Source organism: Semicossyphus pulcher, unplaced genomic scaffold, assembly GCF_022749685.1.
Source record: "Semicossyphus pulcher isolate SPU_LCO1_2020_fin unplaced genomic scaffold, fSemPul1.0.p SCAF_5, whole genome shotgun sequence".
NCBI lineage: Eukaryota > Metazoa > Chordata > Actinopteri > Labriformes > Labridae > Semicossyphus > Semicossyphus pulcher.
Window position 1 is genome coordinate 32,696,234 of NW_027211726.1, and position 113,302 is coordinate 32,809,535.

At 41.7% G+C, this 113,302-nt stretch overlaps 6 protein-coding genes across 6 annotated transcripts in view; 5 read left to right on the forward strand and 1 right to left on the reverse strand.

Moving 5' to 3' along the window:
• Window positions 1-1,606, forward strand: part of LOC138609469 (NACHT, LRR and PYD domains-containing protein 3-like) — a 94,502-nt gene extending 92,896 nt beyond the window's left edge. Inside the window, exons 16-17 of the mRNA XM_069682104.1 lie at window positions 373-427; window positions 948-1,606. Of these exons, the coding sequence (XP_069538205.1) occupies window positions 373-427; window positions 948-1,496 (604 nt within the window). The 3' untranslated portion in view covers window positions 1,497-1,606. The remainder of the gene's footprint in view (window positions 1-372; window positions 428-947) is intronic.
• A 20,332-nt stretch (window positions 1,607-21,938) lies between these two features.
• Window positions 21,939-45,109, forward strand: LOC138609470 (NLR family CARD domain-containing protein 3-like). Its single transcript, XM_069682105.1, has 9 exons — window positions 21,939-22,048; window positions 30,414-30,489; window positions 30,758-30,887; window positions 31,116-32,916; window positions 33,024-33,197; window positions 38,155-38,328; window positions 42,132-42,299; window positions 43,822-43,868; window positions 44,410-45,109. The coding sequence occupies exons 1-9, from the start codon at window positions 21,939-21,941 to the stop codon at window positions 44,925-44,927; spliced, it is 3,198 nt and encodes a 1,065-aa protein (XP_069538206.1). The 3' UTR covers window positions 44,928-45,109.
• A 2,027-nt stretch (window positions 45,110-47,136) lies between these two features.
• LOC138609471 (scinderin-like) lies at window positions 47,137-48,596 on the forward strand (the record flags this gene model as incomplete). Its single annotated transcript, XM_069682106.1, has 4 exons — window positions 47,137-47,265; window positions 47,447-47,524; window positions 47,598-47,658; window positions 48,541-48,596. Coding segments are annotated over 4 exons (324 nt in total), but the record flags the coding sequence as incomplete, so codon positions are not given.
• A 13,317-nt stretch (window positions 48,597-61,913) lies between these two features.
• On the forward strand, window positions 61,914-81,242 carry LOC138609472 (NLR family CARD domain-containing protein 3-like). Its single transcript, XM_069682107.1, has 6 exons — window positions 61,914-62,023; window positions 62,295-62,405; window positions 74,833-74,908; window positions 75,114-75,306; window positions 75,535-77,318; window positions 81,186-81,242. Exons 1-6 carry the CDS (start codon window positions 61,914-61,916, stop codon window positions 81,240-81,242), a joined length of 2,331 nt encoding a protein of 776 aa, XP_069538208.1.
• Window positions 81,243-81,927: 685 nt separating this feature from the next.
• LOC138609474 (scinderin-like) lies at window positions 81,928-87,660 on the forward strand. The gene is made up of 4 exons (XM_069682108.1): window positions 81,928-81,991; window positions 87,129-87,250; window positions 87,432-87,509; window positions 87,583-87,660. Exons 1-4 carry the CDS (start codon window positions 81,928-81,930, stop codon window positions 87,658-87,660), a joined length of 342 nt encoding a protein of 113 aa, XP_069538209.1.
• Window positions 87,661-89,837: 2,177 nt separating this feature from the next.
• On the reverse strand, window positions 89,838-91,670 carry LOC138609475 (piggyBac transposable element-derived protein 4-like). Its single transcript, XM_069682109.1, has 2 exons — window positions 90,405-91,670; window positions 89,838-90,305 (listed from the first exon to the last, which is right to left on the reverse strand). The coding sequence occupies exons 1-2, from the start codon at window positions 91,668-91,670 to the stop codon at window positions 89,838-89,840; spliced, it is 1,734 nt and encodes a 577-aa protein (XP_069538210.1).
• Window positions 91,671-113,302: the final 21,632 nt, after the last annotated feature.

Genomic DNA, 113,302 nt, shown 5'->3' on the forward strand with positions numbered 1-113,302 from the left:
ATCCTTGATGAATGAAATGTATGCTGAAAATCCTCAAATGTTTTGGTGCTCTGACGACGACAGGATGGAACGTTTGTTTGGCTTTAATGTTTATAAGTCGGCCATTTTTGTTTGTAGATCCTGGAAGAAACGTCAGGATGGTTTATTTCTTTAATATTATTTCTGTTACGTGTCGACTTCTGGTTTCTGCTGTCTCTCTGCCTTTTTATGGGCCGGACATGTTGTTTATGTCTGACAGTAATAACACAATCAGTCACACACAGACAGACAGACAGAAGCTGTCTCTCTGTCTCTAACTGGTGACCTTGCTGTCTGATGGAGGATGTGAGTGAAGCTGTATGAAGTCGATTCTGATCTGGTTTCTTCCTCCAGGTTGGACCATGGTGGACGGCACAGACTGAAACCTGATGAGAGGAAGTGTGAGTGTGTTTGAACTTTGATTCATGAGAACACAGCTGCTCATGTTGGGCTCCACTTTTTGTAATTGTCTTGACTGAAGATGAATTTCAATCAGGATTGACTTTCTGTTTTTGTCAGTGTGGCTGTAAAGATGTACGAAGTGAACAAAGTGAACAGCAGGATCCAATCAAAAGAATCAATACATTTGATGATCAGTGAAGAGAAGATTCACTGTGTTTCTTCCAGCTCTGATCTTTCTGCTTCATGTGACCTCTGACCTAATAACAGTTTGAGACAGCAGATGGTTCACAGCTTCTTTGTGCTGCACTTTTATTACTGACACTTGATTGTGCTCTTATCCTGGGCTCCACACATCCTGACTGCCATGTTCACTAACTGTTCATTTCATTACAGCTGCAGTGTTGAGTTTCAGTGCTGCCAAATATTCACAGTTAAACATGAAATCTAAGTTTGACTGACTTTCAGAAACTGTCAGTAAAGTTGTTTTTGAATGAACAGATGATAACCTGCAGCTGTGTTGTGTCTCCTTCTCTCCATCAGACGCCTGTGAGCTGGAAGTGGACACAAACACAGTGAGCAGAAAACTCAAACTGTCTGACAACAACAGGAAGGTGACACGTGTGAGGGAGGAGGATCAGTCATATCCTGATCATCCAGACAGATTTGATTATTGGCCTCAGCTGCTGTGTAGGACTGGTCTGACTGGTCGCTGTTACTGGGAGGTCGAGTGGGGAGGAAGTGTTCATGTATCAGTGAGTTACAGAGGAATCAGTAGGAGAGGAGGCAGTGAAGAATGTTTGTTTGGAAGAAATGATCAGTCCTGGAGTCTGAGCTGCTCTGATGAAGGTTACTCTGTCTGGCACAATAAGAGAAGCACAAAGACCTCCTCCTCCTCCTCCTCCTCTGGTAGAGTAGCAGTGTATGTGGACTGTCCTGCTGGCACTCTGTCCTTCTACAGAGTCTCCTCTGACACACTGATCCACCTCCACACCTTCAGCACCACCTTCACTGAACCTCTTTATCCTGGGTTCAGGTTGTGGTCAGTAGGTTCCTCGTTGTCTCTGTGTTCTCTGTAGGTCAGAGAAACTCTGCTGACTGAACATCACTGACTCTGTTCACTGACTCAAACTCTTTCATGAGTCTGATTTCATCACTTTGATTTGAATCATTTTATCAGGTTAAAAACTCAAAGATATTTACTTGTAAAAAAGAACTCATGATTTTGATTCATTTGTGTTTCTGTTCTATTTTGAACGATGTCGTCGTTTATTTGAATAAAATCTTGACCTTTGATCCTGAAGGAAATCATTTCATCTCGTCTGTCATCACTTTGAACACATGTGACGTTTGTCTTGTAACAGGTGACCCTTTGTGTGAGACCACATGGACAGAGATGTTGGAACACTTTCATAAAGCTCACATTCACCATATTAACACAGCGGCCATTTTCTTCTGACGTTAAGTTCAGGGTGAGAGGCTCAGATACTGTTAGCATGTTGTGCTGCTGCACATGCATGTAGCCTGGTCCAGTTCATAAGAAACATTAGTAGCTCAAGAAAACCTGCAGACCTCTACTCACAGCTGACACACACTAATAACAGACATGATTATGACAGCAGACGTGCCTTTATGGGGCGCTTCACGTTACCTCTGCCTGAATCTAATGCTTCAAAGAGGACTGTCACGTATAGGGCCATGTTGACCTGAATAAACACTCATAAGATCAGTTTTAAAAAGAGATTAAGAAACACAATTATTCTAAAAGAAATCAGTTCAGCCTCAATGTGACATTTTGTATGTGAACGTGGATAAAACTCAGACTAATTTACATCAACTGAAGCTAAAATAACCATCTACTGTTGTGGTGACACGATGAATGTGAAAGAGTTTTTCTTCTGTTTTACTTGTGTTTTATTTCTGGTGCTTTGTTTCTCATGTCGAAGGTCGTCTGTTGTGTCATCTTGAATGTTTTGTCTTGTTTTCTTTTGTATGGACCGCAGGGAGAACTGTTGTTACTGCGCGTCCATGTTTGCTCGTGACAGCAACAGGCGTTGTTCACCGCCAATCAGACCGTGAAGAGGAGCTGCGTGAAGATACATGTTGGATAGAATGAGACCGGAAGACTCATCAGCACAACTTCAAAATAAAAGTGTTCAACAAGTCAGGAAGCCACAGAGTGCATTTAGGTCAGGACTAAATAGATTAGGCTGTATATGGAATTAAACTGTGACTAACAACTGGATTAAAGAGTTTAGAAAGAGTCCTTAAGTAGAATATCTGACACCAGAGAAGATCAAAGGTGCGAATATGCTCACCTAAATGTTTTGCGCCCACTTGAGCTCCTTCTAGAAATATAGTTTTCAAACCCTGAGCACAAAAACCAGAATAAATTGACCCACAACAACTTGTTTTTAATCTCAGGGGATACCTCTGATCATAAAGCCTTTAGTGACAATGAAGAAGATTTTTAAAGCACAGCTCAAAAATAGCAGCAGACAGATATTATATTGGAAAGGTAGATATAACTTAGAACAAATGACATTTTATTTGTGCATCAATTTAGTTTTGATGAGTTTTTATAAAGAGGTCTAATTTAAGGATCATATAGTTTCACTTTTTAACAGTCATATTGAAACGCTCTTTACCACAGAGGGAGTTATAGAGATAGAGCTTGCAGTGTGTTCCTCATGATGGATCACATGATGGGCTACATGCAATTTAGCATTCAGCTCCTTTAATCAGGTATGAATCCTAGTATGAAGTCCCATTTAGAGCACAGGTAATCCTTACAAGTCAGTATCTGGATCAGGTTGATCCAAACCAGTTTTCTTTGAACAACCGGGATAAAAGTAAGATGGATTACCTGATCCATGATGATGAAAAGAGGATTTCCAAATGAAATGAAACCTTTTGAACAACCTGGGAGCGGATTGGAGGAGAAGAGTCGCAGTTATGTGACACTCAATCAAACTTTTGCCTCAACTTTGTGTCTCTTTAGATTTGACATGAGATTTTTATATTTCTGCTGTTTGCCAGAAAATTTAATGTCAGAATCAACACAATTATAATGTAAGGTGCAGCTCTGTTTCCACTGAACTCTTGTGTAGCTGCACAGGTCCACCTGAGTGTGTGTGTGTGTGTGTGTGTGTGTGTGTGTGTGTGTGTGTGCGCGTTTGTGTTGCAGCTGACTTGTGGGCAGCGTTAGGCGGGAGGACAGAGTACCAGACCTCAGAGAGACTGGAGAGTCAGACCCTGACTCACCCTCCTCGTCTGTTTGGATGCTCCAACAAGACGGGCAGGTTCATCGTAAGTATCTGGTCCAGATGATTAAAACCTCCTCAGTAACAAGAATCATTTCAAACACATTCCTTCAAACACTTCAGTAAGCTGTTATCTTCCTCATGAGGCTGAATGAGTCCTCTTCAGTGTGTTGTTTCTCAGACATCGATGATGCGCAGATGATGAAAAGAACTTCCGTTGACACCGACTTGTTTGTATATAAGCACAGATTCATTACAAAGAATCAGCATCAGTCAGGCTTCATGAATACCTGGGAGATCACCTCGGCCAAATAGTGTCTCCCCGAAACACAGTCCAACATGCACTTATATATGTTCCAGGTGTGTTTATGTTTCTCTTACCATGTGTTTCACATGAGGACGAAACCCCTTTTCTTTCCCCCAAAAGGCTCCTATTTCATCAACATTAGACGGGGTCCTCTTCTCAGTGACATGTTTTCATAGTATCCTATACCTCGTTTTAGACAGGGCATATGGCATTAGTTTTACTACTCCTGCACAACAACTTTCCAGAGTCACTTGTAAGCAACTCACATCTCAGGTCAGGTACTACATATTTCCCCCCTTCGAGACGACACAGTCTCGAAAAAGAGAAAATGACGCACTCAGAATGTTTATGACATTCCTCCCGTCCATGCTTGCTACAGCATAACTTTAGCAATAACTTTGAAGTGTGAGAGCGTAAAACCTATCTGGCAGCCATCTCTTCTGTCATATCCATCAAACAATCCAGACAGGAAGATTCTCCCACGGTCCCTCTGCCCCAGGCAACCACATATAGTACTTCAAGTCACTTGAAACGGAGAGTTCTAAAACTTTGTATATTAACAAATTGTATGCAAATGTTTGTGGGAACCTCAGAAATAAAAATGAGAAACTGTCCAGAGTGAGGCTGGTCGACCCATCGCACCTTCCTGTGGACCTTTCCCTACCGAACACCTCTATCCCTAAACACTGGAGAACAAAAAGAGAACACCTGAGGTCCCAATGTATTTGCATTATAATAGAAAACATGATTCTCAAAGCAATCAAAGTAAAGAAACCCCATACCTTTCACTCCTCATACGCCCCTGTTATAAACCCTTAAATGTTACTCATGCAGTTATAGCCAACTCAAAAACTAAACCCAAGCATTATATGTTACTCGGATTGTCACTAACATAAATGTCCGATTTTCATTTCGCGTGCACTAGTGTATAATAAAAAGTACAAAGTATCCATCAATATCACAGATTACAATATAATAAAACATCCAATACTGTAAAAATGTGGAGAAAAACATGTTAACATATCAGACTGTTGCTCCTCAGCAACATCAGCTTCTCGTGTAATGTACTCTCAATGTCATATTTAAATCAGGGTGTGTTGTTGTTGTAGTCCTTGTTCAGGGTCCTCTGTCCATTTTCACTGTCCATGTTTGAATGTTTGAGTCCATTCAGGCTGTGAGGATCTCTGGACAAGCAGTCACCCTCACATTGATCTCCCACATGTTGTCCTGGGAAGAAAGAAAATACCAGCCAGTATCTTGCAAAAACATCAAATGCAGTATATTGTAATTCATTTTCACATGATTCCATTTCCCCCCTTTACCCACACTGATCCCCATACATCAAACACTCAACAACAAAAAGTTATAAGATAACATCAAAAATAAATGTCGAGATTATAATAAAGTCAGATATTCAAAATGGATATTTCTCAACCATCTCGCCTTCTATCGCCGCTTCCTCCTCATCTTCACTCGGCTCATCCCTACGTAGTAGCGGCATCTGAGCGTTATCTCCTGGCATCACAACACAACCTCATCAGTATCACAGCCTTTGCAAAAGTTAACATCAGCGTACAAAAACAAAACATCACACACAGTGATAGAATTACTGCCACCATAATCTGAACCAATATAGCTCCCATTGGTCCTAATTTGTCTTGCAACCAAGCATTAGCGGACCATCCAGCTCCTTCCGATGGGCCAAACGCATCCCTAATGAGGCGCAACGCATCGATGACGCTAGTTATGTTGTCAGAGCGATCAGGAATCAAAGTGTAACAGGCATCTCCAGTCAGGTTTAAAGCTACACATAGGCCACCTTGTTTGGCCAAAATATAATCAAGAGCCATGTCATGTTTCAGCAACGTCAATCTGTGACTCTTCTGTGTATTTGACAAATATTCAAAACCTCTTATAGTCTCATTTGCAAAACCCTGTAGGGTGTAAGTAATATTATCAATATGATCCGCCAAGAATGTTACACCATACCACGGAAACAATCCTATACCCCATTTAGACCTGTGTGTTGGCAGATTTTAACAATGCGGTTTTTCAACACACCATTCATTTTTTCACAAACACCTTGGCTTAGCGGATGGTAAACGGCTCCTAGTCGCTGTTTAATTCCCAATTTTTGTAAAATCAATTTCACCGTTTTATCCAAACTCTTTTCCATTATCTGAGGATCTACGATCTGGGAGTCCCCATCTGCTTATAACCTCACGACACAAAAACTTGGCAACAGACTGAGCGTCTTTCCTCCTGGTTGGACATGCTTCAGGCCATCGTGAAAATCTGTCCACTACAACTAGCATGTATCTTTTGCCTCCAACTGGTTTTATCATGTCAACAAAATCCATGACCAATTCACGCACGGGACCTGTCGGAGTTGGAATGTAACCAGGAGGAACTGTCACACCCCTCCGAACATTATTTTTTAGACAGATTGTACACCTGCCTATGACATGATCAATTTGTTCAAGCAAGTACGGTGCCCAAAAACCATACTCCTTCGTGATCTTTCTCCTAACTTCCCCCCTCGCAACATGAGCTAACCCATGTGCTTCTTGAACCATCAGACCTAGCAGGTCTGGGGGTGCCACCATCAGTCCCTCATGATTCCACCACAGACCGGTAGAATCTTGAGTGGCACCTCGGTCTCGCCATAACTGTTTGTCCATCGCAGAAGCAGCTTCTTGCACTGAGACCACATCTCTGAATGTAATTTTATCTTCCAAGTCCACCTCATGGGTGACCAGAAGAACCTTGCCCACTCTGTCTGCTCCTGTAACTGCTTTTGCAGCCTCGTCAGCCGCTTTGTTACCTTGTGTAACATGATGCTGTATAGGAGAACCATCCGTTTTCTTAAACCCTTGATTTTTCCACCAACTGTATTTGATTAAGTTTTCTAAGCGTCTCCTGGTCCTGCTCTCTCTGAACCTGCTCCTTTTTCCGATATAGCTCAGCTTGATGAGCTATATGGTCTGTGTAAACACCTTTTGTCATGTTTCCCAGGCCAACCACCTCTGCCAGTTTACTCCTCACTGGCAGGGGCAGCCCTTTCTGTAACTTAACTCGCAAAATGGATTGTTCCATTCAGTTTAGATCTGGGTCATTTCCTGTGACATTTCTCCACACCTGATGAACCCTCCACACATAAGCCCTTGGATTTTCCTGTAGTCCCAATGGCTCAATGACAATATTATCAGGGTGTACATTTGTTGGGAATGTATCTTTAAGTGCTCCCCACATTCGACCTCTACTTACAGAAAACAACTCTGGATCATTTACTGCCGTCGCCACGTATCGATTTAGTCCTGCTTTCTGCAGGATTTCGTGCATAGCTGGGACCCCAAGGAGATCAGCCAAAAGTCTCTTGATATCTCCCATGGCAGGCTGCGTCCCACCAAAACCTCTTCCAACTTTGCAATCCAAGGATGTGCTCCATCTTGAAGAATAGGTAACTTTTCAAGTATGTTTGACATATCTGTATTCTGCCATGGCTTGTACTCCAGATTCTGTCCCCGTATAATCACTGGACACTGCTTTTCAGGTCCCTTGTCCTTTCTTTGGCATAATATATACCCCGAAGATCCTGACTTTTTAGGCTTCCTCTTCCGTATATCTTTCCTTGCCTTCTCCAGATCCTGTAATTGATCTTCCAATTCTTTTCGACCTTCTAGACTGTTAGCTTCATCCAACTCCAAAAGGCATCTGTCTATTGCTTTCTCAATCTCCCTTAAGCTCCGCCTTTCCTCTTCTCCCCGGGCACTAGATGCTGATGGAAAAGAACTTGAAAGACACTCGAGCTCCAAATCTCCATCACTATCTCTGTTTTCACTATCATCAGTGCTGTCTCTTTCTGGACTCAATTTCCTCAATGATTTCTCTCCTCTCCTCTCCGCTTTAGCTAACATCCGTCTGACCACTGGGTCATATCCACCAGCGGCCCCTTCTGAGTCACTCTGACTGTCGCCTCCCACTTGCATCCGTCTATCTCTCTGACCGCCCGAGCTGCCCAAACTTCTCTTTTCCCTCTTACTTTTGGAGCTAGGGTACATTTTTATGGTTGTTTTAGCCTTTCCCGTCTCTATTATTCGCTCCTCATCATCTTGGATGTAATAATTGCCCTTATGGCTAATCACTGGGAGCTGGGGATAAACATCAGTAAACTTCACCTCCTCCTCATAAGGTGGAGGCTTCTTTACTGGGGCTGTATGTGAGAAGGGTGCATTAACCTTCGCCATTAGCTTTTCTGTTTCCTTTACACTCTTTTCTATTTCTTTTGCACTTCTTTCCCTCCTTTCTTTTGCAGCTTCTAACATTTTCTGTCCCTCATTTTCAAACAACTTCAGAATGCCAAGCTCTATCCGTCTCTTTTCCTTACGTCTCTGTCCCTTTTTACCTTTCTTTTGTCCTGCGTTATATGTGGACACAAGCACCTGCATTGTTTTAATTACATCTGGGTTAAGAGTCCCTTCCACTGGCCAAGGTTGATCGACGTCAGGCCAACGCTTCTTCCATTTTTCCGACATCTCTGCGATACCTTTAACAAGGGGATTATTCTTCTGCACCACATCAACGGGGGTAATTGCTTTAGAAGCTTTAATGTCCATCTTTGACATTGTAGCGACTCCCTTATATCCTCTTATTGTAAATCAAAACAAATCAGTTAAAAGGCTATTTATGAAGCACCGAATTTTCACAATCAATCAAGAAATGTGTTAGACAGGACAGGTACAATTAAATGCAATTGTTGTTAATATTTGACTACTATAATTAAATATCTTTTAAATGAGCGTTTATGTAGGAAGTAATGGGTTACATGTCTTTGGACTCCTGCATTTCGCCCATGTCCCTTATGGGACTATATAAATAACAAGTTAAAAATAATAAAAACAAATGATAAGGAGGAAATCTCCATAAGCTTACACTGGCATGAAAGAGTAGCCAGAACACTTGTTCTGAATAACTTGTGCACGTTTGAGTCTTGAGAATATATCACTTTTATGTTCTCTGTATGATCTTAGATCTGCTCCTCTTGTACTCCTCTTGAGGTGTCAGAGTCTAACATGTATGCTTTAAGTTTTACTGCCATGTTGGCCTCTGATGCTCTTAGTCGAGTGTCTTGAGAATTACTGCAGTTGAGTTTTTAACGATCCTATTCTTGATTTATAACCTGTTTTCCCTCAGTTACACTGACTGTATGTCAGCCTTTAACATTATAGCCAGCAAGCTTTATGTACTGTAGCCTTTGCTCTCTTGGTCTTTTTCTTTAGATTTATTATATGTGTGCGTTTAAGTTTGAACATTGTAAACTCACTGTGTAGCTTATAGCTCACAACTTATAATATGAGTTTATTAATTAATGGATTATTATCTAATTTCTTAACTCGAGAAAATAGAAGGATGTTTGATTACATATTATTTTGGAGTATTACTCGATTATGTTGACTTTTTATTAACACAATTTATTGGTGAATTGTGAATTGCAAGGAATTATTTTAACCTTGACTTTTGATCAATGATTTGTGCTACTATTCTCCTTCTAGTAGTTACTTCAGTCTCTTCATCAATCTGCATGGTGGATTTTTCTGTCAATGTACTTTAATGTACTCATGTAACCATGTCATATATCCATTTGTTGGACTTTTGACTATGTATTGTTAAACATTTATCATGTATGCTTACATTTATTGAGTTGTCAGAGAACTTCTCTTTGAGTCCTTATTTGTGGGTCGGAGAGTTGTTGAAGCTGGTCTTGTCTGTGAACAGATTTATGATTGGCTCCCTGGCCGCAGCTGGCCCATGTGGGGTAGGGCTCTGGTTGACCAATGGTTATAGGTAGGCTGGAAAAATGTCCCTCACCTCACGTGGACAGCCGCGTGCACCTCACCTCACGTGAACGGGCCTCGTGAACTTGCAGGTGCAGGAGCTGGGAAATTCCAGCTTTTGCGCAGAGGCCTATATAAAGGCAAATGTCCGGAGATCGGGGCTCACTCTCCGCTCCACTCTCCTCAGGACATGCCTACCCGTCTCTCAGAGATTCTCCGTTCGCAGGAAGAGGTAAAGCAGATAGCCTGAAAAACTTTAAATCTGACTCTTGTCCGTTTGTGACTTGAACTTCTGGCGTAATTTAGATTTGAAGCAAGACTTTGACAACTGTTGGGCCTGCCATAACGGGGATGCTCGTAGGCTCCTGGCGACAATACGCCTATTGAGGGTTTGCATGGTATCTCTTGGTAGACAAACCTAAACAGGACTCGAGGTTTTGTGAATAATCAATGCCCGCCAGAGACTCCCAAATTTAGCTGATAGATAGAGAGAATGTAATTTAAGGTTTCTTAAATCGCATCCAAATTGTCCAACTCCTAAATGATCAGCCTTATTTAAAGGCATCTGAAAACAGAACCAGACCAGTTTAACTTTTTATTTTCTTTTTCTTTTTTATTATTTGTGTCATTTATAACTGAGTGAACAAATAAAGGCATGTAAAACTTAAAGAAATCCTTTGGAGGGAGTTTTGTTCCGGAGTGAGTGGTATTAAATCAAAAGTGAGAAAGGTTTTCTTCAAAGGACTCCGTTACGCCCCCGAGGTAAGCTCACGAGATTCACACTACGGCGACATTACTGATTTATAGACACACACACACACAGGGCAGAAGCACCTTTAGAGGGCCCCTTCTTGAGCTATGTTAGGCATCTCTGTTGTTTGAGGCCTTCATAGCTGTTAGGATTTAAATCATACAGGGGTCCCACTAACAGGGCTCTCATACGGAGAAAGATCAAATCTTATGGGTGTTTAGGCCAGTGAATAAAGTCAGATAAGGGGGCTTTTTTTCCTTCAGCCCCCTCCCCTTCCCGCGTCTCTCCCTTTTGTATTTTTGCCTTAAGTCAGGGACGAGGCCTTAGGGTGGGAGAAAGACGTGTAGGGGTTTCACGGTAGGGACCGGACCAAGGGACAGAGAAACTAGCCGTATTTTTCCCTGAGGGCTAAGGGCCCGCTAGCATAGTCCCAGTAGTGATCCGTGAGCACTACGGCGACAGATTAATGAACGTGTCGTCGCCGACGGGAAAGCCTCAGTTTTTGTGACGCTTCTGAGGGCGTCCTGCTTTTAGAAGGAGAAGAAAAAATAGGAACAATTTTTTCTTAAAACCCCCCTTCCCCTTCCCTATTTAGATATTAGAACATGCTTCAAATGCAAATTAAATCAAGATAAATTTGTAAACCTCAAAGAAGACCAAAGACTTATTGATCACTTGTTTATCACCCAATGCTCTAATCGCACTCATTCATCTCAAAATGATCAAATCATTTCAATGTTCAAACTCGAAGTAGCTCAGGTCAAACTAAATCATGCTCAGACAATGAAACCAACATCCGCAACTCTCAACAGTATTTAGACCAAATCCGCCTTTCCACAATAATCAATTAAATCAATGAAACTTCCTTTAATTAATTCATGTTGTAGTCGATCAGTTCGTTACCAAGTTTCCCCTCTAGATGATTGCAATGTGTAATATTCCCATGTGTGACCTCAGGCTGAGAAATGATCTTTTCTGCATTAACATCAAAGTAAAAAGAAAACACAATGGGCCTATATGCAAACACACGCTAAATATGTATCAACTATATTGACTATAAATGAGTATATACGCATATAGATAACTGCAGACTCTTGTTAAAAGAGCTTGTGGATAAAATCGCACTAGCCTTGATCAAGCTGGATGCAGGATCCGCGCGCGCTATCATCCACAAGCTCGATCAGCTGTGCTCTCGTCTGCCCTTTGGAGGATCCAAATTCAGACACGTTCCATCCTCAGCTCTCATTCGTCATAATTAAACAGAGGAAGAACAAGAGAAAACAAAACAAGAGTTTAGTGTTTATGATCCATCTAGATTCTTAAAAACAATGCAATCATGGATTCAGTGTAGTTTACACACATTTTCTGCCAACATTTAAGTTGGTCAAATTTATCACAACGGGTGTCCTCCCACAAGAGTTACTCTTTAAACAGCAACTTCTAACAGGCATACATTTATCTTACTTTTCTCAAAACCAAATTCCTTACTTTTCACTTGCATGTCTTCTAAATCTATCATACTTATTTTATTATACAAAGGATTGCCAATTTATGAATCCAAAAAGCAAATATTTTAGTCGGTTTTCAAATCTAATAACGCCTTAAATCTTATTCCTGTTCCTCCTTTTCGCTCTCTCCCAAAGAGAGAAGGGGAGGGGGAGCTCACACTCTCCGTCTCAGAAAAAGCACGCTTATTGGTGTTTTAAATGACGTATCACCCCTTGCTCCGCCTCTCAAAATGTTAGCAAGGACTTCCAGTTTATACTGACCATCGGAGGGTGAACATCCAGCCCAGACTCCCCTCAGAGTCAAATCAAACAGAGTCAAAGATAAAGCACGCACACAAAGGCCCACGCAGTATCCTCTCAAATCAACAAGCAAAACAAGTTTATCCTCTTGTAAACTAAACCTGTCTTCTCCTTCATTTTGAATAAGGCTCTATGCTCTTCAAACAGACACATTCTTCTCAAAATGCAGTCACACACACACACACACACACACACACACAGGCAGAAAGAAAGAGAGAGAGAGAGAGAGAGAGTGACCAATCAATCAATCTGCTAATCCTATCAGGATTTGTTTCCCAGCTCTGATGGACTTTATCAGGAGATTTTCTTTTCCCTTTTTCTTTGTCTTTTCACTTTTTACACATGCTTGTGTGAACAGAATGTCCTCGCTGGTCCTCCACTCCTCCTTCGACTCAGCAAAGGCTCATATATTTTATCAGATGTATAAACGTCCTCTATTAGGCTCAAAGGTTTTTATCACTGAAGAGGCAAAAAATGTCTCTCCTTATTAGTTACTTCATCTCCTTTAACCCATCAATAACTTATATATGACTACTTGATATGAGAAGCAATCTATTCTATTTATCAATTACACATAAGCAAATACATTACACAGCCTTCTTCTCCCAACTTAAACAATGACATGCCACAGCTCACACACACACATAGGCAGCATACACAGACTAAAAACACTGTGAAGCACACACACACACACACACACACACACACACACACACATAGACTCAAGACAGCCGGCAAAACAAAAAACCCTCAAACTGTCTTCCAAAAACACCAAAAGCACTTAATCCTAAAATGTATAGTCGACTCTTTCACAAATTTCCTCTAGACGTCATTTAACTCATTACTTCACAATGTGTGCTGACTGCACGCTCGGCCCGCTCAGCCTTTCCTTTCTTCTCTTTCTCAACTTTTTTAGGCCTTTCTCTTCTCTTTATTTATCTCTTTATCTTCTCTTTATTCATCTCTTTCTCTTCTCTTTATTCTCTTATCTTAACCCAGGGCCCTTCTTTCCCTGTTTTTTTTCTCTCTTAAAGCCAACTTTCACTCAGTGCCTAATTTACACGTCTTATCGTTAAGAAGATGTGGGCCCTGGCTTCATTAATCTTGCCTGGTTATTCAGCTCACTTACTGTTACTGGTTCTGCTATTCTACACTTTATCTCGACACTAATTCTTCAATTCTTCAACTTCTGTAACTTCAACTTTTATTTCTTTAACTTTTATTTCTTTAACTTCAACTTTTATTTCTTTAACTTCAACTTTTATTTCTTTATCTTCAACTTTTATTTTTTTAACTTTTGTTTCTTTAACTTCAACTTTTGTTTCTGTAACTTCAACTTTTATTTCTTTGCACTTCCCTATTTTGCGTCCTTAACAACGCAATAAACCCCAATTTAGATGGAATATCACTTCAAACATCAACGCATCGCAGCATGTCCGCATCAATGATTCTTTTTACAGTGCATCTAACCAGCTAAAAGCCAACAGCCTCATCAAACCAACGCCCCAATATAAGTGAGAAAGTACTCACCTAACCGGTTTATATATTGTGGGAATAGGTGAGTCAAGGCCGTCGGCAGCTGGAGAAGCCTACATCTGGATCCTGTTCGTGACGCCAAATTTCTTGTTTCTCAAACATCGATGATGCGCAGATGAAGAAAGGAGCTTCCGTTGACACCGACTTGTTTGTGTAAGCATAGGTTTATTACAAAGAATCAGCATCAGTCAGGCTTCATGAATACCTGGGAGAACACCTCAGCCAAATAGTGTCTCCCCGAAACACAGTCCAACATGCACTTATATATGATGGAAGTGAGAGCATGTTTCTCTCATCCTATTGTTTAGACTAGGCGGGGACACCTTGTCCTTCAGGTTAAAAAGCGCTGATACATCTTTAAAAACAGGACATATACCATTGTTTTACTTCTGCCTACTTAACACATTCCAAAGACACGTGCGTAAGCAACTCACATCTCAAGTCAGATACTACAGGATCATTTGGATACAAACATTTCTCATCTTTTTCAATGTTCTTGAATTATTTTGCCAACTAATATAAGTCAATGAAATGCCTGAAAAACTCTCTTCATCTATAGCTAAATCCTTGCTGTTTTAATGTCTCTTATCTTGCCCTCTTTGCGACCTAACACGCCTGATTTCACAGTAGCTTTTTAAAAAAGTTGCAATGCAAGTTGCCGTGTTTCAAGGCCTTTTTTTCCTGCGTCACACATCACACATCCACTGTGAGCAACTGGGACGAATGCTTCAATAAAGCCATCTATTGGCTGAGTGAGCTGTTCGCCCTCTGACATCACATCTCATAATTGACTCAACACAAGTTTAGAAGTTGCTAAGTGGAAGGCTAACAGTTTTGAGCACAGAAACATGGATAAATAAGATTCATTGTGATGGATTCACTTTATAGAGTCTCTTTAAAGACTCTGTAGTTAGAGGCAAGATGAGGTCGCTCATGTAGGAGAGATGATCACACCGGAGCCTCGTTAGAACGCTGCAGCTTTCCTGCTTCACAGCTAAACATAAAGTCAGCTGTAGCGTGCAGCGTTCCAGAGATATAAAAGTACAGTACAAGCTTCCCTCCTATATTTATACAACACTGAAGACCTCAGGGGATCAATATTTGAATATTAAAGAAGTGCTTTGGTGACATAAATGACTTCACGCACGCAGGGAAACAGGAGGTTGTTTGAATTTGCGTGAATTGGCAGGAACGAGACATCACAACTTCCTGGAGGGACTGATTAATATTATATAACTGGGTTTGGAAGCACAGACTGTATGTTTAGAGGGGAACAGGGCAACACTGACAACCATTGCACTAGCATGCTTTCTGCTGTTTGTGTTACACCTGACAATTTCCTTTAATTTATTTTCTCCTTCAATTGTCAAATAAAATCAATCAATCAATCAATCAATCAATCAGCTGACAGTCACATTGGTTTGTATGAGTCCTGGTCTGTACAGATGTCTGCAGTCCTTTTATCTTCTTACAGCTTAAATAACTATTGTTTGATCTTCTCCTCTCTCGTCTATTTTATCCCTTTATTTGAACATCACAAAACATCAGCAAACAAGTTCTCTGCCTTAAATTTCACATGTATTTCCTCTTTTCACCACAAGAGGTCACTACAGACATTTGAAACCACACAGACTTACCAGTGTGTTGTAACTGTGACTCCTTTGTTTCGCTTGCAGCCAAACAGTACGAGGAGTCTGACCTGAGCGGGCGGGACAAGCAGACCCCTCTGGTGGTGGTGAAACAAGGCCATGAGCCCCCCACCTTCACCGGCTGGTTCCTGGGCTGGGACCCCTCCCACTGGGACTCTGTCACCAGGAGCATGCAGGCCATGCGTCTGTAGACTCAGATCACACAGGACAGCTGGAATAAAGCTCTTTATATGATCAGTTAATCCATTCAGTGTCTTTGATAAATGTCTGCGTGTGCTTTTCTTTACCGCACTGTGGCACTCACACTTCCTCTGACGTCTTTCACAGAGGTTCTCAAACTGTCAGGATGTGATGCTGAATGGGGGCACACAAGGAAACGTTGAAGAACCACTGGTCTTTGATTTGCTCTCTCAGATATTTTGTCTCCTTTGCAATCGTTCTTGTAAAATTACTTGTCTGTTGTTTGCATGCAAAATAAATAAAGATTGATATTTCCTGAGATGCTGAGATATTCTTCCAAACAGCTGGTTCTCTCTGGAGAAAATATTTAATATAATTTCATAATGTTAACTCATTAAAAGTGAGTGAAAGACTGCTTTATGTTCCTGTTAGGGTAACACATCCCCTTATATAACTAGTTAGCATTTCAGAGCACTTAACTGACCATATTCACACAGTCGCCATTTTACTGTGACATCATGCTCAGGGTGGGAAGCTCGAGTGTTGTTATAATGTTGTACTGAGGTATTTTATGTTGCAAAACATACAAACAGTGAATCTGACAAATCGTTTCACTGGTTCCCAATGAATCAGCGACTGGATAGACAATGTGAAGTGAAAATCAGGAGGGACATCCTGCTGAAACACAGCCCACAGTCCAAAGACATGCTCGTTAGGTTCAGTGGTGACTCTAAATTGTCCGTAGGTGTGAATGTGAGCGAGAAAGGTTTTCTGTCTCTGTGTGTCAGCCCTGTGATTGACAGGTGACAGGAGTATTTATTACGTCATAAAAACATCTCCACATCATGTAACTTTTATGCAAAAGGGTTTCCTGCTACATCTCGTCTCATTTTCTCACGCCAGCAGGCTTTTTATTTGGCCGAAGGAGACATCATCTGTTGAGCTCAGGAAATGGCTTGTTGTACCTTGAAGGCAACACTTGCACCACAAACTCTAACTATTGAATGAGCACAAGGGTCAAAGTTCAAGGTGTATGTCCCAATTGTATTCATACTTCCTGAGAAACGTAAGTACTTTGTAAACACAGCTGCTGTACTTACTGTGGGGACATAAAGTTTAATCAAATCTGTCGATACAGTAACTGTAATCTGTCCATGTTCAGACACTCAGCCCTTTGACTGATGTCAGATTATTTAACTGTCATTACCACTCGCTGCCACAGGGGGTCGCTGTTTGACACGTGAAATGTTTCATGGGAACAACACAAACATGTGGATGTTATTTGCTGTGTAATAACTGTAATTACTTTTTCTTTGTTAGCAGAAAAACATGGTGTTTATTAAAGAGAAAATACTTGCTCTGTTTTTAAATATGTCTATTTAAAATTTAGATTAGAGCCATCTTTAGAGTCATCCTTTGTTCATATCTTTTGATTCATTCAGCAGTTTATATTTCTAAAAAGAATAATTAAATATTCACAAAGAAACGACCAAAACCTGTATTTGTAAATAGATTAAGGCCTGTTTGTGTTCATAATGTGAAACAATGTTTGCAGGATGTGTATTCTGATAACAGCGGTCTGTCTGACAGTCGTCTCTGGGGTTAGCTTGTGGCTAAACATGCTAAAAATACAGCAACACTTTAACAACATACTTCGGCTTTGGCAGAAAACACATCAGTATGTTGGTAAAATCTCAGGTTAATGTATTGAACACGGGGAGGCCAGTGGCAGAGGGAATCCCTGGGGGGAGCTCATCTGAGCCTGTCACCCCCCAGGACACAAGTGCCTTCATAAGATGTAAGAAATAAAGAGCACGGTCTAAACCTGCGCTGCATGTTAAGTGTTATGACATTATTTTCTTTGTGATTTGTCACTATGCAAATAAAAATGAATTGATTGACGTAAAAGCCATGGCCATTTGTCCTAACAGATTGTGATGGGGCTCTCTGCCTTGTCGAGCCCCATCCAACAACAGAACACCTTGCAGCTGTAAGTAGGCTACTCAATACTCCAGAGATGATACCAAATAATAGTGTAAAGTGTTCTTAAACCTAATGCTCATCTAAACAGGAAGAACCTCAGGAAGAAGATGAAGAGACCCTCTGCTGACACAGAGAGGCCTACAGAGGTAACATGTTAAAATGATGTGTTACTGATATCTGGCGTTATCTTCCCATTCACTGCTCTTTAACTTCTTGTGTGGAATATTGTGGCATGTAGCCTACACTGAAGTATGAACAGACATTCTTATCCTTTTAAACAGAGCATGGCTGGGCAGCAGGAGGAGGGGCCATCAGAGTCAACAGCACAGGTGAACACAGTGAGTCACTAAATGAGGTTCATTCTGTATGATTTAATGTCATCCTTATGTATTCCCAGTTACCTGTAAAGGAACTGTACAGGAGACATCTTTAAAAAAAATAAAATAAAAAGTCAGCGCTTGAGATCGAAATATTGCAACACAAGTTAGAGGTGGGTGCATAGTCACAGGTGAATTGTGTTATTTTATTTTTTAAATATTGTTCCAGTAATTAACGTCTGCTTTTGTATTTGTAGGAAATAAAGAGGACCAAATAAAATGTGACTCGTTTGTCTTATTTGAGTGCTCTCAGCAGTGGTGGTGGAAAATCTACAAAACATGACTTTGACACAGATTTATCTTTTGATTATTTTATTATAACTTTAAAAGACGTTTGCAAAGGGTCAGAGCATAACAGAGATGCAACCAAAGAGAGCCTCATGAGAATGACAACGAAAGGAGTGAATACACAGGCATTTTATAGAGATAGGAGTACTCAGTGTCCTTGGGCTTCAGAAAGTAGAAAACTACCCAGGCCTCATCTGAGAAGCACTGTGTAAAGGGGTCAAAGGTCAAACATATGAACAATGGCTAAGCGGTTGGAAGTTAAGAAGTATAACTAAGACTTTAAAGTAAGTATGATCTAAATAAGGTAAGACTGTGTTTATGTCGCATGTTCACAGCCGTACTGACTGATCACCTGATCCACTTGAAACCAGGTAAGAGGCAGAATTCATCGTCACTCTCTCATAAACAACACTCAGTATACAGGGGAACACAGGTGTTTTTTCAGTGCTCAGGTTAAACAGTGAGAACAAATAGCAAAAAGAAAAGACATCAAACAAGTTGAGACAGTAAAGAGAAGCAGTCTGAAGCTGAGTAAAGACGTCTCTGCTTTCATTCATGTGAGTAAAATGATGTTAATAGAACAAAGAGTTGGGTCTACATCATCACCATCCCTGCTTTGGTCTGAACTGTTCATGTAAACAATGAAGCACTTTCACTTCAATGTACCAGTGGTGAAAGTAACTCAGTACATTTACTCACTTTCAGGACTTCAGTGCAGTTCAGAGGTCAATATTCAGGAGCAGACTGAGCTGCATGGAGGCGTGTCTTTGTGTTCATTGGTCTATTGGCTGCTGTAGCGTCATGTGACTGCTCTCATTTCCTCTGACAGACAGGTTTGTGTGTGAAACCTGAGCTGCTCAGCACTCTGACACATAAAGACAGACTGCTCTCACCTGTCAAAGTCTTTATTCTCATCACATGAACACTTTATTCTCCACATCTCTGACTGTTTTCCTCACACAGGAAGTGAGATTCAAAAAGCTGGATGTTCCACAATAAAAGTGCTTTTGTCTTCATGTTTAATGTCTGAATGTCTTCTGTTGATTGACAGCTGAGGTGTCGACATAACGACGATCTCTGCTGCTTCTGCTGACACAAACACTTTTATTTCTCCTCCACTTCCTTCAGTCAAATGGAGGCTGTGACCTTTGAATCCTTGTTGCTATGCAGGTTAAAAGAATGTAGTTTTTCCAGTTTTGAGTTTTTACTTTGACCTCCTCGTTGTGACGCAGATCGTTTCTCCGTGTTGAAGCTTTGGTAAGTGACACTTGTCACTGTTTTAAAGACTCTCAGTTTAATTTAAGTGTAAAAATAGCTGTAAGCTAACAGTTAGCCACCAGGTGTGTTAGCTGCTCTGATTACAGTAGAAGTGCAGACAGCACAATGACTCTCAGTTACCAGGTAGGCTATGCTAACCATGCTAACAATTCTAACAGGACAGTTAAATTACAGATTCACCCCTGGAAAAAAACACTGTCAGTCAAAGCTGGTGTTCTCTGCAATCAACAGAAGCAATAATATTTTAACTTTGCCTTAGCTGTGGAGAAAGTTGTACAAACAGCTTGTGGTTTCACCCGTTCTAAATTCCTACAACACCCAGCATGCATTGCGTCGCTCTCTCTGAAAGGAACGGCCCAGCAAGAGCGTGGTTATATAGGGAAGTTACAGCAGGTCTGCGAAAGAATTCTGCCTGTTTGTTATGTTCGTTCCTTCGACCAGAACAGTTGGTAAACATAGGGGGTAATTAACTGGTCTCAGGGTCCGATTCACTAAGCACATCGCCCTGATGATATTCAAGCGCAAACTCGCCCATGAAGTTTCACAGATCTGTGCAGTTTGCTGTTGTTTTGTGTCTGATTGTGGAGAGAAGCTGTCTGCAGCTCCACTCTCTGCTGGGCGGTGCTGCGCTCTCAGCTGCGCACACACTGACGGACCTCGACTGCATGAGGAGACGGGAGAGGAGGGGCAGCTCTTTGAACAGCTTACTGTAAAGCCCAGACTCGACAGGTGTTTACTTACTCTCTGTAACGCAGCTTTATGTTTTTAAAATGAGCGCGCAGCAGCAGCGTATAGTCCATCCACATAATAATCCCCTTCCTGCGTAAAGGCTCAGGACATGTGGACAAAGTGTGCCCGTGTGCCGTGGTTGAGACTCGCACAGCCCCAGACTGATTGGTCCCCCGATTATAATAATAATGACACAATATTATTAACTTGTTTTTAGAGACAAGTACAATTTTTGATCACACAAAAGGTGGAATTGTCGCCATGATCAGTGTAAACTCTGAGCCTGACAGCCCTTATGATACTGCACCGCAGCTCCCACCACCTGCTCAGCGCTGGCGTCTGTGAACTAGGTGCTTTTTGCCACGAGGGATAGAAAAAGGGACAAATTTGCCCCCAATGTTTGCATAACATGACTCATTGAAATACACGCAAACGGCTCCGAAGCACAGAGACGCTGTTTGCTCTGCAGCGCACTTTGGCGTGCATTGGAGTATGAGGCAGAGTCTTTATGTCATTTGCACAGGTTTAGTGGGCACAAAAGCCGTGCAATCCTTTAGTGAATTCCCTCCTTAGAGTCCTCCCAAATATATCGACAAACAAGACAAAAACAGAGCATCATGGTGCTCACCTGCGTTGTACTGTAGTGTAAGGAGAGCAAGAGGAAGACACGCTGGAGTGAAACAGTCCTTATTTCCAGTCAAGGACATTGATTGCTGCAGGCGATCAAAGGAGGCGGCGTCCTGGATTGAGGAAGTGAAGTTTAGCAGGCTCCCTGGAGTCTGCTAGATGACACGTTTTACGTAGTCTTGCGGAGGTTTTCCAGAGAAGCGGATAGCGTCCTCCAAAGGCACAGAGCGAAATTGTATTTTTGTTGTACCATAATGGCATTAACTCCCCATAATAGCATGATAGGACTGAGGTTGAAAATCGGCAAAGTTACACCTTAAAAGACAGCAGTGAGTGAAACTGAGGGAACGTCATCGATTATTATTAACGTGTCAAACATACAAATCATGACAGAATCAGTGTGATGTTCAGGAAGTCTTCACAGTCTGTGCTGCAGTAAAAGCTCAAAGTATTATCAGCTACATGGACTTAAAGTATGAGCAGTAAAAGTACACAGTGTGAGTGTGCTGTAACATGTGATATGATGACATCATTGTCAGTGATGCGTTCAGGTGTACCACGTGTTTTACTGTGAAGCTCATTGTGAATAGTTTCATGTGAAGCTGTAATCATTCTTTATTGATCAATGTGCTGCTTCTGCTCAGAGTGCAGCTCTGCCAGCAGGGGGCGCTCTGCTATGGATCAGTGTGAGGACACAGAGGAGGGAGCCCCTCCCTCTAAAAGCTCTCTGTGTGGGGAACATGAAGCTCTGAGGTGAGATGAGGATCTCTAACTGTCCATGACTCTCCTCCATGTCACAGCTCAGCACTCACATCACTGCACCATCATCACTCACACTCACTGTCACACCTGCTGCTGAACAGGTGAACAACAGCTCACTGTAACTAATCATGTTGTTTGTTTGTATCAGGATGCAGCAGCAGAGACCAGACTCTCCTGGACCCAGCTGTGTGTCCATGAAGAGTGACAAGTCTATGGGTCACCCTATTGACTTTAAAGTTGGACATCCTGCTGATGGAAGGTAAGAATCAAAAAATTAATGTTCTGACTCTGCTGAGAAAAGACTCATGTCCTGGTCCAGAGCTTCATAGTGTGTTCTGTTACTCATCAGTATATTGTTTCAGCGGTGACATCACAGTGTTCACCTGTACAACAGTCACCTGCAGAGTTGGAAAGAGAACTGAAATATTCTCCTCAAGTAAAAATACTCTTACTTTGATGAAATCCTACTTAAGTACAAGTACAAAATTACCAGTCTAAAAATGTACTCAAGTCAAAGTGAAAAGTAGCTTGTTTAAAATGTACTTAAAGTAAAAGTTACTTAGTTACATTTTTTAACAACAACGTACCGGGGGAGCATATGCTTAGTAGTTACACATTGTGACCTATAAGTATATTCATACACAAACATACATACTGTAGGTACACATGCACACCTACACCCCTACAGAGATACATGTAATTATACATATGCACACACACGTACATAAATTGACACATACATACCTACCTATATAGATCTACTGAAATTCACATTGAAATAATAAACCAGAAGAGTCCAAACTGAAGTAGTTAGTAACTGCTGTCCGTCTCCTTTTAAAGGTAGGCAGCGTCACTTGTAGCAGGACAGTCATGTGCTCCATTCCAACCCTAACCCTAACCCTGAAACGAGTAACAAACACAATAATAATAATAACAACAATAATAATGATAATAATAATATAGAAGATAAAATAAATAAAATAAATAATAAATACATTTAGATGCTACATTTTACAATTTCTTTTCAGGTGAAGCTGACATTCCAGGTTTCTATTATGTTCATGTGTGGTTCCCAGAGCTGCACAAAGTCTCTCCGCTTGCCTTTAAGTAAGTTAGTCTTTCCAGACCGATAGAGTTCGTAAGTTCCTTTATCCACATTTTCAATGATGGAGCGTCCATACTCTTCCAACACAGAGCAATAGCTCTCCTGGCATGTAGAAGTCCAAAGTCCAGAATTTTAGTCCGCTTCTGTGTTTGTATAAAGTCCTCTGGATATATTCCAAGCACACAGAGTTTGACATTTAAGGGGATTCTGGTGTTAAACATCTCTGATAAACATTTTGTACCATCCTTCCAGAAAATTTGAATCTTTGGACATAGACAGTGAAAAAGAGTGCCTTTCTCATTTGAACATTTAGTACAGACATCTGGAATAGTATCAGACATGTGGTGGAGTTTGATAGGGGTTATGTACGTTCTCATCGACCATTTATATTGAAGTAATTTAAACCATGTATTTATTGTCTGCTTTTGCACTTTTAAACAAGCCTCATTCCAGTCCGCCTCATCGATATCTTCCTGTATATCAGTTTTCCAAGCATTTAGTTTATCAAGTGTTGAATCTTTTGTGTATGCCACCAATATGCTGTAATATTTAGATAGGTGGCTCTTCCCTCCCAAATTTCCAAGTGTTATCTCCTCAAGTTTTGATAAAGGTGGAATATACATAATCTGTTCATATTTAGATGAAATGAAGCTTTTTAACTGTAAATATTTGAAGAAATGTTTTTGGGGATTTGATATCTCTCACATAATTGATTAAAAGAAAGTAAAACACCATCTACATAAAGGTCCTTCATTTTCTGAATACCTTTTAAAAACCATGACCCAAATCCTCCATGCTTTCTGCCAGGTGTAAACTGCTTATTACCCCAAATAGGAGTAAATTGCGACAGTACAGGCATATCACCTACATGTCTGTGTGCAGCATGCCAAACTGAAATTGTAATTTTAAGAAAGGGATTTTTAGTTACTTTTTTCAATGTCTTGATATCTGAAGAGTATAGATATACATTTAGTGGAAGATCTGGAATGGACTTTTGCTCAATGCTTACCCGAGCTGGAGATGCCGTGGTGCAAAAGTAATATGATGCTGAAGTCAGCTGGGCAGCCATGTAGTACCATCTAAGATTGGGGAGTTGAAGCCCTCCCCTCTCATAAGGAAGGTATAATGGTTTAAGGCGGAGTCTAGCCTGTCTGTCATTCCAAATGAATTGACTGAATATTTTGTTAAGTTTATCGTAGAACATGTTTGGTAGTGGCAATGGGAGTGTTTGGAATAATATAAAAATGTAGGTAAAATAGTCATTTTTAATATATTAATTCGTCAGACCATGGAGATAGGCAAGCTGGACCATCGGTTCAATGTTCCTGTCACCTTGTCTACCAGGGGGTCATAATTTGCTGGGATTATTCCATCTAGTTCAGGAGTGATTTTAACACCTAGGTATTTAAAACCTTCAGTAGTTGTCATAAAAGGAGTATTTACTACGGGATTATGTCTTTCCTCTTTATTAAGAAACATTAATACTGATTTTGAATTATTAATTTTATATCCAGAGAACCCTCCAAATGTTTCAAGTAATGTCATTAGATTAGGGATGCTATTTTTTAAATTTGTCAGGAAAAATATTATATCATCTGCAAATAAAGAAATGCGATGGTCTATCCCCCCAATTGTAATGCCTGATAGTCCTACGTGTGCTCTTACAGCCATGGCTAGAGGCTCAATTGCTAGTGTGAATAACAGTGGAGACAGAGGGCAGCCCTGTCTGGTTGATCGCTGTAAACTAAAGGGCTTTGAGATGTTACTGTTAGTCAGGATTTGTGCAGTTGGGTTTGTGTATATTAATAATCGAATCCAGTTGAGATAAAGTTCACCTTGCCCATATCTTGGAAGGACTTCAAAAAGGTAACCCCATTCTATTCTATCAAATGCTTGACATGCATCTACTGATAGCATTGCTGTATCTTTTGCATTCTGTCGCTCATGCAATATATTTAACACCCGTCTGATATTGTGATATCCCTGTCGTTTTTGTATGAAACCTTGTTGATCATCAATTATCATTTAGGGAGATATTTATCTCATCTTTTAGAAAGTGCCTTGCAGAGTATCTTTGTGTCACATCCCATTAAACTAATTCCCCTGTAGGATGAGCATTCCGTTGGGGGCTTGTTTGGTTTTAATATTAGGGTTATTGTTGCTAATCTTAGTGAATGTGGGAGCGTTCCTAAAATAAACGATTCTTCATACATGTCAAGAAGTGGCCTTGAAAGTTGTTTTTTAAATGTTTTATAAAACTCTATAGGTAATCCATCCGGTCCGGGTGCTTTACCGATATTTATATCCCCTATAGCTTCACAAAGGTCTGCTGCTGTTGTTAATGGACTATCCAATGTTATTTTTTCATCATCTGATAGAGTCTGAAATTGCAACTGGTCAAGGAAGGTTTTTTGAGCCTCTATATTTCCTGTATATTCAGATTTGTATAGTAATTTATAATAGTTTTAAAATGGTCATTTATCTCTGATGGTTCTACAGTTAAATTGCCGGATGTTGACTTTATACTATTAATTGTTCTTTCAGCTTGCGTTTTCTTTATTCTCCAGGCCAACAATTTCCCTGCTTCTTCCCCTTGGTCGTAATATGTTTGTTTCATCCACATTAGACTTTTAGCTACTCTGTCAGTTGTTAATTTATCGTAATGAGCTCTCATGATAGACAGATTATGTAACTTTTCAGGGTCATTGTTATTATAAATTTCAGTCTCCGCGTTTTTAATGTGGTTTTCTAGTGCTTGTAATTCTTGGTTGTGTTGTTTGGTTTTAGAACTTGTGTAACTAATAATTTCACCTCTTATGTAAGCTTTAAATGCTCCCATCTAATGCTGGCCGTGGTTTCACCTTTATTTAGTTCTAAATATTTATCAATGCGACTTTCCACAAATTTAACAAAGGTTGGATCTTGTAATAAAAAAACTTGTAACCTCCACCTTCTCGGGCATTGCTCAATCCTACCTAATTGGATCTCCATAGAAACTGCTGCATGATCACTAATTACAATACTATTGTACCAGCATTTTTTGACATTAGACATGAATTCCACAGAGACTAAAAAATAATCAGTGCGTGAATGACTTTTATACGAGCTTGAGTAACAGGAGTATTCCCTTCTGTTTGGGTTTTGTGTCCTCCACACTTCAATCATTCCTAGGTCTTTTATATAATTAATCAGAGTTTTCCTGGTTTGTACATGAGTTGTATCTATTTGGGTGGATCTATCTAACACTGGATCTAGGGCACAATTAAAATCTCCTCCCATAATGTAAAGTCCTTCCAAAGCTGACACAGTTAAAAATAGTCTTTCAAAAAACAATGGGTTGTCGTCGTTAGGGCCATAGACATTTATAAGATTTAATTTTAGTGTCAGGATGTTACCTTGAACAATAATATATCTTCCGGATGGGTCTTGAATGGTTTTTGAAAGTTGAAATGGTATTGAATTGTGTATGAGAATGACAACTCCCCTTGCATGACTACTGAAACAAGCATGAAATACTTGACCTGGCCATCTTTTAATCAAATAATGTATGTCTGAGGAAACTAAATGTGATTCCTGTAGGAATATTATTTTAGATTTAAGATATTTTACCCTATTTAATACTTGTTTCATTTTGGCTAGTTTTCTCATTCCACGGACATTCCAGCTTGAAATATTAATGTTCAAACTACCTTTCTGTTTTGTTTTCTCCATAAATCACTATCTCAGCATGGGGTGAAGTTATGGAATTGTAAAAAAAGTAAAAATAATATGATAATGATGAATAAAATGCAAGTACACACACACACACACACACACACACACACACACACACACACACACACACACACAATAGTCTGAACAATCCCTCCCTCCATCTTAGCATTTCCCAAACTGAAATGCACATCTTTCCCCTTAAGTAACTTTGGGGGACGCTGATCCACAATTTGAGGAGCAACTAGTCAGCGTAGCCCAACCCAAGCCCTCAATATCAACCAGTGTCCGTCAACCGTACACTTTCAAAATGGCTTAGTAATTTCTCCCTTTTGAATGATAAAATATCGGTAATACAGTACAACCATATTAAGAAAATGTATACCGGACCAAACATCGGCTACAAAATATGTAAATATTAGCAACCCATTATATGCACTACACAGAGTTGTGTTTAAATAAGCACACTTGAAAACAGCAAAAGGTATGTATATACTTACGAAAGAACCTGGTATATATATGTGTGTGTTCGAAACTCAACTCAAAACAGCTCACTTTGAAGTACTTGGACTCCCATCTACACCTCCTGATAGTCACAGCTAATTAGCTGTTTCTCAGTTGGAGTCCTAATATTATGTTGTGGTCTTCAGTACCGCATCATTTTGAGTTCACGGGTCACGTGTAGCTGCTGTTGCTTGTGGAATGTTTTTGCAGAACTTTTCAGCCTCCTGTGGCGTTGAGAAGAGATGGATCTTACCTCCGTGCAGTACTCTCAGCCTGCATGGGTTATGCTGGAATCCACGGAAGGCGTTTATGTCAACAAACAGCTTCGTTACCGGGTTAAATCCCGTCGGATGCAAACAGTCTCTGCCGAGAGATCCTCTGCAAATGATAACTTGACCCCGTCATGTTTAATATCTTCGCTTTGCCTCTCGATAGACGAACTCCTTCTCCTGGAACTTTAAAAAGCGAACCAGGACCGCTCTGTTTTGGTTGGGCTTCCCCGATGCTAGTGTACGGTGCACCCTCTCCAATGTAAACGATCTGTTAGGGTTCAGCCTTAGCCATCGCGGTAACATGTCGTTAATGAAGTTGAGCAGTGTTTGTTGGCCCTCAGCTCCTTCTCTTATACCAAAAAGCCAGAGGTTCTCACTTCTGCCCCGGTTCTCCAGATCTTCTGTTTTAGACTCGAGATATGAGATTCTCTTCGTGGCCGAGTCTAGAGCAGCTTCTGCCTTTTCAAGTATTTTTTCGGTCTCGTGTATGCGGCTTTCAGCTTCTTCAATATGTGCTGCGTTGGTGGAAACATCCCTTTTTACTTTACTTTCCAGCACAGCCATTGAGTTCGCCATATCAGTCAGATGGGTGTCGATATTGTCCAACTTTGTTCCGAAGTCCGCTTGGAGTGATTTCAGCTCCTTTAACACTTCAGCTATGTTAGCCATGTTAGCTTCTGTGTCGCTCGGTGGACTTGGCGGAGTTGTTTTAGTGCCAGTCTTGCGTCCTCAAGTAAAAATATCACACTGCTTGATTGCAGAAGGTTTTGACATATCAAGACCGAGGTTCTTCATTAAAAAGGCGACTGCACGCGAGGTACGCCCCTGCCTGGGGCTGCACAGCCATCAGCCACTATCGGAGCCCAGATCTGCCGATGATTATAGTTTATCGGGGCAGATTAATCGGCCAAAACGATCAATCGGTCGACCTCTAAAATAAAATAATCCAACAACTCAGAGAAAAACAAACAAAGTAGAAAAAGCTACGTAAAATGAGCTTCCGCCTACCAAACTGCTTTAGGATATTATTTTGTTCAGTTACCAGTAACCTAAACACAAACCAGCTCCTGGTGTAACCTGGGCAGAAGACAGTGACAGCTCCTCCATTGGGGACATAGACAGTGTCAGCGCTGCTGTCGTCTGGGTCTCAGAGCGGTCCCTACTCAGCGGCTCATATTTAAGTCCCGTCCATTATAATGAAACCTGGGATTCTCATCGTAACATTGAAAGTTTTGAACTCCAAGAAGTTAAACTGGGCATGCAGTGGGGTCACTCAGCCCCGCAGAAGAAAGACTTAGCATCCGTGCTTGATAGCACTGCCTGGTCTCTCCTTCATGTCTCGCCTACGCTGCTTCACCTGCAGCTCAGCTCCCTCTCCGTCTTCTCCCTCTGGTCCACTCAGACCTGAATATCAAGTTCCTGGAGGGGCAACTGAGAGCTTCGGGTAGGTTATTTCCCCAGACTCAGTGGACGTTCTTTAATTGTGCCGGGTAGATGCATTTGGCATTAATGTTTTTCTGCTTTAATTGTTTAATTACACCCCTCACCTGCGTTCTCTTCTTTTGTAACTCTGGGGAATAATCATGGTCAAAGTATGTCTGCCCTGCTCCGTAGAGGATTTGTATTTGGGTCCATCCATCCATCCGTTGTGTGCAGTAGTGGGTAGTAACGTGTTACACTGAATCCGTTTCATGTACTTGAGTAATTTTTTCAAATAATTGTACTTCTAAGAGTACTTGTTTTTCGTAGAATACTTTTTACTGTTACTCTGGTAAATTTGCGATAAAAAATATGTACTTCTACTCTGTTACATTGGGCTACACACGTCTCGCAACTTTTATTGACACCAGGGTTGGAAATGAAGCCCCCGCCAGTCCGAAGTATAACTGTTAAGGATCGGTTAATGACTTCACCACATACGCAGACGTGTCTGTGAAGTGGACAGCGGTACTTCCATCTGACAACGACACCACTGTCTAATCCCTTAGCAGATGCCAGCGACGTCTCTGCTACTGGTTTCTAGTGAATACGCTAACGCAACCAACCTCTACTAAGTTAACCATCATCAGTGTCGTCTGCAAGCACCAATTAGCAACTAATCAAAAGCTAACCACAGAGCATAGAGGAGAAGAGGGGCACGGTGAGCCGCCTCGTGTTTCTGGTGCACACTGTTTGTCATTGAAGCAAACATTCATGAGACACCATCATTTCTTTCTGGCAGTGATGGAGACAAACACACAGGAGAAGGGCTGAGTAATATTCAGGCCTGCACGTGTTTTTTTTTGGTTTGCAAAGAAACATTTTAGTCGGCTATATCAGTTTAATGACAAGTATGTCAAAGCAAACTATCTGGGTCAAATGACCGCCGACCAAATGACCAAAAACAAATCATATCAGCGATGTTGAAAAACATTTATGGAATATTGTTACGGTTAGAAAAGATGTTTTAAAAATAAGTGAACGTTAGCCAGTTACTGACAGAAGAGTTTGGACAATGCATGGTAAGATTTCATTTAATCTGAATATGATTTAACTTCTGAATGTGCACATCGTCTTATCTTGTGTTACAACATATTGATGTAATGAATTGTGTCTAATGAAGTTACTCACTGCTTGAGTAGTTTGTTTATGTGATACTTTCTTACTCTTACTTAAGTAGTTATTTCTAAAGCTACTTTTACTCCTACTTGAGTAAATATAATTATAAAGTAAGAGTACTTTTACTTGAGTACCGTTTCTGGTTACTCTACCCACCACTGCTTGAGGGGTGGGTTTCTGTACTCCCAACCCTGACAGTTCTTGGTTGCCTTCATTCTGTCCTCTGCATCACTGGCAAAACATGTCTTGGCAGTTTTGGAATAAAACCAATAGTGATCATAATCAGTGGTTTGCTCTCATGCTATCTTTCCATCCTTTAACATTGGACACCCTCCTCCCACTGACCCAGCCCTCATGGTCAGACCCCACAGCTCACTCCCTCTATCAGTCAGCTGTGTCATTAATTGTCCTTAAACTTGATGTTTTCTCCACAGAGTTCAGCAGAGCTCAGAGGTTCACAGTGATCAGTCAGCCCAGCAGCATCAGACAGACCTGGACTCCACATTTAAGGTGTGTACAACACACTGTTTACAATGAACTACATTAACTACAGGCTAAATGCCAAACCATCATTCAGTCTCCATGCTGTTCTGTTTGAGCAGCAGGCCTTCAGACTGACTGATGGATCACATGTTGTGTTCTACCACTTTATATTCATGTTCAGAGTCTGGTTCTGTTCCAGCTGCTGGAGGAGAACATCGTCACATTTGTGAAGAACGAGCTGAAGAGAGTCCAGAGGGTTCTGAGTTCAGATTACCCAGCATGCTTAGGGAGTCAGAGGGAGGAGGAGGAGGTGTTGGATGGTGATGATGAAGATCAGAGGAGCAGCAGAGATGCATTTGTGAAGATCACTCTGCACTTCCTGAGGAGAATAAATCAGGAGGAGCTGGCTGACTGTCTGCAGAGCAGTAAGAGGATTTAATCAGGTTTAACATGATGGAAAGAGGAAATGCAGGTTTACATTTCTAAACTTAGTAAATATGATACACACATCTATATCAGATCAGAGCTTGTTTGTCATCCACTAAATGCTTTAATAAAACTGATGCAGAAGGAAAAACTCTAAAGCCACACTTGAATGTTGAGATTTTCTTCAGGATCCACTCTTTGATATCATTTGTTGTTTGTTTATTCAGGAACTGTTGCTCCAGAGTGCCGACAGAAACTGAAGTCTAACCTGAAGGAGAAGTTCCAGTGTGTGTTTGAGGGGATCGCTAAAGCAGGAAACCCAACCCTTCTGAATCAGATCTACACAGAGCTCTACATCACAGAGGGAGGGACTGGAGAGGTCAATGATGAACATGAGGTCAGACAGATCGAATCAGCATCCAGGAAACCAGACAGACCAGAAACAACCATCAGACAAGAAGACATCTTTAAAGCCTCACCTGGAAGAGATGGACCAATCAGAACAGTGATGACAAAGGGAGTGGCTGGCATTGGGAAAACAGTCTTAACACAGAAGTTCACTCTGGACTGGGCTGAAGACAAAGCCAACCAGGACATACAGTTCATGTTTCCCTTCACCTTCAGAGAGCTGAATGTGCTGAAAGAGAAGAAGTTCAGCTTGGTGGAACTTGTTCATCACTTCTTCACTGAAACCAAAGAAGCAGGAATCTGCAGGTTTGAAGAGTTCCAGGTTGTGTTCATCTTTGACGGTCTGGATGAGTGTCGACTTCCTCTGGACTTCCACAACAATGAGATCCTGACTGATGTCACAGAGTCCAGCTCAGTGGATGTGCTGCTGACAAACCTCATCAGAGGGAAACTGCTTCCCTCTGCTCGCCTCTGGATAACCACACGACCTGCAGCAGCCAATCAGATCCCTCCTGAGTGTGTTGACGTGGTGACAGAGGTCAGAGGGTTCACTGACCCTCAGAAGGAGGAGTACTTCAGGAAGAGATTCAGAGATAAGAAGCAGGCCAGCAGAATCATCTCCCACATCAAGACATCCCGAAGCCTCCACATCATGTGCCACATCCCAGTCTTCTGCTGGATCACTGCTACAGTTCTGGAGGACGTGTTGAAGACCAGAGAGGGAGGAGAGCTGCCCAAGACACTGACTGAGATGTACATCCACTTCCTGGTGGTTCAGACCAAACTGAAGAACATCAAGTATGATGGAGGAGCTGAGACAGATCAACACTGGAGTCCAGAGAGCAGGAGGATGATTGAGTCTCTGGGAAAACTGTCTTTTGAGCAGCTGCAGAAAGGAAACCTGATCTTCTATGAGTCAGACCTGACAGAGTGTGGCATCGATATCAGAGCAGCCTCAGTGTACTCAGGAGTGTTCACACAGGTCTTTAAAGAGGAGAGAGGACTGTACCAGGACACGGTGTTCTGCTTCATCCATCTGAGTGTTCAGGAGTTTCTGGCTGCTCTTCATGTCTATCTGAAGTTCATCAACTCCAGGGTCAATCTGCTGTCAGGAGAACAAACAACCTGGTGGTCTTATATGTTTAGAGAAAAACCTGACCCAACACGTTTCTATCAGAGTGCTGTGGACCAGGCCTTACAGAGTCCAAACGGACACTTGGACTTGTTCCTCCGCTTCCTCCTCGGTCTTTCACTAGACACCAATCAGAGTCTCCTGAGAGGTCTGCTGACACAGACAGGAAGTGGTTCACACACCAAAAAGAAAACAGTCGAGTACATTGGGACAAAGATCAGTAAGAATCTGTCTGCAGAGAAAAGCATCAATCTGTTCCACTGTCTGAATGAACTGAATGATAGTTCTCTAGTGGAGCAGATCCAACAGTCCCTGAGATCAGGACGTCTCTCCACAGATGAACTGTCTCCTGCTCAGTGGTCAGCTCTGGTCTTCATCTTACTGTCATCAGAAAAAGATCTGGACGTGTTTGACCTGAAGAAGTACTCTGCTTCAGAGGAGGCTCTTCTGAGGCTGCTGCCAGTGGTCAAAGCCTCCAACAAAGCTCTGTACGTGAACACATCATTCTCCATGTTAAATCTAGTTTTACTTTATTCAGAAAAAACAACTATTTCTTGTAATTGTTTCCTTTTATGTACTGTTGATTCATCTTCAGGCTGAGTGGCTGTAACCTGTCAGAGAGAAGCTGTGAGGCTCTGTCCTCAGTCCTCAGCTCCCAGTCCTCTTCTCTGAGAGAGCTGGACCTGAGTAACAACAACCTGCAGGATTCAGGAGTGACTCTTCTGTCTGCCGGTCTAAAAACTCCACACTGCAGACTGGAAACTCTCAGGTTAGTGTGCAGCTGTGTGAAAATGATAACCCTCTGGGCTCACATGTTCTGTATATTTGCTCAGTTCTCAGCTCTCAGTCCTGTGAGTCTGAATAACCCTGTAATTAAAATGGCTTTAATATCACACTGAAGGGGTCAGCTGACAAAGGATCTTGTCACCAGTATTGTGTTCATGTTCACGGCTCAGTAACTTGACTTGGATATATATGTGACGAGCGGCAAACACACCCTCACTCAAGGGTGAGGTTGGGTACAATTTATTAATTTTATTTAACTACGGGAAAGCCTGACAACGCCACCCTGGGAATTTCGCCCAGGGAGATATTTAAATCACAGTGCAGTTAATAAGGCACTCAGGTTCGTTTTACAAATGGAGCATGAGACGTGGTTCAGGTACAAAAAAATACAAATATACTTTATTTTCAAAAAGGTAAAATTGACTTATTTTAAAATAACACCATATACACAAGGATGTGAGGGAAGGGACCCTAGCAGGGCTGGAGCTTACCAGTGGGAGGAAGTGGGACCATGATGGGGAGAGGAATCCCAGGAGAGGAGCACCCGAGGGTTTGTGACACTCGCGCACACACACACGCACACACAATGGTGAAAAAGCAAAACCACGGGTTACACAGCACACAGGAGGGGGATACCACCACCAGGACACCAGGACCACCACCGTAAGCTTCCAGTCCTGAAAGGAGAAGGGAAATTAGTGAGGCTGGACACCGTACATCAAAACACAACTTCTCAAAGAACAATTTACCAAAATTAAGCTTCCAAGAACAACAACAAAGAAAGAGAATTTACCAAAATTAAGCAGTTGAAAATAACAACTCAAAGAAACAATCTGCCAAAAGCAAATGTACGCAAAATTCTAATGTATGACACAACAAAAGAACTTCAGCTGTAGTACTTTCCAAAGTTGGTTTCACACAAACAAGCAAAATTAAACAAACACATACAAGACATTTAAATCGGTGGTGAAACCAAATTCAGAAAATAACCAAAATTAAGTGAGCCAACCCGCCACTATCACTCATTAAAATAAATATAGGCCCGATACAGTCAGGACACACATATGCCAGGAGCAAAGCAACGCAAGGCGAAGCAAGGCAGCTGTGAAGCGTGCTACAATAAAGCCAGCAAAGAGAAGCAAAACAGCGGCAGGCAAAGAGAAGCAAAACAGCGCCCGGCAAAGAGAAGCAAAACAGCGCCCGGCAAAGCAGCAGTGTTTCTCTGTCGCGTCACACGACCCAGTCAATCTCGATCAGCGCACAAGATCACACACATGGGAGAGAGGAGGAGAGGCGAGCTTCATGCTCGCCTGGCTGCAGTGGCAAACCACGGCCGGCACAGAGCGTCAGGACGGGGATTCCCCGTCGACGCAGAGGCCCTGGGTTCGACTCCGACCTTCGGCCCTTTGCTGCATGTCCTCCCCGGTCTCTCTTCTATCATTCCCGATTCTATCCACTGTCCTGTCCAATGAAGGCAACAAAAGGTTAAGATTTTTTGACCTGAGCGAGTTGACAGGTAAGGGTGACTTAGTTTCCTCACCGTGAGCCAGTAAATACTCTGGACATAAGTGAACTTACTTTGAATGTGTGTAGCTACATTTGGTTCTGTGAAGAGTCTTGTATTCCCACACGTCAGGTGAAACTTTATCCAAACAATAAGCCATGGATCACTAAGTCGTTGAAAGAAATAACAATGAAGAAACATAACCTCTTTAAAAATAGCAGTGTTGAAGAGAACAGGGAGGTAAAAAGACTGGTTAGGGCAGAGATTCAAAAAGCTCAATTCAGTTATATGGATAAAATTGAAGACAAATTTAAAGGTAATGATCTAAAAAGTTTCTGGAATGGCATGTCAGTCATGACAGGCACAAAAAAAGGTAATATGAATATTAAAATGGATGGTTTTAAATCAGACAAGGGGCTAGCTGCTCATTTTAATCGTTTTTATCTCAGGTTTGATACAAAAGATTTTAAAGAACAAGCTGATCAGATAGAATTAGAAACCTCCTCCACTCCACAGCTTGAATTGGGTGTACAAGATGTCAGGAACATACTCCGTAAAACCAAGACCAACAAGAGCCCCGGCCCTGACAATATATCTGGTCATCTTCTCAAACACTGCGCAGATCAATTACCCCCTATTTTTCACCACATATTAAAGTGTTGCTTAGAGCAACAAAAGGTTCCTACTCTGTGGAAGAAGTCCACAATAGTACCAGTGGCTAAGAAAAAGTCCCCTAAGGGCATTAGTGATTTTAGACCTGTGGCCCTGACTTCGCTAGTTATGAAGGTATTTGAAAAGCTCATCAAGAGAGAGCTAGTTGGAGTTGTGGAGGACTCATTGGATCCTCTACAGTTTGCCTGTAGGAGTAAAAAAGGGGTTGATGATGCTGTTCTTACCCTTCTTCATTTACTTTTTAAACACCTTGAAGGTCCAGGGACACATGCACACCTGTTATTTTTAGATTTATCTTCTGCTTTTAACACAAGTCAGCCCCACATTTTAGCCAACAAACTGCTAAATGATTTGAATCTGTGTCCTGGCATTGTTGGATGGATTTTAGACTTTCTTGTGGACAGATCCCAGTGTGTCAGGATTAATGGCTCTTTGTCGGACACATTGTTCTCCTCCACTGGTTCGCCACAGGGCTGTGTCCTTTCACCAATCTGGTACATTTTTTACACTGACAGCTGCAGAAGTTCCCAGCCAGGAAGACACATTCTGAAGTTTGCAGATGATACAGTCATAGTGAGCCTGTTACAAGGAAGGGAAATAGCACGTGGCCCAATGGTGGACGATTTTATAGAGTGGCGTGATAACTCTTTTTTAAAATTAAATGTACGTAAAACTAAAGACGTGCATTGATTTGAGAAGGCAGCCTAATACACCAATTAAAACAGCAATTAAGGGTGAGATGGTTGACCAAGTCCAGTGTTACAAGTCCCTGGGTGTTGTTATCGACAACAAGCTAACATTTAAAGAAAACACAGACGCAGTCTGCAAAAAGCCACAGCAGAGACTGCACTTTCTCCGTCAACTTAACTGGTTTGGGGTGTGCAGCAGACTGATGAATCTGTTCTACTCCTCCATGGTAGAGTCTGTCCTCACCTTTGCCATAATCTCCTGGTTTGGTAACCTGTCATTAGGGGACAGAAACAGGTTACAATGGATCATAAGAGTTGCCAGTAAGATTATTGGCATAAAATTACCTGATCTGTCTTACACCTTCTCCAAGAGAGCAACATCTCAGGCTGGAGACATCTTACAGTGTCCTCGACATCCTCTCCATGGTGAATTTGAGTTCCTGCCCTCCAGCAGGAGATTTGGACTACCAGTGGCAAAGTCCAACAGGATGAGAAATTCTTTTATCACTCAGGCCAAGAAATACTAAATTCAAAAGTGGAACCTGTAGATGAAGTATTTTCCTGTTCACTTCCAGGAACTATTGATGGTCTTCTAATTTTTGTTTTAATGTTGGTGTTAGTGATGGTTTGGAGTTTTACATGTTTCATTTTCACTTGATGTATTCTTCATGAACTCTTATGTGTTTTAATGTTCTTTGTAACCGAGTCTATGTGTTTGTGTTTTCTAAATGTTTTTGTCTCACTTGGCTGCAAAACAAATTTCCCCTCGTTGACAATAAAGTAAAAGTTGAAGTTGAAGCCAGTGAAGAGATCTGAGGATGGGGGTAATGTGAGACCTGGTGAGGAGTCTTGCAGCAGCATTCTGTGTTGACTGCAGGCGATTAAGCGCAGACTTGCTGAGTGACGAGAGGAGTGTGTGGCAGTCGTCGAGGTGAAACTACAGTTGAAACTAAAGTTCTCAGTTTACTTATATTTCTTAGGTGGACATAACATGATCTGGTTACCTGCTTAACATGGCTGTCAAAAGATGATGATTTATCAACTATTACTCCTAAATGACGTGGGCTAAAGCCAACAGCAGAGGAAAGGGGCCCAATGTTGTGATCCTGTGAGCTGATTGGATGGAAAGAGCTCAAGACGGTAGGAATAAGAGAGGAGCTAGCATGAAGTGGATGAGAGTTATGATGCATATTGGACCTAATAGTCATTACTTTATCAACACAGAAGGAAAGGAAGGTATTGCAGTCATCAACAGTGAAACATGGTAATGTGGAGAGCGCTGGTGAAACAATGTTTTAAATAGTTATGAAACGTTGGGATTTCTTTTTGATGAAGAAATCAGGTCAGCAAAATAAGCCGTCCAGGCTTCCTGTACTGCTTCTTTAAAAGAACGCCGGAGATCTTTAAGATGTAGGCGATGCACTTCCACAGACGTTCAGACCTGTGACAGTGTGGTCTCAGGCAGCAGACAGCCTCTGTTATCCACTGACAACTGTTGCAGGTAGCCCGAGTCCTAACCTTTGAAGGTGCCTCTTTGTCCAGTAACGTGGAGCAATGACCATTAAAAGACTGCGTTAAAAACTCAACATTGTGAGGATTTATATTAAAATCACAGCAGGAGTGTGCTGAGAACTGGTCGGCTGTATTTCCTGTAATGAGGAGGCTCTTCTGAGGCTGCTGCCAGTGGTCAAAGCCTCCAACAAAGCTCTGTACGTGAACACATCATTCTCCATGTTAAATGTAGTTTTACTTTATTGAGAAAAAACAACTATCTCTTGTCATTGTTTCCTTTTATGTACTGTTGATTCCTCTTCAGGCTGAGTGGCTGTAAACTGTCAGAGAGAAGCTGTGAGGCTCTGTCCTCAGTCCTCAGCTCCCAGTCCTCTTCTCTGAGAGAGCTGGACCTGAGTCACAACAACCTGCAGGATCCAGGAGTTAAGCTGCTGTCTGCTGGGCCAAACCTTACACTGGAAACTCTCAGGTCAGGATTAAACAGATTTAACAAGTTTATCCAAAAAGATTTCATTGACTTTCTATATTTGATTTGTAATTAACTGAGTGAAGATCCTTTTCAGGCTGAGTGGCTGTAAACTGTCAGAGAGAAGCTGTGGAGCTCTGTCCTCAGTCCTCAGCTCCCAGTCCTCTTCTCTGAGAGAGCTGGACCTGAGTAACAACAACCTGCAGGATCCAGGAGTGACTCTTCTGTCTGCCGGTCTAAAAACTCCACACTGCAGACTGGAAACTCTCAGGTTAGTGTGCAGCTGTGTGAAAATGATAACCCTCTGAGCTCACATGTTCTGTATATTTGCTCAGTTCTCAGCTCTCAGTCCTGTGAGTCTGAATAACCCTGCACAGCAAATTCGGCCCTTTGGAATAAACTCTCTGAGTTAAAATCAACTCAATTTGAGTGTACATGTGAGACCATCGAATAAACTCTAGGGCATAGTTAAAGTTACTCTTTTCCGGGAGTTGATCTTTCAACTCTTTTTAGGAGTTAAAACTGAACTCCTCTGGGAGTTAAAACACTACTCCCATTAAGAGGAAAAAGCACTCTCATTGAGAGTTCATTTTAGGTGAACTCTTTCACAGTGTTAACAGTGAAATTGTTTTATTGAACACTCACAGAGTTAATATATAAAATCACAAAAAATGTTTTTTAGATGAAAATTAATACAAAAAACACATAAATTACTTCAATGCCTTTATTTGAACACATCCAGAAAGTGTGTTCACAACTCCTTGCTTCATGAATATTAACTTTTGTAACAAGTTACATTTCGAGTAAAAGCTTTCTGTTACACTCGGTAGGAACGGGTTGAACCCAAAAGCGGACACAAGGCTGGGGTCGGATGAACAAGGTATTTATTTAAACACCACTGGATACAAGCTACTGTTAAATTGAGGCTTGACGCTGCTGAGGAGCTGCGAGGTGTGTTGCCGCTCGGGGAAGCGCAGGGTAGGTTGCCGCTCGGAAGAGCGCAGAGCAGGTAGCAGCGGGGCTGAAGAGCTGCGAGGTGTGTTGTCGCTCGGAGGAGCGCAGGGCAGGTGGCTGGTGGCAGCGGGGCTGAGGAGCTGCGAGGGGTGTTGCTGCTCGGCGGAGCGCAGAGCAGGTTGAGTGCTGCAGAGGTGCTGAGGGCTCGAGGCACGGAAGCGGAGTCGCACGTTGGTCGGTGCTCAGGAGGACACTGCAGACAGAGCAGGACGAAGTTAGTTGTAGCACAGGGGAAAAAACACAGGAGCACTATAGAACGTCTAAACACTATGAAAGACTGAGCCATATACCGCGTGTGGTTCACGAAATCATCTGGCAGCAGACAGCGTGAGGAACAGGGCTTTTAACCAGGCGCTGATTCTCAACCTGCTGCAGGTGCGTGTGGGTGTGATCACTCCCGAGACCGCAACTCCGCCCAGCCCTCCGGTGCACCTCTGAAAGTAGACAATCACAAGCACAAACACACAACACCGACACTGCAGCCACAGATCGTGACACTTTCTTCAGTAACAGTGTAAACATGTAACAGCATACACATTTAAAATAAACAGCTACAATGGCAGCTTAACAGTTAGGAAATTGTGTGGTCAAATGGAAATCACAAATAAAAAATATGTAGTAAAAAAATAAATTTGCATATTTCAGCAAAACTGGAAAAAAATACACCATACCACATCCCTCTGTGCTGCATAAACTTTTCTGAGGAAAGTGCAAGTGTGATCATTTTTAAAACAACCTTAAATGTAAATGTACAGCAGTCTGTTAGGATTCTGAAAGCAAACTTCTCTGTAATGCAGGATTATGTTAACATGAAATAGAATGTTAAACGTGCTGTTAAAGCACGAAAACATGTACAAGAACGTAAAACATGAATTCAATACATTCAGTTTGGCCAACATTTTAGGCATTTTAGGCCAACAGATTAAATAATACAGCCCTCTGACACAACATCAAAATAAAAATCACACCCATAGGACATTTGAGAATCCAAACTTTTGAAATGTCTTAATTTCTCCCTTTCTAGAACCAGTATCTTCCTGGGGATGTTTTCACTAACTTGGAAAGCATGGAAATGGTCATGGAAACAAGTTTCATGTTCATTTAGAACTAAAACACTTTACCATTGTGCAAAATGATAGAAGTTATTTTGCTGAAGACTGGTGTGTTTTCTTGTGTCAGTACAAACAAAGAGGCCAACGCGATATTCACACTTTACCCAGTTTGTCAGGTTGACAGTGGCTTGTGAATCAATGTGAAGATATGTAGACACATGCTCTGTACACTCTAGTGTTTCAAGCGAGTTGACAGGTAAGGGTGACTTAGTTTCCTCACCGTGTCGGGCTCTGTAAGTGAGGGTGAGAATTTTGAACTTCATCCTTTACACAACGGGGAGCCAGTGAAGAGATCTGAGGATGGGGGTAATGTGAGACCTGGTGAGGAGTCTTGCAGCAGCATTCTGTGTTGACTGCAGGCGATTAAGCGCAGACTTGCTGAGTGACGAGAGGAGTGTGTGGCAGTCGTCGAGGTGAAACTACAGTTGAAACTAAAGTTCTCAGTTTACTTATATTTCTTAGGTGGACGTAACATGATCTGGTTACCTGCTTAACATGGCTGTCAAAAGATGATGGTTTATCAACTATTACTCCTAAATGACGTGGGCTAAAGCCAACAGCAGAGGAAAGGGGCCCAATGTTGTGATCCTGTGAGCTGATTGGATGGAAAGAGCTCAAGGCGGTAGGAATAAGAGAGGAGCTAGCATGAAGTGGATGAGAGTTATGATGCATATTGGACCTAATAGTCATTACTTTATCAACACAGAAGGAAAGGAAGGTATTGCAGTCATCAACAGTGAAACATGGTAATGTGGAGAGCGCTGGTGAAACAATGTTTTAAATAGTTATGAAACGTTGGGATTTCTTTTTGATGAAGAAATCAGGTCAGCAAAATAAGCCGTCCAGGCTTCCTGTACTGCTTCTTTAAAAGAACGCCGGAGATCTTTAAGATGTAGGCGATGCACTTCCACAGACGTTCAGACCTGTGACAGTGTGGTCTCAGGCAGCAGACAGCCTCTGTTATCCACTGACAACTGTTGCAGGTAGCCCGAGTCCTAACCTTTAAAGGTGCCTCTTTGTCCAGTAACGTGGAGCAATGACCATTAAAAGACTGCGTTAAAAACTCAACATTGTGAGGATTTATATTAAAATCACAGCAGGAGTGTGCTGAGAACTGGTCGGCTGTATTTCCTGTAATGATGCCGGCATGCAATGTTCTTTTAGGACAGGAAAGGTCATCAATTACACAGAGATCAAAGGAAATACATGAATGATCACTGATCAGTTGGTCTTCACAGCAGATATCATTAATATCTAGTCCCAGAGATGAAGGTCCCAGGTGTGACCCCTCCTGTGAGTGGGGCTTTAAACATGTTGCTTGAAGTTCAAAGATTCAGTGATATTAAGAAATTCAGTGGCTACACAGTTTGTGACATCATCAATGTGCAGGTTAAAATCAGCAGCTAAAAGTGCTCTGTCCAGCTTCATGAGAGAAGTCAGAAAGTGAACTCAGGTAAAAAGTGAGCAGCTGGACCAGGAGGTCGATCAATGAGAACACCACAGTGAGACCTCCACCGCGGCCTGAGCGACGTGGAGTCCCAATAACTGAACAGTCCATGGGGCACAGTTCATTTAAATGAACACATTCTTTTTGTCAGGTTTCAGTGTAGAAGAGAAAAGACGGACTGTCCCTTAAAATAAGTCATTTCATATGTGAGCCTTGTTACCCACAGATCTGCATTAATCAGACACATTTTAATAGAGGAACGGGGCCTTCAGGGGGGCATGCAGGTTAAAGGATCACTCGCCCACCAGGGTGATGCTGACTATGACGAGGGCGTGAGTGCTGGTTAGTGATCCTGACTGGGATGAGCATGATTACAGGAGTGAAGGCAGAGATACAAGTTATAGAGTTAGTAGTGACCCCTCCTAGCCAAGAGGGGGAGCTGATGGGGTGTGTGTGTGTGTGTGTGTGTGTGTGTGTGTGTGTGTGTGTGTGTGTGTGTAGTCTGTCAGGCTGTCTGATCACACAGGAAGGCTGTGCCTCTCTGGCCTCGGCTCTGAGCTCTTCCCACCTGAGAGAGCTGGACCTGAGCTACAATCATCCAGGAAAACCAGGAAAGAAGCTGCTGTCTGCTGGACTGGAGGATCCACACTGCAGACTGGAGACACTGAGGTACAGACAGACAGACAGACAGACAGACAGACAGACAGACAGACATGTTTTGTCCCTCAGCTTGTTTCCATCTGTATAAATGATTTGGATCTTAAATGAAGAAATCTAATGTAGGTGTACATTTGAAGAATTGAATTGTGGGTATTTTGTTGTCTGCAGACGATGTTGCTCTACTGGCTGAATCAGAAGATGATTGACAACATTTGTTAAAGACCTGCTGTTACAGGTGGAGGTTGTTGATTCATCAGAGTAAAACACAGATAATTCACTTCAGAACAAAGGGTGTTCCAAGCAGGAGGAAAATGTTGACTCTTGGGACGGTTACATTGGAATACACACCTGAATATAAATATCTGGGATCTTCTCTTGATGAGTTTATGACTCATGAAGCTGGAGTTAAATGATTGGCTGGTTGGGCTGGCAGAGCACTGGGGTCTGTTGTTACCAAGCTGCAGATATGTAAAGATGTTGGGTGTTCCACTTCCTCTCAGCTCTATGATGCATGTGTTTCCCCCACACTGAATGATGCCTCAGGGATATGGGGATTCAAAGACAGTAAAACTTCAGACGTTATACTAAACAGAGCTGAACGCTGTTTTTGAGGCGTTCATAAATGAGCTCCTACTTTGGCTGCTCAGGGCGACGTGTTGGTTTCCTGGATCTATACAGAGAAAATGTGAAATGATACGACTGTGGAATCGTTTACTGAACATGTCAGAACATCGGATCAATAGGAAGGTTTTTCTGTGGACTCAAATGTACAAGTCTCCATGGGCTGCAGAGCTTCATGCTGTTTGTGAGGAAGCTGGCTTACAGTATATATACAGGAATCATTTATCATGCAGCCTGAACACAAGTAGAAAAAGTGATTTGCTAGATTAGAATAAAAATGGTTCAATGATATCTTGTTAAAACCTAAATTAGGAACATATATCCAAATCAAGCACAGTTATGGTGCTGAAGCTTACGTTACAGCAAACTGAACCAGGAGTCAGAGGTGTTTAGGTGCACAGGTGAGAACAGGAATCCTTCCTCTGGCTCTTGAAGTGGGCACATTTAAACACATCCAGGAGGAACACAGGCTGTGTGAGCTTTGTGAGAATGAATCACATTTTCTTTTGTATTGTCCTTTTTATGATGAGATCAGAGCATCCTTGATGAATGAAATGTATGCTGAAAATCCTCAAATGTTTTGGTGCTCTGACGACGACAGGATGGAACGTTTGTTTGGCTTTAATGTTTATAAGTCGGCCATTTTTGTTTGTAGATCCTGGAAGAAACGTCAGGATGGTTTATTTCTTTAATATTATTTCTGTTACGTGTCGACTTCTGGTTTCTGCTGTCTCTCTGCCTTTTTATGGGCCGGACATGTTGTTTATGTCTGACAGTAATAACACAATTAATCACACACAGACAGACAGACAGAAGCTGTCTCTCTGTCTCTAACTGGTGACCTTGCTGTCTGATGGAGGATGTGAGTGAAGCTGTATGAAGTCGATTCTGATCTGGTTTCTTCCTCCAGGTTGGACCATGGTGGACGGCACAGACTGAAACCTGATGAGAGGAAGTGTGAGTGTGTTTGAACTTTGATTCATGAGAACACAGCTGCTCATGTTGGGCTCCACTTTTTGTAATTGTCTTGACTGAAGATGAATTTCAATCAGGATTGACTTTCTGTTTTTGTCAGTGTGGCTGTAAAGATGTACGAAGTGAACAAAGTGAACAGCAGGATCCAATCAAAAGAATCAATACATTTGATGATCAGTGAAGAGAAGATTCACTGTGTTTCTTCCAGCTCTGATCTTTCTGCTTCATGTGACCTCTGACCTAATAACAGTTTGAGACAGCAGATGGTTCACAGCTTCTTTGTGCTGCACTTTTATTACTGACACTTGATTGTGCTCTTATCCTGGGCTCCACACATCCTGACTGCCATGTTCACTAACTGTTCATTTCATTACAGCTGCAGTGTTGAGTTTCAGTGCTGCCAAATATTCACAGTTAAACATGAAATCTAAGTTTGACTGACTTTCAGAAACTGTCAGTAAAGTTGTTTTTGAATGAACAGATGATAACCTGCAGCTGTGTTGTGTCTCCTTCTCTCCATCAGACGCCTGTGAGCTGGAAGTGGACACAAACACAGTGAACAGAAGACTCAAACTGTCTGACAACAACAGGAAGGTGACATGTGTGTGGGAGGATCAGTCATATCCTGATCATCCAGACAGATTTGATTATTGTCCTCAGCTGCTGTGTAGGACTGGTCTGACTGGTCGCTGTTACTGGGAGGTCGAGTGGAGAGGATGGGTTGATGTATCAGTGAGTTACAGAGGAATCAGGAGGAAAGGAAACAGTGATGAATGTTTGTTTGGAAGAAATGATCAGTCCTGTAGTCTGAGCTGCTCTGATAAAGGTCACTATGTCTGGCACAATAACAAAAGAACAATCATCTCCTTCTCCTCCTCCTCTGGTAGAGTAGCAGTGTATGTGGACTGTCCTGCTGGCACTCTGTCCTTCTACAGAGTCTCCTCTGACACACTGATCCACCTCCACACCTTCAGCACCACCTTCACTGAACCTCTTTATCCTGGGTTTGGGGTTTGGCCTGGTTCCTCGTTGTCTCTGTAGGTCAGAGAAACTCTGCTGACTGAACATCACTGACTCTGTTCACTGACTCAAACTCTTTCATGAGTCTGATTTCATCACTTTGATTTGAATCATTTTATGAGGTTAAAAACTCAAAGATATTTACTTGTAAAAAAGAACTCATGATTTTTATTGTTTTGTGTTTCTGTTCTATTTTGAACGATGTCGTCGTTTATTTGAATAAAATCTTGACCTTTGATCCTGAAGGAAATCATTTCATCTCGTCTGTCATCACTTTGAACACATGTGACGTTTGTCTTGTAACAGGTGACCCTTTGTGTGAGACCACATGGACAGAGATGTTGGAACACTTTCATAAAGCTCACATTCACCATATTAACACAGCGGCCATTTTCTTCTGACGTGAAGTTCAGGGTGAGAGGCTCAGATACTGTTAGCATGTTGTGCTGCTGCGTTCAGGTGCTCATTTGTATAAACATAGTGAAGGTGACAGTCTTTGTTATTTCACGGCTTCATTGATCAGCAACTGAAAAGACAACAGACAGTGAAAATCCAAAGGAGCATCAGGACATATATCAAGGTAAAACTCTGTGTGTTATTAAATATGTTGTTTAACCTGAAATGTGTTCAGATGTTCCTCCAACAAGAGAGGTATGGTGAGCGCAGACACAGATAGCTGCTAATCAGTGCTAACACATCAATAAATGAAGTGTAAAAACAGTGTGTCAGACGTGTTGGACGGTCTGTTAGTCCAATAAAGCGCACACACGGATTATCTGTCTGATATTTACATGAACAAATCTCCAAAAGGCTCCAACAGCACAAACACGGCCCAGAGGTTACGTTCAGTGACTGAATTAGCTGAAGTGACACCTAGCAGACAGCTAACAGCTCCCAGCTGTCACTCAAAGAGGCCACGCCCCTAACGATGCATCACTTTAATCAGAATCAGCTTTATTGGCCAGGAATTTGACTCCGGTTAAACTTTGGTTAACACTAAATATTAAAAATAAACTAATGGATTTTAGTGCAGCTTTTGATCTCATAGACCATGACCTACTACTCGTTAAACTATCTGCATGTGGATTCAAACCTTCAGCTGTTAATTGGATGAGAAGTTACTTATCCAGCAGACAGCAGAGTGTCATGTTTCATGGTACCCTGTCAAATATTAAATCATAACAATGTGGAATCCCCCAGGGCAGCTGTCTAGGACCTCTCCTGTAGGCCATATTTACAAATGATCTACCACATGTATTAAAAGAGGCAGGCATTGCTACGTATGCAGATGATACTACAATGTATGTATCTGCAGAAAAGAGCCAGGATCTTAACTGAATGCTTCAAGAGGAGTTGATGCTGGTTTCTGAAAATAGGCTAAAGTTGAACATCTCAAAAACAAAGATATTTGGTTCCAGACATGCTCTGAAGACAGATCAACAGCTGTGCATCTCTTTACAAGGGGTCCAGCGCTTCAAAACAAGAGCTTAATAAGATCCAGCTCACCCAAATCAGAGCTGCCCGCCTGGTTCTTCACTGCTCAATGAGGGACAGTGTGGACGGGATGCATGCAAGGCTGTCATGGATCAGGTTTGGAAGAGAGACCTGCATGTAGCCTGGTCCAGTAACCTCTAATTTAAGGATCATATAGTTTCACTTTTTAACAGTCATATTGAAACGCTCTTTACCACAGAGGGAGTTATAGAGATAGAGCTTGCAGTGTGTTCCTCATGATGGATCACATGATGGGCTACATGCAATTTAGCATTCAGCTCCTTTAATCAGGTATGAATCCTAGTATGAAGTCCCACTTAGAGCACAGGTAATCCTTACAAGTCAGTATCTGGATCAGGTTGACCCAAACCAGTTTTCTTTGAACAACCGGGATAAAAGTAAGATGGATTACCTGATCCATGATGATGAAAAGAGGATTTCCAAATGAAATGAAACCTTTTGAACAACCTGGGAGCGGATTGGAGGAGAAGAGTCGCAGTTATGTGACACTCAATCAAACTTTTGCCTCAACTTTGTGTCTCTTTAGATTTGACATGAGATTTTTATATTTCTGCTGTTTGCCAGAAAATTTAATGTCAGAATCAACACAATTATAATGTAAGGTGCAGCTCTGTTTCCACTGAACTCTTGTGTACCTGCACAGGTCCACCTGAGTGTGTGTGTGTGTGTGTGTGTGTGTGTGTGTGTGTGTGTGTGTGTGTGTGTGTGTGTTTGTGTTGCAGCTGACTTGTGGGCAGCGTTAGGCGGGAGGACAGAGTACCAGACCTCAGAGAGACTGGAGAGTCAGACCCTGACTCACCCTCCTCGTCTGTTTGGATGCTCCAACAAGACGGGCAGGTTCATCGTAAGTATCTGGTCCAGATGATTAAAACCTCCTCAGTAACAAGAATCATTTTCAACACATTCCTTCAAACACTTCAGTAAGCTGTTATCTTCCTCATGAGGCTGAATGAGTCCTCTTCAGTGCATTCACTGCTTTGTGTTGCAGCAGTCACTTTAGTAACCCGTGTTCTCTTGTTGTGCAGATCGAGGAGGTTCCAGGAGAGTTCACTCAGGACGACCTGGCTGAAGACGACGTGATGCTGCTGGATGTTTGGGATCAGGTACACTGCAGCTTCATCAGGTGTTAGATCATCTCTCTGATGTCACTCTAATAAACACAATCCTCTGTTTCAGGTGTTTGTCTGGATCGGAAAGGACGCCAACGAGGTGGAGAGGACTCAATCTGTCCAATCTGGTGAGCTCTCTATTTGACTCATGTCCACAGGTGTACTCTGTTTGCAGTGTTGCTGTTTTAGTCCCTGTTGAAGCCAGGGATTGTTGTGTGAACTTGAAACATAGAATTTGCTCCAGGCAGAGAAACCCTGCGAATAAATAGAACACATTTTGAATATGGATCATAAAAACTAACCCACTTAACAAGAACAGAACAAGTCCACAGGAACCAAACAATAATGCTGATAATTAGACTTCCGGGAAGATGGCGGAGTGAGCGGTGGAACTTTTTGCAGGCTCTGATACCCGACTTTAAAAGACCTTCAAAACAAAAATCGACAGTTAAGCGATAACAGAAAAGTTATTATCTCCAACGTTGTCTTTACAACACACACAAATGATCTTTTTTTTTCTTCCCAAGTTCCCTCGCTTTACGCGGACAAAGTACGAGTGTCATGAGTTATTCTAGTTGAGTTGAGTGTCAGATTTGTGTTTCGGTGATCAGATGTTGTTTCCTGTTTTGCTCTGTCACTTTGTCTCCTGTTGTCATTAGTTCTTGTTTTTTAGTTTAGTATTTCATTGAATCTGTGTTCGTGTCATTTAGTCTTGTTTAGTTCTGTTTTTCATTTGTGTTTCATTGGTTTGATCATTTCCTGTTTTACTTTGTCACCTTGTCTCTCGTGTTGATCCACTTCCTGCCTGTGTGTTTCCCGCCTGTTTGATTATGTGCCCTGCCCTTATTGTTTTCACCTGCCCCTTGATTGTCTCACCTGTGTCTGATTAGCCTCACCTCCTAAGTTTATTTAGTCTCTGTGCTCCCCTGTCTCTTTGTCAGTGCGTCGTGCTTCTACGTGATACCTGTGGTGAATCCCTCTTTAAGTCTCCTGTGTTTTCCTTTTTCCAGTTTGGATTATTGGTTGGACCTCTTTGTTGGATTTATGTTACCGGAACTCTCTATAAGTCAGCTTTTGTTTGTTGCCTTTTTGGTTTCCATAAATATCAAGTCTGCACCTGGGTCCTCTCCCTTTGTGTGTTTTCTGTGAACTGTGACAACCAGATGGCTGGAGCTAGCAAAGATCATGGCTACTCGTTAGCCGCTCTTCAACAAGCATGTGACGATGACGACATCGCTTTGATGGAACAAGAAGAAGAAGAAATGTCCTCCGACTTACGTCCAGTCAGACAGCATTCCCCGTTGAAGACGGCTACTGCAGAGGAGGAAGAATTATCCAGTAGTGTCATTTTGAACGCCATTCACAGCCTAGCTCGCAAATTTGATGATCAAGGCGAACACTTTAAAGCTCTTGAATGGCAACTGAAGGAAAATACTGCAGTGGTTATTAAAATGCAAGAGTCAGTTGACGCTAACGCGTCAGCCTTGAAAGAGATAAAAGAAGATGTGAACAAGGCAAAGCAAAAGATGGCTACCCTAGAGAAGGAACATGCAACACTTTGTGAAATGTGTTTGGAGCAAGCAAGGTACAAGCGGAGATGGGCGCTACAACTAAATGGCGTGCATGAGAAAGAGGGGGAAAACATCAGAGACGATGTGATAAAGATCCTAACCAAAGTTGTCCCCCTCTCAATGGAGCAACTGCAAAACACGGTGGATACTGTACACAGACTGGGACAGTTGAAGAAAGCAGACCGGCCACGGCAGATTATCTTACAGGTCTCCATGAGAACTGTCCACGATCAAGTCTGGAAGATGTCAAAAAATGATTTGCAACGAGATGAAAATACGCTTCAGGGAAGACTTCTGTAAAGAGGAGCGAGAAGCTCAGGCCCGTCCTTGGCCAAAGGTGGAAGAGGCGAGGAAAAGGGGACTCAAAGCCTACCTGCAGGATGGATACACGGTCATTGACGGCCGCCGTGTGGCCGGAGGAAGTATAACATCGTCATTATTCCTCGCCACCTACTGTTCGAGGCACACACCTTGATAGTTAAAATATTATTTCTGTTAAGCTCTGCAGCTAAGCCTACATGACAGGAAAGACTAGAAAGAGTCGTGCTGCACTTTGAATATTCAATACACGACTCTGTTCTAGCAAAGCTGTATGCTTGTTAAAAACAATGTTCTTTAAGACCAACTTTTGGCTCTCAATAATGTTTGACTGTCACCACTTTGACTCTAAAAGGTTCATATTTGCACTGATCCTGCGTTGAGTTCGTATACGCACACAAGGTATTCTACATGGTGTTTTCTTTGTTATGTTTAAATGTTAGAAGTTTAACAAACAGCACAAAGCGCGAGGCCACATTAATTTTTTGTGAGGAGCAGCCGAGGGTTAATTGTTTTGTTCTACAAGAGACGCACTCAATTAAAACTGATGTTAGTTTTTGGAAATGTCAACGGGGTAGAGGCGACTTTTTTTTATCCCATGGCACTTCACACTCAGCAGGTGTGGCAATTATGTTTAACAAAGTGGATGGTAGGGTTACTGACCACAACAGTGACATAGAGGGGCATTGGCTCATGGTTATCATTGATCTTAATGACTTCAACTATATTCTCGTTAATGTTTACGGGTTTAATAATGGGGCCAGAAATCAAAGATTGATCTATAATTTAGTCACTATGATTGATGAGTGGAAGAACATATACTCAACAGACAAAGTCATTGTTGCTGGAGACTTTAACGTGGTCCCAGATGAATGGCAGGACAGAACTCCTACCCAATGTAACGCTCCTTCATTTAACCCTTTGGTATCAGATTTTTCCAAGTCACTAGATCTTGTTGATATATGGCGTAAAAACAAGCCAGATAAAAAACAATACACCTGGAGTAATAATATAAGACGAACTCAGTGTTCTAGATTAGATTTCTGGCTGATAACGAGCGATCTAGTCGATCTGTCCTCTGACTGTGATATTTGTCCTTCTCCTCTGACAGATCACTGTGCAGTTACTCTCTCCATTTCAGACAATAACAATTCATTGCCATCAACGGCCTCCTACTGGAAATCCAATAGTAATCTATTGAAAAGCAAAAGGATCCGCTCCATGATAAGTGAGGTCAAAACAGAAAGTGATTTATCCCCTGTGAATAAACGGGAGTGGTTTAAGTACAATGTTAGAAAAGTTGGTGTTGAGGAAGGCAAAAAAAAGGCCTATTTAAGAAGGAGAAATCAATTAGAAATGATATCTAAAATTAATACATCATGCGACCAAACTCATTTGAATGAGGAAAATAATGGTGAACTACATCTACTGCAGTCCAAGTTAGATGACCTTTACACAGAAAAGGCAAAAGGTGCATTTGTCCGCTCAAGGGCTCGATGGATCGAAGAAGGTGAAAAAAACTCTCTGTTGAAATGAAATAAACTATATGTTAATAACTGTCTGAGTGAAGATCAGGATACAGTTAATAATCACACATTTAAATTTGATAAGACTCTCTACAGCTCCAAATATTCAGATCAAGATGCAGAAATGTTCTTGGGAATTGTAAAGGACTGGATCCCAAAAAGAGATGAGGACTTTAAACTTCTCACTGAAGCTGAAATATCCAGAGAAGAACTGGACTCTGCTATCTCAAAAATGCCAAATGGAAAGTCACCAGGCTCAGATGGTGTCACCGCAGAATTTTACAAACACTTCTGGGCTGAAATAAAAGAGCTGATTTATGATGCCTTCAAAGAATGTACCAATAACTCTAGTATGTCAGTGTAACCCACTCCTGAGTGAGTACACCTCACGCTAGGTGTGAAAGGAGCTAAGTAAAGAGTGCAATCACCATTACCACGACACAAGTAGATTCAGTTACATTCAACTTTTAGTCAGCTTTAAGTAGCAAAACAATACAAATGACATGAACATTACATTTATATGAAAAACAACAAATGGGCCCTGTCAACAAAAGACAAATGTCTTTAGTTGTATCAATTGTCTATATTTAGTTTCTCCTCTGTTTAAAGTATTTTCAAAGTCAACGTCTGGTGACCACAGAGGTCATTTCAGTCAAAGTCAACTTTGTAGGCGTTGAGATCAGATGGAGGATTGATCTGTGATAGTCAAGTTAGTCAGAGTGCACTCTAAGTCAAACGTGTGTTCAAGTTGGTACCAATCCAGGTGACTGATACGATCCTACCACAAGGCAGATTGTTCATCCGGCTGTTTCAGTGGCAATGCAGATTCTGGATCACGGAAATCAAGCTGGGTGGCTCGCCATCAACTGGAATCGCTGAATCATCACTGGGTCTTCTCACTCTCGCTATAAGACCTGACCTGCATTGTTACAAACAGGCTTATAGTTTTTGTTCTGCTCTCTTTATATTTCACCTTATGTTCTCTTATGTTCATAAGTTCTTATGTTGTACAACAGTATGCCAGATCAGAACAATATCTAAGTCAGCACTAACTGAATGTAAATACTTCACATATTGAAAATGATTAGTTACTCTCTGGTTCAGCTTCAAGTTATCAAATGATACTAGAATTATTTTGTTCTAATAAAATATACAAAGTATAAATTAAAACAGTACAAATATCAAACATGAAATGAGAAATTAACTGTTTGTCAGCTTAACCAATGCTTGAGTAAGCAATAAACCACATATATTTTACATATTAAACATCACAAACCTTACCTCCTCAGTGAAAGAAAAGTGCATTTTTAGTAGAAACAGTACCTGTTTCACCAAGTGATTAACCACAACACATTGAGCAACTACTTCAGCTCAACATGGCGACCCGGGTCTCTCTCTGTATCACACACGTCTGACTGCATGTGACTGCACTGCAAAACCTCTGCATGTAAACTATACTGCAAAAACTTTGTGCACTGCAAAACTTCGGTTAAATTAATTAAGGTAAAAATGGATAAAACAAAATATTTGTCAAAGTTATCAAAACTGTAGTATCTGATAACTGTAAAAATCATTAACTTACACTAAATGAAACAGTTTAATACTTTATTCATTTTTATTTTAAACTATCTTTTTCAGCTGGGTTACATCAGCAACTATAAACAAGGTATAATCACGCTTTGCTAACCCTAACTCCATCATATTTAAACTTATTTGGAAGAATAAAACGCATTACCTACGCAAATCACAGTTAGTACTTGGTTATGATAATGGGGGATTAAAAGCCATGTAATTTGAATCTGTAATTGCAGCCTTCAGAATGAAATGGTTAAAAGAATGTATTTCTCAGCCTCACTCTCTGTGGTACCACATTCCTAATCGTTTATTTAATAAAGTCGGGGGTATTGAATTCCTGCTCAGATGTGATTCCTTCCTGCTCAAGTTTTAAAGTGGACTGGTATGACAAAGGTTTAACATTGTGTATGACTTACTGAATACAGAGGGACACCTGTTATCCTTTGAAGAATTTACCACAAAGTATAAAATGACTTTTACAAGAAAAGGGTACGATCAAATCTGTGAAGCCATCCCAGTTCCTGTACTTCCAATGATTCAAAATAATAGATCATATTCTCCGCCAACACTTTTCTTTTCTTCCTTACAAGTTGGTGAGATTGATTTGATGGATAGAAAATGCAACAATAAAACTATGAGTCTGTTCTTCAGACAGATAAACATGGGGGACTTCAATTCTGGAATCATACGGGGCGATACAGAGGTCACTTTGAGGAAACATTCCTTTTCTTTCTGTCTTTTATGTCCTGTTGCTCCGAAAGTTCTTGAAACACATTTTAAAATGGTGTCTGCAATCTATCCTGTAAAAGATTTATTCCATCAAAGGTGTAAATTTGATGTGGAGCCTTGTGTCTTCTGTTCCTCAGAAAGTGAAACCATTGAACATCTATTTTTTTACTGTTCACTAACTAAACTGTTTTGGTCCAATGTCCATCGGTTGTCTTTAAACATTGATAATATACCCTGGTTTAACTGGAATGATGTGATATATTTTATGGATCATTTGGATACAAACATTTCTGATCTTTTTCAATGTTCTTGAATTATTTTGCCAACTAATATAAGTCAATGAAATGCCTGAAAAACTCTCTTCATCTATAGCTAAATCCTTGCTGTTTTAATGTCTCTTATCTTGCCCTCTTGTGCTCTCGTCTGTCTACCTCTGATGGATTAGTTTTTGTTTGTTTGTCTTCAAGATTCTGTCAAAGATATTTGTGCTCATTAACACATTGTATATATTTTGTGCTGATCTTCCTTAACTTGCTTTGTAAATGTCTTTGTGTTCAATAACACAATAATAATAATGCTAATAATTATGATGAAAATAATAGTCATAAATAAAATGTCACTGCTTCCCTCTCATTGCCTCCACATCTAAAACAAGGTTTATTTTAGATACACACATTTTGTAATGATAAACTGACCCAGGACCTGTGTGGTAAAAGAATTAGACCAGAATAAAAAGTGGACCCGAACCTGTACTTTGTAGTTCTGGGTCGGCTCATGAAGTCCTATACTGTGAAGTTTTACAACGTCACACTCCCTGGACTGGGAAAAATGTCTTCTAACTGCAGTTGTGTTCCCTCCTGAACAGATTTGGTAAAGTTCATTGATCAGTCCCTCCAGGATTTTGCAGCATGTTCTGTGATCTTTGCGACCTAACACGTCTGATTTCACAGTAGCTTTTTAAAAAAGTTGCAATGCAAGTTGCCGTGTTTCAAGGCCTTTTTTTCCTGCGTCACACATCACACATCCACTGTGAGCAACTGGGACGAATGCTTCAATAAAGCCATCTATTGGCTGAGTGAGCTGTTCGTCCTCTGACATCACTTCCTGTGGATTTCTGTGCCAAGATGTCAAATAAAATGTGTAAAAAACTGAATGAAGCTTCAGTAAATAACCATTAAATGCTCATTTCACACTGTGAATGCACATTCAATGCTGTCCATATGTGCAAAGGGGAACCTACGATTTATTTTGGCTGCTGCAGCAGTATAAAAGAAATGATAAGAGAACACGACTTGAACTCAGCGCTGACACAAACATCAGTAACAGAGCCTCTGGTTGGTGGAAAGTTAGCAGCACAGCCTCTGATTGGTTAATTGACTCAACACAAGTTTAGAAGTTGCTAAGTGGACGGCTAACAGTTTTGAGCACAGAAACATGGATAAATAAGATTCATTGTGATGGATTCACTTTATAGAGTCTCTTTAAAGACTCTGTAGTTAGAGGCAAGATGAGGTCGCTCATGTAGGAGAGATGATCACACCGGAGCCTCGTTAGAACGCTGCAGCTTTCCTGCTTCACAGCTAAACATAAAGTCAGCTGTAGCGTGCAGCGTTCCAGAGATATAAAAGTACAGTACAAGCTTCCCTCCTATATTTATACAACACTGAAGACCTCAGGGGATCAATATTTGAATATTAAAGAAGTGCTTTGGTGACATAAATGACTTCACGCACGCAGGGAAACAGGAGGTTGTTTGAATTTGCGTGAATTCGCAGGAACGAGACATCACAACTTCCTGGAGGGACTGATTAATATTATATAAATGGGTTTGGAAGCACAGACTGTATGTTTAGAGGGGAACAGGGCAACACTGACAACCATTGCACTAGCATGCTTTCTGCTGTTTGTGTTACACCTGACAATTTCCTTTTCTTTATTTTCTCCTTCAATTGTCAAATAAAATTAATCAATCAATCAATCAATCAATCAATCAATCAATCAATCAGCTGACAGTCACATTGGTTTGTATGAGTCCTGGTCTGTACAGATGTCTGCAGTCCTTTTGTCTTCTTACAGCTTAAATAACTATTGTTTGATCTTCTCCTCTCTCGTCTATTTTATCCCTTGATTTGAACATCACAAAACATCAGCAAACAAGTTCTCTGCCTTAAATTTCACATGTATTTCCTCTTTTCACCACAAGAGGTCACTACAGACATTTGAAACCACACAGACTTACCAGTGTGTTGTAACTGTGACTCCTTTGTTTCGCTTGCAGCCAAACAGTACGTGGAGTCTGACCTGAGCGGGCGGGACAAGCAGACCCCTCTGGTGGTGGTGAAACAATGACTCAGCGACTGGATAGAAAATGTGAAGTGAAAACCAGGAGGGACATCCTGCTGAAACACAGCAGAACAACTTAATGACAGAATCTGAGCTTCCCTACCTGAATGTGACATCAGAGGAAAATGGCCGCTGTGTGAACATGCTGAATAGAGACATTATTAATGCATCTGTCAACAGTTGTTACTTTAGTGTAGCTGAGTAACTGCTGTCTAATCAAGTTCTTTATCTTTATAACGCCTTATAAAGCAGTTATTAAGTAAAACGTTTTTTATATAAAGCCTACTACAAACCTCTTTATCCATAAAGTTGAATTTTTCTTAAAAGTGTAAAACACACCCACAGGTTTTAGAAATGTAATCAACATAATGTCAGAAGGACTGCACAGTGTGCAGTGGTACTGTCGGCTTCTTGGATCTAATCCCTGTTCAGACGTAGTGGGCCTTTCTGTGTGGAGTCTGCATGTTCTCCCCGTGCATGCGTGGGTTCCCTCCGGGTACTCCGGCTTCCTCCCACAGTCCAAAGACATGCTCGTTAGGTTCAGTGGTGACTCTAAATTGTCCGTAGGTGTGAATGTGAGCGAGAAAGGTTTCCTGTCTCTGTGTGTCAGCCCTGTGATTGACAGGTGACAGGAGTATTTATTACGTCATAAAAACATCTCCACATCATGTAACTTTTATGCAAAAGGGTTTCCTGCTACATCTCGTCTCATTTTCTCACGCCAGCAGGCTTTTTATTTGGCCGAAGGAGACATCATCTGTTGAGCTCAGGAAATGGCTTGTTGTACCTTGAAGGCAACACTTGCACCACAAACTCTAACTAATGAATGAGCACGAGGGTCAAAGTTCAAGGTGTATGTCCCAATTGTATTCATACTTCCTGAGAAACGTAAGTACTTTGTAAACGCAGCTGCTGTACTTACTGTGGGGACATAAAGTTTAATCAAATCTGTCGATACAGTAACTGTAATCTGTCCATGTTCAGACACTCAGCCCTTTGACTGATGTCAGATTATTTAACTCTCATTACCACTCGCTGCCACATGGGGTCGCTGTTTGACACGTGAAATGTTTCATGGGAACAACACAAACATGTGGATGTTATTTGCTGCGTAATAACTGTAATTACTTTTTCTTTGTTAGCAGAAAAACATGGTGTTTATGAAAGAGAAAATACTTGCTCTGTTTTAAAATATGTCTATTTAAAATTTAGATTAGAGTCATCTTTAGAGTCATCCTTTGTTCATATCTTTTGATTCATTCAGCAGTTTATATTTCTAAAAAGAATAATTAAATATTCACAAAGAAACGACCAAAACCTGTATTTGTAAATAGATTAAGGACTGTTTGTGTTCATGATGTGAAAGAATGTTTGCAGGATGTGTATTCTGATAACAGCGGTCTGTCTGACAGTCGTCTCTGGGGTTAGCTTGTGGCTAAATGTGAGAATAAAGCATTCAGTAAAAACTACAGAAACACTTTAACCACATATTTCGGCTTTGGCAGAAAACACATCAGTATGTTGGTAAAATCTCAGGTTAATGTATTGTGTGTAATTACCGGTAACGCTCCACTCTCCCAGGCTCCCTGAACTACCCGCCGGCTCTGTGTACTTGCTGGATAAAAATCGGCGCTTTGTTAAAACTTAGAGGGAGTTTGGGAGTGAAAAGCTTCTGAGTTGGAGTTTGACATTTGATTCACTGCACAGGTAAGTGACCTGAGATTGAGTTAGACCTGTGCTAACTGTAGCTACTTTATGCTAGCTGGAGTCCCCTGAGTCAGAGGGGTGTAAACGGACCGACCTAACACTTGATTAGTGGAGATATTCTGTAAATATTCATAAAGATGATAACTTGGTAACATCTGCAGGCTGAGGACGAGTTAAAGACGTTTAAAATGCTCTGACTGATAATTTGTGTCTGACATGTTTTCTTTTTAAAAAGTGAAATGACCGAGTTAAAACTGTTAAAATGACATTTCCTTCTCCCTCATGTAAAAACCCAGAATCTCTTCATATGTAAATATTTCTCATTTCTAAAGTTTAACTGTGGCGTGTTTGTTGCTGCATCACACTGTAAGTTACATAGTGGACCCTGATTGGCTCCTAGCTAGTTATGACGTCATATATTCTGCAGGTGCGTCCAGGTGTTAAACTGAAGCAGTAAATGACACATGTATGAAATATATAAGTGACACAATAAGCAGAAGTGTGTTTCTAGAGATTATTAGTGGGATCAGTTGTAGGTGGTAAACATGGAGGTCGCCCTGCTGTCGTCCTTTCAAAGTACAAACTCCATCTTTAATTGTACCTTGGTAAAGAATAACCTTTTATTGTGTAGCTGCAGTCAGCTACTGAAGCTAGCTCGTTGATGCTGATGCTAATGCTACCTTCATAATGTGTTCATTACAGTGTTCAGGCCCTAATTAATCCTGCCTGATGCTTTCATCAACGTGTGTTCCTCACAATAACAACAAGTGTTTAAGCTAATGATAAGGCCTGCTATATTTCTACAGCTACATTTACAGCTGCTGTGTGTCCCTGCTGCTCTGCATGTTTCACACCTGTGTGTGTTCACGTCATCGCAGAATAAAATAAGAGCTCAAACACTGAATCTCCACAGTCATAAGGCCTCTAGCAAACACTGGTTATAATTATAATAGAATAAAATAACACTACTGACGAGGATAACACAGCAGGAAGGATATAATGTCTTTACATCCAGAGGAACAATATAATAACACCGCTGGTGAAGCAGCAGGAATAACAGGCTCTTCAATGTCTCACTGTGTTAAAGAAGGATCATCACCATGGCTGTAGCGCCCTCTGGTGGTCGCAGGTAGCTGAGCACTCTTTTGTACACTGCTCTTTTTCAGCCTTCAAATCTTCCTCGCTCTTCTCTCCTTCCTCAGCCTCGTGCTAGCTCACCTCTCAGTCAACAATCAATCTGAGGGAAGCTAACGGCTAGCTGAGGCTTCATCTGATTGGTCCAATCTGCACATGCTCAGTGTGAACGAATGTCTTGTGAACATATAAAGATTTTTATTCATTCAGGAAGTCTTTTGCGCTGTGTTTATGACGCATGTTCACATCCCGATGACGATGAAGAGCAGATTTATTTTGCAGCCGTACTGACTGATCACCTGATCCACTTCAAACCAGGTAAGAGGCAGAATTCATCGTCTCTCTCTCATAAACAACACTCAGTATACAGGGGAACACAGGTGTTTTTTCAGTGCTCAGGTTAAACTGTGAGAACAAATAGCAAAAAGAAAAGACATCAAACAAGTTGAGACAGTAAAGAGAAGCAGTCTGAAGCTGAGTAAAGACGTCTCTGCTTTCATTCATGTGAGTAAAATGATGTGAATAGAACAAAGAGTTGGGTCTACATCATCACCATCCCTGCTTTGGTCTGAACTGTTCATGTAAACAATGAAGCACTTTCACTTCAATGTACCAGTGGTGAAAGTAACTCAGTACATTTACTCACTTTCAGGACTTCAGTGCAGTTCAGAGGTCAATATTCAGGAACAGACTGAGCTGCATGGAGGCGTGTCTTTGTGTTCATTGGTCTATTGGCTGCTGTAGCGTCATGTGACTGCTCTCATTTCCTCTGACAGACAGGTTTGTGTGTGAAACCTGAGCTGCTCAGCACTCTGACACATAAAGACAGACTGCTCTCACCTGTCAAAGTCTTTATTCTCATCACATGAACACTTTATTCTCCACATCTCTGACTGTTTTCCTCAGACAGGAAGTGAGATTCAAAAAGCTGGATGTTCCACAATAAAAGTGCTTTTGTCTTCATGTTTAATGTCTGAATGTCTTCTGTTGATTGACAGCTGAGGTGTCGACATGACGACGATCTCTGCTGCTTCTGATGACACAAACACTTTTATTTCTCCTCAGAAATCATAAAACATCAAACTTCCTTCAGTCAAATGGAGGCTGTGACCTTTGATCCCTGTTGATACGCTGACTAACAGACTGATACGTCTTATCTTGAGTTTTTACTTTGACCTCCTCGTTGTGACGCAGATCTGTTCTCCGTGTTGAAGCTTTGGTAAGTGACACTTTTCACTGTTTTAAAGACTCTCAGTTTAATTTAAGTGTAAAAATAGCTGTAAGCTAACAGTTAGCCACCAGGTGTGTTAGCTGCTCTGATTACAGTAGAAGTGCAGACAGCACAATGACTCTCAGTTACCAGGTAGGCTATGCTAACCATGCTAACAGTTCTAACAGGACAGTTAAAGGACAGATTCACCCCTGGACAAAGCCACTGTCAGTCAAAGCTGGTGTTCTCTGCAATCAACAGAAGCAATAATATTTTAACTTTGCCTTAGCTGTGGAGAAAGTTGTACAAACAGCTTGTGGTTTCACCCGTTCTAAATTCCTACAACACCCAGCATGCATTGCGCCGCTCTCTCTGAAAGGAACGGCCCAGCAAGAACGTGGTTATATAGGGAAGTTACAGCAGGTCTGCGCGAGAAGTCTACCTTTTTGTTATGTTCGTTCCTTCGACCAGAACAGTTGGTAAACATAGGGGGTAATTAACTGGTCTCAGGGTCCGATTCACTAAGCACATCGCCCTGATGATATTCAAGCGCAAACTCGCCCATGAAGTTTCACAGATCTGTGCAGTTTGCTCTTGTTTTGTGTCTGATTGTGGAGAGAAGCTGTCTGCAGCTCCACTCTCTGCTGGGCGGTGCTGCGCTCTCAGCTGCGCACACACTGACGGACCTCGACTGCATGAGGAGACGGGAGAGGAGGGGCAGCTCTTTGAACAGCTTACTGTAAAGCCCAGACTCGACAGGTGTTTACTTACTCTCTGTAACGCAGCTTTATGTTTTTAAAATGAGCGCGCAGCAGCAGCGTATAGTCCATCCACATAATAATCCCCTTCCTGCGTAAAGGCTCAGGACATGTGGACAAAGTGTGCCCGTGTGCCGTGGTTGAGACTCGCACAGCCCCAGACTGATTGGTCCCCCGATTATAATAATAATGACACAATATTATTAACTTGTTTTTAGAGACAAGTACAATTTTTGATCACACAAAAGGTGGAATTGTCGCCATGATCAGTGTAAACTCTGAGCCTGACAGCCCTTATGATACTGCACCGCAGCTCCCACCACCTGCTCAGCGCTGGCGTCTGTGAACTAGGTGCTTTTTGCCACGAGGGATAGAAAAAGGGACAAATTTGCCCCCAATGTTTGCATAACATGACTCATTGAAATACACGCAAACGGCTCCGAAGCACAGAGACGCTGTTTGCTCTGCAGCGCACTTTGACGTGCATTGGAGTATGAGGCAGAGTCTTTATGTCATTTGCACAGGTTTAGTGGGCACAAAAGCCGTGCAATCCTTTAGTGAATTCCCTCCTTAGAGTCCTCCCAAATATATCGACAAACAAGACAAAAACAGAGCATCATGGTGCTCACCTGCGTTGTACTGAAGTGTAAGGAGAGCAAGAGGAAGAGACGCTGGAGTGAAACAGTCCTTATTTCCAGTCAAGGACATTGATTGCTGCAGGCGATCAAAGGAGGCGGCGTCCTGGATTGAGGAAGTGAAGTTTAGCAGGCTCCCTGGAGTCTGCTAGATGACACGTTTTACGTAGTCTGGTGGAGGTTTTCCAGAGAAGCGGATAGCGTCCTCCAAAGGCACAGATTATTTTTGTTGTACCATAATAGCATGATAGGACTGAGGTTGAAAATCGGCAAAGTTACACCTTAAAAGACAGCAGTGAGTGAAACTGAGGGAACGTCATCGATTATTATTAACGTGTCAAACATACAAATCATGACAGAATCAGTGTGATGTTCAGGAAGTCTTCACAGTCTGTGCTGCAGTAAAAGCTCAAAGTATTATCAGCTACATGGACTTAAAGTATGAGCAGTAAAAGTACACAGTGTGAGTGTGCTGTAACATGTGATATGATGACATCATTGTCAGTGATGCGTTCAGGTGTACCACGTGTTTTACTGTGAAGCTCATTGTGAATAGTTTCATGTGAAGCTGTAATCATTCTTTATTGATCAATGTGCTGCTTCTGCTCAGAGTGCAGCTCTGCCAGCAGGGGGCGCTCTGCTATGGATCAGTGTGAGGACACAGAGGAGGGAGCCCCTCCCTCTAAAAGCTCTCTGTGTGGGGAACATGAAGCTCTGAGGTGAGATGAGGATCTCTAAGTGTCCATGACTCTCCTCCATGTCACAGCTCAGCACTCACATCACTGCACCATCATCACTCACACTCACTGTCACACCTGCTGCTGAACAGGTGAACAACAGCTCACTGTAACTAATCATGTTGTTTGTTTGTATCAGGATGCAGCAGCAGAGACCAGACTCTCCTGGACCCAGCTGTGTGTCCATGAAGAGTGACTGGTCTATGGGTAAACCTATTAGCTTTAAAGTTGAACATCCTGCTGATGGAAGGTAAGAATTTATCAAATCAATATGAATATAAAATATTATTCTTTAGATTATTTTATGACCATGTTGCCTGTTTTTAAACTAACTTTTGCACATTAAGAAAGATCTTCTCTTTAGTTTGAAAGTGTGATTGTCATGAAGAACTTTGAGTTATTCAGACGAGTTAAAGGAGGAGTTTGAGTTTATCCAGCTGAGGCTTTCGGACGGTCACACCTGCTGCTGAACAGGCTAACAACAGCTCACTGTAACAAAAAATGTTGTTTGTTTGTATCAGGATGCAGCAGCAGAGACCAGACTCTCCTGGACCCAGCTGTGTGTCCATGAAGAGTGACCGGTCTATGGGTCGCCTTATTGCCTTTAAAGTTGGACATCCTGCTGATGGAAGGTAAGAATCAAAAAATTAATGTTCTGACTCTGCTGAGAATAGACTCATGTCCTGGTCCAGAGCTTCATAGTGTGTTCTGTTACTCATCAGTAAATTGTTTCAGCGGTGACATCACAGCGTTCACCTGTACAACAGTCACCTGCAGAGTTGGAAAGAGAACTGAAATATTCTCCTCAAGTAAAAATACTCTTACTTTGATGAAATCCTACTTAAGTACAAGTACAAAATTACCAGTCTAAAAATGTACTCAAGTCAAAGTGAAAAGTAGCTTGTTTAAAATGTACTTAAAGTCAAAGTTACTTAGTTACATTTTTTAACAACAACGTACCGGGGGGAGCATATGCTTAGTAGTTACACATTGTGACCTATAAGTATATTCATACACAAACATACATACTGTAGGTACACATGCACACCTACACCCCTACAGAGATACATGTAATTATACATATGCACACACACGTACATAAATTGACACATACATACCTACCTATATAGATCTACTGAAATTCACATTGAAATAATAAACCAGAAGAGTCCAAACTGAAGTAGTTAGTAACTGCTGTCCGTCTCCTTTTAAAGGTAGGCAGCGTCACTTGTAGCAGGACGGTCATGTGCTCCATTGTGTCGACATGTTTGACTTTTTGTAACCATTGGTCAAGTGAGGGAGGATTAGGCTTCATACGATTAATAGTAATAGTTTTTCTTGTGATCATCAACAGAATGTGCAGAATATAACGTTGGTCCATAGTTAACAAGTGTTTTAACTGAACAGCCGGTCCAGGGGGGTGTCTGTTTCCAAGATTTACTCAATCTCTTCTTCGACACTTCTCCAAATGTCTTTATTGTCAGGCAGTCCCACAGTATATGGGTATGGTCACCCACCATATCTCAGTTTCTCCAGCATTTATTGGTAGAATTGTTTTTAAAAACACAAGCTATTAGTGGGGTCCTAAAGAACCTCATTTTCACCTTCCAATCAAGTTCTTTCCATAACTGGCTTCCAACCCCTCGGTGACATCCAGGACACTTGTATTCCCAGGCGTCATCTTCCGTTGTTCTTTAATATGTAGTTTTATCTGATGTGTCTGAACATTAGCCTTTTGGGATATTTGTTTTTTCTTTGTTGCTGCGCCGTGTTCAGACAGATACTCTACATCTCCTAGTATGGGCATGGCCCATGACAGAGCCACAGCCCCCTTCAACTGCTTTAAAATGAGATCCAGACTTTCAATGTATCCAGATTATTTTTCTGAGACTGTTCACTGAGAACTGGCAGGGTAGATAGTGATATTCCTGGTAAGGAATTGTGTTCAATAGAAACTCATCCAGTCTCTAGAGCTGTGACTACCCGTGCCCCCGCTGCATGAAGCTGCCCAGTAGTAGAGTTCTAGGTTGGGTAGACCCAAACCTCCTTTCTGTTTTGTTGACATCAAGATTTTCAAACAGATTCTTGGTCTCTTGTTTACCAAATAAATGGTCTGAAATAGTAATGGGTTCTATATTGCCTTCACTAGTCCCGTGTGTCTGTTCCACCAAGAACCTGTCCAGCCTACAATAGCTGCTATGAACTTGTGACACGAAAGTAAACTTTTTTCTCTGGGGTGGAAGTGACGCCAGACATCCACCAAGCGTAATACATCCATCATTACCAAAAGAGTAGTACATTTCTTAGACATGGGGCCACTGCCTTTCTGTCTCCTCGATCATTGCTATAGACCACTGCATCTTTTCAAGATGACTTTCTTAATTGGGCTGCTTATGTCCTTAACAGTTTAACTAAAGCAGTTTAGGCTATCCATGTATCTGTTGTTTGAAACATTTTAGTGTACTCCCTTCTCAGTTTCTTTCTAGGAAGGCACATAAAGTCAGGTAAAACTAAAGTATGAAGAAATAACAGCGGCCCAGAGTTAATCTCGAGGTGAAATAAACTAGAGGTCGACCGATAGTGGATTTTTTAAAGGTCGACATAATAACGATAGTTTGTACAAGGAAAAAGTCTGTAGCCGATTAATCGGCCGATATCTCCCTACCCCACGAAAAAAAAAAAACTATTTTAAATGAACAATCTTTATCTTTATTACACATCCTTACACATAACTGTTGAACTGAAAGTCTGTGTCAAATAAATAACAAAATAAAAACATAAATCTGGAACACAACATGAATCTCAAAGAGTAATGAATACCTACATAAATAAAATAAGTAGTAAAGAAAATATAATCTGCAGATGAACATCTAACTCAATTTGTTGTGCCCACATCCTTTCCTCAGCAAAACAGTCCCATAGAGGGACTGTGTTTCCTCCAGCTGCCGTCTAATGTAAGAAACAAGAAACATGTCAATCAATTCAATACAGCTATTTACTAAATAGGCTATCAAATAGATAATGTGTATATATATATAGATAGATAGATAGATAGATAGATAGATAACTAATATTTATTTCAATCTACATGAATGATTAAAGTTGCACTTTATTAATCCTTTTTAAATTGAAATGATGCTGCAGTTGTTTTCTTAAAGTTGCTGGTTTAATAAAAATCTTTCTGATAAAGTAAAGTTTCACTAAAGTTACAAATGAATGGTTATTATCATCACGGAAGCTTTCTGGCATATTTGGGAGAAAAAAATAGAAACACTAATTCAGCAGAAACAACTCAAGTAGCATCAAAGAAGTTACCATCAGAATCTTATATAGAAAGCGAATGTATCGCCCCTGTGTCAGTCTCTGGCTCTTTCCCTTTAACTTGACCTACACATTGTTGTTCACAACAGTTTGTGTTGACGTCGTGACGTGCTTTACTCCTACAGCAGCCTTATGCAAACGCAGGTTTTTAATAAACCCGTTTTTGCCACTTGGACTTTGATAATAAGTACAGAGAGTTTCCTGAGTGTGATCTGCTGGATTACATCGTTGGAAACATGTTGGATCTGTGTACATGTCGATGCGCTCCGTGGCGTATATCAGGCCAGATGCTGCGCGTCCCGTTACATTTTTAAATACCACTCTTACAAACTATTAGTGTTTGTGCACATTACCGGAGTGAGGAGGATCATAAAAAGTGTGATTTCATGTCATGAATGGACAGTTGACGTTACGTGGTTGGATTATTTAGAAGAGAGAACGCCACATTGGTAAGTAATCTAAGTAACAGTTAAATGATTTATTTTCCTCCCTGCCTGCCTGTCTTGTATCGTGGAGAGCTGATATTGTTACGTTATATTCCAGAGATAACTTTTGAGGGGAGAAATAAACTGAAACGAGTCAGATATAATATGAATCACGGACAACTTGTCAGCTGTTCCCCGGTACAGCAAAGGTTTAGCCCCCACCCACCCCTCTCACGGTCTCCACGTACGAGTGGCATTTCATGGTTTCCTAACAGTTGTTAACAGTACCCTCGGGAGTTGCTCACGCAAACTTATATTTTCAGCAAAAGTGCCCCTCAAATGATCACATATGATCCCATTAGTTTTTCTCCCCCCAATATGTTTATTGCCATTTTCTTATTATATCATTACAACAAAGCAACGTTCAATAACAATTCGACCGTTGAAGACCAAAAATGCCAACATTGCACACTCCTGCATACACACCCTTACACACTCACGCTCAACTTGCATAGATATGAAATAAGGTAATAATAATAATAATCATAATAATAATAATAATAATAAAATATAAATTTCAGAAAATAAAATAAAATAAACATATATATATATATATATATATATATATATATATATATATATAATAACAACAATAATAATAATAATAATATAGAAGATAAAATAAATAAAATAAATAATAAATACATTTAGATGCTACATTTTACAATTTCTTTTCAGGTGAAGCTTACATTCCAGGTTTCTATTATGTTCATGTGTGGTTCCCAGAGCTGCACAAAGTCTCTCCGCTTGCCTTTAAGTAAGTTAGTCTTTCCAGACCGATAGAGTTCGTAAGTTCCTTTATCCACATTTTCAATGATGGAGCGTCCATACTCTTCCAACACAGAGCAATAGCTCTCCTGGCATGTAGAAGTCCAAAGTCCAGAATTTTAGTCCGCTTCTGTGTTTGTATAAAGTCCTCTGGATATATTCCAAGCACACAGAGTTTGACATTTAAGGGGATTCTGGTGTTAAACATCTCTGATAAACATTTTGTACCATCCTTCCAGAAAATTTGAATCTTTGGACATTCCCATAGACAGTGAAAAAGAGTGCCTTTCTCATTTGAACATTTAGTACAGACATCTGGAATAGTATCAGACATGTGGTGGAGTTTGACAGGGGTTATGTACGTTCTCATCGACCATTTATATTGAAGTAATTTAAACCATGTATTTATTGTCTGCTTTTGCACTTTTAAACAAGCCTCATTCCAGTCCGCCTCATCGATATCTTCCTGTATATCAGTTTTCCAAGCATTTAGTTTATCAAGTGTTGAATCTTTTGTGTATGCCACCAATATGCTGTAATATTTAGATAGGTGGCTCTTCCCTCCCAAATTTCCAAGTGTTATCTCCTCAAGTTTTGATAAAGGTGGAATATACATAATCTGTTCATATTTAGATGAAATGAAGCTTTTTAACTGTAAATATTTGAAGAAATGTTTTTGGGGATTTGATATCTCTCACATAATTGATTAAAAGAAAGTAAAACACCATCTACATAAAGGTCCTTCATTTTCTGAATACCTTTTAAAAACCATGACCCAAATCCTCCATGCTTTCTGCCAGGTGTAAACTGCTTATTACCCCAAATAGGAGTAAATTGCGACAGTACAGGCATATCACCTACATGTCTGTGTGCAGCATGCCAAACTGAAATTGTATTTTTAAGAAAGGGATTTTTTCTTACTTTTTTCAATGTCTTGGTATCTGAAGAGTATAGATATACATTTAGTGGAAGATCTGGAATGGACTTTTGCTCAATGCTTACCCAAGCTGGAGATGCTGTGGTGCAAAAGTAATATGATGCTGAAGTCAGCTGGGCAGCCATGTAGTACCATCTAAGATTGGGGAGTTGAAGCCCTCCCCTCTCATAAGGAAGGTATAATAGTTTAAGGCGGAGTCTAGCCTGTCTGTCATTCCAAATGAATTGACTGAATATTTTGTTAAGTTTATCGTAGAACATGTTTGGTAGTGGCAATGGGAGTGTTTGGAATAATATAAAAATGTAGGTAAAATAGTCATTTTTAAGATATTAATTCGTCCGATCATGGAGATAGGCAAGCTGGACCATCGGTTCAATGTTCCTGTCACCTTGTCTACCAGGGGGTCATAATTTGCTGGGATTATTCCATCTAGTTCAGGAGTGATTTTAACACCTGGGTATTTAAAACCTTCAGTAGTTGTCATAAAAGGAGTATTTACTACGGGATTATGTCTTTCCTCTTTATTAAGAAACATTAATACTGATTTTGAATTATTAATTTTATATCCAGAAGCACAGCCCACTATTGTTATTCCCCGGGCCTCTTTTTATTATTCTTCCCCCTGTTTTTCGTCCGTTTTCTTGCCCCGCAGCTTTGAGCGCACACAAACAAAAAATATATCAAAACGTGCGGCTCGGTCGGACTCGGTGTGCTATTATTTTTATCTCCAGAATATTAATTTTTCGCGTCAGCATAAGGAATGAATGGGACGAGGTACAAAAAACTCGCAAATCTGCGACGTTTTTCAAACATCTCCTGCTCTGGCCTACGTTCACCTAGAAACACCATTCAAACTTTAAAATGTAGGCACGGGTCTTGTCTATTTAAGTTGTATTTTTTTCCTACGATGTTTCGTTTTTGAACGGTGACCCTTTAAAGATGGTGAGTTATTTTGGAAAAATTCAGGATTTATAATGGGTGTGTATTGCGGAATGTTCGTGCAGAGCTTACTGACAGAGTGGGGAGACTCAAAAAAACCTCTCAGAAATTCTCTCTTTCTCTGACGACCCCAGCCACAAATTACACAGTAGAACTGTGATTTCACAGAGTTGTAGCCACACTTGTCTTCTTTCTCCCAATGTGTCTACTTTATCAGTAGGATGTACGGTTTTTGATTTATCTGCCCCTAACCGACAAGAGTAGCTCTCAACTGCTCCATTTACTCCAATGTTAATCGGGAGGAGGATTTTCCAGGATTTTCGAAAGTGCACCTGTTTTTAACTCGCTCCTATTACCACATTTTAGAAGCTAGGACCACAAAAACTTATGTCTGTGTTCTTTAAGGCCTTTCTGGCTTGATGGTGAAGAAATTTTGCCGATATCATGTTTGGTTTTGAAGAAATGGCAGTAGTTTGACGTCCTAAATGTGAGCCAGAAATCACGCTCAGATCAGCTGTCACAGACACCAGCTGTGGTCACAGGCCGTTTCTAGGGCTTTCCGACAACCATCACCGCGGCAACCGAGATCAACTGGGCCAATTAATTATTCAGACTCAAAAAAACTCTCAGAAATTCTCTCTTTCCGTGACGACCCCAGCCACAAATTACACAGTAGAACAGTGATTTTTCACAAAGTTGTAGCCACACTTGTCTTCTTTCTCCCAATCTGTCTACTTTATCAGTAGGACTTATGGTTTTTGATTTATCTGCCTGTAACCGACAAGAGTAGCGCTCAACTGCTCCATTCACTCCAATGTAAATCACACAGACAGACAGACAGACGACAGACACGCACAGACACACACATGCACAGACACACACACAAGACAGACAGACAGACAGACAGACGACAGACACACACATGCACACAACCACACACACAAGACAGACAGACAGACAGATGACAGACACACACACAGAGACACACACACAGACAGACAGACAGACAACAGACACACACACACACACACACACACACAGACACATACACAGACAGACGACAGACACACACACACACACAGACAGACAGACAGACAACAGACACACACACACACACACACAGACACATACACAGACAGACGACAGACACACACAGACACACACATGCACACAACCACACACACAAGACAGACAGACAGACAGATGACAGACACACACACAGAGACACACAGACAGACAGACACACAGACAGACAGACAGACAACAGACACACACACACACACACACACACACACAGACACATACACAGACAGACGACAGACACACACACACAGACAGACAGACAGACAGACAGACAGACGACAGACACACACAGACACACACATGCACACACACACAGACAGACAGACAGACGACAGACACACACAGACACACACATGCACACAAACACAGACAGACAGACAGACAACAGACACACATGCACACACGCACACAGACACATACACAGACAGACGACAGACACACACACACAGACAGACAGACAGAAATACCATAGATGAAGACGCTGAGAATGAATGGTAGGTTGTGAAATGAATACATTGTAGCATTGCATTGTAGTATAGTATCATAGCATTGGCAATCCTCATTGACAATGAATGGGGCTGTGTGAAAAAAATGAAACTTTCTTTTTCAAAAATCCAATTCAAAAAATCAAATCATAATATCAATGTACGTGGGGTTCACACGCGCACACAGACATGCAGCGCAGCACAGCCCACTCTCGCGATTTCCCAACGGGGAATTGTCTAGTATTAGGGTTATTGTTGCTAATCTTAGTGAGTGTGGGAGCGTTCCTAAAATAAACGATTCTTCATACATGTCAAGAAGTGGCCTTGAAAGTTGTTTTTTAAATGTTTTATAAAACTCTATAGGTCATCCATCCGGTCCGGGTGCTTTACCGATATTTATATCCCCTATAGCTTCACAAAGGTCTGCTGCTGTTGTTAATGGACTATCCAATGTTATTTTTTCATCATCTGATAGAGTCTGAAATTGCAACTGGTCAAGGAAGGTTTTTTGAGCCTCTATATTTCCTGTATATTCAGATTTGTATAGTAATTTATAATAGTTTTAAAATGGTCATTTATCTCTGATGGTTCTACAGTTAAATTGCCGGATGTTGACTTTATACTATTAATTGTTCTTTCAGCTTGCGTTTTCTTTATTCTCCAGGCCAACAATTTCCCTGCTTCTTCCCCTTGGTCGTAATATGTTTGTTTCATCCACATTAGACTTTTAGCTACTCTGTCAGTTGTTAATTTATCGTAATGAGCTCTCATGATAGACAGATTATGTAACTTTTCAGGGTCATTGTTATTATAAATTTCAGTCTCTGCGTTTTTAATCTGGTTTTCTAGTGCTTGTAATTCTTGGTTGTGTTGTTTGGTTTTAGAACTTGTGTAACTAATAATTTCACCTCTTATGTAAGCTTTAAATGCTCCCATCTAATGCTGGCCGTGGTTTCACCTTTATTTAGTTCTAAATATTTATCAATGCAACTTTCCACAAATTGAACAAAGGTTGGATCTTGTAATAAAAAAACTTGTAACCTCCACCTTCTCGGGCATTGCTCAATCCTACCTAATTGGATCTCCATAGAAACTGCTGCATGATCACTAATTACAATACTATTGTACCAGCATTTTTTGACATTAGACATGAATTCCACAGAGACTAAAAAATAATCAATGCGTGAATGACTTTTATACGAGCTTGAGTAACAGGAGTATACTTCTGTTTGGGTTTTGTGTCCTCCACACTTCAATCATTCCTAGGTCTTTTATATAATTAATCAGAGTTTTCCTGGTTTGTACATGAGTTGTATCTATTTGGGTGGATCTATCTAACACTGGATCTAGGGCACAATTAAAATCTCCTCCCATAATGTAAAGTCCTTCCAAAGCTGACACAGTTAAAAATAGTCTTTCAAAAAACAATGGGTTGTCGTCGTTAGGGCCATAGACATTTATAAGATTTAATTTTAGTGTCAGGATATTACCTTGAACAATAATATATCTTCCGGATGGGTCTTGAATGGTTTTTGAAAGTTGAAATGGTATTGAATTGTGTATGAGAATGACAACTCCCCTTGCATGACTACTAAAACAAGCATGAAATACTTGACCTGGCCATCTTTTAATCAAATAATGTCTGAGGAAACTAAATGTGATTCCTGTAGGAATATTATTTTAGATTTAAGATATTTTACCCTATTTAATACTTGTTTCATTTTGGCTAGTTTTCTCATTCCACGGACATTCCAGCTTGAAATATTAATGTTCAAACTACTTTTCTGTTTTGTTTTCTCCATAAATCACTATCTCAGCATGGGGTGAAGTTATGGAATTGTAAAAAAATAAATAAAAATATGATAATGATGAATAAAATGCAAGTACACACACACACACACACACACACACACACACAAACAATAGTCTGAACAATCCCTCCCTCAATCTTAGCATTTCCCAAACTGAAATGCACATCTTTCCCCTTAAGTAACTTTGGGGGACGCTGATCCACAATTTGAGGAGCAACTAGTCAGCGTAGCCCAACCCAAGCCCTCAATATCAACCAGTGTCCGTCAACCGTACACTTTCAAAATGGCTTAGTAATTTCTCCCTTTTGAATGATAAAATATCGGTAATACAGTACAACCATATTAACAAAATGTATACCGGACCAAACATCGGCTACAAAATATGTAAATATTAGCAACCCATTATATGCACTACACAGAGTTGTGTTTAAATAAGCACACTTGAAAACAGCAAAAGGTATGTATATACTTACGAAAGAACCTGGTATATATATGTGTGTGTTCGAAACTCAACTCAAAACAGCTCACTTTGAAGTACTTGGACTCCCATCTACACCTCCTGATAGTCACAGCTAATTAGCTGTTTCTCAGTTGGAGTCCTAATATTATGTTGTGGTCTTCAGTACCGCATCATTTTGAGTTCACGGGTCACGTGTAGCTGCTGTTGCTTGTGGAATGTTTTTGCAGAACTTTTCAGCCTCCTGTGGTGTTGAGAAGAGATGGATCTTACCTCCGTGCAGTACTCTCAGCCTGCATGGGTTATGCTGGAATCCACGGAAGGCGTTTATGTCAACAAACAGCTTCGTTACCGGGTTAAATCCCGTCGGATGCAAACAGTCTCTGCCGAGAGATCCTCTGCAAATGATAACTTGACCCCGTCATGTTTAATATCTTCGCTTTGCCTCTCGATAGACGAACTCCTTCTCCTGGAACTTTAAAAAGCGAACCAGGACCGCTCTGTTTTGGTTGGGCTTCCCCGATGCTAGTGTACGGTGCACCCTCTCCAATGTAAACGATCTGTTAGGGTTCAGCCTTAGCCATCTCGGTAACATGTCGTTAATGAAGTCGAGCAGTGTTTGTTGGCCCTCAGCTCCTTCTCTTATACCAAAAAGCCGGAGGTTCTCACTTCTGCCCCGGTTCTCCAGATCTTCTGTTTTAGACTCGAGATATGAGATTCTCTTCGTGGCCGAGTCTAGAGCAGCTTCTGCCTTTTCAAGTATTTTTTCGGTCTCGTGTATGCGGCTTTCAGCTTCTTCAATATGTGCTGCGTTGGTGGAAACATCCCTTTTTACGTCTGTCACTTTACCTTCCAGCGCAGCCATTGAGTTCGCCATATCAGTCAGACGGGTGTCGATATTGTCCAACTTTGTTCCGAAGTCCGCTTGGAGTGATTTCAGCTCCTTTAACACTTCAGCTATGTTAGCCATGTTAGCTTCTGTGTCGCTCGGTGGACTTGGCGGAGTTGTTTTAGTGCCAGTCTTGCGTCCTCAAGTAAAAATATCACACTGCTTGATTGCAGAAGGTTTTGACATATCAAGACCGAGGTTCTTCATTAAAAAAGCGACTGCACGCGAGGTACGCCCCTGCCTGGGGCTGCACAGCCATCGGCCACTATCGGAGCCCAGATCCGCCGATGATTATAGTTTATCGGGGCCGATTAATCGGCCAAAACGATCAATCGGTCGACCTCTAAAATAAAATAATCCAACAACTCAGAGAAAAACAAACAAAGTAGAAAAAGCTACGTAAAATGAGCTTCTGCCTACCAAACTGGTTTGGGATATTATTTTGTTCAGTTACCAGCAACCTAAACACAAACCAGCTCCTGGTGTAACCTGGGCAGAAGACAGTGACAGCTCCTCCATTGGGGACATAGACAGTGTCAGCGCTGCTGTCGCCTGGGTCTCAGAGCGGTCCCTACTCAGCGGCTCATATTTAAGTCCCATCCATTATAATGAAACCTGGGATTCTCATCGTAACATTGAAAGTTTTGAACTCCAAGAAGTTAAACTGGGCATGCAGTGGGGTCACTCAGCCCCGCAGAAGAAAGACTTAGCATCCGTGCTCGATAGCACTGCCGGGTCTCTCCTTCATGTCTCACCTACGCTGCTTCACCTGCAGCTCAGCTCCCTTTCCGTCTTCTCCCTCTGGTCCACTCAGACCTGAATATCAAGTTCCTGGAGGGGCAACTGAGAGCTTCGGGTAGGTTATTTCCCCAGACTCAGTGGACGTCCTTTAATTGTGCCGGGTAGATGCATTTGGCATTAATGTTTTTCTGCTTTAATTGTTTAATTACACCCCTCACCTGCGTTCTCTTCTTTTGTAACTCTGGGGAATAATCATGGTCAAAGTATGTCTGCCCTGCTCCGTAGAGGATTTGTATTTGGGTCCATCCATCCATCCGTTGTGTGCAGTAGTGGGTAGTAACGTGTTACACTGAATCTGTTTCATGTACTTGAGTAATTTTTTCAAATAATTGTACTTCTAAGAGTACTTGTTTTTCGTAGAATACTTTTTACTGTTACTCTGGTAAATTTGCGATAAAAAAATATGTACTTCTACTCTGTTACATTGGGCTACACACGTCTCGCTACTTTTATTGACACCAGGGTTGGAAATGAAGCCCCCGCCACTCCGAAGTATAACTGTTAAGGATCGGTTAATGACTTCACCACATACGCGGACGTGTCTGTGAAGCGGACAGCGGTACTTCCATCTGACAACGACACCACTGTCTAATCCCTTAGCAGATGCCTGCGACGTCTCTGCTACTGGTTTCTAGTGAATACGCTAACGCAACCAACCTCTACTAAGTTAACCATCATCAGTGTCGTCTGCAAGCACCAGTTAGCAACTTATCAAGAGCTAACCACAGAACATAGAGGAGAAGAGGGGCACGGTGAGCCGCCTCGTGTTTCTGGTGCACACTGTTTGTCATTGAAGCCAACATTCATGAGACACCATCATTTCTTTCTGGCAGTGATGGAGACAAACACACAGGAGAAGGGCTGAGTAATATTCAGGCCTGCACGTGTTTTTTTTTGGTTTGCAAAGAAACATTTTAGTCGGCTATATCAGTTTAATGACAAGTATGTCAAAGCAAACTATCTGGGTCAAATGACCCAGACCCCTCCCACTGACCCAGCCCTCATGGTCAGACCCCACAGCTCACTCCCTCTATCAGTCAGCTGTGTCATTAATTGTCCTTAAACTTGATGTTTTCTCCACAGAGTTCAGCAGAGCTCAGAGGTTCACAGTGATCAGTCAGCCCAGCAGCATCAGACAGACCTGGACTCCACATTTAAGGTGTGTACAACACACTGTTTACAATGAACTACATTAACTACAGGCTAAATGCCAAACCATCATTCAGTCTCCATGCTGTTCTGTTTGAGCAGCAGGCCTTCAGACTGACTGATGGATCACATGTTGTGTTCTACCACTTTATATTCATGTTCAGAGTCTGATTCTGTTCCAGCTGCTGGAGGAGAACATCGTCACATTTGTGAAGAACGAGCTGAAGAGAGTCCAGAGGGTTCTGAGTTCAGATTACCCAGCATGCTTAGAGAGTCAGAGGGAGGATGATGAGGTGTTGGATGGTGATGATGAAGATCAGAGGAGCAGCAGAGATGCATTTGTGAAGATCACTCTGCACTTCCTGAGGAGAATAAATCAGGAGGAGCTGGCTGACTGTCTGCAGAGCAGTAAGAGGATTTAATCAGGTTTAACATGATGGAAAGAGGAAATGCAGGTTTACATTTCTAAACTTAGTAAATATGATACACACATCTATATCAGATCAGAGCTTGTTTGTCATCCACTAAATGCTTTAATAAAACTGATGCAGAAGGAAAAACTCTAAAGCCACACTTGAATGTTGAGATTTTCTTCAGGATCCACTCTTTGATATCATTTGTTGTTTGATTATTCAGGAACTGTTGTTCCAGAGTGCCGACAGAAACTGAAGTCTAACCTGAAGGAGAAGTTCCAGTGTGTGTTTGAGGGGATCGCTAAAGCAGGAAACCCAACCCTTCTGAATCAGATCTACACAGAGCTCTACATCACAGAGGGAGGGACTGGAGAGGTCAATGATGAACATGAGGTCAGACAGATCGAATCAGCATCCAGGAAACCAGACAGACCAGAAACAACCATCAGACAAGAAGACATCTTTAAAGCCTCACCTGGAAGAGATGGACCAATCAGAACAGTGATGACAAAGGGAGTGGCTGGCATTGGGAAAACAGTCTTAACACAGAAGTTCACTCTGGACTGGGCTGAAGACAAAGCCAACCAGGACATACAGTTCATGTTTCCCTTCACCTTCAGAGAGCTGAATGTGCTGAAAGAGAAGAAGTTCAGCTTGGTGGAACTTGTTCATCACTTCTTCACTGAAACCAAAGAAGCAGGAATCTGCAGGTTTGAAGAGTTCCAGGTTGTGTTCATCTTTGACGGTCTGGATGAGTGTCGACTTCCTCTGGACTTCCACAACAATGAGATCCTGACTGATGTCACAGAGTCCACCTCAGTGGATGTGCTGCTGACAAACCTCATCAGAGGGAAACTCCTTCCCTCTGCTCGCCTCTGGATAACCACACGACCTGCAGCAGCCAATCAGATCCCTCCTGAGTGTGTTGACATGGTGACAGAGGTCAGAGGGTTCACTGACCCTCAGAAGGAGGAGTACTTCAGGAAGAGATTCAGAGATAAGAAGCAGGCCAGCAGAATCATCTCCCACATCAAGACATCCCGAAGCCTCCACATCATGTGCCACATCCCAGTCTTCTGCTGGATCACTGCTACAGTTCTGGAGGACGTGTTGAAGACCAGAGAGGGAGGAGAGCTGCCCAAGACCCTGACTGAGATGTACATCCACTTCCTGGTGGTTCAGACCAAACTGAAGAACATCAAGTATGATGGAGGAGCTGAGACAGATCAACACTGGAGTCCAGAGAGCAAGAAGATGATTGAGTCTCTGGGAAAACTGTCTTTTGAGCAGCTGCAGAAAGGAAACCTGATCTTCTATGAGTCAGACCTGACAGAGTGTGGCATCGATATCAGAGCAGCCTCAGTGTACTCAGGAGTGTTCACACAGGTCTTTAAAGAGGAGAGAGGACTGTACCAGGACAAGGTGTTCTGCTTCATCCATCTGAGTGTTCAGGAGTTTCTGGCTGCTCTTCATGTCCATCTGAAGTTCATCAACTCTGGTGTCAATCTGCTGTCAGGAGAACAAACAACCTGGTCTAAAGTGTTCAGAGAAACAAAACGTTTCTATCAGAGTGCTGTGGACCAGGCCTTACAGAGTCCAAACGGACACTTGGACTTGTTCCTCCGCTTCCTCCTCGGTCTTTCACTAGAAACCAATCAGAGTCTCCTGAGAGGTCTGCTGACACAGACAGGAAGTGGTTCACAGACCCAAAAGAAAACAGTCGAGTACATTGGGACAAAGATCAGTGAGAATCTGTCTGCAGAGAAAAGCATCAATCTGTTCCACTGTCTGAATGAACTGAAGGATAGTTCTCTAGTGGAGCAGATCCAACAGTCCCTGAGATCAGGACGTCTCTCCACAGAGAAACTGTCTCCTGCTCAGTGGTCAGCTCTGGTCTTCATCTTACTGTCATCAGAAAAAGATCTGGACGTGTTTGACCTGAAGAAGTACTCTGCTTCAGAGGAGGCTCTTCTGAGGCTGCTGCCAGTGGTCAAAGCCTCCAACAAAGCTCTGTACGTGAACACATCATTCTCCATGTTAAATGTAGTTTTACTTTATTCAGAAAAAACAACTATCTCTTGTCATTGTTTCCTTTTATGTACTGTTGATTCCTCTTCAGGCTGAGTGGCTGTAAACTGTCAGAGAGAAGCTGTGAGGCTCTGTCCTCAGTCCTCAGCTCCCAGTCCTCTTCTCTGAGAGAGCTGGACCTGAGTAACAACAACCTGCAGGATTCAGGAGTGACTCTTCTGTCTGCCGGTCTAAAAACTCCACACTGCAGACTGGAAACTCTCAGGTTAGTGTGCAGCTGTGTGAAAATGATAACCCTCTGAGCTCACATGTTCTGTATATTTGCTCAGTTCTCAGCTCTCAGTCCTGTGAGTCTGAATAACCCTGTAATTAAAATGGCTTTAATATCACACTGAAGGGGTCAGCTGACAAAGGATCTTGTCACCAGTATTGTGTTCATGTTCACGGCTCAGTAACTTGACTTGGATATATATGTGACGAGCGGCAAACACGCCCTCACTCAAGGGTGAGGTTGGGTACAATTTATTAATTTTATTTAACTACGGGAAAGCCTGACAACGCCACCCTGGGAATTTCGCCCAGGGAGATATTTAAATCACAGTGCAGTTAATAAGGCACTCAGGTTCGTTTTACAAATGGAGCATGAGACGTGGTTCAGGTACAAAAAAATACAAATATACTTTATTTTCAAAAAGGGGTAAAATTGACTTATTTTAAAATAACACCATATACACAAGGATGTGAGGGAAGGGACCCTAGCAGGGCTGGAGCTTACCAGTGGGAGGAAGTGGGACCATGAGGGGGAGAGGAATCCCAGGAGAGGAGCACCCGAGGGTTTGTGACACTTGCACACACACACGCACACACAATGGTGAAAAAGCAAAACCACGGGTTACACAGCACACAGGAGGGGGATACCACCACCAGGACACCAGGACCACCACCGTAAGCTTCCAGTCCTGAAAGGAGAAGGGAAATTAGTGAGGCTGGACACCGTACATCAAAACACAACTTCTCAAAGAACAATTTACCAAAATTAAGCTTCCAAGAACAACAACAAAGAAAGAGAATTTACCAAAATTAAGCAGTTGAAAATAACAACTCAAAGAAACAATCTACCAAAAGCAAATGTACGCAAAATTCTAATGTATGACACAACAAAAGAACTTCAGCTGTAGTACTTTCCAAAGTTGGTATCACACAAACAAGCAAAATTAAACAAACACATACAAGACATTTAAATCGGTGGTGAAACCAAATTCAGAAAATAACTAAAATTAAGTGAGCCAACCCGCCACTATCACTCATTAAAATAAATATAGGCCCGATACAGTCAGGACACACATATGCCAGGAGCAAAGCAACGCAAGGCGAAGCAAGGCAGCTGTGAAGCGTGCTACAATAAAGCCAGCAAAGAGAAGCAAAACAGCGGCAGGCAAAGAGAAGCAAAACAGCGCCAGGCAAAGACAAGCAAAACAGCGGCAGGCAAAGAGAAGCAAAACAGCGCCCGGCAAAGAGAAGCAAAACAGCGCCCGGCAAAGACAAGCAAAACAGCGGCAGGCAAAGAGAAGCAAAACAGCGCCAGGCAAAGAGAAGCAAAACAGCGGCAGGCAAAGAGAAGCAAAACAGCGCCAGGCAAAGACAAGCAAAACAGCGCCAGGCAAAGACAAGCAAAACAGCGCCAGGCAAAGACAAGCAAAACAGCGGCAGGCAAAGAGAAGCAAAACAGCGCCAGGCAAAGACAAGCAAAACAGCGCCAGGCAAAGACAAGCAAAACAGCGCCAGGCAAAGACAAGCAAAACAGCGCCAGGCAAAGAGAAGCAAAACAGCGGCAGGCAAAGACAAGCAAAACAGCGCCAGGCAAAGACAAGCAAAACAGCGCCAGGCAAAGAGAAGCAAAACAGCGCCAGGCAAAGAGAAGCAAAACAGCGGCAGGCAAAGACAAGCAAAACAGCGGCAGGCAAAGAGAAGCAAAACAGCGCCCGGCAAAGAGAAGCAAAACAGCGCCCGGCAAAGCAGCAGTGTTTCTCTGTCGCGTCACACGACCCAGTCAATCTTGATCAGCGCACAAGATCACACAGATGGGAGAGAGGAGGAGAGGCGAGCTTCATGCTCGCCTGGCTGCAGTGGCAAACCACGGCCGGCACAGAGCGTCAGGACGGGGATTCCCCGTGAGCTGCTGAGGCGGACAACGCCGAACTGCACCGGTGCTGCGGTGGAGACCGGAAGTGAGGCAACCAGGGAGGGGGCAGAACCTCGGAGCCAAAGAGCAAGAGGGCGACAAGATGCACAGTGCTTGCCTATATAGAGTGGCCTCATGAGCTGATTGGCTAACAAGAGAGCGCTGGGCAGCACAGTTACATTCAGAGCAGGGATGATGCATCTCATCCTGCTACATATAAATGCTGGTCTAAGACAGTCTGAGTTATGTTCATCTGGACTCCATCATGTGTGGTCCAAAGAGAAGAATCCCAACGACGACTGTAATAAAGCAGAGATGATGATTGGAACATTTATAAACTTATAAAGAGCCTTTCCTTCAGACTGAACAGTCCAGTACAGTAGCTGCATCACTGCTGATGACAAAGCAATCTGTGTTGATCTCTGGCTCCTTCTTACCTTCACTCCTCCCCGAGTACTTTGCCCACAGACTTGAAGGTGCTGACCCTCTATCCCACAGCTTCATACTCTGCAAACTGCCCCAATGTTCTCTGGAGGTCACAGAGAAACTAAGTCAGCAGAACGTTATCCACAGCAGAGGCCATCATGACGGACCCTCTCTACCCATGCTTTGTCTTCATATCCTGTTAATGAAAGTCAGAAAATAATCTTTCACAAGGTGACAACCGTATGTGGCGCCGGTGTAGCTCCGCCATTAAGACGCGCCCCATGTATAGAGGCACACTACTCGACGCAGAGGCCCTGGGTTCGACTCCGACCTTCGGCCCTTTGCTGCATGTCCTCCCCGGTCTCTCTTCCATCATTCCCGACTCTATCCACTGTCCTGTCCAATGAAGGCAACAAAAGGTTTAGATTTTTTGACCTGAGCGAGTTGACAGGTAAGGGTGACTTAGTTTCCTCACCGTGTCGGGCTCTGTGAGTGAGGGTGAGAATATTGAACTTCACCCTTCACACAACGGGGAGTCAATGAAGAGATCTGAGGATGGGGGTAATGTGAGACCTGGTGAGGAGTCTTGCAGCAGCATTCTGTGTTGACTGCAGGCGATTAAGCGCAGACTTGCTGAGTGACGAGAGGAGTGTGTGGCAGTCGTCGAGGTGAAACTACAGTTGAAACTAAAGTTCTCAGTTTACTTATATTTCTTAGGTGGACATAACATGATCTGGTTACCTGCTTAACATGGCTGTCAAAAGATGATGATTTATCAACTATTACTCCTAAATGATGTGGGCTAAAGCCAACAGCAGAGGAAAGGGGCCCAATGTTGTGATCCTGTGAGCTGATTGGATGGAAAGAGCTCAAGACGGTAGGAATAAGAGAGGAGCTAGCATGAAGTGGATGAGAGTTATGATGCATGTTGGACCTAATAGTCATTACTTTATCAACACAGAAGGAAAGGAAGGTATTGCAGTCATCAACAGTGAAACATGGTAATGTGGAGAGCGCTGGTGAAACAATGTTTTAAATAGTTATGAAACGTTGGGATTTCTTTTTGATGAAGAAATCAGGTCAGCAAAATAAGCCGTCCAGGCTTCCTGTACTGCTTCTTTAAAAGAACGCCGGAGATCTTTCAGATGTAGGCGATGCACTTCCACAGACGTTCAGACCTGTGACAGTGTGGTCTCAGGCAGCAGACAGCCTCTGTTATCCACTGACAACTGTTGCAGGTAGCCCGAGTCCTAACCTTTGAAGGTGCCTCTTTGTCCAGTAACGTGGAGCAATGACCATTAAAAGACTGCGTTAAAAACTCAACATTGTGAGGATTTATATTAAAATCACAGCAGGAGTGTGCTGAGAACTGGTCGGCTGTATTTCCTGTCATGATGCCGGCATGCAATGTTCTTTTAGGACAGGAAAGGTCATCAATTACACAGAGATCAAAGGAAATACATGAATGATCACTGATCAGTTGGTCTTCACAGCAGATATCATTAATATCTAGTCCCAGAGATGAAGGTCCCAGGTGTGAGCCCTCCTGTGAGTGGGGCTTTAAACATGTTGCTTGAAGATCAAAGATTCAGTGATATTAAGAAATTCAGTGGCTACACAGTTTGTGACATCATCAATGTGCAGGTTAAAATCAGCAGCTAAAAGTGCTCTGTCCAGCTTCATAAGAGAAGTCAGAAAGTGAACTCAGGTAAAAAGTGAGCAGCTGGACCAGGAGGTCGATCAATGAGAACACCACAGTGAGACCTTCACCGCGGCCTGAGCGACGTGGAGTCCCAATAACTGAACAGTCCATGGGGCACAGTTCATTTAAATGAACACATTCTTTTTGTCAGGTTTCAGTGTAGAAGAGAAGAGACAGACTGTCCCTTAAAATAAGTCATTTAATATGTGAGCCTTGTTACCCACAGATCTGCATTAATCAGACACATTTTAATAGAGGAACGGGGCCTTCGGGGGGGCATGCAGGTTAAAGGATCACTCGCCCACCAGGGTGATGCTGACTATGACGAGGGCGTGAGTGCTGGTTAGTGATCCTGACTGGGATGAGCATGATTACAGGAGTGAAGGCAGAGATACAGGTTATAGAGTTAGTAGGAACCCCTTCTAGCCAAGAGGGGGAGCTGATGGTGTGTGTGTGTGTGTGTGTGTGTGTGTGTGTGTGTGTGTGTGTGTGTGTGTGTGTGTATGTGTGTGTGTGTGTGTGTGTGTGTGTGTGTGTGTGTGTGTAGTCTGTCATGCTGTCTGATCACACAGGAAGGCTGTGCTTCTCTGGCCTCGGCTCTGAGCTCCTCCCACCTGAGAGAGCTGGACCTGAGCTACAATCATCCAGGAGAACCAGGAGAGAAGCTGCTGTCTGCTGGACTAGAGGATCCACACTGCAGACTGGAGACACTGAGGTACAGACAGACAGACAGACAGACAGACAGACAGACAGACATGTTTTGTCCCTCAGCTTGTTTCCATCTGTATAAATGATTTGGATCTTAAATGAAGAAATCTAATGTAGGTGTACATTTGAAGAATTGAATTGTGGGTATTTTGTTGTCTGCAGACGATGTTGCTCTACTGGCTGAATCAGAAGATGATTGACAACATTTGTTAAAGACCTGCTGTTACAGGTGGAGGTTGTTGATTCATCAGAGTAAAACACAGATAATTCACTTCAGAACAAAGGGTGTTCCAAGCAGGAGGAAAATGTTGACTCTTGGGACGGTTACATTGGAATACACACCTGAATATAAATATCTGGGATCTTCTCTTGATGAGTTTAGGACTCATGAAGCTGGAGTTAAATGATTGGCTGGTTGGGCTGGCAGAGCACTGGGGTCTGTTGTTACCAAGCTGCAGATATGTAAAGATGTTGGGTGTTCCACTTCCTCTCAGCTCTATGATGCATGTGTTTCCCCCACACTGAATGATGCCTCAGGGATATGGGGATTCAAAGACAGTAAAACTTCAGACGTTATACTAAACAGAGCTGAACGCTGTTTTTGAGGCGTTCATAAATGTGCTCCTACTTTGGCTGCTCAGGGCGACGTGTTGGTTTCCTGGATCTATACAGAGAAAATGTGAAATGATACGACTGTGGAATCGTTTACTGAACATGTCAGAACATCGGATCAATAGGAAGGTTTTCCTGTGGACTCAAATGTACAAGTCTCCATGGGCTGCAGAGCTTCATGCTGTTTGTGAGGATGCTGGCTTACAGTATATATACAGGAATCATTTATCATGCAGCCTGAACACAAGTAGAAAAAGTGATTTGCTAGATTAGAATAAAAATGGTTCAATGATATCTTGTTAAAACCTAAATTAGGAACATATATCCAAATCAAGCACAGTTATGGTGCTGAAGCTTACGTTACAGCAAACTGAACCAGGAGTCAGAGGTGTTTAGGTGCACAGGTGAGAACAGGAATCCTTCCTCTGGCTCTTGAAGTGGGCACATTTAAACACATCCAGGAGGAACACAGGCTGTGTGAGCTTTGTGAGAATGAATCACATTTTCTTTTGTATTGTCCTTTTTATGATGAGATCAGAGCATCCTTGATGAATGAAATGTATGCTGAAAATCCTCAAATGTTTTGGTGCTCTGACGACGACAGGATGGAACGTTTGTTTGGCTTTAATGTTTATAAGTCGGCCATTTTTGTTTGTAGATCCTGGAAGAAACGTCAGGATGGTTTATTTCTTTAATATTATTTCTGTTACGTGTCGACTTCTGGTTTCTGCTGTCTCTCTGCCTTTTTATGGGCCGGACATGTTGTTTATGTCTGACAGTAATAACACAATCAATCACACACAGACAGACAGACAGAAGCTGTCTCTCTGTCTCTAACTGGTGACCTTGCTGTCTGATGGAGGATGTGAGTGAAGCTGTATGAAGTCGATTCTGATCTGGTTTCTTCCTCCAGGTTGGACCATGGTGGACGGCACAGACTGAAACCTGATGAGAGGAAGTGTGAGTGTGTTTGAACTTTGATTCATGAGAACACAGCTGCTCATGTTGGGCTCCACTTTTTGTAATTGTCTTGACTGAAGATGAATTTCAATCAGGATTGACTTCCTGTTTTTGTCAGTGTGGCTGTAAAGATGTACGAAGTGAACAAAGTGAACAGCAGGATCCAATCAAAAGAATCAATACATTTGATGATCAGTGAAGAGAAGATTCACTGTGTTTCTTCCAGCTCTGATCTTTCTGCTTCATGTGACCTCTGACCTAATAACAGTTTGAGACAGCAGATGGTTCACAGCTTCTTTGTGCTGCACTTTTATTACTGACACTTGATTGTGCTCTTATCCTGGGCTCCACACATCCTGACTGCCATGTTCACTAACTGTTCATTTCATTACAGCTGCAGTGTTGAGTGTCAGTGCTGCCAAATATTCACAGTTAAACATGAAATCTAAGTTTGACTGACTTTCAGAAACTGTCAGTAAAGTTGTTTTTGAATGAACAGATGATAACCTGCAGCTGTGTTGTGTCTCCTTCTCTCCATCAGACGCCTGTGAGCTGGAAGTGGACACAAACACAGTGAGCAGAAGACTCAAACTGTCTGACAACAACAGGAAGGTGACATGTGTGTGGGACGAGGATCAGTCATATCCTGATCATCCAGACAGATTTTATTATCATCATCAGCTGCTGTGTAGGACTGGTCTGACTGGTCGCTGTTACTGGGAGGTCGAGTGGAGAGGATGGGTTGATGTATCAGTGAGTTACAGAGGAATCAGGAGGAGAGGAGGCAGTGATGAATGTTTGTTTGGATGTAATGATCAGTCCTGGAGTCTGATCTGCTCTGATGAAGGTTACTCTGTCTGGCACAATAAGAGAGAAACAAACATCTCCTCCTCCTCCTCCTCCTCCTCCTCTGGTAGAGTAGCAGTGTATGTGGACTGTCCTGCTGGCACTCTGTCCTTCTACAGAGTCTCCTCTGACACACTGATCCACCTCCACACCTTCAGCACCACCTTCACTGAACCTCTTTATCCTGGGTTCAGGTTGTGGTCAGTAGGTTCCTCGTTGTCTCTGTGTTCTCTGTAGGTCAGAGAAACTCTGCTGACTGAACATCACTGACTCTGTTCACTGACTCAAACTCTTTCATGAGTCTGATTTCATCACTTTGATTTGAATCATTTTATCAGGTTAAAAACTCAAAGATATTTACTTGTAAAAAAGAACTCATGATTTTGATTCATTTGTGTTTCTGTTCTATTTTGAACGATGTCGTCGTTTATTTGAATAAAATCTTGACCTTTGATCCTGAAGGAAATCATTTCATCTCGTCTGTCATCACTTTGAACACATGTGACGTTTGTCTTGTAACAGGTGACCCTTTGTGTGAGACCACATGGACAGAGATGTTGGAACACTTTCATAAAGCTCACATTCACCATATTAACACAGCGGCCATTTTCTTCTGACGTTAAGTTCAGGGTGAGAGGCTCAGATACTGTTAGCATGTTGTGCTGCTGCACATGCATGTAGCCTGGTCCAGTTCATAAGAAACATTAGTAGCTCAAGAAAACCTGCAGACCTCTACTCACAGCTGACACACACTAATAACAGACATGATTATGACAGCAGACGTGCCTTTATGGGGCGCTTCACGTTACCTCTGCCTGAATCTAATGCTTCAAAGAGGACTGTCACGTATAGGGCCATGTTGACCTGAATAAACACTCATAAGATCAGTTTTAAAAAGAGATTAAGAAACACAATTATTCTAAAAGAAATCAGTTCAGCCTCAATGTGACATTTTGTATGTGAACGTGGATAAAACTCAGACTAATTTACATCAACTGAAGCTAAAATAACCATCTACTGTTGTGGTGACACGATGAATGTGAAAGAGTTTTTCTTCTGTTTTACTTGTGTTTTATTTCTGGTGCTTTGTTTCTCATGTCGAAGGTCGTCTGTTGTGTCATCTTGAATGTTTTGTCTTGTTTTCTTTTGTATGGACCGCAGGGAGAACTGTTGTTACTGCGCGTCCATGTTTGCTCGTGACAGCAACAGGCGTTGTTCACCGCCAATCAGACCGTGAAGAGGAGCTGCGTGAAGATACATGTTGGATAGAATGAGACCGGAAGACTCATCAGCACAACTTCAAAATAAAAGTGTTCAACAAGTCAGGAAGCCACAGAGTGCATTTAGGTCAGGACTAAATAGATTAGGCTGTATATGGAATTAAACTGTGACTAACAACTGGATTAAAGAGTTTAGAAAGAGTCCTTAAGTAGAATATCTGACACCAGAGAAGATCAAAGGTGGGAATATGCTCACCTAAATGTTTTGCGCCCACTTGAGCTCCTTCTAGAAATATAGTTTTCAAACCCTGAGCACAAAAACCAGAATAAATTGACCCACAACAACTTGTTTTTAATCTCAGGGGATACCTCTGATCATAAAGCCTTTAGTGACAATGAAGAAGATTTTTAAAGCACAGCTCAAAAATAGCAGCAGACAGATATTATATTGGAAAGGTAGATATAACTTAGAACAAATGACATTTTATTTGTGCATCAATTTAGTTTTGATGAGTTTTTATAAAGAGGTCTAATTTAAGGATCATATAGTTTCACTTTTTAACAGTCATATTGAAACGCTCTTTACCACAGAGGGAGTTATAGAGATAGAGCTTGCAGTGTGTTCCTCATGATGGATCACATGATGGGCTACATGCAATTTAGCATTCAGCTCCTTTAATCAGGTATGAATCCTAGTATGAAGTCCCATTTAGAGCACAGGTAATCCTTACAAGTCAGTATCTGGATCAGGTTGATCCAAACCAGTTTTCTTTGAACAACCGGGATAAAAGTAAGATGGATTACCTGATCCATGATGATGAAAAGAGGATTTCCAAATGAAATGAACCCTTTTGAACAACCTGGGAGCGGATTGGAGGAGAAGAGTCGCAGTTATGTGACACTCAATCAAACTTTTGCCTCAACTTTGTGTCTCTTTAGATTTGACATGAGATTTTTAGATTTCTGCTGTTTGCCAGAAAATTTAATGTCAGAATCAACACAATTATAATGTAAGGTGCAGCTCTGTTTCCACTGAACTCTTGTGTAGCTGCACAGGTCCACCTGAGTGTGTGTGTGTGTGTGTGTGTGTGTGTGTGTGTGTGTGTGTGTGTGTGTGTGTGTGTGTGTTGCAGCTGACTTGTGGGCAGCGTTAGGCGGGAGGACAGAGTACCAGACCTCAGAGAGACTGGAGAGTCAGACCCTGACTCACCCTCCTCGTCTGTTTGGATGCTCCAACAAGACGGGCAGGTTCATCGTAAGTATCTGGTCCAGATGATTAAAACCTCCTCAGTAACAAGAATCATTTTCAACACATTCCTTCAAACACTTCAGTAAGCTGTTATCTTCCTCATGAGGCTGAATGAGTCCTCTTCAGTGCATTCACTGCTTTGTGTTGCAGCAGTCACTTTAGTAACATGTGTTCTCTTGTTGTGCAGATCGAGGAGGTTCCAGGAGAGTTCACTCAGGACGACCTGGCTGAAGACGACGTGATGCTGCTGGATGTTTGGGATCAGGTACACTGCAGCTTCATCAGGTGTTAGATCATCTCTCTGATGTCACTCTAATAAACACAATCCTCTGTTTCAGGTGTTTGTCTGGATCGGAAAGGACGCCAACGAGGTGGAGAGGACTCAATCTGTCCAATCTGGTGAGCTCTCTATTTGACTCATGTCCACAGGTGTACTCTGTTTGCAGTGTTGCTGTTTTAGTCCCTGTTGAAGCCAGGGATTGTTGTGTGAATTTGAAATACAGAATTTGCTCCAGGCAGAGAAACCCTGCGAATAAATAGAACACATTTTGAATATGGATCATAAAAACTAACCCACTTAACAAGAACAGAACAAGTCCACAGGAACCAAACAATAATGCTGATAATTAGACTTCCGGGAAGATGGCGGAGTGAGCGGTGGAACTTTTTGCAGGCTCTGATACCCGACTTTAAAAGACCTTTAAAACAAAAATCGACAGTTAAGCGATAACAGAAAAGTTATTATCTCCAACGTTGTCTTTACAACACACACAAATGATCTTTTTTTTTCTTCCAAAGTTCCCTCGCTTTACGCGGACAAAGTACGAGTGTCATGAGTTATTCTAGTTGAGTTGAGTGTCAGATTTGTGTTTCGGTGATCAGATGTTGTTTCCTGTTTTGCTCTGTCACTTTGTCTCCTGTTGTCATTAGTTCTTGTTTTTTAGTTTAGTATTTCATTGAATCTGTGTTCGTGTCATTTAGTCTTGTTTAGTTCTGTTTTTCATTTGTGTTTCATTGGTTAGATCATTTCCTGTTTTACTTTGTCACCTTGTCTCTCGTGTTGATCCACTTCCTGCCTGTGTGTGTTTCCCGCCTGTTTGATTATGTGCCCTGCCATTATTGTTTTCACCTGCCCCTTGATTGTCTCACCTGTGTCTGATTAGCCTCACCTCCTAAGCTTATTTAGTCTCTGTGCTCCCGTCTCTTTGTCAGTGCGTCGTTTGTCATATGCCGTGCTTCTACGTGATACCTGTGGTGAATCCCTCTTTAACCCTCCGATTTCGTCTTAATTCCCATCCTAATTGGTTGTTAAGGACAAAAATGTCCACCTCCCATAAAACTACATAAAAAATACAGATTAATATATTTTTCTACTTTTTTCTGCATAAATCTCTCAAACAACTTCAGTCCTTCTCAAAACTAAACATTCAATAATTTTGAGAAGTTTTTAACCCTTTAAATGCCTGTTTGATTACTCGATATCACTGTTATTATTTATGAAAAAAAGCAAACAAATTAGCTATTTTCCATATAACAAATGTTGGGTGGCTGGGGCATTTTTTTTATCAGTCTTGGATATGTCAAGGATTAACCAAAATATTGACTTTGATGCATTATTAGTTTTTGTGTAGCATCAGATTTAAAATTTACTACCCTATTTAGACGTTATGGACAAAAATGTCCACTTACAAGAACTGCTGTAAAAATAGTACAGATTAATATTTTTTTTCTGCTTTTTGGGTTAAATCTTTTGATCAACTTCAGTCCTGATCAAAACTATCAAATACTGAATAATTATCAGGATTTTAACCCTGTAAATGCCAGTTTGAAAACATGAAAATCATATTTCTTGTGAAATAACACACAAAAAATGAGCTATTTTCCATATAACAAATGTTGGGTGGCTGGGGCATTTTTGTTTAATCAGTCTTGGATATGTAAAGGATTAACCAAAATATTGACTTTGATGCATTATTAGTTTTTGTGTAGCATCAGATTTAAAATTTACTACCCTATTTAAAAGTTAAGGACAAAAATGTCCCATTAACTCCCATTCAAACCACATTTTTTTATCTCACAGCCATTACTGATTATAATCATGCATTCTGTAATGTTAGGGTTTCATTTTTGAGAAAAATAGTAAAATCTGTCATTTTTACTGTTCACCTCTAAAATCAGCCATTTACTCATTATAGGCCTATGCATACAATTCTTGTTATTTCTTGGTGATAAATCATATGTAAAATACTGCAGTAATACTATTTCCACTTTTTTTCCACGTTTCCAATGAAATCATTTTTAAATCAGCATCAGATCTTTCAATTCTTATTTATTTTACATATTTGAACATTCAAATTGAACATTCAAAACAGACAATATGTTACAAAAAATAAAATGGATGTACAAATGATGAAAATAAACTGTGTGTGTGCGTGTGTGCAGAAAAAACATGGATGTGCAAATTATGTAAACAAACTATATACATTTTAACTTTTAGAACAATTTATAGAACAAAAAGTGTGTGTGTGTGTGTGTGTGTGTGTGTGTGTGTGCGTGTGTGTGTGTCTGTGTGCGCGTGTGTGTGGAGGCAAGATTAGTCCTCCCAGCAGAACTTGCAGCATGAGACTGTGTGCTCTTTGCACACAAAGTTGTCACACCTGATGCAACAGGTGTAGATCTTTTTTTTTTTTCCTGTGCAAATTGAGCACAGCCCCCTCTTTTTGGAGCTGCTGGAGCTGCTGGAGCTGCTGGAGCTGCTGACGGTGCTGTCGGTGTCAGGGGCCTCTCTGGGAGCAGCTGCTGTGGCCTGTGCCTCCTGCACCAGAGCAGCAGCAGGCAGTGTGCGGGGGAGGCAAACTCTCCTCGCCATTTGCGGAGCAACCAGGCTTTTCCCCAACGCCTCCAAGAAGAGCCTCCTCTTGTGGCTCTTTCTACTCTCCCAGGAGGGATCCACGGCCGTGAACAGGACGAAGGCGTTGAAAGCTGACACATCAACCACATTGAAAAAGAGGACCTGTGGCCACCGACTGGTCTTTCTTCGGCAGCTATAGGTGCCAACAACCTACAAAGGACCAAAATAACAAGAAAAAAAATTAATTAAAAAAATAATAAAAAGTTTGGAATAGATGCACGCAGTAATAAATGTGTAAAATGCTCTTACCTTGTCTAGGTTGTCAACTGCTCCCTTGCAGTGATTATAATCTGTGATGATCACAGGTTTTTTCTTCTCGTCATCGTTGACAGCTGCGTCACGATGCTTGCTGCTTAGGAGAAGGACATTTCTCCTCCGTTTGGGAACATAGCTCACTGCAGTCGTCGTTGTGGTGAATGCAAATGTCGAGGAGAGGACAGGTCTCCCTCTCAGCTGCAGTAGTTTGGGTGGAAGCTCAGGCTTGTTCTTCCTGATGGTGCCAACCAGGGCCACTTTCCTTTTCAACAGTTCCTGCACCAGTGAATATGTAGTAAAAAAATTGTCACAGGTGACTGTGACCCCGGGGAGATTTTCGGTCATCTCCAGGACAACTCTTTTACCCTGGCCGACCTCCGCAGCGGCACCAGCAGCTTTCCCTGTGTATAGTTGGCACTTCCAAGCATATGAAGTGGCAACATCAGCAGTCACCCAAATCTTTAGGCCATATTTTGCCGGCTTGCTTGGCATGTACTGCCTAAACCTGCATCTGCCTTTGAATGGGACAAGTTGCTCGTCGACACACACATCTCTCCCAGGGTTGAACAGCATGGGGAGGCGATGTGTCCACATCTCCCAGATGGCACGGATGGGGGCAAGTTTGTCTTCCCTCAGACGGGCAGGTCGGTTAAGCTTGTCATCAAACCGGAGCACTGAGTTGATAAGCTTGAACTTACTGTGGCTCATGGTGGCCCGGAAGATTGCACGACCATGGTGGCAATCCCACATGCTGGCAGTGGATTCCCCCTTAGACTTGAACACCCCAGCCAGAATCAGGACACCAATATAGGCCCTCACCTCTGTACTGTCAACATCAATCCAGTTCTGAGCTGTGCGTTGTCCATTGAGGTTTGTCATGCTGACAATTGTGTTGATGACCTCTGCAGTAAAAAATAATTCAAAAGAAGATTCCAGGCTGGAAATCCTGCTGACTGCGTACCGTGTCGGTCCAGGAATTAAACCTCCAGCAGCTGGCACATAGTGGGTGGTCTCCTCATTAGTCGGCAGCCAGATTTGACCACTTTTCGAGGTCCACTCAGATGCAGAATTCTCCTCTTCACTCTCAGTGGAAAGGTCAGGAGAAGAAGAAGAGGAAGCACCATCTGACTCCACCACAAAATCCACGTCAGACTGTCCTGACGTGTCAGATGTAGATAACTCGCTCTCCTGCATCTCGCCTGGAGATACAGGCCGCATAATTCGATCCAGAGCCTCGCTCACTGAGAAGTGCCTCTTCATCCTGCTCCTTCGTTGTCCAGTAATGAAATGAGCACAGATGCGAGCTACACCCAGTTTGTAACAGGTGCAGAAATTCACTGGACCATTGTTTTTGTTTTCTCCACAGTGACCTCTTTGAAGTGTAAGAGAAGGGGGCCCATGTTTTTATTTACTTGAAAGAGAGCATGTATGACTGTGTATGACAAGTTCTACAATAAGGTCAAATTAAGGTCAATCTGTCTACTTCAAAGACACATGCAACAGCACACACACACATACACATACACATACACACACACACACACACACACACACAAACCACACACGTTCTCTATAGGCCTATAATGAGTAAATGGCTGATTTTAGAGGTGAACAGTAAAAATGACAGATTTTACTATTTTTCTCAAAAATGAAACCCTAACATTACAGAATGCATGATTATAATCAGTAATGGCTTTGAGATAAAAAAATGTGGTTTGAATGGGAGTTAATGGGACATTTTTGTCCTTAACTTTTAAATAGGGTAGTAAATTTTAAATCTGATGCTACACAAAAACTAATAATGCATCAAAGTCAATATTTTGGTTAATCCTTTACATATCCAAGACTGATTAAACAAAAATGCCCCAGCCACCCAACATTTGTTATATGGAAAATAGCTCATTTTTTGTGTGTTATTTCACAAGAAATATGATTTTCATTTTTCAAACTAGCATTTAAAGGGTTAAAATCCTGATAATTATTCAGTATTTGATAGTTTTGATCAGGACTGAAGTTGATCAAAAGATTTAACCCAAAAAGCAGAAAAAAAATATTAATCTGTACTATTTTTACAGCAGTTCTTGTAAGTGGACATTTTTGTCCATAACGTCTAAATAGGGTAGTAAATTTTAAATCTGATGCTACACAAAAACTAATAATGCATCAAAGTCAATATTTTGGTTAATCCTTTACATATCCAAGACTGATAAAAAAAAATGCCCCAGCCACCCAACATTTGTTATATGGAAAATAGCTCATTTTTTGTGTGTTTTTTCACAAGAAATATGATTTTCATGTTTTCAAACTGGCATTTACAGGGTTAAAATCCTGATAATTATTCAGTATTTGATAGTTTTGATCAGGACTGAAGTTGATCAAAAGATTTAACCCAAAAAGCGGAAAAAAAATATTAATCTGTACTATTTTTATAGCAGTTCTTGTAAGTGGACATTTTTGTCCATAACGTCTAAATAGGGTAGTAAATTCATATCACAGTGTTCTATTGGTCTATAGAAAAATGTATATTTGAATTCCAAAATTCCATACTTCCAAAATGTTGTTACAAAAAAATTGTGCCATATGCGTTAACACAGGCAAAATGGTGGCCAGACGACAAAAAAAAACTTGCAAAAAATGGACAATAATGTCCTTAGAGCCTCAGAGGGTTAAGTCTCCTGTGTTTTCCTTTTCCCAGTTTGGATTATTGGTTGGACCTCTTTGTTGGATTTATGTTACCGGGACTCTCTATAAGTCAGCTTTTGTTTGTTGCCTTTTTTGTTTCCATAAATATCAAGTCTGCACCTGGGTCCTCTCCCTTTGTGTGTTTTCTGTGAACTGTGACAACCAGATGGCTGGAGCTAGCAAAGATCATGGCTACTCGTTAGCCGCTCTTCAACAAGCATGTGACGATGAGGACATCGCTTTGATGGAACAAGAAGAAGAAGAAATGTCTTCCGACTTACGTCCAGTCAGACAGCATTCCCCGTTGAAGACGGCTACTGCAGAGGAGGAAGAATTATCCAGTAGTGTCATTTTGAACGCCATTCACAGCCTAGCTCGCAAATGTGATGATCAAGGCGAACACTTTAAAGCTCTTGAATGGCAACTGAAGGAAAATACTGCAGCGGTTATTAAAATACAAGAGTCAGTTGACGCTAACACGTCAGCCTTGAAAGAGATAAAAGAAGATGTGAACAAGGCAAAGCAAAAGATGGCTACCCTAGAGAAGGAACATGCAACACTTTGTGAAATGTGTTTGGAGCAAGCAAGGTACAAGCGGAGATGGGCGCTACAACTAAATGGCGTGCATGAGAAAGAGGGGGAAAACATCAGAGACGATGTGATAAAGATCCTAACCAAAGTTGTCCCCCTCTCAATGGAGCAACTGCAAAACACGGTGGATACTGTACACAGACTGGGACAGTTGAAGAAAGCAGACCGGCCACGGCAGATTATCTTACAGGTCTCCTTGAGAACTGTCCGCGATCAAGTCTGGAAGATGTCAAAAAATGATTTGCAACGAGATGAAAATACGCTTCAGGGAAGACTTCTGTAAAGAGGAGCGAGAAGCTCAGGGCCGTCCTTGGCCAAAGGTGGAAGAGGCGAGGAAAAGGGGACTCAAAGCCTACCTGCAGGATGGATACACGGTCATTGACGGCCGCCGTGTGGCCGGAGGAAGTATAACATCGTCATTATTCCTCGCCACCTACTGTTCGAGGCACACACCTTGATAGTTAAAATATTATTTCTGTTAAGCTCTGCAGCTAAGCCTACATGACAGGAAAGACTAGAAAGAGTCGTGCTGCACTTTGAATATTCAATACACGACTCTGTTCTAGCAAAGCTGTATGCTTGTTAAAAACAATGTTCTTTAAGACCAACTTTTGCCTCTCAATAATGTTTGACTGTCACCACTTTGACTCTAAAAGGTTCATATTTGCACTGATCCTGCGTTGAGTTCGTATACGCACACAAGGTATTCTACATGGTGTTTTCTTTGTTATCTTTAAATGTTAGAAGTTTAACAAACAGCACAAAGCGCGAGGCCACATTTCTTTTTTGCGAGGAGCAGCCGAGGGTTAATTGTTTTGTTCTACAAGAGACGCACTCAATTAAAACTGATGTTAGTTTTTGGAAATGTCAACGGGGTAGAGGCGACTTTTTTTTATCCCATGGCACTTCACACTCAGCAGGTGTGGCAATTATGTTTAACAAAGTGGATGGTAGGGTTACTGACCACAACAGTGACATAGAGGGGCATTGGCTCATGGTTATCATTGATCTTAATGACTTCAACTATATTCTCGTTAATGTTTACGGTTTAATAATGGGGCCAGAAATCAAAGATTGATCTATAATTTAGTCACTATGATTGATGAGTGGAAGAATATATACTCAACAGACAAAGTCATTGTTGCTGGAGACTTTAACGTGGTCCCAGATGAATGGCAGGACAGAACTCCTACCCAATGTAACGCTCCTTCATTTAACCCTTTGGTATCTGATTTTTCCAAGTCACTAGATCTTGTTGATATATGGCGTAAAAACAAGCCAGATAAAAAACAATACACCTGGAGTAATAATATAAGACGAACTCAGTGTTCTAGATTAGATTTCTGGCTGATAACGAGCGATCTAGTCGATCTGTCCTCTGACTGTGATATTTGTCCTTCTCCTCTGACAGATCACTGTGCAGTTACTCTCTCCATTTCAGACAATAACAATTCATTGCCATCAACGGCCTCCTACTGGAAATCCAATAGTAATCTATTGAAAAGCAAAAGGATCCGCTCCACGATAAGTGAGGTCAAAACAGAAAGTGATTTATCCCCTGTGAATAAACGGGAGTGGTTTAAGTACAATGTTAGAAAAGTTGGTGTTGAGGAAGGCAAAAAAAAGGCCTATTTAAGAAGGAGAAATCAATTAGAAATGATATCTAAAATTAATACATCATGCAACCAAACTCATTTGAATGAGGAAAATAATGGTGAACTACATCTACTGCAGTCCAAGTTAGATGACCTTTACACAGAAAAGGCAAAAGGTGCATTTGTCCGCTCAAGGGCTCGATGGATCGAAGAAGGTGAAAAAAACTCTCTGTTGAAATGAAATAAACTATATGTTAATAACTGTCTGAGTGAAGATCAGGATACAGTTAATAATCACACATTTAAATTTGATAAGACTCTCTACAGCTCCAAATATTCAGATCAAGATGCAGAAATGTTCTTGGGAATTGTAAAGGACTGGATCCCAAAAAGAGATGAGGACTTTAAACTTCTCACTGAAGCTGAAATATCCAGAGAAGAACTGGACTCTGCTATCTCAAAAATGCCAAATGGAAAGTCACCAGGCTCAGATGGTGTCACCGCAGACTTTTACAAACACTTCTGGGCTGAAATAAAAGAGCTGATTTATGATGCCTTCAAAGAATGTACCAATAACTCTAGTATGTCAGTGTAACCCACTCCTGAGTGAGTACACCTCACGCTAGGTGTGAAAGGAGCTAAGTAAAGAGTGCAATCACCATTACCACGACACAAGTAGATTCAGTTACATTCAACTTTTAGTCAGCTTTAAGTAGCAAAACAATACAAATGACATGAACATTACATTTACATGAAAAATAACAAATGGGCCCTGTCAACAAAAGACAAATGTCTTTAGTTGTATCAATTGTCTATATTTAGTTTCTCCTCTGTTTCAAGTATTTTCAAAGTCAACGTCTGGTGACCACAGAGGTCATTTCAGTCAAAGTCAACTTTGTAGGCGTTGAGATCAGATGGAGGATTGATCTGTGATCGTCAAGTTAGTCAGAGTGCACTCTAAGTCAGTGGTTCTCAAACTTTTTCTGTCAAGCCCCCCCTTGGAGAAAAAAAAATGTCCAGGCCCCCCCTTGACCCCCCCCCCAAAAAATGTCACAAATGGGTGAAGTTAAACTTTTATTGACAGAAAGTCAAGATCGTGACCGTTCTTTTCACTTTTCTCTGAGTAATTTGCTGTGCAAAAAACCCAACTATTTCAATTGCTCCATCAGACTTTTTCCAAATAGAAATATAATAAAATGTGCAATAACTTTTTCAGAACAATAACAATAAAGTTCAACCAGTGCTTAAAAAAAAACAGTGTTTCCGCTACATACATTTTGCTGTGGCGGCCCTGAAACAGTGACAGGAGTCACAGGACATCAATCACACGTGAACTCATGACAACCAAATAAACAACAGCGGGGCCAGTTTACTCCTCACAGTGTTGGTTCTAACGGGTAAAAGAGGGTCCGACATCGGACGCTGTCTGTCCGCACACAATCATATGCAGTTCTGTTACGCAATCTAATCTAAACAATCCTATTGTATATCTCCGTATGTCCCTACTGTAAATGCATTGATTGTCGCTGTTTATAAAGCTTGTAAAAAGGTGCACATGTCATTTGGTAACAATCGATCGCTCGTTTTGATCGCTACGTCATTAATAACGTCCCTCGTGCACACGCGGCTCACGTGCTGTTTTGAATTGCGAGAGAAAATATTTAACTTTTGTAACTTAAACAGACGGCTGATGAGGGTAGTCAACAAAGCAGACAGAGAGACAGAAAGATAGAGGGGGGCGGGGCCAGCAGCTGTGCAGAGAGCAGAGGTACAGGTGTGTTGGGGGGAATGAAGGAAAGCAAAGTGATCAGATTAAAGTAGATTGTGAATTAAAACTTAATACAGTGAAGAAAAGAGAACAATTAGAGTGTGGAAGTCTACATGTGATGTGCTTCTCACAGAAATCATTGACATATGCGAGGACAACGCGTTTGTGTACTGTGCCAACTGAAAATGAGTCCGGGTTGTCCGACGTCAAAACATAGTTCCGCCTGCTACATTTTCCAAACGTTGGCGCGCCCCCCCTGTCATTCCACCGCGCCCCACAGTGGGGGCGCGCCCCACAGTTTGAGAATCACTGCTCTAAGTCAAATGTGTGTTCAAGTTGGTACCAATCCAGGTGACTGATACGATCCTACCACAAGGCAGATTGTTCATCCGGCTGTTTCAGTGGCAATGCAGATTCTGGATCACGGAAATCAAGCTGGGTGGCTCGCTATCAACTGGAATCGCTGAATCATCACTGGATCTTCTCACTCTCGCTATAAGACCTGACCTGCATTGTTACAAACAGGCTTATAGTTTTTGTTCTGCTCTCTTTATATTTCACCTTATGTTCTCTTATGTTCATAAGTTCTTGTGTTGTACAACACTATGCCAGATCAGAACAATATCTAAGTAAGCACTAACTGAATGTAAATACTTCACATGTTGAAAATGATTAGTTACTCTCTGGTTCAGCTTCAAGTTATCAAATGATATTAGAATTATTTTGTTCTAATAAAATATACAAAGTATAAATTAAAACAGGACAAATATCAAACATGAAATGAGAAATTAACTGTTTGTCAGCTTAACCAATGCTTGAGTAAGCAATAAACCACATATATTTTACATATTAAACATCACAAACCTTACCTCCTCAGTGAAAGAAAAGTGCATTTTTAGTAGAAACAGTACCTGTTTCACCAAGTGATTAACCACAACACATTTCTCCAAATGTTCTTAGCAGTAACAGTCAAACTACGTTTTGTATTTCACTATTTTTTATGAAAATACTGCTTGGCAAATCACTTCATCATTGTTAGCAAAATAGGCTAAGTGATTAAGACCTTAACATTAGAGATGTCAACTCTCGTTCACTTGAGTGACCCGGATCTTCGGAACTCGTTCAGCTGAACGATTCGTTCATTACATTCGTTCACCAGGTCGTTCAGTGACATTTCCGGTTTACCCGTAACTCACTCACTCGCACTCGTTCACGAAAAATAAGTTTAGTTTGTGTTCATCTGTCAGTGGTTTACACATCTGTGAATTGACCTGTATACACAGATGCACCTAATCGGGTCGCTCGCTTCGTTCAGTGAACGAGAGCGAGGGAGAGACAGAGAGAGAGAGAGAGAGACGATCGGTCAAGCGATACGTTCAGTCGTTCTCCTAACCAATGATGGTGATTTGATACATTAGATGTGATACAAACAGCCATCTAACATCAATCAGTCTGGTTTCCTAAAACAAGAAGTGGGGAGCCGCGAGCGGAGCCAAGTGAACGAAAGGAACGACTTTGATGCATGAAAGTGAACGGATCATTCCGTTCACTGAAAAGATTCGTTCTTTTTGAACGAATCGTTCAGGACCGAAACATCTCTACTTAACATTAACATTGGAAGAAATTCCCGTTTCTGCAGTGACAGTAAATTGGTCAATATTACTATGAAAATTACACTTTAAACATCAATTACATTTTCCTTTAAACACTTACTCACATATAACCACAGTAACATGTTATATTTGGCTTAAATTGAATTAAACTTTGTTGCTAACACTGAGAAATTAGCAAGACGTGACTGAGAGCTAGCTTACCGAGGCTTGAAATGTGCGCGAATTACGATGAAACCGGCACTTCCGGTAGTCTCGTGGCTCCGTTGGGAAACTAACATCAACTTTATCAAACAAATTCTCCAGTTCAATAACTGTTTTAACTCAGTTCTCACTGTTTCTCAACTTTAGTGAAGCTTAAAGTTGTAACACGGAGAACTACTTCAGCCCAACATGGCGACTCGGGTCTCTCTCTGTATCACACACGTCTGACTGCACGTGACTGCACTGCAAAACCTCTGCATGTAAACTATACTGCAAAAACTTTGTGCACTGCAAAACTTCAGTTAAATTAATTAAGGTAAAAATGGATAAAACAAAATATTTGTCAAAGTTATCAAAACTGTAGTATCTGATAACTGTAAAAATCATTAACTTAAACTAAATGTAACAGTTTAATACTTTATTCATTTTTATTTTAAACTATCTTTTTCAGCTGGGTTACATCAGCAACTATAAACAAGGTATAATCACGCTTTGACCAAAGCCTAACAAAGACAAACTATCCTTAACAACTGGAGGCCTACAACACTTCTCTGTGGTGACTAGAAGCTTTTGGCTCATGTCTATGCTAACAGACTAAAGGGAGGTTTGGGAAAGATAGTTGATGAAACACAATCTGCATTTATTAAAGGGAGGCATATTCATAATCATACTCGGCTAGTATTAGATATACTTGATTATAACTCTCTGATCTCTCAGGATAGCTTCATCTTTTTCTTCGATTTCTTTAAAGCCTTTGATACCTTGGAGCACCCTTTTTGTTTAAAGCCCTGGAAATGTTTGGTTTTGGACCAAGATTTTGTCATGTAATTCAAATGCTGTATAATGATATAAACAGTAGTGTGTCCCTCAGCCATGGCTCTTCCAGGAGGTTCCCAGTTAAACGGCGTATACGCCAGGGCTGCCCGATTAGTCCTTTATTATTCACTCTAACTGCAGAGTCGATGGCAATACACCTAAAAAACTGTAAAGATATCAGGGAATTGAAATACTGGGCAAACAATTCATAATCAGCCAATTTGCTGATGATACATATATATAAACACTTTTTTTAAAAGGACAAAATATGGTTTCAAAAGCAATTGATGAAATTGATCTTTTCTCAAAAGCATCTGGTCTGACATGAAACCTTAAAGAATGTGAGCTCCTAGCTGCTCACAGCAGTGATGTACGCAGTATAGCCAATATCCCAGTTAAAGAAGAAGTCAAATATCTTGGATTAATAATAACAAAAAATACGTCCATGAGAACTGACTTCAATATAATTCCCAGATTGAAAGATGTACAGAAACTATTAAAGGTCCCATATTATGCAAAATTCACTTTGGAATGGTTTCCTAACAATAATATGCGCCCCCTGCCTGTCTACAAACCCCCCCAAAATGAGAAAAGTCTATCCTCTCCTCTCTTGCTTGCTCCACTTTTCAGAAAATGTGTGCTGAAACAGCCCGATTGCAGCTTTTCCCTACATGACGTCATAAAGGGCAATAACACCTCCTCCAGGTTGGTGACCCCGCCCCAGATAAATGTTTGGTCTGCCCCCTGAAACTTCCTCGCGGGTGCTATTTCTTTCCTCTCGCAAACGCTGCTCTGGTAAAATAAACATGGCGAAGGTACGGGCAAAGCACGGCAGGTGCTCTGTTGTTGGCTGCACAACGAGCACAGGAGTCTATTTTTACCTCCTTCGTCTGAGGTTATGTTGCTTTACTGTATAGGCCTACCGAGCGTGATAGCCTGTTGAATGTGGTTTTAGCATAGCAGCTAACGTAGGTTACTGTTGGTAACATAGTGTCCTTATACTACGTTAAAACCCGTTCCCACTCTACGGCCCGCCGGCGGGCCGTCACCTCGATTACTACAACATTTGCCCTGCAGCTACGATGATAACTTTATGTTGCCACTCATGTGTCACATCGTTGGAAAGCTACGATCAAGTTCAAGATTCGATTGATATTAACTATTAAAAGATCCAATCACCACAGATGATATAATCAGGTAATGTATTTAGTCCAAAAGCATTATTCCATCAATAAGTATCCATGGATCGCCGTTCGTCGTTACTAATCGGCCGTCAGAAATGTCACATTTCCCCGTGTATTTAATATAATAACTTCATATTCCCTTTGAAGTGCCGCTCCGTTCCACTATCACAGTGGCGGCGAGCTTCTTAGCTTTCTATAGAGGTCTCATTTGAACCAATAGGAGCATCCATTACTGATTCTCAGCCTACAATAGCCAACCAGAGTCGGTGTTGAAGGAAGGTGCCTGTCCCTCTTTGACTGAAGGCAGAGCCGGCCAATAGCAACCGAATAAGGCGCATGGTACCGGAGCGGGAGGGGCGTGGACAGGCACAGCTCATTATCATATAAAGCTACAGACACAGAAACAGCTTATTCTCAGTAGAGCTCAGTAGAGGGAGTTACAGGCTGGCTGAAGTCCAGGAACTGACCCAGGACCTGTGTGGTAAAAGAATTAGACCAGAATAAAAAGTGGACCCGAACCTGTACTTTGTAGTTCTGGGTCGGCTCATGAAGTCCTATACTGTGAAGCCTAACAACGTCACACTCCCTGGACTGGGAAAAATGTCTTCTAACTGCAGTTGTGTTCCCTCCTGAACAGATTTGGTAAAGTTCATTGATCAGTCCCTCCAGGATTTTGCAGCATGTTCTGTGATCTTTGCGACCTAACACGCCTGATTTCACAGTAGCTTTTTCAAAAAGTTGCAATGCAAGTTGCCGTGTTTCAAGGCCTTTTTTTCCTGCGTCACACATCACACATCCACTATGAGCAACTGGGACGAATGCTTCAATAAAGCCATCTATTGGCTGAGTGAGCTGTTCGCCCTCTGACATCACTTCCTGTGGATTTCTGTGCCAAGATGTCAAATAAAATGTGTAAAAACTGAATGAAGCTTCAGTAAATAACCATTAAATGCTCATTTCACACTGTGAATGCACATTCAATGCTGTCCATATGTGCAAAGGGGAACCTACCAGTTATTTTGGCTGCTGCAGCCAAAATACCATTGCACTAGCATGCTTTCTGCTGTTTGTGTTACACCTGACAATTTCCTTTATTTTATTTTTTCCTTTAATTGTCAAACAAAATGAATCAATTAATCAATCAATCAATCGGCTGACAGTCACATTGGTTTTTATGAGTCCTGGTCTGTACAGTATGCCAGTATGCCAAAGTTAGCCTTCAAGAAAAACAACAAATTGTCCAAGAATTAAAAGGCAAACTGCGATCGCAGCAGAATGTGTTCACGGGAGCCACAACCAAAAACAATGCGGCAGTGAAAGCTAGATGTCCGACATGATCACTGCTTTCCAGCGTAAACTTGACCTATGGATGTGCCAAGTGAAACAGGACAATCTTGCCCACTTTCCTGTTTGTCAGAGTATCTCAGCCTCATTTCCCGGAACTTTTTCATGTGCTCAGTTGGCTACCAAACTGAGCCGGTTAATGAATGAGTTTGATCGGCGCTTCTCTGACTTTAGAGCACAGCACTCAGGCTTTGCCATCTTTGTCAATCCTTTCACCACCGACGTCTGCACTGCACCCCAACACCTTCAGATGGAGTTAATAGAGCTTCAAAGCGATAGTGGCCTGAGAGCAAAGTTCCAGGATGCTGCAATCCAGGACTTTTACCGTCTACTGCCCCCTGGTTTGATGCCACAGCTTCGACTTCCTGCTGCCCGTGTTCTGTCTATGTTTGGGAGCACCTATCTGTGCGAACAGATGTTTTCAATAATGAATCTAAACAAAAACAAGCACAGATCACGCATCACTGATGACAACCTCCACGCTGTTCTACGGATTGCCTCAGCACAAGACCTAAAACTGGCCACGGAAAAACGGTGTCAGACATCCGGCCAGAAAACACATAGGTAAGCATTTTTAAAAACCTAAGTAAAATATAATACAATGTATTTCAACCAAGAAGAATAGTTAAACTGTGTGCAATTTAATGATTGTGCTTGCATTTTGTTTTGTGTTTGTTATTTTCAGAACATGATCAATGGATGAGGATGCTGCAGAGGGGATCCACTTGGTGTGTTCAAGGACAGGCAGCATCTCCTCATCAACTTCACCTAAACACTTGACCAATATAGTTGTGAACTGAGACAACCCTTATTTTGTTATTTTGAGTTCATTACATATACTACTTTATATGTGTAGCAATGTATTCAGTGTTTACAGGTGTATGTGTTTATGCAGACAAATGTTTACTGTCATCAAACCATCTCTCATTAGTTGGATGTACGCCCCCTGCCAGGCTGTGTGCAGCCATTTGTTTTTGTAACATGCTACACCTGTCACACGTGTTCTTAGCAGCTCACAGTTGTTGGTTGTACCATTATTCTGCCCCTCTCAATTGTGACAAAAAAGTTTTGAACAAAGTTAATGTCATAACTTGTGTTTGATGATATTTTTCTTTATTCACTTGGATAGTTTGATCGTTGATTGATGGAGTAATGTGGGTTTCTTAACCTGACAAATTAAAAGGATTTGTGTTATAATAACTATATATATATATAATATATATATTTTTACATCTATGCAAATGCATATGTAATATTTGTAACTTGAATAAGTAATAAATTCAGAGTTATTTAAAATTGAGGAGTAGTTACATTTATTTTACATTACATTTGGTTACATTTATACTGTCTTACAGTTACATCTGGCCCTTTGAGGGCAACCATTATGCTGATGTGGCCCTCGGTGAAAATGAGTTTGACACCCCTGCTTTATTTGAACATCACAAAACATCAGCAAACAAGTTCTCTGCCTTAAATTTCACATGTATTTCCTCTTTTCACCACAAGAGGTCACTACAGACATTTGAAACCACACAGACTTACCAGTGTGTTGTAACTGTCACTCCTTTGTTTCGCTTGCAGCCAAACAGTACGTGGAGTCTGACCCGAGCGGGCGGGACAAGCAGACCCCTCTGGTGGTGGTGAAACAAGGCCATGAGCCCCCCACCTTCACCGGCTGGTTCCTGGGCTGGGACCCCTCCCACTGGGACTCTGTCACCAGGAGCATGCAGGCCATGCGTCTGTAGACTCAGATCACACAGGACAGCTGGAATAAAGCTCTTTATATGATCAGTTAATCCATTCAGTGTCTTTGATAAATGTCTGCGTGTGCTTTTCTTTACCGCACTGTGGCACTCACACTTCCTCTGACGTCTTTCACAGAGGTTCTCAAACTGTCAGGATGTGATGCTGAATGGGGGCACACAAGGAAACGTTGAAGAACCACTGGTCTTTGATTTGCTCTCTCAGATATTTTGTCTCCTTTGCAATCGTTCTTGTAAAATTACTTGTCTGTTGTTTGCATGCAAAATAAATAAAGATTGATATTTCCTGAGATGCTGAGATATTCTTCCAAACAGCTGGTTCTCTCTGGAGAAAATATTTAATATAATTTCATAATGTTAACTCATTAAAAGCAAGTGAAAGACTGCTTTATGTTCCTGTTAGGGTAACACATCCCCTTATATATCTAGTTAGCATTTCAGAGCACTTAACTGACCATATTCACACAGTCGCCATTTTACTGTCACATCATGCTCAGGGTGGGAAGCTCGAGTGTTGTTATAATGTTGTACTGAGGTATTTTATGTTGCAAAACATACAAACAGTGAATCTGACAAATCGTTTCACTGGTTCCCGATGAATCAGCGACTGGATAGACAATGTGAAGTGAAAATCAGGAGGGACATCCTGCTGAAACACAGCCCACAGTCCAAAGACATGCTCGTTAGGTTCAGTGGTGACTCTAAATTGTCCGTAGGTGTGAATGTGAGCGTGAAAGGTTTTCTGTCTCTGTGTGTCAGCCCTGTGATTGACAGGTGACAGGAGTATTTATTACGTCATAAAAACATCTCCACATCATGTAACTTTTATGCAAAATGGTTTCCTGCTACATCTCGTCTCATTTTCTCACGCCAGCAGGCTTTTTATTTGGCCGAAGGAGACATCATCTGTTGAGCTCAGGAAATGGCTTGTTGTACCTTGAAGGCAACACTTGCACCACAAACTCTAACTATTGAATGAGCACAAGGGTCAAAGTTCAAGGTGTATGTCCCACTTGTATTCATACTTCCTGAGAAACGTAAGTACTTTGTAAACGCAGCTGCTGTACTTACTGTGGGGACATAAAGTTTAATCAAATCTGTCGATACAGTAACTGTAATCTGTCCATGTTCAGACACTCAGCCCTTTGACTGATGTCAGATTATTTAACTGTCATTACCACTCGCTGCCACATGGGGTCGCTGTTTGACACGTGAAATGTTTCATGGGAACAACACAAACATGTGGATGTTATTTGCTGCGTAATAACTGTAATTACTTTTTCTTTGTTAGCAGAAAAACATGGTGTTTATTAAAGAGAAAATACTTGCTCTGTTTTTAAATATGTCTATTTAAAATTTAGATTAGAGCCATCTTTAGAGTCATCCTTTGTTCATATCTTTTGATTCATTCAGCAGTTTATATTTCTAAAAAGAATAATTAAATATTCACAAAGAAACGACCAAAACCTGTATTTGTAAATAGATTAAGGCCTGTTTGTGTTCATAATGTGAAACAATGTTTGCAGGATGTGTATTCTGATAACAGCGGTCTGTCTGACAGTCGTCTCTGGGGTTAGCTTGTGGCTAAATGTGAGAATAAAGCATTCAGTAAAAACTACAGAAACACTTTAACCACATATTTCGGCTTTGGCAGAAAACACATCAGTATGTTGGTAAAATCTCAAGCTAGTGTATTGTGTATAATTACCGGGAACACTCCACTCTCCCAGGCTCCCTGAACTACCCACCGGCTCCGTGTACTTACTGATAAAAATCGCCGCGTTGTTAAAACTTAGAGGGAGTTTGGGACTGAAACGCTTCTGATTTGGAGTTTGACATTTGATTCACACAACTTGATTCACAATTTTGTGAAACCAAACTTCCTTCAGTCAAATGGAGGCTGTGACTTTTGAATCCTTGTTGCTATGCAGATCAACAGACTGGTATTTCCTGCGTTTCCTGAGTTTTTACTTTCACTTTCTCTCGTTGTGACGCAGATCTGTTCTCCGTGTTGAAGCTTTGGTTAGTGACACTTTTCACTGTTTTAAAGACTCTCAGTTTAATTTAAGTGTAAAAAACTGTAAGCTAACAGTTAGCCACCAGGTGCATTAGTTGCTCTGACTACTGTAGAAGTGCAGACAGCACAATGACTCTAAGGTTACCATGCAGGCTATGCTAACCATGCTAACAGGACAGTTAGAGACAGCAGTGAGTGAAACTGAGGGAACGTCATCGATTATTATTAACGTGTCAAACATACAAATCATGACAGAATCAGTGTGATGTTCAGGAAGTCTTCACAGTCTGTGCTGCAGTAAAAGCTCAAAGTATTATCAGCTACATGGACTTAAAGTATGAGCAGTAAAAGTACACAGTGTGAGTGTGCTGTAACATGTGATATGATGACATCATTCTCAGTGATGCGTTCAGGTGTACCACGTGTTTTACTGTGAAGCTCATTGTGAACAGTTTCATATGAAGCTGTAATCATTCTTTATTGATCAATGTGCTGCTTCTGCTCAGAGTGCAGCTCTGCCAGCAGGGGGCGCTCTGCTATGGATCAGTGTGAGGACACAGAGGAGGGAGCCCCTCCCTCTAAAAGCTCTCTGCGTGGGGAACATGAAGCTCTGAGGTGAGATGAGGATCTCTAACTGTCCATGACTCTCCTCTATGTCACAGCTCAGCACTCACATCACTGCACCATCATCACTCACACTCACTGTCACACCTGCTGCTGAACAGGTGAACAACAGCTCACTGTAACTAATCATGTTGTTTGTTTGTATCAGGATGCAGCAGCAGAGACCAGACTCTCCTGGACCCAGCTGTGTGTCCATGAAGAGTGACCGGTCTATGGGTCACCTTATTGACTTTAAAGTTGGACATCCTGCTGATGGAAGGTAAGAATTTATCAAATCAATATGAATATAAAATATTATTCTTTAGATTATTTTATGACCATGTTGCCATTATTTATAGAACAGCTTTAGAGAGACGGGAAATATTGTGAAGAGAGAGTGGGGATGACATGCAGCAAAGGGCTGAGCTGGAGTTGAACCCTGGGCCGCTGCAGTGAGGACTGTAGCCTCTGCACATGGAGCACACACTCCAGCACCTGAGCTACACCACCGCCCTGCTCACACTCCTCTGAATTCTTGCTCCAGAGTTTTTTTAGTTCAGAATTTTCCCTAAAGTCACATATATGGTAACCAGTTAGGCAAAGCAAGCCTGTTTTTAAACTGTCTTTTGCACATTCAGAAAGATCTTCTCTTTAATAATAATAATAATAATAACTTTATTTGTATAGCACCTTTCATACACAAAATGTCGTATTAAAAACAAGAAAACAGCTCCAAAGTGCTTTACGGTATGGTATTAAAAGCAACAGAAACTCAGTGGAAAATGTAATACAAATAAAAGTTACTTAAAGGAGATCCAGTAAGAGGCAGAGAAATGAGAGCAGATAGTAAGAAGAAATAAAAACATTACATTAACTGAATGCCTGCCTAAACAGGTAGGTCTTCAGTTGATTTTTAAAGACTTCAACAGAGTTTGCATATCTAATGTGACTGGGCAGGGTGTTCCACAGTCTTGGAGCATAATAACTAAAAGCAGCTTCCCCACTCGTTTTGTGGGTCACTTTGGGAACAGTTAAAATACCAGCATCAGAGGACCTAAGGGCTCTCGTTGGTTGATAAGGGGTTAAAAAGTCTGAAATATAAGATGGTCCTGTACCATTTAGAGCTTTATATGTTAGTAAAAGGACCTTAAAATCAATTCTAAAAGAAATGGGGAGCCAGTGCAGGCTAGCTAAAACAGGAGTAATGTGCTGTCTTTTCCTCGTCTTTGTTAAAAGTCTGGCGGCAGAGTTCTGAACTAGCTGAAGTTTCCCTATCAGCTTTTTAGGTAGGCCAGTGAAGAGGGCATTGCAATAGTCCAGCCTGCTGGTAATGAAAGCATGAATCAGTTTCTCTGCATCCTGCTTTGTTACAAACGGTCTTACTTTGGCCACATTTCTCAGGTAAAAGAAAGCTGTCTTGGTCACCTTGCTAATGTGGGCTTCAAAGCTTAAATCACAGTCCAAAATGACACCGAGACATTTGGCTTCGGGTATGTTCTGGTGAGCAAAGTTCCCAAGCCCATTAGAAAGTGTCTCACTTTTGCATTTTGGTCCTAGAAGCAGTATCTCTGTTTTATCTTCGTTAAGTTTTAGAAGATTGTCACTCATCCATTGTTTTATTGAGGCTAAGCAGGCAGTCAGAGAAGATAGGCCATTTGGGTTGCTTGGCTCAACAGAAATGTATAATTGGGTATCATCTGCATCACTGTGAAAATTTGTATTGAACTTGTTGATGATGTAGCCTAACGGAAGCCTGTATAAGGAAAATAGCAGGGGACCAAGACAGCTTCCCTGTGCAATACCAAATGGCAGGTCATGTTTTACAGACACATGTTCATCCAAACAAACATCGAAATTTCTGCCAGTTATGTAGGAACGGAACCAGTCTAGAGCACTGCCAGAAAGACCAACCCATCTTTCCAGATGATCTATTAAAATAGTATGGTCAGTGGTGTCAAATGCGGAGCTTAATTCTAAAAGGATGAGGATCGACACTTGATTCAAGTCAGTGGCACGTCTAAGATCATTCACTATTTTGACTAAGGCCGTTTCTGTACTGTGGTTGGATCTAAAACCGGATTGAAACTTCTCTAAAATACTGTTGTCATTGAGAAAGGTATTAAGTTGATTAAAAACTGCTTTTTCCAGAACTTTGCTTATAAAGGGGAGGTTGGATATAGGTCTGTAATTACAGAGGATGTTTTTATCTAGATTTGGCTTCTTTAAAAGAGGCTTCACTACTGCAGTTTTAAAGGCAGTATTGATTATCTTTAGGATCGAGGGAGACAAGCTATCATATACACGTTTGAAGAAATTGCTGGGGACTGGATCAAGAGTGCATGTGGAGGAGGATGTTTGAGCCACAATGTTACGGAGGTCGTTATACGAAATGCTGTTAAAACATTTAAACGCTGGAGGGTGGCTGTGGGGTGTTTCAGCAGGCTTATCAGCTGTTCTATTAATGTCTGACCTGATCGTGGCAACTCTGTCATTAAAAAAGGTGGCAAACTCCTCACATCTCTGAGCAGAAACCTGCTCGGAGTGAAAGGGAATGTGATTTAATAGCCTATCGCTGGTTGAGAATAGGACCCTAGAGTTGCCACTATTCTCAGCTATAATCTTAGAGAAATGGGTCTGTCTCTCAAAGCGAACACTTTTGTTATACATGGCAACTTTCTCTTTCAGAATATTACGGTTTACCTCAAGTTTAGTTTTTCTCCATATTCGTTCAGCTTTCTGACAAGACTGCTTTAGTGCACGAGTATTTGTGTTCATCCAAGGCCGCGCTTTAATTTGAGACCTTTGTTTTGTTTTCATAGGAGCTACATTATCAAGTATATTAGCCAGTTCACTGTTGAAGGCATCTACCATTTCATTTAGAGGATAACTAAAGATATTTTGATCTAGAGAATTTGTGAGCTCAGTAAATCGTAGATCTGCAGTGGTATCTTAATGTCTTTAAATCATGGTTTCAGAGTGATTTCTTATGGTGTTCAATGAGACATTAAAAGATACACAATAATGATCAGACACATTGATATCAGACACCACTAGGTCCGTGACAGTGATTCCTCTGCAGATAACGAGATCAAGAGTGTTAGCGCGGTTATGGGTAGGGCCTGTAACATGTTGACTGAGTTCTAAGCTGTCCAAGATGTTGAGGAATTTTGTGGCTTTGAAATCAGATAAATCATTTACGTGGATATTGAAATCACCATTTACAATTATTCTATCGTAGTTAGTGATAGTGAGTGACGTAAGTTCTGAAAACTCTGAGAGAAAACCTGTCCATAGCTTAGGAGGGCGATACACTGTAAGTATGAGTACCACTGGCTCAGCCTTTAAAGTAAATGAAATGTACTCAAATGTAGAGAAATCACCAAAGCTTACCCTAGTGCAACTGAATTTGTCTGAGAAAATGGTGGCAATTCCACCCCCTCTTTTATTCTGCCTAATAGAATAAAAGAAACTGTAGTTGGGAGGACAGGTTTCAACAAGGACCGCAGCACCATCAGAGCTGAGCCATGTCTCTACAAGAAATAGGAAATCTAAGTGCTTATCTGAGATCAAATCATTTATTGCAAAGGACTTTGTGGGGAGTGATCCTACATTAAGTAGGGCCATGTCAGTGGTGGATATAACTGGTTAATTTGGTGAGGTATAGCAGTAATATTATTTGGATTTCTGGGATTTTTCCGTCTGTGTAATCTTGTCCTATGCTGTGATCCCTGACTAGCAATTGGGATTATGGGCATTGAAAGCATCTGAGCACAAGGGGGAGCTAGTGAGTCTGTGCCTGAATGGGATGATGGCAACGATGCGCGGTAGAGGTCAGCTTGCGGTCTGCGAGCGGAAGTGACCATTGTCGTATTTGAATAACCCGTTGTTACTGCTGGGGGAGGACAGTAGGCGGGGCTGGCGCTGGATAGATGGTTCTGAGATGGAACCGGAGAAGAAGACGGGGGTTCAGGTGTGTGTGATGTTAATAGTCAATCACGTGGGAAGGACAGTGCTGCATGCTGTAAGTTGGCCGCCAGCATGCGACAGCCCAACCTGTTAGGGTGAAGTCCGTCATGTGCGTACAGAGAAGAGCGCTCCCTGAACAAATCAAAATTATGAATGTAACCGATGTTGTGGGTATTACAGACGGATTGGTGCCAGGTATGAAGATTCAGGATTCGGCTAAATTTCGCAGATCCTCGGCCCAGCGTTGGTACTAGACCGGAGATGAGAGCAGACTTTCCGGTACTGTTTAGCAGTTCAAAGAGGAGAAGGAAGTCGGCTTTTGTCAACTCAGATTGCTGACGGACATTATTTTCGTGATCGACGATGGGAGTGAGGCCAAGAGTCCTGGGAGCTTCTTCAGGATGTCAGGGGTCGTGGCTCCGAGAAAGCAGTGTGTGACTGCGTTAACAAAGCGGATGTTTCTAATTATGGAATCACCGACTATTAAAGTAGTAGAAGGGATGAGCGGAGGCAGAGAGGATGGACGTGGAGAGTGCTGTTTACTGGTTCTAGTTTTGGAATCACCGACAGTCAGTGAAGCAGCTGGAGGAGGGGGCTTGGAGGACTGGACCGAAGAGAGATTCCAGGACGGGCTGTGGACTGCCTGCAGCTTGGTCGTGAGGAGGGGGCGTGTCTTTTGGGGGGAGACAGCTCCGGTTCGGAGACCTGGACCAGAGAGCTGGTGACAGGGCGGGGGGTGAACTGGATGCAGCCGGATCTTGAAGAGGGAACATGCTATTGAGAGCGACGGTTAACAGGAGATGCGGACGGTTTGGACACAGCTGTGGAGAGTGGTGGTGGCGACAAGGAGCCATCAGAAGATGAGGAGATATGGCAGCGAGTGAGTGGTGGAAATTCTTGCTCGTCCAGGATGGAGAATTTATTGTTTGTGGTCAGCTGAAGGGCCCGAAGAGGAGGGGGAGGAAAGAGGAACTTCCCACCATGTATACCCTTACGAACAGCGGTTTATGGCTCTTTCTGATCAGGGGTGGAGCTAACCGGGGCCTTGGGTCTAGCTCCCTGCTGGATCCAGCGGTCTGCCGCCTCTGGACAGGGGACAGTTGAGTCCAGCTCTTCGGCGATTGTGGTGATGGCAGCGGGGCCGATAGTGACCAGTGAGTCCAGGAGCTGTTCATCCTCTTTGATCTGGCACAGGGTGGAAATTCTCCCTTCCAGTTCGGTGATTTTCTGTGTCAGGCGGAGACAGCTGTCGCACCCGGATGGAGAGGTGAGTGGAGACATGTATGGTGTCCGGTGATACTTGCTGGGGAAGTAAAGACAGCAATGGCCAGTAAAAGGAGTTGTGATAGGAGTAAATGCAATGTTATTGTCTTTGGTGGTAATTGGGCAGCAACATCGGGCGAAACGTACCCGCGAGGGCTCCACAACGGGAGCCCACGGCGGAAAGCACGGTAATATAGCAGAGACTGGGCCTGCTGTGATGTGTCAGTCCTCCGGTAAGCGGTTAGCCGTTTGGCCTAGCACCCTCCCAGTTGGTGGTGTTGGTAGTCATAGCAGATGATCCAGACCGTAGCAGCGCGACTGGTCAGCAGATATAATAATGATATTCTTTCCCATCCTAAACGATCACACTTTAGTGTGAACGTGTGATCGTTTGTCCAAACAGCAGAACTTGGAGTTATTCACACCGAGTTAAAGGAGGAGTTTGTGTTTATCCAGCTGCGGCTTTCTGACGATCACACCAGGGGTCTGTTTCAGAAAGGAGGTTCAACAAACCCTCAGTCTAACCCCGGACTGTGGTTTGACTTACTCTGAGTTAGAATTTGCTGGCTTTTTGGTTTCAGAACAGCTGATCAGAGTTAGTTCAATCAACTCTGAGTAGGTTCAGCCAGAGTTTAGTGCGTATAAAAATAAAAAGCCAGCATTAATGGAGCCCCGATACCACGATTCACCATGACAACGGTACACAAAAAGAGGTCCTCCTACGTCACACCAGTGGAGCTCGAAATCCTCATGCAGACGTTCAGCGAAGACGAGCATGTTTTTAGAAAAATAAAGTAACACGGCTGCAGCTGCAAAAGAGAGAGAAGCGGCGTGGGAAGAAACTGCTGCTCGAGTAAATGCGCAAGTTTAAACTGGTCTATTTATTTAATACTTAATCACGACCGGAAGCTAAAATGTATATTAATTATGTAGCAATCCAGCGGGAGAAAAACGTACATGGAAGCAGATAAAATACCAGAACATCATTCAAAGGTGCGGCTCAGGCAGAACAGGCTCATGGCTGAACCTCACTTCAATCATATTTTAAATATTAAACTAATGAAATATCATTCAGTGGCTGTTTTAATGTGCATTAGCTTTATCCCTAACATGATGCTGACTTCACAAACATTATAATTCATGTTGATTAAACTGAATTGTGTTAGTTTAAAAAAACAAAAACAAATCCAGTAACTTACGGCGTCTTATCTGAGCGCTCTCGGCAGTGGTGTTGGAAAATCTACAAATGATGACTTTGACACAGATTTGATTATTTTATCACAATTATAAAATACTTTTAAAAAGGGGTCAGAGCAGCACAGAGATGCAACGTTATTTTTTTTTTTTAATTTCTAACCGCGCGTGAGATGGGCTGAATGAATGAATGAATGGATGAAGTCGAATGAGGGTTTTATATTCTAGAGGGAGGAGACAGAGCGAAACTCTGAGACTGCTTCTCATGTCTCTTAAATTGCATCCATGCTTC

Bases quoted from the DNA above. Each gene is read 5' to 3' on its own strand.
- LOC138609472 (XM_069682107.1), top strand. From the start codon at position 61,914: ATGCAGCAGCAGAGACCAGACTCTCCTGGACCCAGCTGTGTGTCCATG. The intron at 62,024-62,294 runs GTAAGAATTTAT...TGTTTGTATCAG, and splicing joins GAACATCCTGCTGATGGAAG to GATGCAGCAGCAGAGACCAG. The intron at 75,307-75,534 runs GTAAGAGGATTT...TTGATTATTCAG, and splicing joins GGCTGACTGTCTGCAGAGCA to GAACTGTTGTTCCAGAGTGC.
- LOC138609475 (XM_069682109.1), bottom strand. From the start codon at position 91,670: ATGAAGAGGCACTTCTCAGTGAGCGAGGCTCTGGATCGAATTATGCGG. The intron at 90,306-90,404 runs GTAAGAGCATTT...GGTCCTTTGTAG, and splicing joins CAGTTGACAACCTAGACAAG to GTTGTTGGCACCTATAGCTG.
- LOC138609470 (XM_069682105.1), top strand. From the start codon at position 21,939: ATGCAGCAGCAGAGACCAGACTCTCCTGGACCCAGCTGTGTGTCCATG. The intron at 22,049-30,413 runs GTAAGAATCAAA...TTTTCTCCACAG, and splicing joins GGACATCCTGCTGATGGAAG to AGTTCAGCAGAGCTCAGAGG. The intron at 43,869-44,409 runs GTGAGTGTGTTT...TCTCTCCATCAG, and splicing joins GAAACCTGATGAGAGGAAGT to ACGCCTGTGAGCTGGAAGTG.
- LOC138609474 (XM_069682108.1), top strand. From the start codon at position 81,928: ATGCAGGTTAAAGGATCACTCGCCCACCAGGGTGATGCTGACTATGAC. The intron at 81,992-87,128 runs GTTAGTGATCCT...TGTGTGTTGCAG, and splicing joins TGACGAGGGCGTGAGTGCTG to CTGACTTGTGGGCAGCGTTA. The intron at 87,510-87,582 runs GTACACTGCAGC...CCTCTGTTTCAG, and splicing joins TGCTGGATGTTTGGGATCAG to GTGTTTGTCTGGATCGGAAA.